This window comes from Leptidea sinapis, chromosome 15 (genome assembly GCF_905404315.1).
Source record: "Leptidea sinapis chromosome 15, ilLepSina1.1, whole genome shotgun sequence".
Classification (NCBI taxonomy): domain Eukaryota; kingdom Metazoa; phylum Arthropoda; class Insecta; order Lepidoptera; family Pieridae; genus Leptidea; species Leptidea sinapis.
In genome coordinates this window covers 11156122-11266393 of record NC_066279.1, presented here as the reverse complement: position 1 = coordinate 11266393, position 110272 = coordinate 11156122, and the positions used below count along the sequence as shown (strand labels likewise).

The window sequence follows — 110272 nt, the reverse complement described above, 5'->3', positions numbered from 1 at the left end:
TAACTATATTTACAATACTATGATTACATAAAATTAAAACTATCATTACGTGGAAGCGTATCAAGAATACTGGCAACATTACCGCGTTGGATAGCTAGTGCTAGGCTGATCCGTTTACCAAAATAGCTGCCAGCGCTTGGGTTTCCTCGCGTGTTTGGAGGCGAGAAGATAGTACGAAGATAAAGGATGGCCGATAGTACAAAAATGGACTTCACTAAAAGCCACCGCCTGCAACTTTATCACTCTGCCTCACATGGAGTACTGTTCTCACCTCTGGGCGGGTGCTCCCCAGTACCAGCTTCTTCCATTTGACCGCATACAACGAAGAGCGGCTCGAATCATCGACGATCAAGTCATCTCCGATCGGCTTGATTCTCTAGCATTGCGTAGAGATATGGGTTCTCTCTGCATCTTCTACCGCATTTATCACGGGGAGTGCTCAGAGGAGCTGTTCGGGTTGATTCCAGCGGCCGAATTCCACCATCGGACATTACGTGCAAAGTACCATCTGCATCACGTAGACGTCTGGCATTCCATAACCGCGCGTTTTCTTCGAAATTTCTTGCCTCGCACAGCCGCTTTGTGGAATCAACTACCGGCAGCGGTCTTCCAGCACAGAAACGACTTAGGGACCTTCAAGAAAAAAGCATACTCCCACCTTAAATGCCGGAAACGCATTTCTTGACACACCTGTTGTTGCGGATGTCCATGGGCGGTTGCCTCACCTCTCCCCATCCCGTGAGCCTCTTGCCCGTTTGCCCCCTCTCATATAAAAAAAAATTGAACTCCAAACATCAAGGTAGTGCAGGTGATGTTTTGCACTGTGACGCGATGCCCGGTGGGGAATGTCATATTTATATCTACCGTCGAATTTAAACTTATATAATTTGACTTGAGTTTGCATTTTAAGCCAGGTGAGTACCACAGCAGCGCCTTTTCTGTCGTGAAAAGTAACGTACAAGGATTATTGTGTATCAGTCTGAAGGACGCCGTAGCTAGAGAAATTACTGGTATAATAATCCCTAAATTGATGCTTTTTAAAAATGCACCATGGACTTTCCAGCAAAACTGCACGCGGACACAAACTACCCAACCCAAGAAGTCAACGTGACTTTAAAAGATCTGAAGACTAGCACTTGTCGACCAGCCCAGATACTAACCTTTTGGACTTTTTTTTCTCGAGGAAAGAGTGGAGGAGCCCAATTCTATGTGGTTTGTTTGTGATGGAGTGGAATAAAGAAAATACTTTATTTTTCATGCAACTGATAACAGAAAGACCGGTTCTTTGGGATCTCACAGTTTTTTTTAAATGAAAATAAGGGACGAGACGAGCCAGTCGTTCAGCTGATGGTAATTGATACGCCCTGCCCATTACAGTGCAGTGCCGCTTAGGATTCTTGAAAGACCCAAAAATTCTGAGCGGCACTACAACAGCGCTCGTCACCTTGAGACATAAGTTGTTAAGTCTCATTTGCTCAGTAATTTCACTAGCTACGGCGCGCTTCAGACCGAAACACAGTAATGCTTACACATTACTGCTTCACGGTAGAAATAGGCGCCGTTGTGGTACCCCTAATCTAGCCGGCTTCCAGTGCAAAGGAGCCTCCCACTGGTGAAACAGTGGTAGATCATAAAAATAAATACAAATAACTGGATTCACTTCGTCGGACCATTTTTGAAATGAACCAAAAACAAACAAAACAGGTGCAGCGGACCGACTGTTTTGCTTACATGTTTTGTTAAAGTGATAGAACTTTGTAAAACGCCTAGCGTATTTATTAAACAGCTTGCCTGAGGGTATCCGACTAGAAACCAGTAAAAGAAAATTTAAAACTAAACTTAAGAAAAATTTATTGTAAACACCGCCATAAAATTAAAGTTAAATTTTTTATTATATTTTTATCAATATTAATTGTTAATAACACTTGTATAAAATCAATGTTCTTATAAGCATTAATGTATTACAAGAGACTTGATCCTGCAGACAAACTGTACAAACAGTTTTGCGGGACGATGTTAATTTAACCATTCTTTCTGTAAATGATTAATAGTAAGTATATACAAATAATAAATAAAAAAAGTGTTTTGTTAAAAAATAGCGCGGCTTAACGCGGACATAACGTCCTTGTTAACATTTGCCGTTATTGTATCTAATATTGTCCCGGGTTTGAATCCCGCTTGGTGCAGACATTTATGTGATGAATATGAATGTTTGTTTCCGAGTCATGGATGGATATATATTTATGTATGTTTAAGTAAGTATATTGTATTAAATATATAGTTGTCTTGCACCCATACTACAGGCTTTGCCTAGTTGGGGGCAAGATAATTTGTGTAAGAGTGTGTCAATGTTATTATTAATAATATAATCTTTGCAGGCTTGTGAGAGAGTCAAAGTCATGACAAAACAAGATTAAATTTTTCTATTACTTACTTATTTCGTGCAAAAATGACTTGCTCACTGGTTTTATGCTGTGGCACTACTTTTGAGCTAGAGCAGTGAAAACATTTTCTGCTTTTTTAAACTTGTTTTTGTTAGATTGCTCAAACTATAAATTATTTTCTTTACTTTCTAATATATAAAATTCTCGTGTCATGATGTTAAATTTTGAACTCCTCCGAAACGGCTTGACCGATTCTCATGAAATTTTGAGTGCACGTGTTGGGTAGTCTGAGAATCGGACAACATCTATTTTTCATCCCCCTAAATGTTAAGGGTGGTCCACACGAATTTTTTTGACAATTTTTTTTATTTTTTTTTTGATTATGAGTCAGCATTAAAAAATACATACAACTTCAAATTTTCACCCATCTACGATCAACAGTTACTTTTGTATCGCGATTTTAATATCGGCAATACAAAGTTTGCTGGGTCAGCTAGTTAAGTAATAAAAAGAACATCAAATAAATGTACTTTCAACTAAATACTAAAGATTTTCGAAATTGTAATATTTTCCTGGTGAGGCTTAGTAGGATGCAACCCCAAAATAATAAAGAAAGTATTGTATTGCTATCGTTTGGATATGACTGCAAATTTTCTAGTAAGTTGGAGTTGGTGAAAAATTACTCTAAAAGAAGTAGATGACATATTTCAGAAGTAATAAATTCGTAAGGAATTAGAAATACATAGTATAGCCCTTAGACGAGAATTTTGGAACTAAAACAAATTTAAATCCCAATCGTATATATTTCCTCATCATCCAAAAACTTTTCCAAAATTATTACAACAAGTTCGTTAATACTGCTACATATTTTATTCTTTCAACATATTCAAAATAAATTATTTCAACAACTTTTTGAATACTGCTACAAGTTTTCTTCTTTCAAATTTACAAAATAGAGGCTGACAGCTTTCTTGCCCTGAGCCATGGCGTGGTTCCGGAGTTCGCCAGGCATGATCAGCCCCACTGCAGCCTGGATGTCCCTTGCTGATAACGTCTTCTTTTTCTCAATGTTCACCAGATTCCCAGCTTCCCTCGCAATATTTTCCAGCAAATCTGACACTAGATTGTTTAGAACGAGGATGGATTGCTTCGAAATGCCGCAAGGCTCGTTTATTGTCTTCATCAGTCTGAACAAATAAGTGCCGTAGTTATCATACTTCTTCTTCTTTAACTTCTTCGATATCGGCTTCTCGATGACTGGCTTTCGCTCACGAGTGAGTTTCGGTTTCATTGTGTTAGTTGTGTTGGTTTTGCAAAAGTAGCTGTATAATGAGGTTTAACATGAGGTGATTAAGTCGGTACGTAAACGCATCAAGCAACGAATAACAAAGTACTAATAATAAGATTTAGTTTTGTTCATCTACCCTCATTATTTTCCCTTGAGAATTTCTAAAATTGATTCAGTAATTGATATCTGTTTGATATATCTTTCATAGAATGTAGTTGTAATAAGAAATTATATACTTAAATATACTTTTTAAAATCTTATTTTATTTTCTTCTTTTTTGTGCGTAACAGTATAAATGTAAGTTGTATCTATATAAATCTTATATAATTAAAACATCTAGATAGAGCCTCTTGCTGTTAGACAACCGATGAAAACAGGCCAGGTTTATTACCTGGACTTACTACTGACAAGCTAAGTTTTACACTCGATATTTGTATGTCAATTTGTGTAAATGTGCGTGTATTGCTCAATACAGAAGTGAGAACTGTCAACCACAACCTATATATATATATATACTAGCTGCCCCGACAGACGTTGTTCTGTAGATAGTAAAAAAACAACTGTTTTATATTTCAAAACATCAAAAATTATTTCGTAAATATGCTCCCTGTTGTTAGAATGAAATTGTTTCACAGCGGAACTGTCAAACCGTGCGTCACTAAATTCTCTCATAGAAAATATGTCCATACAAAACAAATATACATTATCGAATGAGTGGTAGTTTTTGTAAATTATTTAAAATCCTAGTTTAAATAAAAATATTTGAATTTGAATCTTACATATCCAGTAAAGGTTCAAATTAAAACTATGGTTACGTACTTTAGATTCCGATATTATTAATTGTTTTTGTTATTGAATGACAGTAGTGGAAGACTCAAGGTCTGAACCCTCGCAGCTGTTCGTGGCAGCTGCCGGTGGCCGTTACGGCACGTGCTCAGACCCAGCGGTGCGACAATGAACTTCAAAAAACAGACAAGTGTGGGTTTGGCAGGCGTCTAGGGTTCCGTACAAATTTATAGATATGTTATATTTGTGTCCAACAAGATCCCAGAAATTCGGACATGGAGCGACCGCCCTCAGGCTATTTAATAATAAGTTTTATTGTATATCATTATATTACATTGTAAACATATTTTTTATGAAAAAAAATGAAGCCCGCTGAGTTTCTTGCGCCCGTTCTTCTCAGTTCTGAGGCATATTTTTTTCGAAAGGGTGGTAATTTTAAGCTTTTAATAAGTGATATCATATCCTATTTTGAATAAAAATAATAAATATTTTCCAACAATTGACGTTCGATCTTCTTACGTAGGCTATGTATTATTCGATATTTCGTTGATGTTCAAATCAACATGGTGACTTAATAAAAAATTAACGAACCAATTTAGAACCGTTGTAAATTTATCCTACGCGTTTTAGTTTATACTACACGTAATTTATTTTACGCGTTTTAAATTATACTACGCTTTTTTATTTATACTACACGTTTTAATTTATACTACTCGTTTTAAATTATACTACGCTTTTTTACTTATACTACACGTTTTAATTTATACTACGCGTTTTAATTTATACTACGCTTTTTTATTTATACTACACGTTTTAATTTATAGTACGCTTTTTTATTTATACTAAACATTTTAATTTATACTATACGTCTTAATTTTTCGCAAAGTATTTTAGTACAATAACTTGATTACTTGATTTTTTTATTTTTTATATGTGTCTATAAGGCGGTAGCAAAGGGGAGGGGTGACCTTAAAATTTTTTCGGAGAGAAGAAGGAACAAACATTCAGACGGATAAAAACTTTAAAGGCACTGTGGTATAAGTACCATCAAAAAAACATTCATATTATGTATATCATGGTTAAAATGATTTTTTATAATCATTCAAATTACAATTTTATTTATGCATATTTTGTATGTATGTATAGATTTAATACTTTAATGTGTTTTTAACTATTTGAATTATCTGTCCGATGAATAGATGTTTCACGCCTATTATACGGATCCCTAAAAACTGATATAGCCGGCGTTCACTAAAATCAAAATATTTACTTATATATTTTTTATGACGCTATAAATTGGCAAGGAGCCAAAGATTTTTCGCTTTTGATGTAAAAAAGTAGTAAAATATGTTTCGACCAAAAATAAAACAAAAAAACAGGGACAGCTGTAGTTGAATTTTAGTTTTTTTTTATGCATCATCCTTTTAACGAAATTTGCAATATGTGGGTACACTTATCGCTAATTACATTAATAGCAGTAGTTAAATTTTTATTTAAGGTATTCTGCCACCTAATAGCAACTCGGTGAAAAAGGTATAAATCAGATCTCAGCGAGAATAGAACCCACAACATATTATTGAAAGGCAGCAAACTACCATACGTCTATATCCTAAATATTTCTATCTTAGTATCTACAATATAGCTTACACTTAAAAACTTATGTATTTTTCAAATGTTAACGGATCTTCATTGTACAGAATACCGTTCAGTCACCCTTTTGAACATTTAATTGCGCAAATATTAGATACACGACATTGCATTATCGACTTTACTTGTACAGGAATAGAGAATGTATTAGAGAACGATTGCATTTAGCAATTCAGTAGATAACATTTTAAATACGTCGACCTTATTGCAAAGTGTAAGGATTCAATATTGAATGAGCAACCACTTTGAAATTGGTATTCGAACAGCGCGTGCTTAGTAGGGGTGCGCGCGCGCCATTTCCCGCATTTTTAAAAATGGAATCCCCTTTTATCAGTTGACGGTTATTCGTAGAATCGCAAGGACGTTTAATGTGCTTTTAATCTTATTAGATATTGGATTGTAAAAGTGGGTTTTTAAGTTTTGTTTTATAATACTAGTAGTGTATTGTGTTTGAAATATGAAAAAGCTTTGAAGAAACTTACCAGACCCGAACGGTCACGCTTTACAAGCCACCCTAACATGGTCTGAGGAATATAGCAAACAGGTTATAAACACAGGGAAACCTGCACGCCAAAATGGAGTCACCTAAGATAGTTTACAAATATTATTCAAACCCAGCATTCTGTTCACAAAGCGAAGTGGTTTTCGCTCAAAAATCATGTATGACACGTGTAATATCCCCAAACCGACGAATGCCACCATTAGGAGCCAACTCACCACGAAAAGTCGAGATCGGGAACAGAATAATGCGGACAGATATATCTGATAATCCATTACGGATATCACCTGCAAGTAGGTTTCGTGAAGAGCCACCCGAGTTGCCACCAAAGCCTCCGAAATATCAAAGAAACTTCCAAAGACAAGCCTCGCTAATGTGCAAACCAAGCCGCGCTATTGTAAGATGTCGAACCCGCAGCGAAGATCTAGAAATGGCGCAATTTAAACAAAAACAACAGTCTAAATACGACAGAAATGTAGAAAGTGATGATGGACTTGAAGAAAGTTCCTTGAAACATAGATACGAGGTAATACACGATCTTGAAGACGTAATTGACTATTCGCCAACTAAAAAGAGGATAATTGAAGCAGATGAGAGTGAAGTAGAAGAGTACAACGTTGATGGACCAGATGATCATGAGATGAAAGAGATTCCTACTGAAATAGTAAAGACAGTGAATGGCAAGACACACAGATACGCAATAGTACCAGCCGATGATGTTTGCAGCAATGTAACCTTCTCGCCAAGTATGCCAAAGAAGAATTTAATAGCCACACAAAAGCTCCACGAACTATTGTCAACACCAAGGAAACTAAAAAGTTATGCAAGTCAGCCATCAGTTCGAATCACACCGAATAAGTCACATAGTCCAAGATACCCAGAAACTCCCGTGAAAATGGCGTCTAGTACTCCAACTCAGGGTATCACTCCGTCGAAGTCTTGCGCTAACTTGACAATGAGAAGTGCTACATCTCCGATCTCGCCAAAAGCGCAACAGCGACTTAATTATGGCTTGCCGGACTTGGAACGAAATGATGTGTTTGTGACTAGTTTTCGTGACAGGAGCAAGGAACGCAGTTTCGATGTTCCGAAGAGGGAGTTGAGGAACGAAAGGAGGATTGAAAACCTGAAGGATAAAACAACAGCTGTTATTATGCCTCGGTGAGTCTTAAATATTTTAAGATAACTGCACTAAAAATACTATTTATTTAGTCTACAATACCAGCCGGTCTGCCTGTTAGTTAAACTATGTTAAAATTATGACTAACAATACATGATTAACTTCTGCGTAGGTTTTATTAATCAAATCAAATTTCAAATCAATTAGGTCAAAAAACCGACCCTTATGAACGTCAATAGTTATATTTTCTGATTGTTAGTTAGAATTATGTTAATATTATGAATTACAATGCATAACTAGGTTTTCCGTAGTTGTTTCTATAAAATCAGATTTCAAATGAATTAAGTCAAAAAATGACACATATGAATGTCAAAAGTTATACATTCTACTATATACAACTTGTAAAGTTTGAGCTTAAAAGTGGAAAGAAAAAAAAAACAACTTTGACACCTTCATCATTTTTTATATCATTTTAATTACAATCTATGTGAAACGATGAAACAAAATTCTTAAATGTCATTACTAACACGAGAAATTCATGAGTATTATATAAGTATAGTTAGTATAGTATAGTACCTACTATTCTTATAATATTATAAAGAAAAAAAATTAAGTTAAGTAATTAAATAACCAAAAGGGTTATTGGGTATAGTATTATATGTATCTATTTACACCATATACTTAGAATATGGTAGCGTATATACTATCTGACAGTCCGATAACGCATGACTAATTTTGATTTGTCAATGTGTTAGCTAGTTTAATATTCAAAATATTATGGAGACACAGTATCAAAAGATTTACTTTCGTTTTCTATCTTGCTGTATCTCCGTTAGAGATGTTTTCTCTCTCGCGCGATTTGTTTGACTATACGCTAGTACCTATATTGTAATCCAAATTCAACCTTCACATGACACGCCACAAATTAGAATACCTCGTCTCCACCATCTGGATGTGTGGCGTTCCTCCGCAATGAGGTTTCCAAGGAACTTTCTTTCGCGTATAAGCAAGCTCTGGAATGATCGATACGACATAATATACTTAACTGACCCAACAAACGTTGTATTGCCATATAAATAAATAAAAATGTTGTGATATAAAAAGTAGATTATGATTGATTCTCGGACCTATCACATATACTAAAGAGTATAAAAATATATAGGGAAAAGAGAGGGCTCATCAAACTTAGCCCCCCAAAAAAATTTTTTTTTCTATTTTTGAATTTTCAATATCGCATATCGTTCGTAGTTTGTTCTTAATTGTTCGCTATAAATAATTGTTTGTTCTTTTGTTGTTTATTTAAAAACAATTAATTAAAAAGTTTAAAACAATTAATTAAAAAGCTTTAGTTAGCCCCCGCCCCCTGTTAATGGGGGGAAACGCCTACTATTTGGTTCTGGCACTCGCCGGCCGCTGCCGCGGCACGCTACGCTCGGCTCGTGCGTTGTTTTAACTGTTCTAACATAACCTAACCAATTTTAATGAATTGCAATTTTTTTTAAATAAATAAATTGAGAACAAACAAATGTTTATAGAGAACAATCAAGAACAAATAGCGAACTAACGATGTAATAAAAAAAAATAAAACAAAAATCTGGGGGGCTAACTTTCTTATAAGCTCGAAATTAAAAAAAATTCATTTTTAATGTTGTGACGCAATTAAATAACTAACTCTACTTTTTAATGTAGTAGTTATTTAATTTTGCCACAACATAGAACATAAAGGTTATATTTAGTAGTGTAAATATGCAAAATGGAACACGAGAGCTACATACATGCGCAAACGCTAGAAGTAGCCGCCATTTTATGACCAGTGGACAGTGACACAATTAAAGAAAAGTTGAAAGGTTTCAAAGCGAGTGACAGCTAACAGATGGCACTACAGTTTTCTGAAAACGTCACTTTAAAGCGTCTGTCCCACCCCTGAAATATACATTTAAAATTTCATAAAAATTTATCAACCCGTTCCGTAGTATGGCAACTAACAACCCACGAGAATTTTATATACTAGCTGACCCGACAGACGCTGTTCTGTCAGTAGAATAAAAATATGATGTATTTGGGAATGATGTACTTAGTAATTACTTAGTCTTTAGATCTTGAAGCCATACCGTGTTAGAGACATTGTATGATAGCTAGGGACGTAAATAATTAATTAACACTAAGAAAACATTATCAGATCTTTATTGCAATATAAGTTACACCTGAGAATAATCTAAGAATATGCAAAATGTTGACTATATCGCTGACAACACTGTCAATACAATGATAATTCTGAAGTTTTCCGAATGTCAAGCAGCCTTGCAAATAAACGCGGGAAACGTTATACGTCCGAATAAGCGATGTCTATTTGTAAACATTCTGCATATTCTTGGTTTATTATCAGGTATAACTTTATTCCAAGTTTATTTGTAAGGCTATTTGTCTTTATTTTACTTTTACACTACAGAATATACACTTTACTTTATTTACATGACAGGGTAAAGTAAAATTTGTATTTTCTGTTGTTCTGTGTCGCTATTATAGTTCTCACAGCAAAGTAAATACTCTTTGTAGTTAGTCTAGATGCTTTCATTGATTTTTTCGTCACTATCATAATAATAATCAGCATCACAACACAACACCTTAACATCAATCAATAAAATAGAAAAAAAAATTAATCATACTTTATGTATTAATGATTATATCCTAGTGATGCTTGTTTTGCACACCGTAACAGAGCGACCAAGCGTACCTTAGTACTGCCGCAAGTAAAGGTATGTTCACACTAGTATAATCTTGAATTTTAAAATCAGGTGTATAGTATTTAGTATTCGTATGCCACAGTCATGCCAAATGCTACTCCTGCACGTCTTGTCTGTGTGTCGCTGTATCATCATCATCATCAGCCGGAAGACGTCCACTGCTGGACAAAGGCCTCCCCCTAACATTTCCACGACGATCGGTCCTGCGCTGCCCTCGTCCGACGTATTCCGGCGATCTTGATAATAATAAATAATCTCTGTATGTAGACACTCAATTTTCCTACAGTCCTCGTTGTGAAATAATTATTGTGTATCCTTGACGATCGGGGAAAAAACCGCCTAAAGATGGATTGCAGTGTATATAATGAAATAGACGTATGATGCTGAGCAGGATACCCTTATCAGATACGACATATTATATAAAATATAAGATACACGGATTCATATAAATCCGGATGTATTAACTTCTGGCGTGTAATATGATGGCATATCTTTTAGCGTCCACATTAGCGAAAACGATTCACGTTTCAAATCAAAATATCTTTATTCATGCAGATCAAGGAAATTACACTTATCAAAGTCAGAAGTTCTCTTTCCATTTAATATATACTGCCATTTCGGAAAAGGTTGAGCTTTAATGAGAAGAAGTGGCAAGAAACACATTGCCACTTTTTTAAATAAACATTTACAACTTCATCGATTTACAAGCAATTTTAATTAAAATATAATATGTAAAGTGATGCAACAAAAATACTCAATCGTCAAATGCTCAATGCCGTTGATGCTACGCTTCGGATATCTGATACGTAGACACACTACAGTGGTTCAAATGTGTACCCAGCCTTATGTGTACGTGGATTGCATAACATCTTTCAGTGTATAGCTTTCCGGATTTGAGAAAATTATACGTATAGAATGTAAGCTATGAAAAAAAAATATGGTTTCAGAAAACTTTATTTATCTCAAAAAATAATTACATAAAAGGCATTTATTTTCTCAAAATTGATTCCATTTTTGATGTCATTTCTGATAACTACTAGATACTACTACCGCTTCGGAAACAAATGGCGCTCTGAGAGAGAAGAAGCGGCGCAAGAAACTCTCCCAGCATTTTTTTGCGCTCTTTTCAATAAAAATATACAATATTGTACAGTCATTTCTATCGCTATAAAATATTCACAATCTAGTCCCAGGCTGTCCGATCATTTAGATATTCAGCAGTGGATTACGTAGCGTAGGATTTACGACAGAGCCATTTTTTTATAAAACATTTAAATTTATTTATAGATAATGCCTGAACAGTGGCTGGGACTTTATTATAGAAGTGTATACCCTTAATGCTATTATGTACCCTATGAAGCCTACTAGAATTAGCCACAAGCAATCCCTTATTTCTAGTATTATAATAATGAAAATCACTATTAAGAGCAAAAAGGTGACGATTTTTGTGAACGTATATTAAATATTCATAAATGTACTGACAATGAACAGTCATAATATTGATTTTTTTAAATATTTCTTTGAGAGACTGTCATAAGATACATAAGATACATAATAGCTTTAAGGGTAAATGTATACACTTCTACAATAAAGTCCCAGCCACTGTTCAGGCATTATCTATAAATAAATTTAAATGTTTTATAAAGAAATGGCTCTGTCGTAAATCCTATTACTCCACTGCTGAATATCTAAATGATCGGACAGCCTGGGACTAGATTGTGATTATTTTATAGCGGCTGTAGAATATTGTATATTTTTATTGAAAAGAGCGCAGAAAAAAGAATGCTGGGAGAGTTTCTTGCGCCGCTTCTTCTCTCTCAGAGCGCCATTTGTTTCCGAAGCGGTAGTAGTATCTAGTAGTATAAGAAATGACATCAAAAAGAATTCTAAAGGAATCAATTTTGAGAAAATAAATGCCTTTTATGCCTTTATGCCTTTTTATAACCAAGCTGATATATAGCACGAACAGCTCTCTTTTGCAGAGAAAACACTATATCAATGTCAGCAGCATGACCACATAGTAAAATGCCATACGTCATGATGCTGTGAAAATAGCTGAAGTATACTAATCTAGCGGTCGCAACTCTCTAATCTTTCTAACTCCATATGCCGCAGAGCTGAGTCTATCTGCTAGATGGGCAATATGTGGACCCCGCTGAAGCTTTTTATCTAACGTGATACCCAAGAAGACCGTGGTGTCCACAAGTTCCAATCTCTGGTTATTTATAAGTACGTTGGTTTGTACCTCAGCTGTGTTTGGTGTAATAAACCGAAAATACTTTTTTTTTTTAACTGTTTAGGTGCAGATTATTCGTCTCAAACCAACGCACTATCGTTAAGAGTGCATTGTTTACCTCGTCATCAATATCTGCACTTAGCTTCACTTTAAAAATAAGTGAAGCATCATCAGCAAACAATACAATCTCATGGCTATCATCTACCACAAACGGTAGATCGTTTATATATATAAGAAACAAGAAAAGACCGAGAACAGAACCCTGTGGAACACCTTTTCCCACAGGTTTACCCGAAGACCGTTTGCCATTTACATCGATCTTATCTGAACTCTTTCGCTTAAATATGATTTTAACAGATTTAGGGCTCTATTTTTCACTCCATAATGCTTTAGTTTTAGGAGTAAAGTTTCATGGTGGACGCAGTCAAATGCTTTGGACAAATCACAAAAAATGCCCACTGCATCCTGTGACTCTTCCTAGGCGTCAAAGATGTGCTCAATGAGTCTAGTGCCCGCATTAATTGTTGATAAGCCCCTAGTGAAACTAAATTGATTTTTGTTCATTAATTTACAAAAATGCATTTGTAGCTGTCGAAGCAAAAGTTTTTCAAAAATTTTACTAAAAACAGGCAGCACTGAAATAGGTCTGAAATTAGCAGGGTCAAAAGAACTGCCCGATTTAAATAAAGGTAAAACTTTGCTGTATTTCATGAGGTCAGGGAACACACCTTCATCTATGCATTCATTAAATATTATTGCTAATTCAGGTGCTATAATGTCAAGTATGTATTTTACAAGATTAGTCGAATGGCCCCATAGGTCTTTTGTATTTTTTAGGTTTATTAATTTGAAGATTTTTATTATATAAATTTCAAATCAGTGGAAGATACTGGTACGTGTAATTTAAGCATATCATGTGCTGCTTTTGGTGGAGAGTTAAGGTCTTTGGTCGTGATAATCGGGTATTCGGAGAAGTATTTATCAAATTCATTTGCAATTTCTATTTCCGATTTTATAACGCGATTATTAACAATTAAACAGATAGAGGTGTTACGGCAATTTGATCTACCAGTTTCATTATTAATTAATTACACTCCAAGTCGCTTTTACTTTATTATTACTGTTTTTTATTTTATCTGCAATGAAACGTGTTTTCACTTCATGACAAACTACTTTAAAAAGCTTGGAGTATTTTTTACATATATTTTAAATTCTTCACTATTATTGTAATGTTTCTCATAATAAAGGTCATATAAGCGTTTACGACTTTTGTGGATACCCATTGTTGCCCAATCATTAAAACAATGTTTGTTGTTTACTGTCACCGTTACTGGAGTAAAAATCCTGTCAAATTCCTCACAGAAGGAATTGAAGACTAAGTTATAGTGAAAATTAGCAGTTTGACCACAGTTTAAAAATGGTATCGTATTTACCAAATAATTATTTCTAAACCTCTCAAGACGGCTACCCGTAACTGGTATAATCGCCACCTTTTTTGGTCTGACATTGTCCAATCTTGTATTTACTTTTATAAGTTGCCCACTATGGTCGGACTGAAGATTATTAATTATGAGTTTACTAGTAATAGTAACATTTGTTAAAATATTATCTAAACAGGTTGCTGTACTACAATTTCACTTAATAAGTTTTTAGTAATTATAATATTTTAATATAAAATTTAAATATATTATTATTATTTTTATAGGGTAGCTGCCCAATCTCCGTCCGTGTACTCCGAGGAAACCTACAAGTCATTTACGAGTCTGAAATCGATGAGTGCAGCCACTGCTTCATTGACCATTGCTGCATTGATGCTGACACTATGTGGCGGTCTCACAACAGGGCTGAGCTTCTATATGATGTATAGCGTAAGTGAAGATTATTTTTTATCGATATATTAGTCGATATGAAATAATATTGAAAAGAGCGCTACGGGTCCGCATGTTGACAAACGTGCGAGAGAGAAGAACATCTCTAAGCGGCGATCTATGACGTCATATATTTCCTGTGGCAGTATACTGCAGTCCATAACGGAACGAATAAGTTTTAAATGTCCGTGAACTTTTAAGTAGTTTCTATATTTCTATAAAGTTATGTTTCTATATTTTTATTGTATTATTTCCAGGTCGGTCGGAGATATTACTTAGACTTCGGCGTTCTGTCCGGGTTTACTTGCTTCTTACTGGGCATGTTGGGTCTTCGGACGAGAAGGAACCAGCTACTACCAAACAGGAATTATATATCAGGTGAGTAATTTATGTGCAACAGTTCAGAAAATTTTCAGTCACATCTGAAATATTAAAAACTATATTGAGAGATACCGTTACATAGATGGATATTAAATATTTATACATACGAGACGAGCAGGACGCTCAGCTGATGGTAATTGATCCGCCCTGCCCATTACAATGAAATGCCGCCCAGGATTCTTAAAAACCAAAAATTTATGAGCGGCACCACAGTTTTTGAATTTGCCCAATAATTTCACTAACTGCGGCGTCCTTCAGACCATAACACAATAATGCTTACACATTAGGTAGGTACTGCTTCACGGCAGAAATAGGCGCCGTTGTGATGCCCATAATCTAGCCCACATCCTGTACAAAGAGGCCTCCAACTAATTTAATTTATTAAGTGCCGCATATTTATAAAGTGTAAAAATAAAACTTTATTGCTTTTTACATATTTCCCTTGACAACTAAGGAGGCTCCGCTCTTCATTAGCCTAGTAATAGCTCTGCCTTAAGGAGGAGGATATTAAATATGGATAATTTGTGTGTGTGTGTGTGTGGATGGTTGTACTTCGTATTTTTACAATATTTTTGTAAAAGATCCGTTTTTAAATTTTCTAGTTATAAAACTACCTACAAGTTGTGATTAAATTTTATTGTGTTAGTTTTTGTTAGTCCTTTTTACTCGTCAATTCAGTGAGAGTATATATTACAAAATGTAAAATAAATTCTAATACTATTTAATATTGTTTACTTTCTAGGCTACATAGTCTTGTCGACATTTTCGCTGCTGAGCGGCTTTGGTCTACTATTGTTGCTGTCGGTACAACCAAAGCCAGGGACTCCGCTCAATGATATCACATCGGGTGCAGTCTGCAGCATCAGCGTTCTCTCACTATGCCTCGCTACCGTTGGAATCCTGGCGTCCTACTGCTGTGCGAGAGATCCGCCAGACAACAGGGTTGGCACTGCCAGATGGTATGGACCATAGAGTACTTATATAATTGTAGAGAATCCGAAACGGAGGCGACCAAACCACACTATGGATTTTTTTATGAAAGAGGAGGACAAACGGGCATACTGAAAGGATGGTCACCTGATGGTTAAATTGTAAATTAGGCCTTTCCACATACAAAGAACAACGAAATATATCCTTCACTTCTGACACTACTCTCTGACAGCGCCAAATTGCTTACTGAAGCTATTAGGCTCAGTAAGTGCGTCCAGTCGTTTACTTCATCTAAGTTTGTAAGTCATTAGTTGAATAGAGAAATTATAATGACGGGATTGTGTAAAATCAAAATGGTTTCATCATTTAGGTACGTAAGCTTAGATATTATTTTAAAAATTATTGTATTGAAAAAAGTACCTTATATAATTTATATAATTATCACTTGTATAATTTTTAAAACTGTCGCCGGATTGAATTTGATTTTATAATAGTAGTTTATGTGACTGCATAATAAAGGGCATTAAACGCAAATTTGGGTTTCATAATAACATCACTCAAGTATTTTAATGGTTAATTATGTACAGTTACATATATTATTTTATTTACCCACTTAACATAAGCCGCTATGATGCATTCAGGAGCCGCGCCGCTTAATATCATGACCACCAACAAAGAGAATTTAAACACTACGTTCCACCAAAAATTTTAAGCGGTAATTAGGTTAATGATAAGTTTTCTGGCAGCTGTCATAGTTTTTTTTAATTCAGAGAGAAACTAGAGTCGGCCCCAACTATCATCACGTTCGTTAACTTATATACATTTGTCAATATCCTCTACAAATTGACATTTCATTTCTTATTACGTGATCTCGACTGTTTTTAGAATAGAGGTCAGATGAAATTTCTTTGTTTTTCAGAGATGTTTGAAATTTCAATGAAATAATATTACCGAAATTGATTTAATTATTATATTATCATATTAAAAGTCTATTTATATGGTGGTCATAATGTGCGGTTCTTGAACGCATCATGGAGGGTTTATGATATTTGAGCATAGATATCGAAAGTCATGGAACACTCAAATTTGATTCGCTAATTTTTGTTTCTGTGCTTGGCTTCGTTTAAGTACCTAATTTTTATTTATAAAATTGAAAATTATAATTGTTACGATATTAAGTATAATATTACAAAGTATACAGTAGGTATAGATAATATATTTTTTCATTGCATGTTTGCTACTTTGTACAAAATTATACCAAAAATAATTTATTGTAATCATCGCCAAATGTCGTCGCACATGGGCTCAACAATAACTGCGGTTCATAAGTATTTAGATAATCAAAGTAACATAGTGCCCCATAGACCAATAGTCACGGTGATATTGTAAGGCTTGGTCAACTTTCAACGAACAATTTTTTTTTTCAATCGCCCTGTAATAGCCTGAACATAATATGGTCGGATTTGGTACGGCTGGACAATCAGACGTTACGGTGGGCGGCTGGCACCAATTATTCCGTTATCGTACTCGGTACGGTGCGGACAGTCATGAATGTGAAAATTGTGTGATAGACAATGCGACATACCATGGAAAATGTTTTCGCTACCAGACCGTGTCCGATGGTTCGGTCGCACCAAATCCGATCATGTGCTTAAGCTATAACGCATACTCTAAATATCTTTTTTTCCACGGCTTGTCACCGAATTCGAATAACAAATGTTATATTACCACAGAGCATATTAAATTCTCTGGCAGTCGTGTGTGGGCGTTCACGTTGAAAAGGTACTGTGCCGCGACATTTGACGAATAAAATTATATTTAATTAAGTTTTATCAATAATTAATAATACTGTATATAAATATAATTATAAGTTAATAATTAAGTATTATCAAGTGTATTGTTAAAAATACCCAAAGGTTTTCAAGTGCCTAAATTGTTTTGTACTTAATAAAGTTTTACTCGTGAAATAAAGTTTTAGATTGAAACAAGTGCTTTTAATTTATTATCTATTCCTCAGTCCACAAAAGGAAAAATGCTATATAAACCGATCATTCCTTTTACATAGTTCTTTCTGTACTTCAATTAGTTCAATAAAAATAAAAATCCTCTCCACCCTTACGTTGAAATTTTCAAGCCTACATTCTCTTGAAGCTGTGAACACCATCTAAATTAACGTTAAAAATTCGACGCTCTCAACGTAATCAAAATATATAGGGTAAGTATTTTCCGGTGACTGCGCAAGTAATATCATCACATACAACTATAGAGAAAGGAAAAAACTTTTCTGTTGTGAATTCTTTATCACGTATTAAATTCAAATTCAAATATTTTTATTCAAAATAGGATTCAAAATCACTTATTGAACGACAAAAACTACCACCCATTCAAAAGAGACGGCTTCAGACCTGAGAAGAATGGGCGCAAGAAACTCAGCGGGGTTTTTTTTAAATATAAAAATATGAATAACAATATGATATCGTACAATGAACATTTATAATTAAAGAGCGCTTTATTCCTAGTCCGTGGTGTCATTAAGTAATCGTTATCGTACATCGCCCAACAAAATACATACTATCTCGACCCAACCGAGTAGTAGGCATAGCAAGTTTATGTTTGTTCCTCGTGTTAACATTATGAATGTCACAGTTTCAAGAAAATTCCTCAATGTGCTTATGGACATACAGAACATTATCAAAAATGTATTGAGAAGCAACAGTCAAAATATTTATTTCTTCAAATTTTTTCTTAATGATTTTTTAGGACCTAGGTTATTATAAATCACGCGAAAAGCGCTCTTCTGCAGCACAAAGATTGTATTAATATCAGTCGCACTGCCCCATAACAATATACCATAGGACATAATACTATGAAAATTACTAAATTATACTTAGGCGTTATAAATATGCTACTGCCATAGAATATAAATACAATAATACAAGTACGAAAGTTTCAATCTGCAAAATAAATTAAAGAAATAGAGACTATTGCGGTCATACAAGAAGGTGTAATTCAGATCGCATAGCGCTACTAACCTAAATTTTTATTCACCTAGAAGTTTCCTCTCTTTATATCGCGTGACTCTTCTGACGATATTAGGGTTGACTTCTTTATCTTAAACTGTAACTTACCTAGTATACCTAAAGTCTTATAAAAATAGCTCAGTTTTTTCTATATTTGTTACCAACCTCGAAGCGGCGTCCTCTCGGGTTCCATCCGAGCGCTCTTTCTAACTGAGCTAGCCGTTCGAGCACGCACGAATCGTAAATTTTGGTACTTATAAGTATCCCAATCAACTCTCAGGTTGCGGCTCCATCTATAGTACGTTTTGGTTTCATTTTTAACTCAATAAATTTGTTTAACTACATATTTTCTATGGCTTTAGACTCGACTTGTCAAAAGCGTTTGATGTTATCTTGTGGCAAAAATTATCTGGGGACACGGAACTGCCAGCAGAGTTCATTAGTCTACTTAAGTATTGGGATCTAAAACAAAAAAGCTTTGGTAAGTGGTCTGGTGCTATCTCAGAACCTTATGGGCTGGAGTGCGGTGTAATACAGGGAGGGCAAACCTCAAGTCTATTTAATCTGAATGTTGATCGCCTGATCTATGAACTGAGCACCACCATGGGTGGCTGTTCCATTGATGATAAGATGATTAACAATATTAGCTATACTGATGACATGGTGGTGCTCAATCCATGTATCTGTGACCTGAGAAAACTGTTTGGTTAGTTAAAAGTTATTCGAAGAAGCTGCTTCCGAATAACTTTCACAGATCACAGAGGCCATGAGGCTTGTATAATGAGGTATAATGGCAATAAACAAGGTGAAACTAAATGGGTATACTATGCTTTGAACCAGACATTCCTTAGGTCATCTGTAATGACTATGTGAAGTCAGAAATGAATTAGCATTATAATTTAATACAATATTTAAAGTGCTAAGTTTTCGCAAAAACTATGATTCCCTCAACCCTAATCAGGTGTTTTTTTTAACTCTCTTTGACCTTAAACAGATGAATGAAAAAATGAAATTTTTATGGAATAGCAGGACAAACGAGCGTACGGGTCACCTGGTGTTAAGTGATCACAGCCGCCCACATTCTCTTGCAACACCAGAGGAATCACAAGAGCGTTGCCGGCCTTTAAGGAAGGTGTACGCGCTTTTTTGAAGGTACCCATGTCGTATTGTCCCGGAAACACCGCACAAGGAAGCTCATTCCATAGCTTTGTAGTACGAGAGAGAAAGCTCCTTGAAAACCGCACTGTGGAGGACCGCCACACATCCAGATGGTGGGGATGAAATCCTAACTTGTGGCGTGTCGTGCGAAGGTGGAAATCGGCGGCAGGAATCAGGTTAAACAGCTCTTCGGAACACTCCCCGTGATAAATGCGGTAGAAGACGCACAATGAAGCGACGTCTCTACGCAACGCCAAGAGATCCAGCCGTTCACAGAGCACTGAGTCCCCGACAATTCGAGCTGCTCTACGTTGCACGCGGTCAAATGGATCGAGTAGATACTGGGGTGCGCCAGACCAGAGATGACAGTAATACTCCATGTGTGGCCGGACCTGCGCTTTGTAGAGCGCTAGAATGTGGGCCGGCTTGAAGTATTGCCGTGCTCTATTGATGACGCCCAGCTTCTTCGAAGCCAATTTGGCTTTGCCCTCCAGATGGCCACGGAATTGGCAATCGCTCGAGATTTCGAGACCCAGTATTCCGATACTAGGCGCGGCTTTAAGAGAAATGTTCTCGAAGAGCGGTTATACGACAAATGGGGTTTTTTTAGTGGTAAACGCGCAAACTTGAGTCTTCTGGGGGTTAAATTGGACAAGGTTCAATTTACCCCATTCCGCGACCTTCTCGAGAGAGGACTCGATAGAAGACACAAGTTTCTCCCGGCACTGGTCGACGATTTCCCGAGAGAGACCTGCATGGCCCGTGTATACGGCATCACCATTGCTGTCGTCCGCATAGCAATGTATGTTGGAGGTGTCCAACATATCATTGATATGCAGAAGAAACAGCGTAGGAGATAGCACACAGCCTTGGGGCACTCCAGCATTCACAGGCTTCGGGTTCGAGCAATATCCGTCGACAACGACCTGTATGCTACGCCCAGTGAGGAAGCTGGAGGTCCACTTGCACAAGTTCTCGGGAAGCCCAAATGATGGAAGTTTTGAGAGAAGTGCCTTGTGCCATACACGATCAAAGGCCTTCGCTATATCCAGGCTAACTGCCAGGCCTTCCCCCTTGCTTTCAATAGCCGCCACCCATCTATGTGTTAGGTATACCAGAAGGTCACCTGCCGACCGTCCATGGCGAAAGCCGTACTGTCGGTCGTTGATCAACTGGTGACCCTCAAGGTATACTAAAAGCTGGCGGCTAATTATGCTCTCCAAGATTTTCGAGAGCAGGGAGGTGATAGCAATAGGCCTGTAGTTCGCCGGATCCGAACTGTCTCCTTTTTTTTGGATCGAATGGACAAGGGCTGACTTCCATGAGTCAGGGACTACGCCTTTGGAATAAGAGTGCCGGAATAAACGCGTTAGCACCGGCGTCAACTCATTGGCACACGTTCTAAGCACGATTGGAGAAATGCCATCCGGCCCGCTTGACTTCCTGACGTCCAACGAAAACAGAGCTCGCCTAACAGTTTTCTGTCTGAACTGTACTTCAGGCATAGAGCTCTGACACCGCGGGATGGTGGGCGGTGTATTTCCGTTGTCGTCAAGAGTCGAGTTGGAGGCGAAAAGAGCGCACAGGAGCTCGGCTTTCTCTGTTGCCGTATGGGCCAGGGTGTCATTCCTCATGTGCAACGGCGGCATGGACGGCTGGTTGAAGTTACCAAGAGCAGCTTTCGACAACGACCAGAACTTGCGTGTTCCGGTCGGGTAACTGGAAAGCTGCTCGCCGATTTTGACGACGTGCTTAGACTTCGCACGGGCGATTTGCTGCTTAAAAAAATCTGGAGGCACGGTTATATTTCCTCTTAAGAACTTTGCAGTTCGGATCCTTTGTGCCCAGCGCCGCAACCCAAGTATGTTATGTTAGTATTTACCCCAACTATGTTATGTTAGTATTTACTCTGATTTCCGCGAGTGTTACAAATTTAAATAAAACACGTTTAAAAGATAAAAACTAGTGTAATTGTAACTGTGTTTTTACATTTTGTGTTTTTCTAAATATGTTAGGTTGAAAAGATCGGCCTGTCTGCGTTAATACTCTTTGAATTGTGCTTTGAAACACGATATTTACTGCTCTGTGTGTGTGTAAATGTCTATCCTAATGGCAAATGGCATATACACATACTTCAATGTAGAATTATTTAAAGTTTTCTTCAAGTTACATTGAAAATAATTCCAAATTTGTAATTGTAGATTATGGGTACCACAACGGCACCTTTTTCTGCCGTGAAGCAAAAATGTGTAAGCATTATTATGGTTTGGTCTGAATGGCACTGTAGCTGTTCTTATTACTGGGCAAATGAGTCTTGACATTTTAATTCAAAAATGTTTTATCCAATAAAGATAATTCTAATAGACTCCTATTAAGAAATTGTTCTTCACGGATTTTTTTTGTTAAATATGGATATCTTTGACCATCCTCATATTAATAATATGTACTCCATTCCCGGACCGGGTTTTGTACCCGGCCTGGGTATGAAATGGGCAGTTATTGAGTTTTTCGTAGGAAATTTCTCACTAGCCCATAGTTCAGAAATGTAGATGCCCGCCCCCTATTACGTGGGAATTAAACATAGTGAAACGTGGGTGGAAAAAATACACCTCTAACCCTTCAGGAATACAGATGTGAAACTGTGTAATGTTATGTAATTTCTTATTTTGTTCATTTGTTTCAATAACAGAAAGTAAAAAATGAATGAAACATAGACACAAGCCACATTTCATGTAGTGTGCATACTCCTTAATCATATATTATTGTTTATGTTTAAGTCCATAGGTAGGTGACCTCATTCTGTTTATAAACAAAGGCCCCGCCTAAAACTGGCAGTCTCTTTAAATTTAGGGTTGTCTAAGAAAAGAAATTAAAAAATTATATTTTAATTTCGTAGGGAAGTCTTTTTTTTTTTTTATTAAAACTTAAACATCACCATACTATTGCATATGACCCAAATAACGTACCATTAAAGGGATGTTATACACTTTCTGATTCACGTTGTATACAGTATGGAAACAGCTTATATGTAATAAATGAAAATACAAGTCATACTGGTCCACAGAAGTATAGTAAAATTAATTATTAAATTAAAATCCCTAAATTATAAAAAATAAATCTTCAAAGAAACTAATTATCAAAATTGAATTAGTAAAAAGAAAACAGTCTGTTTAGACTACGTACTTTGACCCCGAGGAGCAACAACGTAGCTCACGGTGGCGAATTAGCTGTTACTTCTCTTCTCGTAAACAAGGTCTTAACAATAACATAATTACTAGCGAAGAAATGAAAATTTATTGAAACATTTCACTTGAACTTTAAGAAAGTTAAATTAATAAAAACTTTAACTTTTTCAACAAAAAATTGAAACAATCGCGGGCTGCGTAAAGCACTCGCTTGGACACTCCAGTCATCGTACACACATTCCGCAAGCTCGCGCTAAAATGAATAACAAATTACAAATACTTAAATAAAATGGCGAAAATAAATAAAGGCGTAAAAACCCCACAATTCTAGTTTATCGATACTTTATTTACAATTACTAACCAACAATATAAACAAGGCATTAAAAACTAGTAATTTTGTGTTATTCGAATGTTTTAATATTTTTTACAATTAATTATAAATTAATGAATGGTTAAGCTTTGTAAAAAAATAGTTTATTTTTGAAAGTTCAATACTTACGAATTTCTGAGTGATTTCCTGAGCAGCGAACAAGTGGGAGGCTCCTTTGGCACAGGATGCCGGCTAGATTATGGATACTACAATGGCGCCTATTTCTGGCGTGAAGCAGTAATGTGTTAGCATTACCGTGTTTCGGTCTGAAAGGCGCTGTAGCTAGTGAAATAACTGGGCAAATGAGACCTAACATCTTATGTCTCAAGGTGACGAGCGCAGTTGTCGTGCCGCTCAGAATTTTTGGGGTTTTTCAAGAATCCTGAGCGGCACTGCATTGTAATGGGCAGGGCGTATCCATTACCATCAGCTGTGCGTCCTGCTCGTCTCGTTCCTTATTTTCATAAAATTAAAAATTAAAAAAGTAAGTTGGTACGATTTTGGATAGGTTGCTTTCAAATTACAAACAAGTAATAAATTGTTATTGTTTAGTTCTTCCTTATTCACGATCATTATCTCTAAACTACTTCATAATTTATAAAAAAAAATCCGAAGCTGCTTAGTTTTAAATACCTAGGTAGGTGTAGTATTTTTACAATTATCATTACAGAACAATTTCAAAATAGACTTACACAGCTTATTATTTATCGATTAAAGAAATGTCTAAGTATCGATAGAAGATGTCCTTCCCTACGCCGGACGACGCATTTGAATAGCGCCACAGTCAAAGAGACACCGCCGGCACATGTATCGCTTTGACGGCCGCGGGCGGCGCAATTCAAAGCAGCTAGGCAAAGCGGCAACGCCTTATGATATTGAAATATACAAGTTCATTGAATCATTGTCCCAGTCACCTAAATCTTACAGGACGTTTAAATTTGTTCAAAATGAAAAGCCTACTTTTTGACAAAACCACTGCACGGATTTCGTTAATTTTTGGTATATCGTCAGCTAATATGCTTACAAGTATGTACTTACCTACATTTATTTCATATAAGCTGTTTCAATACTGTATAATTCTAAATGTATTGTAATGGTTTTTAAAGTGCGCAATAAAACACCAAATAATAACCATCTAATATTTTTTTATAATCGCAATTTATCTATATTGCCGGTATTCAGCAATATTATGTGTAAGATTTATTTAATTTAAGGCGCGAACAGCCAGCGAACGAATCCATGCACGCGATGACTGGCACAGGAATCATCACGTCAATGGAATGTCGATCGTTCGTAACATTTTTCATCTCCGTTGGAGATTATAGAGATACACTAGCATAGATAGCAGCTTGATGCATGCAGGTTATTATTGAATCCAATCTACAACGTGGCTGTCCTATCTTTAGCGAATAGAATGGTGTAAATAAAATTCCCAGATACTTAATAAATCAATATATGTAATTCAAAAAAAAAGGATGTGAATTGTACAATGCTAGTAGGTCAAGTGACATGAGTAGACAGATTTGTATGAAGAATCTTCAAGCGCCTGATGCGGGTGACGGCAATGTTCCCGCGATGGTGTTTTGGCGTAATATTTGCGCAGGCGTTAAGTCTGAACATCCTCCCGGCCGTTGAAAGATCACTTTCAACCTTGAAGTTCCTCGGCTGTCGGCAGCTTGCACAGCCTTACTAGAGATCGGCGCACACAGCCTTTATTAGTGGTGATGTCAGCCACTCTCGCTGTTCCATCAGCTCCCGTGATGAGGCGTAGTACTCTCCCGAGCTTCCAAGAGAGTGGGGGAGCATTGTCATCTGCCAAGAGTACCATATCTCCTATGTCCAGCTTTGATGTACTGCTTTTCCATTTTGTTCTCTGCTGCATCTCAGACAGATATTCACGCTGCCACCTTTGCCAGAAGTGTTGCAGCATTTTTTCTTGGCGTTCATAGTGTTGAAGTTTACTTTCCTTGGAGTCACCCAGATGTTGCGACGGTGGAGCAGTTAACGATCTCTCGATCAGGAAGTGTCCTAGGGAAAGGGAAAGGAGTTCATTAGGAGAAGATGATAGGGGGCACAAGGGACGGCTGCGCAAAATCGCCTCCACTTGTGTAAACAAAGTATTAAGTTCCCCAAAAGTGAGGTGGCTATTGCCAACGACGCGTTTTAAGTGGAATTTTGCCGATTTAACGCCGGCTTCCCATATACCACCAAAATGAGAAGAGTGAGCCGGAATAAACTTAAACTGGATAGAATTTTGACAATCAAATAGAGGGTTTTGATTTTGCTTGATAAATGATCCTAACTCCCTTGCGGCTGCTACGAAGTTAGTTCCAAAATTTCCAACCTTTAGTGTGTCCATGTGGCGAGACTTTAATGACAGTCTGGTCTTTAGGGACTCAGATATAAATGACGATTGGCTTCCGCAATCTAAAAGAGCATGAACTTTGACCCTTTGATGATCAACTGGATTCGATACTTCAATGATAGCAGTAGATAATAATAACACCTGATTTGTATTGTGATTAGAATAGTTAACGATAATTTCATTTTCATCTTGTTCATCAATGAGAGCGAGGTGACTTGATGAGGATGATGGGCGATGGAGCAGACTATTGTGACGCTCGGTGCAGCCGCGTTCACGTCATGAACCCATGCGACACTCGCTTTCGGGGTGACCTTGTCTCAAACAATTAACACACAATTTATACTTCGTCACATCCATCATTCGCTCGTCAACTCCCTTCGCTTTAAACGTTGGACAATCATATATCCTATGACGCTCATTGCAAATAATACACATAAATGTAGTATTTGGTTTCTTGCTATAATTATTGTTGGTGTTCGCTAACGATTTTACGACATTGTTTTGATTTTGACCTTGCCTTTGAATATAATTATTATGAGCTATAGAACGCACATGGGCACTGGTCACCTTTGACACGCTAGTAACGTCAGACCGATTATTACGATTCAATGACTCGAGCTGCGTAGACCGTAGTAGTGTTGATGTAGCACGGTCTATCATAAATTTATAAAATTGTTCGAGGGTAGGTACGTCGCCTTCCAAATTGTTGCGATATTCCTACCATTTTAACAACGTATTGATATCTAACTTAGATGATAACATAAATATTATTAGTACATCCCATTTGTCAGTGGGTTGTCCTAGGCTTGTTAAGGCGCGCAAATTTTTGGTCACGTGGTCAACCAAAAATCGTAGAGATCGCTCTGATTCCCGTGGAAGCTGTTTATTATTAAATAATGATGTTAAATGATGATTAATCAAAATTCTTTTGTTGTCGTATCTATTGCAAATCATCTTCCACGCTTCAGCATAATTGTTGGTTGACACCTCCAAATTTGAAATAATCCTGGCCGCGTCGCCTTGCAAATAAGATACGTAAGGTAATGTAATGGTAAGGTAATGGAATTTATGGATGTGTGATATGCGATCATTCTTATGTATCAGATTTTCAAAAGTATCCCGAAACTCCAACCAACGGAAATATGCGCCATCAAATTTGGCTATTTGAATTTGAGGGAGTTTCAACCCTAATTCGTGGGGCTGATTAGGATCTCTATGCAACATGACGCGTTGTGGCCCGAATTGCGCCTTTTTTCGCATTCTGATGTTTTGGAGAATTTTTCGACTAAAGTTTTGGCCTTTGCTATATTCATAATTATGTCTTGCTCAAATTTATCGCGTTCCTCAATTTCAACCGAAATATTTTCATAATTTAAAACCTCTATTTGACTCTGCAAATCATCAACCTTCATAGACAAAGCTTCAAATTTAGGGAATTTTAAATCTAACTCCGTTAATTGAACGTTGTTTAGTTCCATTGAAACAGGCAATGCTATTTAAATATTTTTTTAATTTTGTAATTTGTCCCTTGGCGGACGTAATTCTAGTGATTAAATCACGTAAACTCTGTTCATTCATTTCTTCTGTCATTAAATATAACACTTACGAACAAACAACAACAATACAATATAATTTAAACTTTTCTTTTTTGGTAGTTAGTTAACTAAATATTGATTCTCTTTATTTAAATAGCAATGCAATTCCTGCGTAATTCAGTTGAAATGGCTCACGTTCCTCGTTCTGGTGGTACTTGCCCCTCAGGGAACCCGGCTGCGCACGCTCAACAGTTCACTCCCGGCCGGTGCAGGAGCTGCGGCCGGCCAATGTAATCCAACGGGATAAGTATGTACTTGCAAACGGCGCACGGCGATAATAAATATTAGCCTGGAATATTCGGCAAATACGCTAAATATAAACAATACGAAACGATAAAACCTAAAATAGGAAACCAACGTTACTTCGTAAAATAATTTAACTTTATATCAATTGAGTGACCTTTTATTGCTTCATATACTTTTGACCTATTTTACGGAATAGTAAACATACAATTGAATGATTTATGTATTAATTAAGATAATATTGCGATTAATAGCTAAAAGGTAATTCCTTTGTTCACTTTTTTATACATGCGGGTAGGTTAAAAAGAAAATGATGCAATTTTGCACTAATAACAAATTTACGTGCATAAAACGCTGTAAAACTTGTCTAAAAACACTTAATTTACACAAATGACGAACGATTTTGAATATTATTTTGTTAGTTATTAGGTTTTTTAGGAATTAGTTAAGGAAGGACACTTAGCGGACGAACTCGTAATTGAGGAGTTATCGTCGAGGGATGTGAAACTTTAGCTGATTCACTGCTCGAATCTTCTTTGTTTTTCTGCTTTCCAATACAGCCCGTGATTTTAAGAATATCCACTGCAAGGCTCCATCCACAGGAATGATTTGATAAGATGTTGAAGATCGTTAGGTCGCCGCGCTAACCGGTGTCTCGTCGTATTTACGTATTAATTGTTATTATTTCGCGTATTCTTCTTTGTTCCCCTCATGGGCCACCATGTCCTATCTTTAGCGAATAGAATGGTGTAAATTAAATGCCCAGATACTTAATAAATTAATATAATTCAAAAAAGGATGTGAATTGTACAATGATAGTAGGTCAAGTGACACGAGTAGACAGATTTGTATGAAGAATCTTCAAGCGATGATGCGGGTGACGGCAATGTTCCCGCGATGGTGTTTTGGCGTAATATTTGCGCAGGCGTTAAGTCTGAACAGTGCCCAACTAACAAAAGTCAAAACAATTGTCTAAATTCGAATACTAGCGAACAAACAAAGACATATTGCCTTTTATTTCAAATTAACGTGCCAAGATAGAGTCAATCCATGCTGACAAAATAGTGGGTATAGCACAGAAAGTTCATTTTACTATACGGAAAGGGTACAGTTACAGGCCAGCTGTAACAATAGTTATTCTGTAAGAGTATGACGTAGACAGAGAAAGCAATTTAATATGCCAAATGACAGTTAGCATTTGACATCTAGACAAAATTGACACTGATAATGTTGAAGTTTCATCAGTTTAATTTTGCTTTGCAGCCAAATCACAAACAGTAGGTACATAATGTTTACAATGTAGTTTCTTTTATTTAATTATCACAGAAAATAAATTAATTTTCTACATTAAATCTAAGAAATCCAAGTGAACAAACCTATCAATTTGAGGTTCTAAATAATTATGTTTTTTGTCAAGAGTTCGCTAATTACAACACATTATTGGGACCTGCATGATAACATTGTTTGATAACGATATTTAGAAGAAACATTGTTTTAAATTAAACCCACCGAAAGCATTTATGTATAAATTTAAATTAAAGTGGTAGTGCAATATAGGTGTAACTTTAAGAAAGGTAAGTAACTTTCGCAATGTTTACTCTAAATTTTATTTATTGACTATTGTGTGAACAAAGGTCTGTTTACATAAATCAAAACATGACTAACTGTAATTTGATATAAACACTATCCAAATACGTTCAGGTATGATTTTGCTATTGTTTGACATTGTTGCAATAGACTAAACAATCAGGCATATTGTAATAATTAAAATTAGTGTTTAGCATAACAGGAAGGTAATACATAGATAAACTTAAACGTTTTTCTTTATTTAAATCTGAAATTTGTAGCAATTAGAGTCTCATTAATATATTTCTCAGGGACTCGGACAAATTGCATGACAAATGTATGGTGTGGTATAAACAGACTAATTTCCGCAACTTGGTAACCCTATTTTATTTATTATTATATTATTATATTATATATTACCCTTGTGCCCCTATTTTGCGTGTTTGAGAGTATATTTGTTATTCTTCTTCACAACTACCCCAGAAACCTCAGCAGCCTCCTCTCCTTCTTATAGACTTCTGGGAGTGTGGCATGCCACATCAGGGTGCAAGATTCCAAGGTTTTTACCCAAAATTTTAAGTAATAGTACCTACATTTTTCTTGACATTATTTAACATTATAGTTCACGATATATGATTGCTTTTTGCATATACGCTTCAAACATATCTGTTGGCTAGGAATACATCTAGAACTAGTTAATATATCACTAGAAAAATTTGAAGTTTCTGTATGAAAAAATTCACAACAAGTGTTTAACTTAAGAGAGGTCTTCCTAACGCAGGTTCTGCGAACTTAATAGGGAAGTCCTTCAAATTGTATTCATTATTATTAGCCTTTTAATTGAACATTTTAACATTAGTACATATCACTTTTCTCTGGTTCTGTGTCCGGTTGCCAGTTGGCAAAATACTCATCCAATCTTCTTCATTCCTGCCTTCCTGCGGCTACTCTACCCCAGGTTGTTCCAGCCACCTGTGTTATATCATCATCTACTCTGTGGTCTGCCTGTTTTTTTTCCATTCCTTGAGCACCACTGGGTGCCTAAGTTCAAATTGTAGTTATTAAAGTGGTAAATAAATAAACTTTGATTTGATCTTGATCTTAAAACTAAATAGTAGTCAGTTATGACAAAACAAATTCTTAAATATTTCAAAAGCCCTCTTGTAATTGTATTTTAATAATTTAAAATTAATGAATTTCCTATTAAAAAAACTATAGAAGCTACTATAACATAATAATGTGAATGTTCTTATTCTTTTTAAGACTAACAATATTTCACTGTTTTTGAGTTAGTTAATAGATTAAGTTGTGACATATTCTTAACTAATTATTAGAAGTAAATCTCACATATGTGGGGTAGTAGTACCTGGGAGTTGAACATGACATACCAAGATTTACAAATGATATGTTACTCAAATGGTTGGGTCAGTGAAAGAGCGCTCTGAAGAAACCCGAGAGGTCCCGGGACCGAGTCCCGCACTATTCATAAATTTTGTTTACAAATTTAATTTAACCTATATGGTTTTAGATGCTAAGTTATGTATACTGCAATTGTTATATGATAAATAAATTTAAATGAACATTAACTGTTTCAGATAAAAGATGGCAGATTATCACATAAGAGAAGCCGCTGAATCTCTGCTTGGTAGTGTAACAAATCAACCACAACCACCTTATAGGCATTTAAGTGAGTACATACACACAAATTTTAAAGAAATACTACTTTTCGCGCATTAGGCAAAAATTATCAGAGTAAATTTTTACCATGCGCACTGTCACAGTCCGTGTCAGCCAAGATAGGTTTATAACTACTACATACATAGGTGAGATGTGCTTGAGTTGTGAGGAGGCGAGAGACGAGAGCGGGTCGCGGCGGAAGGACACCGATTCCAAAAATAACAATAATCGTAACTAGAATTAGATTAATTAATTACATTGTTTAAAAATACGCAATTATTTTTATACTTTTTAGTGCACATTATATCTATTGTTTTGGAATAGTGTTTTTGAACTCAATTGTTTTTTGTTAAATTTTTTTTTATGACATTACTATAAATTTTTTTCTTTTTATTTAAAAAGCCTGGAGGTGGTCCCAAGGTGTGCTATAATTTTTTATACTATTCTTGCGAATTTCACAACACATGAGTTTTGTGCTTTTTTCTGAGATCCTGTTGTAAATACATAATTATATATATCACCCAATAAAAGACGTACTAACTCGACCTCTGACCAAGTAATAGGCATAACAAGTTGATCTTTTATTTATTAATACGGCTTTACTCACCTTTTATCGGTGTGGGTACGGACTAGATAAAACGTGAGTAAAGCCGTATTAGTACATACATTTGTTGTACAGGCCTTGTTCCTGTCGGGGTAGGCAGAGACAATAGAATGCCGCTTGCTTCTATCGTTACAAACCTCACGTACTTCCTCTACATTCATTACTCTCTTCATACATGCCCGCCAGTTGCGAGTGCTTCGTGCCTTTCCTTTTCTCAAAACGTCCCCAATTTGGTCTACGAATGTTCTACGAGGTCTCCCGCGACCGACTTGCCCACACACACTTGCCTTATATATTTGATGCGTCATTCTTTTTTCACTAAACTACACTTTTTAATAAATAATATAATAATGTCTCACGAAAGTTTTAATAATTTAAGTTGATGTTTTGTTAATATTTTGAATATCACAGTTTCTAGAAAAGTTGCCAATGCGAATATTGAGTGAAAACAGTTAATAACATGTTAATGTATTTTTCTCATAATAATTCTCTAGATTATTATTTTAATTGTATTAAGATTTGTGATTAACAAATCATGGGGGCAATGGATGATGTACCGTCTTTGTGCTGCAGAAGAAGGCTATTCGCGATATGTATAACAACTATTAATACTGATATAAATGCAGCTGTGTTAAGTTCAATAACTGTTGACCAGATATGTATTTATTCAAATGTTATTGACACCAATATACAAGCTATTAGTAAATTTATTGAATTAAGCGTTACAAATTCATACAAATGAATTAATTTCATTTAATTTCTTGAGTTAAGTTAATTCCGTTAAGATTCGTCTTCAATCAGTTCGATACGTGTTTCGCCTCTATAAAAGGCATAAAAGGCATTTATTTTCTCAAAATTGATTCCTTTAGAATTATTTTTGATGTCATTTCTAATATACTAGATACTACTGCCGCTTCGGAAACAAATAGTGCTCTGAGAGAGAAGAAGCGGCGCAAGAAACTCTCCCAGCATTAATTTTTTGCACTCTTTTTAATAAAAATTAACAATATTGTGCTTTCATTGCTATTGCTATAAAATAATCATAATCTAGTCCCAGGCTGTCCGATCACTTAGATATTCAGCTGTGGAGTGATAGGATTTACGACAGAGGCATTTTTTTATAAAGCATTTAAATTTATTTATAGATAATGCCTGAACAGTGGGTGATACTTTATTATAAAAGTGTATACTTTTACCCTTAAAGCTATTATGTATCTTATGAAGCCTACTAGAATTAGTTACAAGCAATCCCCTATACGAGGCATCCTCGGAAAATGTTGACTTGCCAAATTCTGTCACGAGACCATGAAGAGCTCCACTAATGCTCGAGTATCTATTAACCGCTATAATATGCTCTTAAATACAATACTATCCGGTTACATTATCTCTGGAGCTGACGTCGATGACGTCACATCGTCGTTTTGTTACGGTGTGCAAAACAATCATCACGATATCTCTGGAACCGTTAGAGCTAAAGACTTGAAATTTGGTAGGAATATTCTTTTCACAGAGTAGAGGTCAGCTCAGAACGGATTTTCCAAAATTCCATCCGCAAAAGTTTTTTTTTATTATGAACAGAACAACGTCTGTCGGATCAGCTAGTTATTAATAAATAAACTACTAATTTTTTCGGTATTATTGAGTGATGTTAACGTGTTGGCTTGTGATGCTGATTGGTATTATTATATTGATGAAAAATCAATGAAAGAATATGGTTTAAGTACAAAGAGTACTTATTTGTGGCAGAACTATTATAGCGACACAGAAAAACATAAACTATAGAACAATTAACAACAAAAGTCAAACGGTAACAATGAAAATTTCAAAAACAAAGCAGTGATAGCACAAAAATATCATGACATCTACCTAACGGTAATACCTACCTAACTGCAAACCGTACTGACGCAACAGGACGAGCACGAGGGGGAATGGGGGGGGGGCATCACGTTCCTGCGAGGTACAGAGATAATGTGGTCGTTTAGTACAATAACCAATTATAGTTGACATATCATCGTATCTCTGTCCTGGGGGAGTGCGCAGCAGTGACTATAGTATCCGTTCATCCCGCAAGTATCTACTGCTACCCGTTTATGCTTGCCTGGTTAAGTACATATGCAATTATAGTTAGAACTTCGAAAAAATGTTCCAATTAGTAAAAAAAAAAGATAATTTATTGAAGTAGGCGTTACTTTACGGAAATCCAAAATTATCCATATGTTTTGAGTTTTCTTTAGTTTTAATTCGCCAATATTTGTCTTTAAACAATTCGACACGTATTTCGCCTCCTCAGGACATGTTGACTCGCCAAAGTCTCGTGAGACTCAAAATTCAAAACATTTGAATAAAAAAAGATGTCTTACACATTTTTTTTTTATAAAAATAAGGGATGAGAAGAGCAGGACGTTCAGCTGATGTAATTGATACGCCTTGCCCATTACGATGCAGTGCCGCTCAAGATGATTGAAAAACACAAATTTTCTGAGCGGTATAACAGCTTGAGACATAAGATGTCAATATGATTTGCCCAGTAATTTCACAAGCTACGGCACCCTTCATACCGAAACACAATAATGCTTACACATTACTGCTTCACGACAGAAATAGGCGCTGTTGTGTGGTACCCATAATCTAGCCGGCATCAATAAATACTTATCAGCAATACTTACAATGTAAACAAACAAATTTGTTCAAAATGGCCTTTGTTCGCTCGTTCCAGTGTACAAACCTCATTTTCAATGTAATTCTATGGGAATGTATTACTGAATAACTTTTGATCCCGACCACCTAGGAACCCATGCTTAATGATTGCAAGCTTTTCTCATCAAGACCTTTCCAACAATATGTTATATTATATTATATGGAGGCGTGGACCTATTGTGGTGGCCGAGGAATTAAATTTCCAACGCAGTCTTTTGTTCTTTGTATATTACTAGCTGACCCGACAGACCTTGGTCTGTTCATAATAAAAAAAAAATCTTGCGGGTGGAATCTCGTAAAAGCTGACCTCTACTCGCGAAAGGAATATTTCTACCAAATTGCAAGTCTCTACGCCTTATGGTTCCATATATATATTAGGAATATTTAAAGCATTTCTCAATATACTCGATTACAAGAATAAGCCCCGTTAAGTTTATGGGTAAAAAAATTCTTGATGTAGGTTAAGCCTCCATTTTAACTTTCATCTCCATCTTACGTGAGTTTTGTTAGCATATTTTTTTTAAATTTAAATTTTATTTAGTTTATGTTTTTGGAAAATTTTTTCTTCGAAATATTTGTTTTCAAATATAGAGAGAAAACTTTGAAATATTTGTTTTTAAACTTTGTCCGTTGAAGTTTCACTTCTAGTATCAGTCCCAGCACATATATTTCATTTCGTTCTTGAACTATTTCATCAATTGTTATTTTGTTTCACACCAGTTTTTTTTATGTTTTCAGCCCAGTCACAATCAGTGAATTTAGTGACAGATGATTTAATAGCTGGACACAGGCCTCAAGGAAGCATGTCGTCTATACGAAGATTTTTCTGTCTGTTTGTCACATTTGATCTGCTGTTCACGAGTCTCATGTGGCTTATCTGTGTTATGGTATGTATAACTTGTGAAGTATAAAAAAATCTGTCTATTTTCATAAAAACAAATTAATGATATTTATATGATCGTTATTAATAATATTTTTATTGGTTTTATTTAATACCCTCTTCCTTAGATTAAGGATTGGTCCGCTCCAACTAATATCGCACTACCTAAAAACATTTGCTTTTTTATTACGGCAACTATATATGAGGACCTGTATAGCCGAGTGGTTAGCGATCCTACCTGCAAAGCTAGAGGTCCCGGGTTCGAATCCCGGTAGGTGAAAGCATTTATATGATGAATATGGATGTTTGTTTCCGAGTCATGGATGTTTATATTTATATCTTATATCGTTAAACGAGCAATTCTTGTATATATATAATCTGAATCTCGGAAACGGCTCCAACGATTTTCATAAAATTAAGTATGCAGGGGATTTCGGGGGTGATAAATCGTTCTAGCTAGGTTTCAATTAAAAAAAAATGGTTTTATCCATGTTTGAATGAGAAACAGCTACAATAACATTAGAATACAAAGGTAAATTTCGCCACTATATACAAGACTATTATAGCTCAGATGGGACATTGGGTGATCCGGAAAGCAGAAGACCCCGGTTCGAATCCAGATGTCCTATTAGTTTTTTTTTGTTCAAGTTTTGTACATTCTTAAAAATCCGATCAAGGCTCGGTCGTCCGGATATTGTATGTTTATATGTTTAAGTAAGTATATTGTATTAAATATATAGTTGTCTTGCGGGTTGCAATAATGCAATAACACAGGCTATCTATATACGAGTATGCCTAATTTGGGGCAAGATAATTTGTGTGAAAAGTGTGTCAATATTATTATTATAAAAAAAACTATTAGATGCTTGTGTGCGTGGCATCTTGACACTCAATTGCATCTTTCAAATTTTGTATACGTTCCGTGTTATTTTACATTGAAATTAATAAAATAAAAAATACTTACTGATGATATGTGATCCCAGTGTCTTTCTTATTTCTTGTAGTATTATTTTTACAAAGTTTTACTACGCAACCCGGCATTTTAGTTTCAATTATTACCAAAGTTACATGTGGCAAGTCAACGTCCCACATTGTCCGAGACTATCTCGACTACGCCCAGTTGGAGGTAGTATTAGTTGCCGCACTTTGTGACTACGCCTGCGGTATCTAGTTGGAGCGCAGCGGAGACCAATCCTTGTTATAAGCCTTCTTCATTGCAATTTTGTTACTTTTATGTTATTTTCTACAAACATAAAATAGCACGAGGAATTAATTTAAAGATTTTATTTTTGTTACGCCAAAGAAGGTATCTACTATGACTTCTTGCGTGCGTTGAAAAGTTGGTATACACGCACACATTTTTAAATAAACTTTGTCGGCGTAACAAATAAACTTGGTATAAAGTTATATCCGAGAATAAACCGAGAAAAAACGAAAATGTTAACAAATAGACATTAAGCTTATGATAGGTTTATTTAACCGTATAATGTTTCCCGCGTTCTTGGTATAATAATATACTCCGCCTGGTATTATCCAAGATGGCCCAAGACTGCGTCTCGATATAATATATATATCATACTGACAGCTTACCATATCAACGCTATTGTCCTGTTGCTTGCATGTATAGCGTTATTTCACAGATGAGCAGGACAGCTGATGGTAATTGAAACCCCCTGCCCATGACAATGCAGTGCCGCTCAGGATTCTAGAAAAAACTCCAAAAATTCTGAGCGACACTACAATAGCACAAGTCACTTTGACACACAAGATGTTAAGCCTCATTTGCCCAGTACTTTCACTAGCTACGGCGCCCTTCAGACCGAAACAATATTGCTGCATTACTGCTTCAAGGCAGTAAAAGCCGCCGTTGTGGTACCCATAATCTAACCGGCATCCTCTGCAAACGGCAGTGAAGCAGTAATGTGTTAGCATTACTGTGTTTCGGTCTGAAGGGCGCCGTAGCTAGTGAAATTACTGGGCAAATGAGACTTAACATCTTATGTCTCAAGGTGACGAGCGCAGTTGTAGTGCCATTCAGAATTTTTGAGGTTTTTCAAGAATCCTGAGTGGCACTGCATTGTAACGTCTCGCTCGTCTTTTCACTTATTTTCATAAAAAAAAATATTCTTGGTTTATTCACAGGTATAACTTTATTCCAAGTATATCTGTAAGGCTTCACTTAACACTAGTTGACCCGTACGCCCGTTTGTTCTCCTTTTCCATAAAAAAAAAATTAATATCTGTAATGCTTATATGTATGTGTGTATGAACCCTATTATTTTATTTTCAGATGCGCGGAGAAACCCTCATACAAATATTCAACAGGGAAATTATACATTTTGACATTAAAGTGTCACTGTTCGACATAGTACTAGTCGCGTTTCTGAGATTTGTTCTGCTAATATTATTCTACGCGATACTGTATATAAATAATTGGAGTGTTATTGCTGTAAGTATGTTCACTTTTTAACTTATTGTAAAGCAGTCAGGCTAAATAAAAAACAGAATTCGATCATAAATCACTATATTATGCACAGCTTTTACAATCGTAACTTATTACTTTTATATATATACTCTCGTCATTATTTAACAACACTTTAACTCTGCAGAATAATTAATTTAATGCCTAACAAGACATAACATGCCCCTCTCTGCTCCCCACACCCTCTGCTCCCCACACCCTCTCCTCTCCTCACCCCTCCACTATTCGTCTCACACTTCACACCGCTACACTAAAGCCACCTCTCAGACACCCGCTCCTTACATAACTTTCCTCATTACATTATTTAGTTACATTTGGACAAACCACTAACCTACTTACAAAATATAAATAAATATTTGAATGGTTTCCGAAAACCATCTTTTGAGATACTTTTCAAATAATACCCATACAAACTGCTCTTTCCGCTGCTGGTAGCGCTCTTCTGTGATACAACGCATATCACTTGTCATTGTGGACAATCTCTTTAATAGTATTTCCCTGTGAACTTAAATCTCCTATTTCATCCCCATATAGGTCAAAGTTTCAAAAATGCTCAAACAAATGTTTATAAATTATTTCTTATCAAATGCCTAAATACAAAGTTTCATGGTTTTATTTTCGATAGTGACGAATTTCCATACAAACTGCCATTCCCTATTTCAACTCCCCATTTATTGTTTTGCAATAAAAGGTAGCCTATAACCGTTATCAAGCTCTGTATTAAATTTTATCAAAATCGATTCGGTGGTTTAGGCGTGATAGCGTAACAAACATACTTACGTCAACCTGTTCCCATCCAAACTTGAATGAAAATATAACGCCTTATTTACTTGACCAGCAAACATCACGGTATGTAGCGGCACTTACTCATATTTAAACTAAACTAACTTTCTATCTAAAGAACATGTCGAAAAATCACTCATTTTTAAGTATATTTTGAAATTGACAATTTTTTTTAAAATGCCAATCTACTCAATTCTCTCTGATCACACTCTTAATTGCATAGAAAAAATGAAATAGGAACAAGCTGTATACAAAATGACACCATAATGTGTATGTAATCACCAATGGGAGGGTCCTTGGCACAGGATGCCGGCTAGATTATGGGTACCGCCACGGCGCCTATTTCTGTCGTGAATCAGTAATGTGTAAGCATTATTGTGTTTCGGTCTGAAGGGTGATCTTGTGAAATTACTGGGAAAATGAGATTTAACATCTTCTGTCTCAAGGTAACGAGCGGAATTGTAGTGCCGCTCAGAATTTTTGAGTTTTTCAAGAATCCTAAGCGACACTGCATTGTAATGGGCAGGGCGTATCCATTACCATCAGCTGAAGGTCCTGCTCGTCTCTTGTCATAAATAAAAATGTGGCATTAAATACCTTCATTAAATGTTTTTATTTCAGCTGTCGACGGGGGGAACCTGTGCCTTTTTAATAGCAAAAGTATTCGTGTTTGATGTAAGTGTTTAAATCAAATTATCTTTAGTAAAAAGTAATGGCTCGTTTACACAGATGGAGCTACTGCTTAGCCAGTAGACAGCTACTTGTACTCCTACCCGTACTGGCGTTCGAATAGTTGTACGAGCTAGACTCGCATAAGGTATCTAAACGATACATAGTAACTACAGCCTAGGTTCGAGTCAACATTTTTTATTTAAAAAAATTAAAAGGCTCGGGTGTAAACACTCCCTACCGATTTAAAACCTACTACTACCAAACGAGTCCATAGGCGAGCTTGCGAGTGAAAACAAAAAATGTTGAAGTAACTCGCAGGCTAGCTATTGTCCAACTAGCACGTACCAGTTACTCGCATGTAACGTCCAAATGGGGAGAGTTACTATGCAATGTGAACGCACTTTGTAAATTAGTCATAAGACACTAGCGTCACAATATAGTGAAAGAACAGTACTTTCACTTCATATTAGAGCGCCCGAATCAACGCACGCACACAAACACACGATTTACACGGCCGCTAAGCAATCTTTGGAAGACAAAACTGTTGAGTGCTACGCCGAACAACACTGATCGATGTCCGAGTTAAATTAGCTGCGTCGTGTTCACACGTAGATATAAATTTCAAGGAGAGATACGCTACAGTTCTATTATATTATACTAGCTGACCCAGCAAACTTTGTATTGCCGATATTAAAATCGCGATACAAAAGTAACTGTTGATCGTAGATGGGTGAAAATTTGAAGTTGTATGTATTTTTTAATGCTGACTCATAATCAAACAAATTTAAAAAAAATGCCAAAAAAATAAAAAATAAAAAATTGGCGTGGACCACCCTTAACATTTAGGGGGATGAAAAATAGATGTTGTCCGATTCTCAGACCTATCCAATATGCACTCAAAATTTCATGAGAATCGGTCAAGCCGTTTCGAAGGAGTTTAACTACAAACACCGCGACATGAGAATTTTATATATTAGATTGTGCTAGAGTTCTATTAGGCGCCGATCCAATCTTATGTGGATCAAATATTCCTTCTAAATATTATTTATATTGTGGATGTCTCCAACATGCATTATATTATGTCGATGACAGTATTGGAGATGCCGTAAGCACGGGCCACGCGGGTTTCCCGGGGAAATATAAATTACTGTCATTACGATACCACAGCTTGGGAATGGAGCGACCGCCCTCGGCTATTTATATATATAAATTAACGAAATTTTGCAGCGACGCCCGCTGAGTTTGTTGCGCCCGTTCTTCTCACAACTACAGTTTTCGATTGGGTGGTTGTTCTGACGTTTAAGGGGATTTTATATAATCTTGAAAATAATATTTGAATTTGAATACAACTAAGCTCTGTACTGAGCTTCCATAGGCTGTGTTTTCTAAAAGGAGGAGAAATTTGTAGTATATCAACTAAATTGTAATTCTCCCGCAGTGGCCAAACGCTCCGCAGCCTGTATACCAAGTATTTCTGATACTGGCATCGTTTACTATCTCGTGGGGAGAGGCCTGGTTTCTGGACTTCCGAGTGCTGCCGCAGGAGTTCCAGGCCAGACAGTTCTTGGACGCAATCGGTATGATGCCATTCAAACCTAAATTTTTGGAGAACTTATTAAAGTCAAATAAACTTTATTCAATTAGGCTTAAACTACGCGCTTTTGAATCGTCATTAAAAATATTTAGGTAATTTGAATTAGTGAACATATGGTAGTTCAGATCAGATCAAATATATCATAAAAAAATGAAGAATAAACTATATAAATTATCGTATATTGAATGCAACGACCTTTAGAGCTTGAACTCATTCGTGTAAGGACGCTTCGTAAACATGATGGTCGTGATTATGGTCATAATTTGTAATCGCATCCAAAAATATAATGATTTATTATCTATAACACCTGGCACCACAAGCAGCACCCGTTCACGAGTTGACGCATGGACCAGCCATCGTTCCCTTCATACATATTTGAGGGAAGGAGACGATTACTTGAACTTATTACAGAATGAATTGTTCCCCAGTACACCATGGAGCGACAGAGCGAACGCCCCTACTGGCCCAGCGCCCTAGATCTACGTACGGAGAATCCACAGTGAACTGGTTTTCACCGGTTGACACGCCGGAGAACAGCCCCAAGCCCCGAAGACCGGGAGATCAAGTTATACTCACGCAAGATCAGGTAAGTGTTATACGTAGTAAATAGTAATGCCAGGCCTGTCTCATTCCCACGTGTATAGGTATAGAAAAAGTACCTACGCGTGGCGGCCCCGACAGTGTGACTATCCAATAAGGACTCACGAGCGAGCAGTTACGCACGTGCAAGGTTTGTTCGTTAATTACTTCACCGGTGCGACCGATGTTATAAAAATGGAGAAACAAAAGAAAAGCAAATATAATTTAAAGTGATTATTACTATTATGAAATTAACATTCATGATAGCTACCTATTTATCACCTATACCACTTGGTATAATAACCTACTTAGGTTCAATGGTTATGTTGTTTTTTTCGTACTTAGACCAAAAGCTAACCACAAAACTGTTGTTTGTTAGCTCGCATCATGTTCTGTTTAGCCTACCTATTTAAATAGTTTCTACTTTTTTAGTGAAAAATGAACTATGTTGACTAATGTAGGTTTAACAACGAAAGAATATTAATTTAAAATTACTATTACATACCTATTTATATTATAGAAAAAACTAAGCTATTTTTATGAGTTCGCCCTTTACTGGTATCGTTAATTGCTCCTAAGAATTGAATAGTTCCGTTACTTTGTCATGGATTCCATAATCAGAACCTAATCAAACTCTCACCAAACTATCTTTGAAGTATATCCTTTCCAATAAAAAAATAATCATCGAAATCGGTTGGCGCGATATTGATTTATTCGTAAATTTATCATCCACTTTGCTATACGTATGTACATAGCAAATTTAAGACTTTTATAGTTTTCTCATGGTCAGTCGAAAGTTTTGAGGTAACAAACATAAAAAAAAACATACCGACGAATTGAGAACCTCCTCCTTTTGGGTTTATTAACGTGACAAAATAATAAAACTGTCGTTTAATTGTATAATTTTTATTTCTTAGTAAGTACATAATTTTGTATTCGAAGTGACTTTCTTGTTGTGCGAGACAATAACCTTAGGTACATAGAGGATATCTTAAACTGATAATCAAAATAATTGTTAAACTTGTCAACCAATAAGTAATTAAATTCATGTTTGCAGTTTGCACTTCACCACAGTCAATAAATCCCCGTTTATCAAAGGATTTATGATATCTGTGTACTTACATTAATTATTACGATAAGGAACCGTTGCAATTTACTGATAAAAGTTTTAGCAAATAAATTATAAATATCCACGGTGATTGATCAAAAGTGGCCCAGCCATGTTCATGATGCAAAATGAGAATAATACTGAAATTATTTTCTTATTTTTGACAATCTTTTCAGTCTAGAAATTTTATTTTCGTATTCGGAATTGTGTTTAAAAAATAAGAGTAAATCAACAATCCCTACGTATCATTTCCATAAACTTACGGCCGTTCCCAATATTCAGTATACCTCTTAGTTGTGATTCAAATCGTAACTATCGTTGACTTTTCTGTCCAAATAAACTTATCGACGGTAACTCAAAGGTGAGTTATCCTTATCCGTACATGCTGCCTGTCAATGGGACGACGTATAGCTTACCAGCGATAGAAGTTCGTATGGAAATTGCAATTCACGCGTCCCAATATAAGGCGATAAGAATGACTTATCGGGTATATTGGGACAGCTTCAGATTATTGACAGCTAATTACTGACAGTAGAAGGTAGTAATTTATCTCTATCTGTAGATAGTATATTGGAAACTGCCGTGAGTATACTAGTGTAATAGACAAACACTCTCTTCATTACGGCGAGACTAAATTTAAAATGTTAATGTGTGTTAGTTTTACAGATGTGTTAGTGAGTTAGTGAAATATGTAGTATTTTGCGTTTGGTCAATCCCTATGACAAATATTGAGAAACGGCGTCATATACACGTATACCATATTTTATTATATAACACACATTTTTTAAAATTATATAACCTTTAAAAAATATAGTGGTTACCGCGTATTTAAAATGTAATTCCAAATATTTTAGCGAATATGTTCGTTTCGTTTACTATCTCGTGGGGAGTATCGGAATACTGCGTCTCGAAATCTCGAGCGATTGCCAATTCCGTGGCCATCTGGAGGGCAAAGCCAAATTGGCTTCGAAGAAGCTGGGCGTCATCAATAGAGCACGGCAATACTTCAAGCCGGCCCACATTCTAGCGCTCTACAAAGCGCAGGTCCGGCCACACATGGAGTATTGCTGTCATCTCTGGTCTGGCGCACCCCAGTATCTGCTCGATCCATTTGACCGCGTGCAACGTAGAGCAGCTCGAATTGTCGGGGACTCAGTCCTCTGTGAACGGCTGGATCTCTTGGCGTTGTGTAGAGACGTCACTTCATTGTGTGTCTTCTACCGCATTTATCACGGGGAGTGTTCCGAAGAGCTGTTTAACCTGATTCCTGCCGCCGAATTCCACCTTCGCACGACACGCCACAAGTTAGGATTTCATCCCCACCATCTGGATGTGTGGCGGTCCTCCACAGTGCGGTTTTCAAGGAGCTTTCTCCCTCGTACTACAAAGCTATGGAATGAGCTTCCTTGTGCGGTGTTTTCGGGACAATACGACATGGGTACCTTCAAATAAAGCGCGTACACCTTCCTTAAAGGCCGGCAACGCTCTTGTGATTCCTCTGGTTTTGCAAGAGAATGTGGGCGGCGGTGATCACTTAACACCAGGTGACCCGTACGCTCGTTTGTCCTCCTATTCCATAAAAAAAAGGCACTAAAATGTTTCGAAATGGTTTCATGGCCTTCATCTATTCCGTCTCTTTCTCACACCTACGTTTTTATGTAAGGATGGTTATCTCCATTTCACACAGGATTCGTCTATTAGGCTAGTATACTAAGATTATGATTATTTCCGTAAAAAGTCAAAATATTGACGTTACGTCTTCCTTATATTGTGTACGAGTTACATCATCAAATTAATAAAAAGCCAAATAATTCGTAAATTCATTATGTTTTGCAATGTTTTTAATAAATATTTTATAGTTCTGTAATAATAATACTTATTTTTGAGTTCCGTTTGACGCGTCGATAGTTGGTCTATGATATCTGTTGGTTGGAAAAAGAAGTGTGGACTGATAGCAGAATACAATTTATAGATTTATGTGATTGATACCTTTACCTGATAGCTTATATATTTGTGTATAGACATGGGATAAGTTAATGCGAATAAATTATCTGCCAGTAAAAGTAATATAAGTGGCGAGGATGTTAAAAATAATTTGTAGGTTATCTCCGTCTCTCAAAGAAAAATTAAAAGACATAAATGTTATGACTGTTCATTGTCAGTACATTTATGAAAATTTAATATGCGTCCACAAAAATCGTCACTCATTTTTTTTGTAGGCTTCATAAGACACATAATAGCTTTAAGGGTAAATGTATACACTTTTATAATAAAGTCCCAGCCACTGTTCAGGCAGAAAATGGCTTTGTCGTAAATCCTACTACTCCACAGCTGAATATCTAAGGGATCGGAAAGCCTGGGACTAGATTATGATTATTTTATAGCAGTAGCAATAACAGTACAATTTTTTATATTGCATTAAAAAGAGCGCAAAAAAAATGTTGGGAGAGTTTCTTGCACCGCTTCTAGTAGTAGTAGTATTTAGTATATTAGAAATGACATCAAAAAGAATTCTAAAGGAATCAATTTTGAGAAAAAAAATCCATTTGTCATTTATTTAATATGTGCGTACTACTTCCGCAAACGATTACGAAATAAATAATATCATGTTTACTCAGTTGGTATGGTATGGTATATAGGGGCTCCTGTTTCCGCATTTAGACCACTAGCATGGGTCTATTTTGCGTGCAGTAATGGCCAGTTACTCCAACCAGCCCAGCTCCTTCCAGAAGTTTAGAACATTCGTGGGGTGTTCGCAGACTTCCTGGAGCGACCTCGTATTGGTTAAGGTTTTTGCCCGTTGGTTGGCCACCCCCGCACATTCCAGGATTACGTGAGCGACCGTTTCGTCATCGGCCAGTCAGCCTCTGCACTTAGGACTGTCCGTTACGCCGATCGTGAAAAGGTGTTTGTTGAGGCTGATAAGTCTACGTGTCAGTTTGGGCGACAGTGCAGATATCGCCTCCTTCGACTGTCTACAGCTTGAGACATTCATCCATCGGGTGTTGTGTAGGTCGTTGGTGAGAGAGCGTATGTTTACCCAGTTATTAAAGAGCGACAAATTTTATAGCATATGGCAATTTGCTACTTTACTTGTACATTGTGAAACAGCCCCTTATTTTACTAATTTCAATTCAAAGCGGATTACACCCAACTATGAAGAGTGGTGTGTCAAGGGATGAAACACGATATCAGAATTCGGGTGCTGTTACTTCACCCTCTACGCCTACAATAGTCTTGTTTCATCCCTTGTCACACAATATGTACTACAAGGTCACATTATCTCTGGCCTTTGCTGGAACGTAATGATCCCTTCCGGTCCCCTTTCACCCCCTCGCGCTCGTCCTGTTGCGTCAGTACGGTTTGCAGTTTTATTACCGTTAGATGTTATGATATTTTCGAGTTATCATATAGCTATTTGTAAATAGTACTGTAGTTTTTGTTATTCTGTGTCGCTATAATAGTTGTGTTAGAAAAATAAATACTTTTTGTACCTAAGATCCTTTTTTTTTTTTCATCATAATAATTAGAATCAGCATCATAACGCAACACCTTTACATCAATCTACAACACTGAAGAAATAAATCGTAGTTTATTTATTTAATTATACGTAAAAAAGTATCCATCCATACTCTGTTTTGTTTTGCCACTGACCTACTACAATAATATACCACTGGACTCGCGGCAGTCGAAGTGCTTTTGTGCCTATTTGATATTCGCCATTTTGGCGCTGTTGGCCATGTAGCGAGAGTCTGCGGTACTAAAACTAGTGATGACAACCGCAGCAAACATCGATAGATGGTAGGAAACTATTTACAAAAAAAGATACTTTATTACGTTGATTCTTGAAGTATAAGTAGCACGGAAAACGAACGAAATAATTCAAAATACAAAAATACTTATTTATGTTAAGTAGTAGTACTATTGAGAGATGTCAGACAAATTTAAGTTACCAGTATGGCTTTTCGTCAAAATATTCTATAGCAAAAAAAGTAACACATGATGAACACGTCGTAATTGGAAACAAATTCTTTTGAAGAAGGTTTATATACAACTTTTCAGTCCGCCTATTTGGGTGAAATTTACAAATACAAATGTATATATATGTAACTTTTATAATAAGGTCCCAGCCACTGCTCAGGTATTATCTATAAATAAATTTAAATGGCTCTGTCGTAAGTCCTTTCAGACCGAATCACAATAATGCCTATTCATTACTGCTTCACAGCACAAATAGGCGCCGTTGTGGTACTCATAATCTAGCCGGCATCCTGAGCAATGGAGCCTCCGACTGGTAAAACTCCTCCACTTTTGGCGGTTTGTAGCATTGCGGGAGCACTCCACCACAGGTGTCTGGGTCACTGCTTTGATAAGATCCGTCCATTGCGTGGGTGAGCGTCTCTCGCTCTTTAGCCCTCCACATGGCCCTGCACTATCAACCGGCCCAGTCGATCCTTCATTCTGGAGATGTGACCAAAGACCTCCAAAATTGTAGTTGCACAGTCGACGAGGGGTAGGGTGGTGCGTTTCCTTTAAATACTCCAAAAAATAAAACTTACTTTCTTTATTAACAATCGACCACATATTATATAATTTCAAACTAATAAAATCGTAACTAAGTTAAAACCTTACATTGTATATTTTTTCATTACAATACTTCCTGAGTGTTCTACAAACTACTCCGAAGCCGAAACGTAGTTTATATAATCATTGTCTGTTTGATGGTATGTGTGTCCGAACAAAACGCAAAATCAACTGAATAATTGACAAGAAGTCGGGTTTAAGACCTGCATCGTTCATAAAGTTTTGTTTTCGAATTTTATTTGTGTATTAATCCCAGAAGTGAGGGTTATCACTTCAAAAAAAAATAAACTACGTTAAAAAACCCGACACCAAAATCTGAAAAGTATGAAATAACCAAAAATTTAATTTAATACACCTCTTATGCAAACCTTTACCTTTAATATTAATAACATACTATAATTTATATTTATAATTTATATTTGATAGGTTTTAAGTCAGTGCCAAGCCCTAAACAAAATAAAACTTATTATTAAAAACAGTTTACTTACTGTATTTATTTAGGTTGTCTGGCCACGTGTCTGTCCGCTTGGGTTGTTTTTTTCTAGACGTAGCTATCCCGATCAAAGTCACGCGTGGCGAGTGTAGGTACCTTTATTACATTTGGCTTGGCAAAGACTTCAAAGCTATCAATATGTAGCACATACAAATAATAGTATGTTATTAATATTGAAGGTAAAGGTTTGCATAAGAGGTGTATTAAATTAAATTTTTAGTTCTTTAGTTTTTATAAACGTAGTTTTTTTTACGTTTTAGTGTCAGTTAATAATAATATATAAAACTCCAAAAAAAGCCGTACACAGAAACAATTATGTCATCCAGATAGACGAAAATTTTCATATAATTGTTCATAAAATGAAAACTACTGTGCCAAACTATGTAAAATTTTTATGGGACCATCTATTTCGCATCAAACAAAAGAAGAATTACGTAAATTGGATCATAAATCTCAGAGTAATCGGTGTACATACATAAAAAAAATACCGATCGAATTGATAAAAAATACCGATCGAATTGATAATCTCCTCCTTTTTGAAGTCGGCTAAAAACATAACAAATTGTATAGATATAAAGCACAAATGTTGCCATTGAGATTGCATTTCCTCTTACATTGAACGTATGCTTTATTAACACAGGCTCAGGATTAATCAACCGCAAGGCCACCGACTGTGGTCATTGTGAGAATTATTCGTTCCCAATTATGGCTATCGGTTTGTCATTTAATTAAAAGGACTTGATAAGGACAAATTAAGGCCGGAACGCATTATAGCGGCGCTGCGCAGCAATGCACAACGCGGGACAAATCGTCGAGATAATTTTGTGTGGTGATGTCACACTAGTGACTAGAGCAAAGAGTATAATAATATATAGCGAAAAGAGAGCCCTCTCTACGCATTACGAGCTGTCTATTTGAAAACTAGCGCCATCTGGAGATTGGCCTCGAAAAGAACTATATATAAGCTCGAAATTATAAAATTCATTTTTAATGTTGTGACGCAATTAAATAACTAACTCTACTTTTTAATGTAGGTATTTTTTACCATGTTGAAATTGCGCGTAGAGTTAGTTATTTAATTTTGCCACAACATAGAACATAAAGGTTAGATTTAGTTGTGTAAATATGCAAAATGGAGCACGAGAGCTACAAACATGCGCAAACGCTAGAAGTAGCCGCCATTTTATGACCAGTGGACAGTCACACAAATATAGAAAATTTGAAAGGTTTCAAAGCGAGTGACAGCTAACAAAGCTTTAATTTTTGGGCCAAATAACAGATGGCACTACAGTCTTCTGAAAACGTCACTTTAAGGCGTCTGTCCCACCCCAGGACTAGAGCGATGCTGCACTGCGCGTTGATGCGTGTCGCGGCACAGTTGCCTCCAAAATAATATTTCGACGCCGGCTACATTATGGGTACCACAACGGCGTCTATTTCTGCCGTGCAGCAGTAATGTGTAAGCATTATTGTGTTTCAATGTGAAGGACGCCGTAGCTAGTGAAATTACTGGGGAAATGAGACTTAACATCTTATGTCTCAAGGTGACGAGCGCTATTGTATTGCCGTCGAAGTCGGTTGTTTTTTTGTTCTACAATACTCTTTAAAAAGTAACCGATCAATAATTCTAAAACCTATCTGCCTCACAAGCAACAAAACTCATATTTATTGATTCTAAAGAAAAACAGGCGTGCTTTGTGTATCATAAGTCGTTCTCTGTTATACATTGGACTTTGACAGACAGAATTTCTTAACGACTCCAATAATGAGATGAAGCGACTTATCGACAATGCCTCGCCTCTTCGTCAATATCTAAGTTATTTCAACCATATCGTTAGCATACCACAGACATGAGTGCTTTCTTGTTCATCGTAAAAAAACTCAACACGTTTCAATTTAAAAATTTATTCAAAAACAAAAATGTTCTTAAGAAATAATGCAAATAACTGTTTGCGAACTTGACTTACGCTATACAGAGCTAGCTGATGTACAAATAATGTACTTGTACGGGTTGTAAACTTAACAATTTACAATTACAAATATTATTCTTGATAATGTAATGTATGTTTATAGGCACATAAGTGAATTTGGTAGACACTGTCATAACCATAATGTTAACACCGGGAACAGATATAAAATTATAATGCCTACTACTTGGCTGTCGAGTTAATAAGTCTTTTGTGGGGCGATGTATATGCTTTTACAACAAGATCCCAGAAAATGTTCAAAACATAAGTATTACGATATTCAAAAGAATTGCTAAAAAACGTTTGTGTGGTAAAGGTTACTATAACATAAATAACTTTCTTAATGATAATAATAAGTGTAATTTTACAATATTACTTTGAAAACATATATTTTAATTAAAAAAAAGCCCGCTGATTTGTTGCGCCCGTTCTTCTCAGGTCTGATGCATTGTTTAGTGTGCGTGAGCTGCTGAAAATAGGGGACATAATATTTTAAAATTACCGCTTTTTTTAATGTTCACAGCTGTCATAGTCTATCTGAACGAATAAAGTATCTAAGATTTTATGTTATTAATATCTTCAAAGTTATTTCTCTTATTGATTTATAAAATGCTCGTATTAATGTAAAAGTGAGTGTGAGAGGCTTCTTCGCACTTGATGACAACTTGATGGACACATAATTGTATTTCGGTTTGAGTTTTTTTTAATGTTAGTTAAATCATCTGCGCCGTGCCGCCCGCGTCGTTAATCTTTTTGTATGTAGGTATCATACCAACCCTAGCGCTACGCACAGACGTAGGTATAAAATGGACGTAGTTATGCAGAAAGTACTCAAACCACACTTTGGTCAAAATAGAGTTTAAAACTATTTTTAAAATGTCGACACGACATAATTCGTTAAGATTTAGGCGGTGAGCCAATTATAGGCCAGTAGGCAAGATTACCGCTGTTAAATTGCGAAGACATGTTTTTGGAACATTTGATATGTAAAGAGCGCACCTTTTTCTGTAGTCTTATAACTTTCGACGAAAAATTTTTCAAAATAATTTGTATGTAACGGAGCCTAATATGCCTCTGTAACACGGTTTACCAAAGGTTTAGCGTAGGTAAGGTAAACCCTTGGTAAAACTTACTGGGTGGTTCTTTAATGGAACTTTGGTTATAGTATCCTCCTCCTCGCGTCGTTTTCCTCATTACTAAGGGTCGTGACTCCCCCGCTGCATCAGTTTCTCCCGTACGATTCCCCTCCATCTGCGTCGATCCTTAGCTTTATGAAGGGCATCATGGAAGTTGATGTTTAGAGCAGATCGTATTTGGTCCGACCATCACGTGGGACTGCGTCCTCTGGGACGCCTGCCATCTACCTTGCCTGTCACCATCAGCTGTTCCAGATTATGACCCTCTTTACGAGCAATATAAAGAATTCCAGCATCCTACGATCGCATATTGTGAAAAGTCTTCAAATTCAAAGTAAAGTGCTCTTAGAATAGACACGTTGGTGCGAAAGGCGGTCCATGGAATCTGCAGCATTTTTTTTATATTGTAATAGAACAGGTTATAGTATAATAGAACCAAATAACCTTAACACTAGTGCTATATAGTTTAGTAATTTAATTTAGGTTTTTATTGAGGTATGCAATGCCTATTTGCCTATATTTGCACGCCCCTGGTAAGCGGCCACTTTCCATCAATTGAATTATGCAATATTATATTCGCTGGTAACAGCCTGATTAAACTGTAACTCACGGATTTGTTAATTATCGATTAGATATAGCATTTCCATCGAATGAACATTATCTAATTATTGATGAGATTTTTATCATATAAACTGCAATATCTCTTGCATTTTCTTTATCAGCCTCTAAGCTGCCTAATGTATTATGTAATTTAAATAATGATTATTAATTACGATTAAGCTTAATGTCAGGATATAAGAATGATATAATAGTAATATAGTTGGAATATCGTTTGAAAACTCTTCTAGTATATTTTATCACCTCACAAATTGGCTTGATAGAGCTTTTGATTACAATGTACGTACAATAAAATTTATTATTTAATAGCCAGAGGGCGGTCGCTCCATTCCCATTCTGTGATATCATTAAGAAAGTCATTTATGTTAGAGTAACCTTTACCATCCAAAAATGTTTTAACAATTCTATTGAATTTCGTAATACATTTTGTTTTGAACATTTTCTGGGATCTTGTTGTAAAAGGATGTACAAGATAATAGCGCTTACTAACGGAAGGCCTGCCTTACTCCCCGTGTTGGTATCGAAATTATATTATAAGTACGCGCGGCGGCCTCTACAGAGAGGCTATCCTGTAAGGACTCACGAGCGAGCAGTGAAAGTCGCGATCTTTGTCCACCTACTTCACCGGTCTGACCTGTCATTTAAAAATGGAGAAACATTAAAAAAAAACAGAAACTGGTAGAATTGTAGCTTGTAATTGTATTTTACAATTTGTAACGTTTATTAAACAGGGCCCAGATTGAGAATGGAGCGACCGCCTTCAGGCTACTAAATAATAAATTTCACTCTTTGATATTACACTGTAACGATATTTTTATGGCAAAAAAAGACGCCCGCTGAGTTTCTTGCGCCCGTTCTTCTCAAGTCTGAGGCATACTTTTTCAAATGGGTAGCACCCATTTTTTTTACTCAAGTGAATTCATATCCTGTTTTGAATTTGATTACAAGTTGCGTTCTTGTAGTGCGATGACTCCAAGTTTAGTAAGTTTCTCAGCACTTCTTCCTAATTATTGCTCGTTAGCCGTCGCACGAGCACAGGCAATTTTCAATAACGACCGTACGATGGAATTTATCTTTCGATCGTTTGATAAAATACACCGAACTCTTTTGAGTGTCCTAATTGGTACCATTGGATTCCTTTGCAGATGTAGACTAATATCGCGCTCATTTCTGGATCTATAAAGTGTATTATGTTGTACGTTTACTTTTTCAGTTTTATTTGCAATTTTGAAAGCAAATTATTGCCGTTTTATTTTGCATCAGCCTGACAGTAAAAACTGTGCATTTTGTCATCATCGCACGATGTCTTGGGACGCCATCCCCTGTTCAGCCATCGTCCGATTACTTTCACCGCACGACGAGGACGCGTGACCAATTAGGACGACACCTTATACGTCACAATACAAGTAATAAAACAGTAGCCGTAAGGGACTACGCGCACTTATTCAGCTCTTTTCAGCTTTTGTCCATAGAAAACAACAATTTTGTATGCAGACGTGTACGCGTCGATTCAGCTTTCCGCGTCCATTCTGCTTTCGCGGCAAACCAGTATAAAATGAGGATAAATGTGTTTTTATTATGCGAATGCTAAAGAGAGCGTTCGGCGTTGTTCCGCCTCGTACAGCGCTGTTCGTCGTCGAATGCGGCGGAACAGCTCTTTACAGGGATGGTTCGCGACTCCTTGTCGACAAGTTGCGACCTGTATTGTTCCTGCATTGATTTGACGTAATCATTATGCACACAAAGTTTAAAGAGTGCAGACGTGATTTAAAGTTATTATTCTCATTCTTACGACGCCGTACGCGGCTGACAGAAGCAGAGCTATATAAGTGTGATCAAAATCGTTCAGCGAAACGCGAATGGAGCTGAATAAGTGCGCGTAGTCCCTAAGTCAGCGGTCTCCTTGTGATTTATACCTACGTCTGGACGGAGCGCTAGGGTTGGCACATACAAAAAGATTGACGACGCGGACGTGGACGGCGCGGTGCAGCTAATTTGGCTAAACGTATACTGAGACGCAGACAACGCGTTGAAAGCAAACAAAATATGCGCATAGACCTGCTTCATAAACGTGCAATACAAAAAAAACTCAATTATATACAGTTTTTTTTGACGAAATACTGAAAATAGTATTTTCACATCGAAAATCACAAGAAATTTAAGATTTAAAAAAATAAAGTATTCAAAATTGACAAATGGGAGTTCTTTTCGTACATTTGTAATGAACTATTGAGTTAAAAAAATTAATAAAAAGCCGATGTCCCTTTTTGAGTCACAAAAAACACTGTGCAACGTAGATCCACACAGCACAGGGCAGCGCAGATTTTGTAATATGTAAATGTACGTACTGAGAACTACGTACGCTGCGGCGCAGCCACGTGCGTTTGTCCTGCTCTGCGGCTCGTTGTAGCGCCGGCACAGATTTCTGAGCAATGCGTGCATGTTTTTACGGCTTATTCTTAATTATGTTGCAATTACAGATCAAATACAGATTAATTGAATTAGTGCGTTGTGCACTATTTGTATGATTCTAACCATCTAGACCATAGGTTCTCAACGTGGGCGATAACGCCCCCTTGTGGGCGTTTGAGACTTACGGGGAGCAGTAGAAGACCCTGAGAAATTAAGGGGCAGTGAAATGGCGCAGATGGGGCGTGGGTAGATTAAAAAATATAGTCTTAAAAGGCAAGAAATACACGAAAATACTCTAGAAAAAAACATATTCTCAAAGTGAGCGGTGAACAAAATAAGGTTGAGAAAATATGATGTAGACTATTCAAAACAGATATTTAAACAGTTATAATGCGTAATTAATTTTTGCCGAGAAATTAATTGTTTTTCATATTATGTATGTTGAATAAAAAAGCTACAGGCGACTACTTACAACCGCCTCAGCTTACAAAGAAACTGCCCCTAGTATATTTAAATAATATTTAAGTGTCCCGTACTGTATAATCATATCTCGCTCACCTCATCCTAATTCTATGTACTCATTTTACGCTTCTCCTCCTGCCTTGCCCTGCAAAAACTGTACTATAGTGTGGTGCGTCACCTGCGTCTCAACATAAGCTTAGCCTTTAACGCGGACAGCGACAAGTCTCGGCGGCGTACCGCGTGACACTCAATAGATTTTTCTCCCCAAGATTGCTTAGCGGCCGTGTAAATCGTGTGTTAGGTTATGTGGTGCTTGTCGATTTTAGTATGAAGCTTAAGTACTGTTCTTTTACTGTATTATGCCTTAGTGCTAATTCTTTACAAATTAATAAATTAATTGTGGTTCAATGTCCTGCCCGAATTTAGTTATTGCCAAAATGTCAACGAACTGAAATTGAATTAAGTGTTCGGTACCTGAGTACCCGGTGCTGATAACGCTCCAAATTATATTTACACTTCTGTTATCTTAATTCGAAATAACCGTTGCGTTTCGAGAACCAAGCAGACGCGCGCACCTAAATATTATTCGTAATTCTGTATCTTGTATGTAGTCGCCATCGGTGCTAATAACGTAATTTTTTTAAGGCCGGCAACGCTACTGTGATTCCCTGATGTTGCAAGAGATTGTGGGCGGCGGTGATCACTTAACACCAGATGACCCGTACGCTCGTTTGTCCTCCTATTCCATAAAAAAACGATTTTATCTTTTTTTTTTTCGATATTATCGATGACGTTGAGTTCGGATCCTATCGATGCTTTGCTCTGAATTCTTATTATCCTATCATCTCCCTAGAACGATAACTGAATCGGAGCCATTTCCGGATCCAATCTCCAGCCGAAGATCAACGACATTTGAACTTGTCGTTCGCTCGCTCTAGGTTCCCAATATTGTTCTACCAAAACTAAAATATATTTACTACTATTAAAAGGGTTATCAATGCTCTGTTATATTATCATGTGTTATGTTGTCAACTCAACCAAACGTCAAAATTTTGCAGAACACGTATCTCCCAATAATTGACGTTCGATACGAGAATACACAAAATATAATTTCCCTAAATCGGAACTGTGCCGTCTAATTGTGGTATAATAAAACGAAATTTAACTTTATGACATAAGGTCGCTTCGTCGTCGTTTTGTTACGAGGATAGGGCTGGCTACAGGTCACTATGGTTGTCGAGTAACTTAACAATCTTAACTGTTGCAATGGGCTTCGTTTTTTACCCGACTGTTATGTAAAGGACGGCTGGTACTTGCGATTATTACAGCAGTAATAATCGCAATTACCTACCGCAATTGATTTTTTTTATGTATTTTAAAACTTTATTATTAATAATATTGATATTTAATGCAAAAAACTTCAAAAAAAATTTTTTTCAATTAATTATAAACAGTTAAAAATTGATGAAATTTAAATAAAAATCACGTGACTATAAACGCGCCATGATTGGTCACCATAGTTGTGACGTCATAATGTTATAGCTATTTAATAACAGTACAGCGTTTACGGCTAATACACGTGTCTAGACAATAATATTAAAAATTTATTGCTAAAATACGAGTTGTTAGTTGGTTTCGATTAGCTATGTGTGATAAAGGATTTATTAAGGCAAAGTCTGATAATATTCCTGATGTTGATATATTTATGATCACCGATTTTTTAAAAAATGACGTTCGGTTTAATTCTGCTGAAGTTCGAGGTGCCAAGGCATCAAGGTAAATTGTTAAAAAATAATATAATAAATGAAAATATTTAATTATTTATTCTCCATTACATTAAATATAATTATTTATTTCATAAATTGCAGAGCATCGCGTGAGAGTTACGGCGACAAAGCTATAGGTTATGTTCAACTAAGTCGTAAAAATAATATTTGTATTGTGAAAGGACGGGTATGTCCAGAACACCGAGTTCGGAGTAAAGCTTATTCAGTTACTTTAACTATTAATGAAAAGTCAAAAAAAATTCGATTTTGTTTGGGGATTATCACGGTGCGCTGCTTGAAACCATTTATTTCGACGTTTGTCATCTTGGGGAACATTTAAAAACATTTTATCAGGAGTTGCCTTTGTAGTATTCTTACATAATGGTACAAAACAAGAACGATAACTTTTGAGGTTCGACATTTTTAATATAAATTTAAATATTTAATAATGACAACAAAATTAAATAGATCAAAACACTGTATTTATTATTTTTCTATCAACTGCAATGAGTGAAAACTAACATTATGACGTCACACGCGCTCGGGTTTGTTCGGGAGTTGTCGGCGTGTCTTCGGTACTGGATTCAAAATTTTTTTTTTATTTTGAAATAACTTTTGAATTATTGCGAAAAAAAAAATAGTTTTGTTATAAAACTAATATATAATCTTTCCATTTATCACAAAAAAAATTTTTTTTCAAAAACCCAATTTCGAATTTCACTTCTTTAATGACGGTAGATGCAAACATTTATATAATATGATGAATATGAATGTTTGTTTCCGAGTCATGGATATATATTATGCAATGCATTTCCATTAGAAAAAAAAATATGCTTACGTATTAAAGATACCGCAATTACAGATTTGGCGGTTTTTTCCTAACCTAACATAACCTAAAATTTTTGCGTCAAATCATATTAACGCATTGATACGTATATACATATATATATTAATGCACATATAGTTTTTTATGAATATATACGTAATGAATCGTTTTTTTTTTCGTTGTAAAATTAAAATATAGCCGAATACGCATTCCGCCTATTCGGCATCGGGTCACCAGGTGTAACAGAATATTCGCTACAAGCCTATATTATTTATATATATATATATATATATATATATATATATATGTATTTAAGAACGTATCCCCCTCTATTGGTGCATAAGTGAAAATTCTGCAGTAAAGTTATTATAAATTAAATATCCTGTATATTAAAGTTAAAGATGAGATCGTCTAATTGTGGTACTATAACTCTTGTTGTGTGGCACTCGCATGCCGGGAACACCACGTTATTATTACGTAATCTATATAGCTGTCAAGTGAAACATTTATTTCTGACTAGCTGATACCCGTGACTTCGTCCGCATACACACATGATAAAGCACGTAGTACTTATAAAAATCTTTAGTTCTTAACTTAAAACTTCAGTAACTTTATATTAAATGAAGATTTATAAATCTACATTAATATAATCTGATAGATAGTTAACAACTGTATTTAATCTACCAACTTTAGTTAGCTAAAATTAAGATCATTTTATCCCTCCTGAGAAAGTTAGAAGGATATAAAATCATTCATTTGAAACTATGCTTTCAATTTGATTTCTGAACAACGGGGGACACATTAAAGAAAAAACAAAATAGTTCTTTATATTCAATTCCGAGCATTTTCATATTTATTCACCTTTTAAACCTTCTCTGGACTTCCACATATAATTCAAGACCCAAATTAGCCAAATTGGTCCAGCCGTTCTCGAGTTTTAGCGAGACTAACGAACAGCAATTCATTTTTATATATAAAGATTATAATTCCGTGTGTTTTTAAGACTGTATTTTACTAACTGTCATGTTAAATGCCCATAACATTGGGCCAATCTCGAGAATCCTAATCATGGAACCGGCCTAGCCCCGTCATATGAAATATTCTATCACATGAGCATATTTTAGTGCAGCTTTATGTAAAATATCCGGATGACCGAGCCTTGCCCTCCTCGGATTAATAAGAATGTACAAAACTTGACCAAAAAAAACTAATAGATTCGAACCGAGGTCTTCTACTTTCCGGATCACCCAATGTCCCATCTGAGCTATTAATGACTTGTATATAGTGGCGAAATTTACCTTTGTATTCTTATGTGATTGTAGCTGTTTCTTATTAAAACTTAGATAAAACCACATTTTTTTAAATTGAAACCGAGCTAGATCGATTTACCGCCACCGAAATCCCCTGTATGCTAAATTTTATGAAAATCGTTGGAGCCGTTTCCGAGATTCAGATTATATACACATACTAGCTGACCCAGCAAACGTTGTATTGCCATATAAAGTTATTAAAACGAAATTCAATAATTAAATTCTTGGAGTATAAAAATTTGATGACGACCATTCTCACAGCTACCAAATATATCGTAGATACATAAAATTTATCGTACTACAATTATTGTATTCGATTGCCATCTTGCAACCCTGTTGCGGAGCTCTGTGGATGGAATGGATATTATAAAAATCGCGATACAAAAATAGGTGTTGATCGTAGAGGGTTGAAAATTTAGGGTTGTATGTATTTTTTAATGTTGTATCATAAACAAATAAATAATTTATCAAAAAATATAAATAAATATTAAGGGGGATGAAAAATAGATGTTGTTCAATTCTCAGACCTACCCAATATGCACAGAAAATTTCATGAGAATCGGTCAAGCTGTTTCGGACACGACACGCGACACGAGAATTTTATATATTAGATTATACAAGAATTGCTCGTTTAAAGATATAAGATATGGAAAATCTAAAACCCGTGTGTTATCTGAGTTTAGATACAATAACAAGTTCAAGGCAATGGGTAAGATGACAGTAGTAAAGAATTGAAGATTCAAGAAAAATATTCGATGAAAGGATTTAAATTCTCAGTTTTGATATTAAATACTAAGAATAAATAGATAATCAATAAAATCTAATATTTAAAATTATCATGTCGCGGTGTTTGTAGTTAAACTCCTTCGAAACGGCTTGACCGATTCTCATTAAATTTTGAATGCATATTGGGTAGGTCTGAGAATCGGACATCCATTTTTCATCTCCCTAAATGTTAAGGGTGGTCCACGCCAAATTTTTTTTTTAATTTTTATAACTTTTTGATTATGAGTCAGCATTAAAAAATACATACAACTTCAAAATTTCACCCATCTACGATCAACAGTTACTTTTGTACCGCGATTTTAATATCTGCAATACAACGTTTGCTGGGTCAGCAAGTAAAAGTATAAATACGACAATCGGCCGTTTTAGCGAAAACTTGAATGACGTCACAGCTTGTTAGCCATGACATTGACATAGACATTTTACGAGATTTTGCGTTTACCTAATATAATCTGCATTGATAAAAATACAGTAAATCGCAGTATAACTTATTTTAATAATAATAATGACACACTTAAACACAAATTATCTTGCCCCAAACACGGACGAGTAAAAAAATAAGGATTGAATGATCAAAGGAGCAAAAATTTAGAAAAAAACTAAAAGTATGCATCATTTTTGCACTGACGTAAAAACTAGATTTTATTGTAGCCTGACATCGGGGTTACCTCCACTTATCGGATTATCCATTATTTACGACAGACCCTGTATATAAATAATATAGGCTTGTAACGAATATTCTGTTACTATGCGGTGATCAATTAACACCAGGTGACCCGATGCCGAATAGGCGGAATGCCTATTCCGCGTATGTTGCGGCTCCGGTGTTATATGTACAAGAAGTCGTATGCAAAGCATGATTTAACGTTTCATACAATTTCCAAACATCCTACCTATTACTTAAAACCGGTTATTGAGTAGTAAACTAAAAGTTTTATTGTTTGTTGTGTAGCAGACATTTTATCGAAGAATATTTTTTAAGAGTTAAGAGGGGACCCGGGTCGAGCGTAATTTGAAAAATAGGTATTTGAAGAAACTCATGCTGTCGCGCTGCGCCCGAAACACAACTATCTATGTGTGCGTGAACAGCCCGTGTTTTGTGTGAGTAATGCGTATGATGGGTTGCGCGCACGCCGCCGGCCGCAAATCCCGTTTCGTTTATCAACTTACCCAGTTAAGAGTCAACGCGCAAATAATAAATAAAATCAGTAAATATTGCAAGAAGTTAACGCTTATCTCTTAAGGCGCTATAGTCCTAATAATTAACATTTTTAAAAATCTACTTAAAATACTTCTACAAATACCTACTAACGTTCCAGTTTTTTGACATGTTTATCTTCGTTTCTTTAACTAAATTATGGCAGTTTCGAAAACACAATTGCAAAAAAACTCTCGATAAATTGGCCTAAATTGACATTGAATAAGTACCGAAAATTCACTCTAGTTATACTTAACAGTTTTTATAACAAGCAATTCTAAAATTAATGTTATAGTGTATGATATAATACGTCGGATGGTTGTTTTACTTTTATTTTTTCAAAGTACCTACATGTTGTTACTAAAAATACATTATATATTGTCCTCGAAATTTTCAGTTTAAAGCTAAACATTCGCTTATTATTACTCCAAATAACATAATTTTTGTTTCCAAAAATGCAGAAAATTACATCGGGTAGTAATAGGCGGAATTAAAATGAATGTGTTTGATTTAACCGCCTTAGGAGTTTGTCCTCTACTGTGTTTCATAGGAGTGGTGATAGGGCATCATAATTTTTTTTAGTCATTCGAGGAGCTTTCTTCCGCGTACTACAAAGCTATGCAATGAGCTTCCTTGTGCAGTGTTTCTGGGACGACACGACATGGGTACCTTCAAAAAAAGCGCGTACCTTCCTTAAAGGCCGGCAATGCCCCTGTGATTCCTCTGGTGTTGGAAGAGAATGTGGGCGGCGGTGATCACTTAACCTTTTTCCAAAAAAAAATCATAATTTATAATTAATTAAGATACTATTAATATATTATAATTATTATTTAGTAGTAATAATAATAAAGTAGTAATTAGTAATAATAATGAACTCGTATTTCACATTGTTATCAAAATAAATATGCTTATCGTGAAGGAAATTAAATGTTGATAAAAGCATTACAAATTAATTTATCGAAATGTAAGCAGTTTATCATTGAGACTAAATATTGACTTTTGCAGACGAAAATAATAGACTGATAGATTGATTACTTTTAAAATAGTTCAGAATCTTATCTATACAAGTATACACTAGTGGACCCGACAGACGTTGTCCTGTACACACGTCTTAAATTTGAAAAATCGGTCCAGCCGTTAGGAGGATTTCACTAACATACACATGAGCAGCAGAATTATATTCATCCGAGCTATTATAGTCTTGTATATAGTGACGAAATTTACCTTTGTATTCTAATGTTATTGTAGCTGTTTCTCATTAAAACATGGATAAAACTACATTTTTTAAAATTTAAACCTACCTAGATCGATTTCTCGCCCCCAAAACTACCTGTATACTAAATTTCATTAAAATCGTTGGAGCCATTTCCGAGATTCAGATTATATATATATGTATATACAAGAATTGCTCGTTTAAATATATAAGATTATACCGCTTTTATGTGTGCCTCAGCGCACCAGCTTCTTCCTGCTCTCATACAGCGTGTATCACTTTCACACACGATGTTGGATGAGATAGCATGCGTTTTAGTCGCGCCCTGCAACGAGTTTGATCCGTCGCCTAGTGTGCCCTTAAAGTTTTGACTAGCTCTATTAAGGACGACCCGATTTGGAACCTATTATGACACCAGGCGATTCATTTTGGTGTGTGTTGTCAAAGCTCGGTGATACGACAGCTGGAGTTCTCGTAGTGGTTGACGTTTTCTATGGAAAAACAAACAAGATCTCCTGATGTTAAGTGATCACCGCCGTCAGTTTAGAAAAGTATAAGCTAGCTAAATATAAGGTTTTTTTGAAGGTCGTATCGTCCAGGAAACACCGCACACGGAAGCTCATTCCACAGCTTGGTCGAAAGTAGAAGAAAGTTCATTGAAAACCGCGCTGTGGAGAATCGCCACACAGATGGTGCGAATGATATATAACTTGTGGCGTGTCGTGCGAAGGTGGAGTTCGGCAGTAGGAATCAGGACCAACAGCTCTTGGGAACAGTCCCCGTGATAAATGCGGTAGAAGACTAACGGGTAACAGCTAGCTGTACTACTATATAATATTTAAAATTTAGCTTTAATAATATAACGAAAGTATGATTATACAATTTATTATAATTTAAAGGGGTTTAACCCCCTGGGGTTACGACTGTGCTAAATGTCTGACAATGGACGATGTGATTTTTACGATCAATATTATCTATATATTTAATATTATGTATAAATATTTTAGAGTTTTCCACCTATACATTGACTCAACATGATATCTCTGGAACCATAGCGTAGAGACTTGAAATTTGATAGGAATATTCCTATCGTCGAGTACAGGTTAGTAAAAATCAGAGCCATATACACGAATTTGAGGTGCAATTTTATATACCTACGTTTGCTATTTGTTATCTTTCAAAGCCTTGACCCTAACTTCAAAGTTGGGAATCTTTTTACCTGCATTAGGAACAATTTCACCAATCGTGTCATTATACGAGAATAACTATTCCAGGTATAAAATTAGTCGCTGCATTTACCTTCACAATAACCTATAGTACGTTTCACCACTTTGTAAGACAAAAAGTTACTCCTGCTATAACAATTCTTTGATAAGTGTTATTATAGCAAATGAATTTAAATGCAGACAAATTAAATCTTAATTACTAATTAAGTCTTAGTACAGTTAACAGGACATTTCTTAATTTACGGCCGTTAATAACCTATCTATCCTTAGTTGAACTTACTTGATGTAGACAAATCTATCCTTTTACGCTTACTTACATTTCAAAAACCTATCAACAGACTATAACTACTAATATAACTATATTGGACATAACCATGCATAGATAAGATCTTATTATTAAACGGTGACAGCAATGTATCCGTAACTAGGGATACGTTATTGAAAACGGCCGCTAGTCGTCACTTTGAACTTGTGTAAATGTATCAAGTGCTATTTTTTCAAAAAATATATCTGTAAAGTCGCGCGTGCGTGTTTTGTATTTTATTTGCTCTTTTCTCAAACGCTGCCTTTTTAATAATATATGTACAATTATGATTCAATAGTCGCTCAGTTTTATAGTAGGTACTATGTGCGCTCAGCTGACAAAAAAAATTGACACCTATTTGATTTTCTCCGTAGCCAGTAATTCCTTAAATATTAAAAATTGCTGGTATTAGGGTAACTCTATAGCTTTGTTATTCTCAGAATATAAATAATTGGTGAAATGAAGATATGGAATGCAACTTCCACAACGGTACATAAGACACAATTTCGAAAGTGGCGTCTCGAACATACGTTTTACTCGGTGGAGGAGTTTTACAAGACGCCAGTTATATGATTAAGTAATACTTACATAGGCACTTATTTTACAATACGTATAAAAACATATTTTTTATGTATTTACCTTAAAAAAATTACATAATAATGTATTATTGTGAGTTAGGTACTTCCCTACCTATCTAAAATGATAATTAGAATTACTTATTTTTTTGACTTGTAACAATGGTGTTATTAATAAATGATTTGATTTGACTTAGATATGGATATGTGAGAAGTGAGAGTAAATAACAGCTTTATCCTAGAAATATTACTTATTCTATTTGGTGAAATCCGACCTTAGAGACATAAACAGAAAACTTTTTATTAAATAACGGAACGTTGCGGCTTCTTTCACTAAAATGTTTGGGAAGTGGTTTTTTTGCTTGTAAAAAGTTTTTTTGTCTCCAAATTATGTAAACACATGGCATTATTGCTAATCCCGGTGTTAATATGTCTTCCATCAATGTGTCGATGTTGTGGACTCGATACGTGGGCAGATAACAATCTTATTTGATTGTTAATTAGTAACAGGCATGCATCTCTTCTCACTAGTACACAGTTGACAGCGCCTAGTTCAGTATAGTGCGGGAGCTCGTCGCAGTGTGCTGTGTGTTTACTGTTTACTCTGTGGTAATGTTTTAGTCTCAGTTAACAGTTTCAAATTAGGAACAATTGTTTTATCCGTCATCACAAACAGTTGTTGTTTTGAAACTGTGTTCTTTTTTTGCCGTTGTTCTTAAATTGTGTTTTGAACCGTCGTGAGTTTTTAATTTGTTGTTGTTCTACGTTTTGCTTATATTATGTACGGAAGTTTAGACGCTGATAAATTATACGATATTTTTACAACGAAATGTATAATCTAATTTAATTGTAGTAAATATTATTCGAATCGTGAACTTTGATCCGTTATGGGCAATTAATAACGCCGAAAGTGAAATGTTTTTAAACAGTTTACGTTTTGTTTTGAGTAATTAAAATATATAATATTATTTATAAAATAATTATTGGCCGTAACATTATGCAGTAATTGCAGTTGATTATCTATATCTTATATCTTTAAACGAGCAATTCTTGTATATAATATATATTATATGATCTGAATCTCGAAAACGGCTCCAACGATTTTCATAAAATTTAGTATACAGGGGATTTTGGGGGCGATAAATCGATCTAGCTAGGGTTCAATTTAAAAAATGTAGGTTTAACCGTGTTTTAATGAGAAACAGCTACAATTAAATTACAATACAAAGGTAAATTTCGCCACTATATACAAGTCTGTAATAGCTCAGATGGGACATTGGGTGATCCGGAAAGCAGAAGACCCCGGTTCGAATCCAGTTGTCCCTATAGTTTTTTTTTGTTCAATTTTTGTACATTCATAAGCAAGGTTCGGTCGTCCGGATATTGTAATTATTTAACGAAGCTATCGATGTAGAAATCAAAGTCGAATACCTAATCTTTATTTGAGCAGGATTAAGACATTTATCATAACCACCGATTTGTTATAATAATACCGAGATTACGTCCACCATAAATTCGGTAATCTTATTTATAATCTTATAATCTAATATTAATATTACATCGGTAATTTTATCAAATAGTTTAAGAGCGCGTAGGTATTCGATTCGTTACTAAAACTATGTTTTTTTCCAGAGGCATAACGGAATGATGTGAGATGATTATAACGATTTTAGTATGTTCTATTCTTGATTTAGTGCACTACAGAGTAAAGAAATAATTTAATTTTTAATGACAGTTTTTTAAATAAAAAAAAGTTATCTTTCAGGACGAATACAACCATAGTAATGTGCTTGTAACGTTTTATTAATGCGTTTGTCCAGCGGAACCAATTATAGTCTCAAAGTGCACTACAGAGCCTATTAATTATTAGCGTCGATGCTGCAATATCTAGAATCGTTGAAACACCAAGTTCACAATACGGTACTAGATCAGTACTTTATTTACACTGCCGCTCAGCAATCTTGGGAAGACAAAACTGTTGAGTGCCACTCGGTACGCGGACGAGACTGGTCGCTGTCCGAGTTAAATTAGCTGCGCCGCGCCGGCAGCGTCTTCAATTTTTTCGTGTTTAGCAACCCTGGCTTGATAGAGCGTCAAGATGTAGGTATAAATTACAAGGAGACCGCTCGAGTTACACTACTGCTCTCTTACTTGTTTACTACTACTCTACTTCTAGAAATCTGCAGAGAGCGCTTCCATCGTTCACGCGTGATATATATAAAAAGTCCATGCGGGAAGCGGATACTAATCACTTCTCGCAATTAGCCGATACTGAGAATGACGATGCGTTGTGTATGGCTTACCGGGCCACTACCGGCAGGGTGCGTCCACCTGCGAACGTTATTAACGGGTTGAAGCTTGCGCAAGGCTACACTATTAACATTCGCAGCGCTATGGCTGGGGGATACTGGCAGTGATGTATCTGGATGACGACCGGGCGGTCGACTTCTTGAGGCATACGATACATGGCGCTGAAGTTCTTGTGTAGGGGGACATACGTGGCAACCCTTACGTACGCGGCGAGTATCTGGTATCACAGGGCATTCTTGAATGTTCTGTCGTTCCATGTGTACGGCCGCACTGCCAGTCTTACTTCCCGCAGATCTGGAAGTTTATCGCGCGGGCAAGATCGAAGAGATCAAGGGGCGATAGGGTAAAACAGGAGCTCGCGTCGTTAAAAAAGGACGTCCACTCCGAAGATATGGTGAACATGTGGCAGGAGCGTTGGGAACGCGAGGAGAGACGTGGCGAACTCAGACTCTTTTTCCCATTTGTCGGGGAAAGACTCCTAGCGACGTAGGTGCATCCCGACCACTACACGTCGCAGCTGTTGACGCAGCATGGGCAAGGCCGCAAGGACGACAAGCTTAGGGACCTGGGGCTTAAAGGGGACGGCACCTGTCCATGTGGCGCGACGGACGAGTACCGTGACCACGTGCTGCTCACAGCACGTGGTCACGCACAGCAGCAATCCCAATTGCAGATTGTACGACGAAGCTAGTGAAATGTTAGACCATCTGACGAGGGCAAATTCGGGACCAGTTTATTTCGGATACTTGGTCTCCTCTGAGGAGAATTTCTCTAGGCTAGTTAGATATGCCGCAAGTTAGTACCAGTGATTGAGGTGTGAACCAGGACGGTAACGAAGACGCAGAAAGGAATATTAAGAGAAGATGAGAAGAGAAAAAAGGAGAGCCCAGCGACGAAGCAGCTGTCTCTGTGGTCGGCCGCCCCCAGAAAGGGGGAGTGAGCCATGAGTAGTACTAGTTACTATAAACAATAAAAATCAAAACGTAACAATGAAAACTTCACAAACAAAATATCACCATATGTACCTAACGGTAATGAAACTGTAAAAACCGTACTGACGCAACAGTGCTACAACAACGCTATAAAAGTGTTAATAAAATCGTCGAGTCGATTATATTATACAGCGTCATATTCTTAAGTGGAATCCATAGCACAAAACAAGTAGTAGAACAGTAGCGTAACTCAGCGGTCTCCTTGTAATTTATACCTACGTCTGGGCGGACGCTAGGGTTGGCGCATATGAAAATATTGACGATGCATGCGATTAAGAATTTAATTATCTATATTCAAAAGTTGTAACCTCAGATAATTTATACGTCTAGATAGACTGTGACAGCTCGACATAGACAGTGACACGTCGAAAAAATAGCGGCGAACTGTTAGCCTCTATTTTCAGCAACTGCGCAGCACACTAAAACAAAGTGACATACGTATCGCGAGTGTAAAAGGTACTTTGTCGTGCACACTAAATAAGAAGTAGAAAACCTGGCAGTTGTCATGCGTTGCCTTACAGCAAGAGCCTCTATCTAGACGGATAATTTATCTAAGGTTACAACGTTCGTATACAGATAGTCAACTTATTAATCGCATGACTTTTAGCAAAATCGTTGCGACAATAATCGATTTGATAAAAGTTGAAAATGTACGTTCGTTTAGGTTCAACTTTCATCGCTTGAACTTGCTCTTTGATTATCAGTAATCTAGAAAATATCCCACCTAAGCTCAGCGCCGATTTTTCGCTTGAGCCATTGTCACTTCGTAACTGTAATGTAACCAACACATATACGCTATAATAAATAATAATCTATCTATATGTATAAAAATAAATTGTTGTTTTTTTTTATGGAATAGGAGGACAAACGAGCGTACGGGTCACCTGGTGTTAAGTGATCACCGCCGCCCACATTCTCTTGCAACACCAGAGGAATCACAAGAGCGTTGCCGGCCTTTAAGGAAGGTGTACGCGCTTTTTTTGAAGGTACCCATGTCGTATCGTCCCGGAAACACCGCACAAGGAAGCTCATTCCACAGCTTTGTAGTACGAGGTTGCTGTTCGTTAGTCTCGCTAAAACTCGAGAACGGCTGTACCGATTTGGCTAATTTTGGTCTTGAATTATTTGTGGAAGTCCAGAGAAGGTTTAAAAGGTGTAAATTAATATGAAGATGCTCGAAATTGAATAAAAACAATAATTAAGTTTTTCCTTTGATGTGTCCCCCGTCGTTCAGAAATAAATTTTAAAGAATAGTTTCAAATGAATAACTAATTAGAATTTTTATATCTTTCTAAGTTTCTCATTTGACTACCAACGGTAAGTAGATTGATAAATCTTAAGTTATTAAATTCATAAAAAACATTATTTCATTTATTATGTACAGAACAACGTCTGTCGGTCAGCTAGTATACCTATATATATAAATGAATTGCTGTTCGTTGGTCTCGCTAAAACTCGAGCACGGCTGGACCGATTTGGCTAATTTTGGTCTTGAATTATTTGTGCAGAGAAGATTTAAAAGGTGAATTAAATAAAACAAAAATTTCATATTTCCGCTGATGTGTCCCCATCCCCCGTCGTTCAGAAATCAAATTGAAAGAATAGTTTAAAATGAATAACTAATTAGATTTTTTATATCTTGCCAACTTTCTCAGTAGGTAAAAAAGAAACTTAATTTTTGCCAACTATATTTGGTAGATTACTTACAGTTGTTATCTATCTAAAAGATTATTTTTATGTAAATTGAGAAAATATTGCGATATCTTCATTTAATATAAGTTAACGTGTGTGTGTGTACGCGGACGAAGTCGAGGGTATCAGCTAGTAAATAATAAATATCTATTTATTTTCTCCTCACAAAGATCTTAAAACTAAAACAGTACAGTAGTGTTACATTTTTTAACAGCTAGTATTTTGTGAGGAGCTGGTGTCTGAAGTAGGTTGACCCTGTATTACAGATCACCAGGACCTCACCTCCAGATATAAGGATCACAATGTTTAAAATAGTATACTAGTAGCTAGAAGAGCATTAATAAGTTAATTGTCTTTAAATTTGTAAATTACTAGTGATATAATGTGTGTGTGTTTTTGAGTGTGTATGTGTGTGTGTGTGTGTGAGTGTGTGCTATAAATAATATACAAATTCAATACGCACATTAAACTTAACATATGTAATAGGAACTTAACTTATCTAACTTGGGGAGGCCTATGCTGAAAAGCAAATTAATCTAGAAACCGGTGTTTATTAATTATTATTAAATATAGTAAATTATTACATAAATACTTTTATATAATCAAATTAAAATAGTAGATTTAAGATTAGAAATGTAACTGCACTTATTTATAGATTGTTAATAAAGGCTTTTATTATTATTATGTAATAGATAAAACTTTTTAAATTAAAAACATTACTACCACATATTACAAATATTAGAAAATTATTATAAAATGATGGAGGTATTTGGGAATAATGTAGTCTAAACTGTAAAGCCATCTGAAATGTGTAATCAAAGTTATTGAGTTAAAAAATGAAACAAAAACATATTTCTAAATGATTTCATAATACGCAAATAAAATTTGAAAAACGAAATTTTATGAACGATGCGGGATTTGAACCCACGACCTCCGGCGTTCCGTGCCGGTGCTCTAACCAACTGAGCTTACCGTTCCGTTCCATGAGCACGGAACGCGGGAGGTCGTGGGTTCGAATCCCGCATCGTTAATAAAATTTTGTTTTTCAAATTTTATTTGTGTATTAATCCTAGAAGTGAGGATTATCACTTTAATAAAAATATCCGGACGACCGAGCCTTGCTCGGATTTTTAAGAATGTACAAAACTTGAACAAAAAAAAAACTAATAGGACATCTGGATTCGAACCGGGGTCTTCTGCTTTCCGGATCACCCAATGTCCCATCTGAGCTATAATAGTCTTGTACATAGTGGCGAAATTTACCTTTGTATTCTAATGTTATTGTAGCTGTTTCTCACTCAAACATGGATAAAACCATTTTTTTTAAATTGAAACCTAGCTAGATCGATTTATCACCCCCGAAATCCCCTGCATACTTAATTTTATGAAAATCGTTGGAGCCGTTTCCGAGATTCAGATTAAATATATATATATATATATACAAGAATTGCTCGTTTAAAGATATAAGATATAACATATTGATTTCATAATAGGTATGTAATGATATGGATTAATGTCATATTTGTGTAAACAGCTTTTACATTACCGCATTATAATTGCTAATTTTTTAAAATAATAAAATGGATATAGTATGTTATCCTTAAGAGATAGACATATGCTATCGCGGAATTGTCTGTAGACCTATATAAGATACACAATTCCATCATACATTATTTTCCTACATTTCTAAGGGATTAGACAGTGTTTTCGTTGTAAGCTCCCAGGCGGCTTATTTTATATATTAAATTAATGTCGGTAATATTTACAAAAATGTATAAAAAAAAATATATATATAAGTACTTAAACCTTATTCAAGAACCACGCTATCCATTGGTCATATCATCATGAGAATCGGTACAGTAGTTTATGAGTTTATCGCGAACAGACAGACAGACATAAGCGGCGGAGGACTTTGTTTTATATAATATGTAGTGATACTGTTATGTATGTACTATCAACAAAACTGGAGGTCTACTCGCAAAATCGACAACACCATACCATAATACTCCGAAAATATCGCAACTAACCTACTCTAACAAATGTTCGAATTCCTTATCGTTAATCAATACCATAGATTTATAATTTGATTTTTTACGATGTTAGTGTGTATGTGCAAACCTTGAAAAACTAAATATTATCTGTGCTATGTCGCTGTTAAGTGTCAAAAGTCAAAACATAGTTTAGACGCAAAGGACCATCAGACTCTGCCCTACCAATTTACACCATTTATACAAAATGTTTTATCAAGAATTATGTAATGAATATAATATGACCATTTTAAATAGAATAAATAATACAAAACTTGCGAATAAATAAAATGTTAAAAAAGGTAACTCAACCCTTCTCGTCGACTTCCTATTTGTCAGGCGGCCATTTGCATTACTTTCTACGCATAAACGATCAATAAAACGACTTAAATTAATTGGTAGTGAATAAAAATATGTTGAATATGTAATTAATGTTTAAATATGTACCGTATGTTTATTTATTTAATATACACTAAAGGACTCAAGAAATTGACTCCACAATCAAAATAAAAGCACAACTGAAACTTGAAACGATAATAGCAACGACAGCCTAGAAGGTGACGTTGACATTATCGTAAAAGTGACGTTTGATTATTTGTCAAATTCGAATATTCGTCTCTGACATTTTCAACTAAGATTAGGAATAGGACCGATACTATCGAAAAATATTTCGTTCGTTCAATCATCGTTTCTACAATGAATACAATGTAACTAAGAGTAGGATTCGACACGACTTTACCAGTGGGAGGCTCCTTTGCACAGGATGCCGGCTAGATTATGGGTACCACAACGTCGCCTATTTCTACTGTGAAGCAGTAATGTGTAAGCATTACTGTGTTTCGGTCTGAAGTGTGTCGTAGCTTGTGAAAATACTGGGCAATGGGACTTAACATCTTATGTCTCAAGGTGACGAGCGCAGTTGTAGTGCCGCTCAGAATTTTTGGGGTCTTTCAAGAATCCTGAGCGGCACTGCATTGTAATGGGCAGAGCGTATCAATTACCATCAGCTGGACGTCCTGACCGTCTCGTCCCTTATTTTCATAAAGACTAATGCCACGATATATCGAATATCGATGTTAGAAGTAGGCCCCCTGTATCGTGACCCTCCTTAATGTAATTTTCCTACAGTCATAAGTCATAATAAACAAGTAGGTCGTAATTCGCTTGAACTAACATTTCCTAATTAACTGTTATCATTTTATTAGAACCTGACAGTTCACCAATTGTCATACAATCTTTTTCGTACAAATAACTGTTTTTTTCATACCAGTTTGTATGAAATCTTGCACTGCCTGCATATACGCGCGCACGTAATAAATCACTGTATTGGGATCAACAATCCTCAAATGGTACATCGCTTACGCACTTGCGTACGTAGTTATGACGTCATCGTATTCTTAAGTAAGAATCTACACGGCAATTGACCTACTTCACCTCGATCGTAAATAACAAAAGGTAACATCTGCGTGACATTAAAATTTCCAAGGCAATTACTTTTTTATTGTTCTATAGGGCCCTAACTTCTAAAAGTTTAAGATAATTTATACAAATTTGGATGGAAGTTGCTTTCTAGAAGCTGTCATAACCATAATGTTAAATCAGGAACAAACATTGCAGGGGGCGTTGTCATAATATGCTTTTACATCAAGATCCCAGAAAATTTTCAAGACAAATGTGTTACGAAATTCAAAAGAATTCTTATTAAACGTTTGTTTGGTAAACGTTACTATAACATAAATGACTTTCATAATGATACCACAGATTGGGAATGAAGCGACCTCATTAAATAATAATTTTTATTATACTATTTTAAATTGTAACCGTATTTTGTAAGAAAAAAGAAGCCCGCTGAGTTTCTTGCGCCTTCTTTCTTCTCAGGTCTGACGCATACTTTTTCGAATGGGTGGGTAGTTTGAGTTCAATAAGTGATATTATATCCTATTTTGAATAAAGATATTTGAATTTGAAGTGCTGAATCCATAGACTTACAATATACTAGTGTATAGACTAACAAAGCGCGAAAGAGAAGACCATCTCTAACGGATTGAAGTAGGCGATACTTTGCGGAAATCTATAACTATCCAAATGTTCTCAGTTTTCTTTAGTGTTAATTCCACGAATATTTGCCTTTACACAATTCGACACGTGTTAAACGACTGCCAGAGTTTGGCGAGTCGACACGTGTCGAATTGTTTAAAAACAAATATTGGCGGAATTAACACTAAAAAAAACTCAAAACATATGGGTAAGTCGTAAACAGTCAGCTACGCTTGGCATTAGCTTCTTAGTATCTAATATATAAAATTCTCATGTCGCGGTGTTTGTAGTTAAACTCCTTCGAAACGGCTTGTACGATTCTCATGAAATTTTGAGTGCATATTGGGTAGATCTGAGAATCGGACATCTATTTGTCATCCCCCTAAATGTTAAGGGACCACCCACGCCAATTTATTTTTTTAATTTTTATGACATTTTTTTTTTAAATTTGTTTGATTATGAGTTAACATTAAAAAATAAATACAACTTCAAATTTTCATCCATCTACGATCAACAGTTACTTTTGTATCGCGATTTTAATATCGGCAATACAACGTTTGCTGGGTCAGCTAGTATTCTATAATATTAAACTAGCTAACGCACACATTGTCAAATCAAAATTAGTCACACATTATCGGGCTGTCAGATCGTATGTTCTAAGTCTATATTATAATAATATATACACAGATTTGTCGACAACAAAATAAACTCTGCTTAGTTGTTATAAAAAATGGGCCTTTCGTTATCTGGTACAGCTGCCAGTGTCACACTTAGTGACCCCTGTTTAGTAATGACCCGATAACAATATTATATTAATATGTGAAATAACCAAAAGAAATTATATCCTTTTTAAAAGGCTTAGCCATATAAGAAAATTATAATAAAGCCCGAAAGAAGCTAAGCTTTAAAAACGTTACGCAACGGCAAGGTAAAGTGTATGTATACCCTATGCTTTTTTAAATCAAATACTCATAGAATATACACTTTTTTAAAGACTCATTAAAGTCACGGACTAGTAAAATAATAAGAACTCCGCGCCGTGATATTAGCGAAGTGAAGCACCGTTATGCTAGTGTGTGTCGGTTACGGGGTATCCCAGATACACAATTTTTTCTCCCTTAAATAATCATAATATCCGCAAATACTTTTATAGTATTGTTTTTACACTTTTTCACAACGCACGACGGCATTTTTAAAATATTTTATTGCGACGCAAACTGATCTGTCACAGACGATGGCAAATCTAATGGCGGCCGATCGGCTTGTATTAGTGTAAGTGTATGTGTGGGCTATGTATTTACACGTTTACCGGCTTGTGTTGGTGCCTCACTGTTATGTAAGGTGACACGAAGTCCTTCTTATTTTACTCGTCCGTGGTTAAAGTATGTACTTATTTTAGTGATAGTGTTTAAATCGTGTAAAAATGACATATAAAACTAGAGAAATCCAAAATAAAACTGAAAAGACAGCTGAATTCGTGCACCTACGTGATATGCCTAAATATAAGAAACAATACACAATCCTACGAACCGGTACGTCGCTGACAGGATAGGGGAGCCCCTCTCCTTCATACCGCACTCCATCGTTGCTCCATCTAACCGTGGAGATGACCGTAAGAATTATAATTGTAAAACTGTGGTTATAACCTATGTAAAAATACCACCAATAAGGTTGACGGTGATATAAAAATGGGGCCCGAAAACGTATTATATATCTCCTTGACTTGGCCATGTTTAAACGGATTTTAATTAGTTACTTTGTTGTTAATATGTACTTATATTTTCAATCGTGCTTTAACGTTTTCATTATTTTATTATACTTTTATGATTTTCGTTTTCATCAGCTTCGTAATATGTCGTAATGTCGAACTTCCGTCCGTCAAATGCAAAGCATTGTCGAATTCCTTCTTATCTAGTCTTTTTTCACAACCACTGATTCGTAAAGCCGTTTATGTTGATATGAATCGAAAACCCACTCAACAATTGCTCTTTTTAACCGACTTCAAAAAGGAGGAGGTTCTCAATTCGATTAGTAATTTTTTATATCATAGTATCGATATCTATGTTGTAGCATTTTCATTAACTAATTGATTATCAGTATTTCGTTTATATAATTATTTTAACATAACCTATTACATTCGAACCAATAGCTCCTTTATAAACATAACGTAATAGAACAACAACAAATTAACAAAATAAAAACAACAGAAGCGAAGTAGAAAAAAACATGGCCGCCATAGGAACGAATGAAATTCCCGAAGACATTGAGAAGCATATAGGTGAACTGGAGAACGTGAAAACGGAAGAAGAATTGGAGAAGAAGTTGGACAAATGGAACAAGTTTGGCATAAACGTAGCGAGTTGGATGAAGTATGTGTTCAATAAGGATTCGAATCAGGAGTTCAAGGCGGAATGGTTGAGCGTAAGTGGAACTTGCTATATATAGACCATGTCATAATTTCGGCAATCGTAATTTTTTATTTTATTTTTCTTAGGAAAGTGTTGAAATGCACTTTCCTCGGGAATCACACCTTTAGTAATAATTAAACATGAAAGTTAATAAAAATTGGTAATAGTAAAATCCTTTTATTATATTATAGAGAAAAATGAACGAGTGGCTTACTTAAATCGTGTAGGAAGTAATAATAGATGCGTGTGGAACTTTTGAATACTCTAACAGGCGTATTCCAAATGGCAACTCAATACTTAATCCGTGATCAAGTGTGTTTTGTCTCTTTCTTAATTACTCTGCATAAAAGAGACACAGTATACGTTATATACAATAAGTTTTTAAATGTCATTTGCTCACATGTTTTGTGAAGCAAAGCCTTTGAGAATTTGAGCTAGAGAGGCGAAAAAGAATACCATTCGCTATTTTTTTTAACGTTCATGTTATTTCTGCATTTGAATACATTATTGACTATATGCAGTACCTAGATGATCATTTTATTGTTACACATTCGTGCCCGAAACAATAATTACGATATATTTTACGATTTAAGTAGCTACCTCAAGTATCAACCTCAAACACGATTTCGCGTTATATAATTAAATTGCAGTTATTATTCCATTTTATCGTGTGTAACTGTTTTATAATCGTACCAACAGTAGAACAGTTAGATACATTTCATGTTGCTTGCTAGTCAGTGTGTGTCCAAATTTAAATCTATTTACGTGTATCTACATGTTATAAATTCGTACAAATTTAAATTAAGTTACCTTGGTTATGATAAATTCTTTCAAATTCAGTTCTGCTTAATTGTTAGTTGTAGTTTCGTTAAAAATTCAATTTGATTTGTCATTATCGTGCGGCTTATTAGTGTCGATTGTGTTGTGCGTTGCCCTTGACGAATGCCTTTTATTGTGGGAAGTGTATATTGAGTGAGTTACTCAGTTTACTATTAAGGTCATCGATTTATTGGTTGGAACTGAGTTACTTACAATATCATTTATCAATCATTGCATTTATTATGCTTGCCGGTGCCATAGACTATTACCCTTCCGTATTGCATTTTCAATACCCTGAGAATTTCGTAAGGCATTGGCAGTTCCCGCTTAGGATTATCGAAACCAGAAAGTTCTTCTTGAGACTTAAGATGGTAAATCTCAGTAAAATTAATAGCCACGATGAACTTCAAACCGAAATACAGGTAGGAAATTCTAAACGGTATACTGTGTAAACAAGCATTCCACTTTCCACAACATCTTTGAAATAGGTTAAGCAGTACATAAGGCTATTTACGTAAAGGAGTTGTTTTTTTCCTTTCCAATGTTTATTTAAAATAATTGAATCAGACTGTGCTCTTCCAAACTGTATTTTACGAATTTTGTTTTTCGACACTTTTATAAAAATAATAACCTCAGATTCGTGTAGTAACAAGTAAAGGAATTGTTTCTAATGTTTATAAGTACCTATAAAATAATAATTGAATAAGCATCTGTGCTTTTCCAAACTGTTTTATAAGAAGATCTTTTCTGTTATAAAAAATAACCTCATAATCTGTGTAGAACAGTAAAAAATTAATACTATGTCACGAATCACAAGAATCAAGAATAAACATACATTTATTTTTGCTGAACTTGTGTCGCCGGCTGTACCGGTAAAAGGGAAATGAATTAAAATCAAGGAAATGCATACGATGTGAACCTTTGTTGTTATTACAAGTTCACGCGAGTATGACGTACTCGATAACACAAAGAATCGAGTCTCTCGCCAGTTTTGAATATTATCTTGATTACGATACGCGCGTTACGTGAGTTATCGGGTCAGAAGCTTGTCCGAGTTCAAGATATATTGTGCATAATTGTTTCCAGTGATGTCAGAATGTGCTAACTACATTAATATTGATCTGGATAAGATAACGATTGGATTTTAATGACTCATGGTCAAAATTACTTAAATTTATATTTAGTTACAGTTAGTTTATATCCGTGACGCTTTGAAATATTTAAAGTCCGCTTCGCGCTCTGAAACTCATAACAATTTCGGAAAAATATGTAGTTTATATTCTATTGTGTTGTATCCATTCAAAATTTTAATATTCTTCTTTCTTATTTATAAATTTAATATCAATTTTTCGTCCGATGCAGATTTTTGGGCTTTATTGATCCTTTCCATTTTTTTTATTTAACAACTTTTTGAAGTGAAATTTTGTTAAGCCTTGTGCGATTATCGGCAGGGGAAAAACTAATGGGTTCGCGTCACGTTTGACTTCGACATGCTCGTGACGTATTTGTATAAATTGACCAATGACCGCTAGTACACTCTCTCTTAAATCTGGAAAAAGAATTTGACAAACAAACATTAATACCTACTTCTTATTTTAGCAACAATAAGCATTGGTATCCGTTTTTTCAAATCCGTTTGTTCCGATTTATTGAATTTGGCTATTTGGCTAATAGGGATAATTATTATACCTTATTACGTAAAACTTTAAAGTTACTTCATTAAAATACGTTGATAAAATAATTTCTAATAAAAATAATGCTATAATATTTCTTAAAAACTAAATTTGCGATGTGAGCTTTGAACACTACTTAGGACGTTTTCACTTCTGATAACGCAGTCCCACCGACAGTTTTTTGATAATTTGTCTGGTAACACATTCTGTCACATCTAGGTCCAATTTTATAGATGTTTTTATTTGTGATTTATGTGCTTCAACTTAGAGTTGTTCGTTGAGTGTTAATATTAGGACGACATAAAAAACTGTTAATAAATTAAACTAATCGTGATGTATTTTTAAGAAAAATTTTATCTGTGTCTTTATTGACTGTGTTTTGACAAAGGATCTGTTAGTGTTTGTGTAGTGCAAAATGGGCCAGACAGAATCGAGCTACGCCGGCGAGATTTGTTGGCTGCAGGTTGTGTATGGAAATCTTTATTAATGTTAAGTACAAAGCGCAAAAAAAGAATGCTGGGAGAGTTTCTTGCACCGCGTCTCTCTCAGCGCGCCTTTTTGTTTCCGAAGCATTAGTAGTATCTAGTACATTAGAAATGACATCAATAAGAATTCTAAAGGAATCAATTTTGTGAAAATAAATGCCTTTTATCGAACTGTGACGTTGTTTCTCAATAATATTCGACTCCCGATCACATCGACTGTGCTCACGGTAAGACTTAGACTGAGATCTATAGAGCGTACTTAGACATTGCTCAGACTTTACTTAAACTCAGCTGAGTTCAAGTTAAGCGCAATCTTTAATTTGGTATTAATAATCATTTGATAGCTGAGATTATGCTAAGACAGCCCAATAGAGGTCTTTAGAGCGTACTTAGACTGCTCAGACTTTACTCACGTAAATCTTACGTAATAAAAGCTAAGTGTGATAGAACGCGAACTTGACTTTGGTATTGGGCTGTCTTAGCTTAAGCTCAGTATAATTTTAGTTGTCAACTGACAATTAAACCAAAATAAATGATTTATGCTAAGCTTATAAACACGTAGGTTAAGTCTGAGCAAATTCTATGGCTGAGATTTATAGAGCGTAATTACACTTTGCTCAGACTTTACTTACGTGAAACTCAGCTGAGTTCATGCTCAGCGCAATCTTTGATTTGGTATTTACAGTCATTTGAAAGCTATTACGTGGACTTAAGTTTATAATATTACAAGAACAACAACAATATTAAAATTAACAATATTCATGAAGCAACTTCGACACTTATCGAGATTATTTACAAGAATATCAATAATTGTGACTATGAACTAAGACAATTTATAATTTTGTCTGGTGGCTGGCAACGCTCCTGTGACTCCTCTGGTGTTGCAAGAGTATTAACAGCGGTGATTAGTTACCATCAGGGAAAATTGACGCAATTTTCCTACTTTTTCAAAGGAGAAATAAAATATGTTAATAACTGTAATGTTATACTAAAGGCCATCAAAAAAAACTTATAACCAAGTGAACTCAGTCCTCCTATCGTAAAAAGTTATCCATGTAATACCATTTCTGTCAATTTATTCAATTCCTACTCAAGATTCCTTCTGTCTTAAGTTATAACGTAATTTGCTAACCTAACATCTGAGTGGCAATATCAATAAAAAATATTTTATGTTTATAGGTTACAAAGTTGTTGATGCAGTTACTGTTTCTAGAAAAGTGGACCGAAATTCAAAAATATTTTAGCTTTTCCGTATCTTATACACTTAACACTATTTCTTTATTAGATTTGAAACTTCTATGTCTGCTAGAAGTGCCTTACGGCCGTTCTCAATATACTATCTACCGATAGAGATAAATTACTACCTTCTACTGTCAGTAATTAGCTGTCAATAATCTGAAGCTGTCCCAATATACCCGATAAGTCATTCTTATCGCCTTATATTAGGACGCGTGAATTGCAATTTCCATACAAACTTCTATCGCTGGTAAGCTATACGTACCATTACATTACAGACAACGTGTACGGATAAGGTGAGTTACCTTCGATAAGTTTATTGGGACAGAAAAGTCAACGATAGTTACGATTTTTATCTCAAGTAAGAGATAGACCGAATATTGGGAACGGCCGTTAGTCTTTTGATGATCTGTCAATCAGTCAGTGAGTGAGAAAATAAACAACTTTGGCTACTTATAATTCTTAAACTACTAAATTGAATGAGATTTGAAATATACCGTGTTTACTCGTATACGATGTCTGCTTACAATTCAGGATTTTAATTTTATCCACAACTAAGTTATAGGGAGTCGAAAATGGCCAGAACTGCTACGAAATAGGAATGGTACGGCCGTGCCGCTTGTTTTTGCTCGACTTGGCGATTTCAGATTTCATTTACTTTCATGTGAAAAGTCTTGAGTGGTGCCAAGTTGGAGTAATCAGTCGTTTATATTTTTCAGATCGATGAGTACAAACGTATGGCGGATGAAAGCTTGGAGAACGCATGGAAAGTGCTCCATTCGAGCACGTGGAAACTGGAGAAGAGAGGGAGTCACAAGGGGGACCTGGTTGAGTCGACGCAAACTGAACAGTTCGGCAAGGTGTATAGGTTTACGGTAAGTCCGCTCGGCGTTGCTTTAAAGCCATGCCATATTATCATGTGTACATTTAATTTCGAATATTTATATTTGAAATAGAATTTAAAATCACTTATTGAACGTCAAAAACTACCACCCATTCGAAATAGTGTGCTCAGACCTGAGAATAAAATTTTTAAGAAAAATATGGTTACAATGTCATATCGTACAATAAACATTTATTATTAAATAGTCTGAGGGTGTTCGCTACATTCCCAGTCTGTGGTATCATTAAGAAAATCATTTATGTTATAATAACGTTTCTTTAAAATTTTGTAACACATTTGTTTTGTACATTTACTGAGATCATTTTGTAAAAGCATATACATCGCCCAATAAAAGACGTATAACTTGACTTAAGTGAGTAGTAAGCCTAGGAAGTTTCTAGAAAAATCTTTAATGTGCTTATGAACATAATGAAAAATATATTGAGATGTAACAGTAAAATTTTTCTCTTAATGATTGTTTAGGACCTAGGTTATAAATACCGCGAATAGCCCTCTTCTGCAGCACAAAGATGGTATTAATATCCGCTGCACTACCCTATCGTAGCAATAGTAGTAAAATTCGGATAATTAATTTATTATGATTCCGGGCTCATCATTTGAATGTGTTGCTTTCCTCTACAGTGCTGTTTTCAAGGAACTCTTTGCCAAGTACAACCAAACTGTCCTTGCACGATGTTTCTAAGATAATACGGCATGGGTACCTTCTAAAAGAGATTCCTCTTGTGTTGTAGGAGAATGTAAAATATTGGGATCATTTACTTAAGATCAGGTGGCAACTAGCTTTTAATTACGAAGTGAATGTCGGGCTATGAGAATAGATTCCTATCTATATAGAAAATACAATGACATCGTAAATACAATGACTCTCAGTGACATGTGACCGCCCGGAAATAAACTATAAAGAAAGCAGGTAAAACCGAGTAAATAAACCGATTTGCACTCGGAAAGATAATAATAGTTTGGCTCTATTGTTAATGCTTTCTATTGTATGTTTTTTTGTATACAATAAGGGACGAGACGAGCAGGACGTTCATCTGATGGTAATTCATACGCCCTGCCCATTACAATGTAGTATCGCCCAGGATTCTTGAAAACCCCAAAAATTCTGATCGGCACCACATTTGCGCTCGTCTTCTTGAGACATAAGATGTTAATTCTCGTTTGCCTAGTAATTTCAATAGATACGGCGCCGTTGTGGTAACCATAATCTAGCCGGAATCCTGTGCAAAGGAGCCTCCCACTGGTGTGTGTAAACTAACCGTAACTTTGGCAGCTTCCTCATTGTTAAAGTGTTCGAGTTAAGTAAACATAATGTTCTAATTTTGTTTAGAGAATATCAGTACGATTAATTATTTGTACAAAGACAACCTTAGGGGGTTGACTTTGAATTTCAGGCCATTTTCTTGAACAAAGACAATATTTTATTGCAATAATTTTATATAGATGATTGTTAAAATTTTATAATTTCCATTAAACTGGGTTATGAGCTACAGATTGAAACAAAAAACACGAAAATGTGATGATTTTTAACCGAGATACAGTACGTTTAGTGTGGGAGGCAGAGTCTATCATGAAAAATATAAAACTTTGTTTAAAAAAAACTCTCATTTAAACGATTTTTCTCGATAATTTTAATACATACAATCGATTTTTGTAATGAAAAAAGCAATATTATGTATTACATTAAGTTTGTTTTATAAAAAGTCTGCTTAAAATTACGGACAATATTTATTATTGAAGTTGTATTAGGTTAGGAATCATACCGGTGGTGGGGAGTGATTAGGGCGGGGCGAGAAACTAACGATTTATTAGTAAAAGTGTGAATTTGATGAAGTTTGTCAATGATTTGCTATTTTTATGGGAAAGTTTTTTGCTTAATGTTTGCTCATAAATATGTTCCGTTATAGTATCTGATAAAACGAACTCAAAAAACTGGAGCCACAACCTGAGAGTTGAACATGACATGCCAAGATTTACGAACCATACGTCACTCGAACGGTTGGCTCAGTTTGTAGTTCGGGTTCGAGTCCCGCATCGTTCATACATTTTGGTTACAAATCTACAAATTTTAATTGATCCCAGAAGTGAGGTATATCAGTTTAAAAATAACAAATTGTTTAGTAACTGATTTACCTTTTTTTTTTGTAAGTATAATTTTACGGTGTATTTGACGTGTCGTTGCAGGGTATTGTTGATTGTCCGGCAAAGTTCATGTATGCAGAGTTCAAGGACAACCTCACCAGGTTACCGGAATGGAATCCGACTATTTTGAAAAGTGAAATGATTAAGGTTAGCATTTGTATATTATTTTAATATCCATTATTATACTTTAATAATGTTTAATAATCCGCTTGTACATTTTGGACTAGCATTCGGCTAACAATGTGAAGAGGAACGTAACAAAGGAAGGAACTTACACAAACTATCTTGCCCCAAACTAGTAAAAAAAACATAGCCTATACTATGGCTACAAGACAACGATATATTTAATACAATATATTTACTTGAACATTTATTACGAAATATAAACATCCATGAATCGGAAAATACACAAATATTCACCATATAGATATATACAAAGACTTCAAATGTAATAAATTGTTTTCGTACGACTCTCGTCTCTTTTACTATAGAATGAAATCACTTAAAGACCGTAGAAAGATTGCAGATGTTATTTTCTTGGCAAAGCTAATGAAGGGACACATTGACGCGACTGAATTACTTGAACGCTTAAAATTCGTTGTGCCTCGTAGCCGCTTACATAATCGAAACACTTTCTGTTTACCACAAAGCAGAACCAAGCCTGGTGATCATAGTCTGCTGCATAGAATATTATTACAGAGATGCTATAGATATCTTCTGTGACAATATACCCAAAATAAAAAATAAATTAAGTACATAGATAAGTTAGCAAGTAAGTAATCTGTTAATCTTTTTTTTTTATTCTTGTTAATGGCTGTTAGAATAAGTCCTGTTTTTATCAAGCGTGTTTTGTTGCTCTGTAGTTATTGTTTCACTTAATCACGTATGCCACGTCCACAACCAGTAGACTCAATTGATAAATAGTATTTTTGTATATTTACTACTTTGCAATCCATACAATTGTAGTCAGTTTTGTGGACTATATAAAATATATCATACATATTTATGTCGCTGAAAATCCATTTACATTTTTGGAATAAATAAATTTGTCCCTAATTAAGACGAAAAAACATTTATTATTATAAATTTTTTTCTAATTCACAATAATTTGTTTGGCGCGTGCTAAAAAAAGCTTGGGCGCCATTTCCCATAATTTTCATATTTTATTTGTATCGCAATGCAATACATGTTTGGTTTTTGCGCAAGTGTGTGTGTGACTCGTGAGCAACGCTCATTTGTGTCACATAATATACTCTAGGAAATAAGAACAATTTTTTTTAACAAATTCAAATGTCATCCACAAAAAAATTCACAAACAAGCTAACATCTAAATAATTAACTTTTAAATATTTTTTTTAAGCTTCTAAGAATAAATTTCAAATAACACAATGACCAATATTCGAATAGAAATCAGGCAGAGTAACGTCCTAATTCGTCAACGGTTGCAGCGGAAATGTGTCGACGCCAGGGAGACATCGCCTTTTATAGACATCTTCACCCAGTCCACCTGTCACTGTCAACAATACTATATTATTTAAATTAACTATTGCAGGAGATAGGTCCTGGAGTAGACCTCTCATACCAGGTGACAGCTGGCGGGGGAAGGGGCATCATAGCTCCTCGCGACTTCATCATACTCCGGCGGACCTCGGGCGTTACTCAGGACGGTGTTGCCACAGACGGTGAAGCGCATTGCTACATCAGCAGTGGAGTCAGTGTGGCGGTTCCAGGGTATCCACCGAACAGAGAAATGGTCAGGTAGGTGCCCGATTTCAGGAGTCCTTACAGTAATTGTCCAAATTGAATTAAAATATTTTCAGCCTTTCAATTTTTGTTTATAAACATACAAACTTAATATTCTTTATACTATTAGGTATGTACATAGGCACAAAAGTGAATTTGCTAGAAACTGTCATAACCATAATGTCATAACTACTCGGCTAAGTCAAGTAAGTACATCTTTTGTGGGACGATGTAAAAGCATATATTTTACAACAAGATCCCAGAAAATGTTCAAAACAAATGTATGTATTACGACATTCAAAAGAATTGTTAAAACGTTTGTGTGCTTAAAGTTAAATATAACATAAATGTATTTTACTGAATTGTTAAATGCTAGACACTAAACTGCTAGAAAATATATAGAAAAAAAAGAAGTGAGTTTCTTGCGCTCGTTTTTCTCAGGTCGGAGGCAAATTTTTTGGAAATGGGTGGGTAGTTTTTGACTTTCAATAAGTGATATTATATTATATCTTATTTTGAATGAAGCTGATATTATGTTTTTTCTCAATATTAGTATTGTACAAGGCCATGTTTTTTTACTAGTTTGGGGCAATATAGTTTGTGTAAGTGTGTTAATATTATTATTATATTATGTTCCTCTTCACATTGTTAGCCGAATGCTAGTCCAAAATGTACTTAAGAAGGCAAAATATTTATTTTTAAGACAAAAATAGCTTTGTTTAATAAATAGGTACAATTGTTTTACAAGTGAATGTTTGATTCAGTATTTTTTTCTCGTAATTTTTATGTCAGTTCTTATTCAATGTAAATAAATAAATTATGTATTCTTTAATAAATGATGCTGACTTAGCGCTAATTCCATGCGTCGCATTGGGGCGAAAAAATAATAGGCATGTCCCAGGGTGTTGTAAGAGGTGGCTAAGGGCTTTTTGTTGTAGAAGAGTCACGAACGGGCTTGTGTCGACGCCAGATTTCCTATCGCCGACTGGATTTAACCTATCAAAGAATTACGCTTATATTACTACATTTACCTACTCTGTCAATCATACTTCATCCTTCATCTATCTGTCAAATACAACATTTATTCATTCACTCTATTCTACTTCAACTACTTGCACACGACATCTGAACAACACAAGAAACTATAATTATATTATCTAATACTGTTGGGACAGACGAAATATACATCTTTAAGAACATATCAATCTTTCTTTTGTTCATTGCGAACAGCTTGATACACAAATAACAACACCAACAAAGTACGCTATATTTCGCATAGTTTAGGCACGTTTCTCTCGTGGCGAGAATCGCTTGGTGTTGATTTTCTATACTTCTACATCCTCACATTATAAATGGGAATCGACTTCATTTGTTATGCTTTCATGCCTTAATTAAGGCGCTGAAGTTCGCGTATCCAGAAAAGTACCTACATAGGGGTACTTTTTCCCGAAATTTCTAGATTGGGCTCCACGTTTTACGGGTAGTGGCGAAAGACTGCTATTGAAGAAAAATGGTGTTGAATTTTGTCGGGACATCTAAGATGGCCGCTGCACAATATTCTTACCAGTATTATAATTATCGTTGAAACAAAATGGATAATCGTTTCCGAGGTTCTCAGGGTGCAGGTAATGTATTTGGGATCATTTTTGAATCATAACACACGCCGACTGCGAGTGGTCAGCCTTGAGCAAGACGTCCTGGTGACGCATATCCGCACATCCGTTCACAAATTGAGTATTGCTGTTATTTTTGGTCTGGCGCACCCCAGTATCATATCGATCCACATGACCGCGAGCTGCTCGAATTGTCAGTGCTCTGTGAACGGCTAGATCACTTGGCGTTGCGCAGAGACGTCGCTTCATTGTGGGTCGACTATAGCTTTTATCACCGGGAATGTTCCCGAGACCTGTTTGAGCTGAGTCCCAACAAATTCCCATTTCGTTGGCCATAAACATATACCATCATAGCCATTTGAATGTAGGGCGTTCGTTCATAGTGCGGTTTATCAGGTAACTTTCGGCCACGTACGACCAAACTGTGAAATCAGCATCCTTGCGAGATTTTGCCAGGACGATGCGACGTGGTTAAGGTTGTTAATGTTCACAAAGCTTACACATTACTGCTTCACTTCAGAAACAGACGCCGTTGTGGTACCCAATATCTAGCCTCCCACCTTAGTTGTCCCGTACGACACCCTTGGGCCTTGGACATCGCTATTCTTTTTAGGCCCCGGCGAAGCACAGGGCGTTCCTAAATGACTTGCAACCCTCCTGTTATTCTTCTGGTGTTGCAGAAAATATGGAAATTATTATATATTATAAATTATTATCGTACGCTTGTTTGTCATTTTAGCCTAATGATAGTAAAGGTTGTTATTTGTTTCATTTTTCCAGAGGTCATAACAAGGTCGGATGTTGGTGCCTCACGCCCAAAATGGTTGACACTCCCAGCGGCAAAGTGGAACATACTGTGTTCCAATGGCTCATGTGCTGTGATCTTAAAGGTAAGATTATAGAATTATCCGGCAACGCTCCTGTGATTCCTCTGGTGTTGCAAGAGAATGTGGGCGTCGGTGATCACTTAACACCCGTACGCTCGTTTGTCCTTCCTTTCCATAAAAAAAATCCATACCTCTACAAGTCTACAAACCGTTGCTAATATACGTCACGGAAAGACTACTTGATAGATTTTAATTAAGTCTCGTTATTAGTAATCGTTTATTAGTAGGCAGTTGTGGGCACTCAAGGTCAAGTTTGCCTAGTGATTTATTAATAACATTGTGAATTGTGAACACTTCGTTCTTAAATGTAGGGAACGCACACAGTTAAATCCGATCAGATTTTTTTCAGTAATGTGTCCAAGTTGTTAACTTAAAAATAACGGTGTATATGTATTTTTTTTTATTATTTCAGGTAAAATACCGCAGTTCGTTCTCGATACGGCGTTCGCAACTGTGATGTTAGACTATATAGTACACGTAAGGAAGTTCGTCTCTGACTCTAAAGCAAAGGGGGCCTTCTAGAGTATATTTCCTGTACACCATATAACCCCTGTATGATGAAACAGTGACGTCAGCAGGCTTTTGATTGGTCATTTTTGATATGTATAATCTTATCTTATTTTATCCTAGGCTAGGGTTTTTGTACAGTATGTTTAAGAAAAGCTTTACTATTGGATTTTTTACCGCGTTTCGGTTTGAATCTATTTGACGTTTCTCCTGTTTGATGACAGTTGACATGACGTTTGAAAATGACAGATTGAATGACAGCTTAACTGACTTTTCCTTCGAATAAATGTCGGTCGCAATTTGAGCAGTTTTAATTGTGCTTATTAACAACAACTCATTTGTAAACTGTTAACCATTAAAGCAGCTATACACATATATACACTATACATACTGTACAAAAGTCTGGCCCAAGATCCTTAACTGCGAGAAATATCTCCTTTGTAGATATCTATTTTTCAATTGGCACACAGATAATAATTACTTCCTTATTGTGTTATAAATTTACCACAATGACTCCAAAAAATTACTGAAAACTTTATAGAAATATGTATAAGGACCAACTATCGCAGATATAAATAATATGAAGGCTAGGAAGATAGAAACAAATTGTAAAATATATAAGGTGCATCTGGGTAACTTCGGATACAGGATAATTTAAATAACTTCTAAACATAGAGCGAGACGCCATCTTGTTTTTGATCCTCGCTTCAGTCAGCAGTCTGCGTCTAGCGATACAACACACTGGTTCTGTGTCGAGTGACACAAAAACAATTAAAAAAATTCCGAGCTTTCCTTGATGCATAACTTATACAGCGTTTAACATACGGGTAGAACTACTTGAGCGTAATCACAAAAAAAAAGATAAAAAAAACACACCTAAATAAATTCATAATATCATTTCGGAACAACCTGTAGAATCTAGTAGCCGTGTGCTAGCGTAGGCACTGACACCTACTTCGTGGCGTTTTATGCGATTACGTAACGGTGATTAAATCTTTTTTCTCAAAATATATAATTTGTTTGTTTGGAAATAATAAAAGTTAAATTATTTACTTTAAATTTTAGATTTTTTTTAACGATTAAACTTAGATAGCTCTACCTGTGAGTTCGTTAATTTTCATGTAATGTCGTCATTATAGCACGCTGTATCGAGCCAGGGTTGTATAATGATATTCAACTTTCTAAATAATATATTGTTAAAATAAGTTACTGTAAACCCAAAGATTAACGACTTAACTCATCAAATGAACGATAATTCAATTTTAAGATTTGGTTGATTTGAATAAAAAATATAATTAAAACATACCCTCAGTATTTATTTTCACTTAAGTTTATTAAAAAAATCCGTTAGCCATATTTAACACAAATAATAAAATAAACATGGCGGATTAGATAATTTATACATCTAGATAGAGCCTGTTGTTGCTAAAACAGGTTTATTGCTTTAGTGTGCGTAACAAGCTACGTCTTTCACTCGCGGTTTGACACTTTGTGTTAATGTGCATGCATTGGTCAAAATAGAGGCTAACTGTCAACCTCAATTTTTTTTTGACGTTTTCACAGCTGTCACAGTCTATCTAGACGTATATGTGATCTAAGCATAAGGAATCGGTCGCCATTTTGGAACATGATAATTATACTTGCTATGTATGTGTTTTTGTTAGTTAAGTTAGCCATATTTTTTATCTCTCTGTATTTCCTTGTCAATTTACAATTAATATATTTATATCTAAAAAATTATGTTGTTGATTTTTTTTTTATGTCAGACCAGATGTTACCAACATTTCAAAGAGTTGATAATATTGATATTATATACATATTTTATAAATCAACGGAATCATATTCAAATCAGTTTGTATTATTATGTTGAATTTGTTAATATTTTTAACTGTTAAGTGTTTACTTCAAAGTTCTATCTCAATTTGAAATGGAACTTCCTATTAGTCGTTTTTTGTATTTAATTTTGAATAACTTTATTACTCTTTTTTCTTTTTATTAATCTTGACAAAAACAATAAGGAATTTTAAACCACTGTATAGATAAAAATATCTCGATGAAGCATTTGTCCACAGTACCTATCTTTTGTAAGGAATTTTATTCCGTAAGTCTTGTGGAATGAAATTCCTTGCGCATTGTTTCCAAATCTGATTGTGGACAGCGATGATTCCATACGCTCCTATGTCATGTAATAAGTCGATACTCGATTATGGTTCTAATTACTATACTAAAGCCAACGAGAGGAGAAAAAAAATGTAAACAAACGACCGTTACTGAGATACATTCGATTCGGACTCTTCCGACGTCTAATACAGACGACAGCGATTAGAATGCAAAATCTGTATATAATTTATTGGAATAAATATGTTTTGAAGCCCTGAAACTTTGCTTACATTCTTTTTCTCGTCTCGTTGGCTTTACTATATATAGCAATAAATTAGATACTACATCTTTGAATAAATAACCCTATAACCATAAAGTAATATAAATTAATAAAGCGTTGATACACCACCACACTTTCTTCAGCTAAGCGCATGCGGCAACAGGTCCGTATGTCCGCCTCTCCATTTCCGCGCTCTGCACTTAGGGTCCATTACATTCAACCATGCGTTTTGTAATTAATTACTTAACTTTCAGTTAAATTTTCTAAGTACTCAATATCTATTTTTACGCCATTTCTTCTTGATATGCGATCGTTATTGCCTCACCAGTGATGCTGTATTGTCTATTATATTCTACATCGAGGATTGAACTCTATGGCATGCCTATTTGAACATCGGAGCCTTTTGATTGTATACTGCCAATGTCTACAAACTGTAAACGACTATTTTAAGTTAGAAGTCATTAATTTTAAAGAATTGTCGCAAACATCATAAACTCAAGGTCAAGTAAAAGGGTACTAAAATCCACGCAATCAAAAGCCTTCGAAAGGTAACAGAAAATAGCTATTGCATCATGGGAATCCTCACAGCGTTCACACATGCTGGTATGTACCAACAGATAAGGTTATTGTCGCCAATGTATCTCGCATCTCTTTCTAATGAAATAATAAAGCGCGTACACCTTCCTTAAAGGCCGGCAACGCTCTTGTGATTCCTCTGGTCTTGCAAGAGAATGTGGGCGGCGGTGATCACTTAACACCAGGTGACCCGTATGCTCGTTTGTCCTCCTATTCCATAAAAAAAATGAGTGGTCGTATTGGAGTATTGCTAAGTCATTGTCTCTCTATAACATCTGCCCTGATCATTTTAATTTCAAAGGGCTTGTTATATCGTCAACCAAACCGTTGTACAGTATGTCAATTGCAAAATTTACAAATAAGTTATGATCACAATCGCCTTGTTGATTGATTGCACTCACTGGTGGTGAATACGAAAAAGTGGTAAGACAAAATGTCATTGTTTTTGCCCTTTTTATTCTTAACAGATTTTGTATGTTGTTGTCTCGCACATGGTATCATTTCTTGCTTAGCATATCCAGATTGCTACTTGATCTTTGATTGACTGACATAATATGCTATTATTGACATTCGTGAAAACGTCAATCACCGTCGCCATATTGACTGGTAATTTGTTTCTTACTTGAATAAGTTTTTAAATTTATGAAATAATAAAGTAATTATATTTTAGAACTGATAATTGGAAACTGTTTGGATTAAATTAACTATCAACAAACATACTGTACAATCATATGGCTCTTGGTCTATAATTATTTGATACATCTCACAATGAGCTTCGTGTATAAATGTTATAAAACATAGTTTTAAGGAAATATATAATTTTTATACTTGTTTCTGTGTTTTACTTTGATAACCCAAGCAAAGTTAGAAAACAACGGTACGCTATTTCATACTAAATCCCTTCAGGTTTTTGGGACACCATAATCCGCTAGTATAGGCACAGGCCAGGAACAGACATAAACTGATGATGCCTACTACTCGGCTAAGTCGAGTTAGTAAGTCTTTTGTGCCGCGATGTATATGCTTTTACAACAAGATCCCAGAAAATGTTCAAAACAAAAGTGTTACGTTATTCAAAAGAATTGTTAAAAACGTTTGTGTGGTAATAATATAAATGACTTTCTTAATGATACCACAGTTTGGGAATGGAGCGACCGCCCTCAGGCTATTAAATAATAAGTTAAATTGTACAATGTTACTTTTTTACTTTTTAAATGTTACTTTAATTGTAAAACATATTTTTGATGAAAAAAAAAAGCCCGCTGAGTTTGTTGCGCCCATTCTTCTCAGGCCTGAGGCATTCATTTTGGAATGAGTGGTAGTTTTTTTGACTTTCAATAAGTGATTTCACATCCCATTTTGAATAAAAATATTTAAATTTGAATATAGTATGAATGAAATATTACGCATGCATGCAATTTTGAGTGCGTTCAGTTTGTTATCAAATCAGAGAAAAACTCGTTTCCCCAAAGCTGGACCAGCTCGATTTCTTAACCCCGCTTGGTAATTTTCATCCATGTAATTACAGAGAGATACGTGAAATACAGATACAATAAAAAACCACCACTTTTTAATTACCAAAAAAGATCGGGCTATATTTTTTTTATGACAATAAGGGACGAGACGTGCAGAACGTTGAGCCGATGGTAATTGATACTCCCTGCCCATTACAATGCAGTGCCCCTCAGGATCCTTGAAAAACTCAAAAATGCTGACCATTAGATCTTAAGTCTTTTTTGCCTAGTCATTTCACTAGCTACGGCGCCCCTCCTGACCGAAACACAATAATCCGTACACATTACTGCTTCAGGGCAAAAAGCACCGTTGTGGTACCCATAATCTAGACGGCATCCTATGCAAAAAAGCCACAGGAAAGCCTACTGGTAAATGCCCTTAGTCAGTATGAAAGGACCTTGAGCAAGCTTGTTTCATTGACGAGTCCCGACGACCGCAAAACGAACACTACCGTTATTTAAACTGTTAATAAAATGGTAGCTTAAAATAGCTCTGGAGTATTAAATATAACCAACAGCAAGCATTGGCAACCTTCAAATAAGAAAGAGTATGTCTAACAGGATAAAGTAGTGTTCATAGCTCCAAATGTACGATAATGTGCACCATAAAAGTTGTCTCAACCTAAGCTATGCTTTCACGTCCCGCGCGCCCACAGACGCCACTCGCTCAGATGTTTTGACGCCAAACCCGGCGCGGCCACTTGAGATGCTATAGCCACTTGTGTTTACATCAGCCGATCATTATGCGGATTATGTTACGCGTTACTAGATAATCAAGCTTGGTTATTGTAGACAACAAACGTGATTTGTGTTAGATTTATGCTGTGATATCGCCGCTCTTTCAGAGTTGTACTAGAAATTGTGACTTTTGAGAGAATTTTTGCTAACGCGTCAAAATAAAAATATTGCAATTGTATTATTTGTATTATTTTTAGTATAGTAACACTTTATAATATAATCTTATGATTTCTTTACAAAAAAATTTAAACCAAATAAATAAGCACATAATTAGTCTTTTATACTGATACTAGTGAACCCGACAGACGTTGTCCTGTACACACGTTTTAAATTTGAAAAATCGATCCAGCCGTTAGAAGGAATTCACTAACATACACATGAGCAGGAGAATTATATTACGAGTACCTATATAAATACAAATACCAAATCGGTCCAGCCGTTTAGGAGGGAGTTCAATTGTGAATCTAAACCATTCTCGAACCCACCTGAAGATACACACCAATCTAAAATTCACTAGAACACACAAAAAAATCATCAAAATCTGTTTAGGAGGAGTGCAACAGACTCACAAAAGAAATATACCCATATATTAAGATATAAATCAATTCGTGCAAAATTACCTATTCCATAACCATTACAAAATATTCAAAAATGCTCAACATTCATTTGAATTTGAAAAACTTGAGTTTTCACTTTTGCCGGCACTTCCAGAGTGCAACCCGTTATTTTTTTTCACACGCCGCAATTTCGTTCATCTTGAATATGATACATAATAAGTGAAAAATGTAACGCCCTGTGCCTTTTGGTGCGGCGTCGTACTCAGTACGGACGGTAATTATAATAATTTTGTGCAAAGGACAATGCAACGTCCGATGGTTCGGCCGTGCCAAATCCGATCAAATACTTCGGCTATATAATATATAACCTGGCCTGTTATCATACGTTGCCCAACAGCAAGAGCCTCTATCCAGACGTATATATATATATCATGTTGACTACCGATTAGATTATTTATGCCTCAGACCTGAGAAGAAAGATATAAAAAATTTTCGGGCGTCAGAAACTCAGCGCGCTCTTTTTTTAAATAAATTTGGAATTAAATCAATAACCTGATGGTGGTCGCTGCATTCTCAAGGTCTGATTTCTCCATTCTAATAAATCTATAATAATAATAAGGTAGTAATCAAAGTTATACTTAGTTACTAAAAAGTTAAATTACTTTCTTAATGATACCACAGATTGGGAATAGAGCGACTGCCCTCAGGCTATTAAATAATAAGTTTCATAGTACGATATTATTTTGTAAACATATTTTTTAACAAAAAAAAGCCCGCTGCGTTTGTTGCGCCCGTTCTTCTCAGGTCTGAGACACTCTTTTTGGAATAGGTGGTAGTTTTTGGTTTCCAATAAGTGATGTCATATCCTATTTGGAATAATAATATTTGAATTTGAATTCAAATCTAAAATATGCTTGAAATATGGAGGCAAAACTCCCCAGGTTTGTGCTGGGTTAAAACCTGGGGCGTTCTCCATAGACTCCACAGGCAACTTCATTTTCCATTTTGGACCCATCGGTGAACCATAAGAGGCTCCCGTCCTTCCACGAGACTATGTTGTTCATCCAGTAGTCCTTAGAAGGAAGTTCCACAAAATAGTGTTTGACTGTGGTTAATCGTGGAATCATTTGATCAGGTATCATGCCTGGTGTGTAGTCTTCCAAAACTTAGTATTTTTTTTTATATGTGTGGGGGCAAACGGGCAAGAAGCTCACGGGATGGGAAGAGGCGAGGCAACCGCCCATGTACATCCGCAACAACAGGTGTGTCAAGAAATGCGTTGCCGGCCTTTAAGGTGGGAGTATGCTTTTTTCTTGAAGGTCCTTAAGTCGTATCTGTTCGGGAAGACCGCTGCCGGTAGTTGATTCCACAAAGTGGCTGTGCGAGACAAGAAATTTCGAAGAAAACGCGCGGTTGTGGAATGCCAGACGTCTACGTGATGCGGATGGTACTTTGCACGTAATGTCCGATGGTGGAATTCGGCCGCTGGAATCAACCCGAACAGCTCCTCTGAGCACTCCCCGTGATAAATGCGGTAGAAGATGCAGAGAGAACCCACATCTCTACGCAATGCTTGAGAATCAAGCCGATCGGAGATGACTTGATCGTCGATGATTCGAGCCGCTCTTCGTTGTATGTGGTCAAATGGAAGAAGCTGGTACTGGGGAGCACCCGCCCAGAGGTGAGAACAGTACTCCATGTGAGGCCGAATTTGCGCCTTAATATGTTGCAGGCGGTGGCTTTTAGTGAAGTACTGTCTCGCCTTACTGAGTACACCAAGCTTTTTAGAGGCCAGTTTGGCCTTCTCTTCCAAGTGACCACGGAACTGAACGTCGCTCGATATATCGACGCCAAGTATGCCAATACAGGCTGTGGCAGTTAGAGGAGTGATCTCGAATCGAGGGGATACGACAAATAGAGACTTTTTAGTGGTGAACGCACAAACTTGTGTCTTCTTGGGGTTGAATTGGACTAAATTTTGTCGGCCCCATTCCGAGTCTTTGCAAAGCATAGTCTCGATTTCAGACACAAGTTTGTTCCGGTTCTCGTCGACGCTATCCCGGGACATGTTGGCACCGCCGGTGTAGGAAGCATACCCCGTGCTGTCGTCTGCATAGCAATGAATATTGCTGATTTGCAGCATATCATTGATATGCAGAAGAAACAGCGTAGGGAATAGCACACAGCCTTGCGGGACACCAGAGTTTATGTTTTTTAAGTCGGAGCATGCACCGTTGATAACAACCTTGATGCTCCGATCAGCCAAAAAGCTAGTGACCCATTTGCACAACTTCTCGGGAAGCCCATAGGATGGCAGTTTGGCTATAAGCGCTTTATGCCACACCCGATCAAAGGCCTTCGCTATGTCCAAACTCACCGCCAACGCCTCTCCCTTCGACTCAACCGCCGAAGATCGCCAGCTGAGCGACCCTGATGGAAACCGTACTGGCTGTCGCTGATCAACTGGTGCCCCTCTAGGTATCCCAAGAGCTGGCGGTTGATGATCGACTCCATTACTTTGGAGAAAATGGAGGTAATGGCAATGTGGCGGTAGTTGGACGGATCTGAGCGTACCTTTCTTAGGGATCGGGTGCACTAAAGCCGCCTTCCATAATTTCGGGACTACGCCTGATGAGTAGGAGAGCCGGAAAAGACGGGTAAGGACCGGCGCCAGTTCCGGATCACAAGTCCGCAGCACTATCGGGGGAATGCCATCGGGCCCGCTCGATTTGTGAATGTCCAAGGTGAGAAGCGCCTTAAGGACGGCACCATGCTTTTTACCTCCGGCATATATGAATCGCACCGCGGAATATGCGGTGCTGGTGCACCTTGGTCATCCAGAGTCGAGTTGGACGCGAAGAGGGAGCCCAGGAGATCAGCTTTCTCTTTCGCGTCATGGGCCAGCGAGTCATCCTCCCTGTGCAGTGGCGGAATGGCAGGCTGGCAGAAGTTTCCTTGGTCAGCCTTGGCGAGCGACCAGAACGCACGAGTTCCCGAGGGAAGGCGTGCAAGTCTCTCGCCAATTCTGCCAATGTGCTTCGACTTCGCGTCCTCCTGCGCTCCTTCGACTCCTGCTTTCGGCGAGAGGCCATCTATCATTTATTCATCGAGAGGAGAGTCTTCTAGAGTCTTAAGCGTTCGTAATATCCAGTTACATGACCCCCTCTGGGTGATTGCCCTCAACATGCTCGCCTTCGCCTCTTGCTAAAAACAGTGGAAGAGGCGTTAGGTTAAGCATCGCTTCAATGGCCGCACATGGAGTGGACGTAACCAACATACAGGCAAGTCTCTGCAGGCTGTTTAGCCTGTCTGCATTTGTTTTCTGGCTGGCTTGGTTCCACCTCACAATTGGAGGCGTACGTGATTGTTGGCCTCTCTATTGCTGGAAATAGCCATAGGAGGAGCTTTGGACGTGCTTCCAGTATCTCCCTACCAGACGTCAACATACACCCAAGGCTGTTTTAGCCTCTTTTACTGTTTTGTCGATGTGTTAATTCCATGTGACTTTCTAGTCGAATGTGACTCCCAGAGACTTGACCTCAACTGAGAATGGGGCCGTTCTAAGTTTATTGATTGTTCTGTTCTTGGTGAACGGCAAAATTACAGTCTTCCCTGCGGTGACTAACAGTTTGTTAGATGCCCTAAAAATGCTCTTATTGGCTTCTTACGACAATCTTGGGCCTGATACTTCCCCATTTTTTTATGCCAGGGAGAAGCACAGGACATTTTAAAATCGGTAAAAATCCAGTTGAAAGATTCTGATATAAATATATAGGGCAGATTAAAATAGTTCATTTAAAAATAATACGTTGTTAAAACTACCCTCCAAATTATTTTCTTAGGAGTTTTACATTGAACCGCCGCGCCGTCTAATAATCTTATGTCATCTTTATGATATGTAGTAGTGCTCAATAAAAAATAATCGACAGTTTAAAACTACCCTCCAAATTATTTTCATTGGATTTTTACATCTACCCGGTGTCTAATAATTTTATGTCGTCTTTACAATATGTAGTACTTATAAAGTTTTAATTTTTTTTAATAATAAATATTTGATTTCAATTTAAAAATCAACAAATTAAAACTACCCTCCATATTATTTTCTTTGAATTTTAATTAAACGATTAGCGGCATTCGACGCAGTTGTTTGAGCCTCATAACGAATCTTTGAGTTTCTATTTATCGAACTCCGAATTTCGAAGTAACTGCGAAAAAGCACTTTTATCGGTTTTCTTTCGTCAACGATAACTCACGAAGGAATCAACCGATTTTGACCGGGTTTGTGGCTATCGACGTGGTTTTTTTATGTTAAGAGCTGGAATTCATCTTGAACAGATCGTCGGTCCATCTTGTGGGGGCCTACCAACAATATATATACATATAATGTATAACAGTATATGTCATATAGGTTGGCTGGTAGTTTAGATAAAATTCCGGGAACAAGGAACTGTCCCATGTAAACAATATCTCCAGCTCACGGCCGCGACTAAGGCTGAGTTCTATAGAGCTCACTTAGACTTTGCTCAGACTTTACTTACGTAAAATTAGCTGTCATATAAGACGCGAACTTGACTTTTGCGCTCAGTATAATTTCATCTGTAAAAAAAACGATATCAAAGATCATGCTAAGCTAACACTCAGCTGAGTTTTACGTAAGTAAAGTCTGAGAAAAGTCTATGTACGCTCTATGGATCTCAGACTAGAAGTCACTCAACGGGACTCGATCCTCGGCTAGACTCAGTAAAATAATGTTTTCCTCTGTACCTTTGAACTAAGTGCAACAGAGATGCCATGATCTATATAACAAAGATACCATAATATGCAATTACAAGAAAGAGACAGGGATAGAACAGAGAAAGTGTATTTTTTGTGTCATGGTCACAGTCGTAGGTTGGGAATACTAAACGTCTATGATTCAGCAAATTAATTGGACAGGGTTTTAACATTGCGTAAACAGTAATATTGAAACTACATACGAGAATCACACAAGTCCGTTTAAACAAACATCTTAATTTCTAATGTTTGCTAACAAAAGCTAAAATTTCAAATTTAGATTATATTTGATTTATAAACAACCTATCTCGCAAGTACTTAGTAAGTATCTAAAATTACTTTGAACCAAAATTATTATTATTAATTTCATTTGATGTAATTTATGAGATATTTGATTAATAATTTAAGAATATCTTATATTATTATTTATTTTATTGGGTATTTTAGTACCAAAACAAACTTCAATGAATTTGTTAAGAAATATATGAAGTTAGCATAATCATGTGTGATTCTCGTATATGCGTAATAACCGAAAAAAAACGGATGTAGTTTATTTCGTATTGTTGTTATCTACCTATTTTAATAAAATTATATTGGTAAATACCGGCTCTTCTTTTATTAGTATACAATAAAGATTGACTACAGTTAAAATAAAACTAAAAAATACTTTTAATGCTTTAATTTAAAATTATGGAAAATTATAATCTACTTTTTAGGGTTCCGTAGCCAAATGGCAATTAACGGAACCCTTATAGATTCGTCATAGGTATATGTCCGTATATGTCACAGCCACTTTTTTCCAAAACTATAAGAACTATACTGTTAAAACGTGGTAAGTAGATGTATTCTGTAAACTGCATAAACATTTTCACACAAAGTGCCGTGAAGCAGTAATGTATAAGCATTACTGTGTTTCAATATGAAGGGCGCTGTAGCTAGTGAAATTAGTGGGCAAATGAGACTTAACATCTTATGTCTCAAGGTGACGAGCGCAATAGTAGTGCCGCTCAGACTTTATGGGTTTTTCAATAATCCTGAGCGGTACTGAATTGTAATGGGCAGGGCGTATCAATTACCATCAACTCAACGCCCTTCTCGTCTCGTCTCTTATTTTCATAAAAAAAGGCACAGCACATTCCCTCCCCTGCAGTCACTTCGTTCACCGGGGACCTTCAGTAACTAGGCACTAAGCAATAGTATCGGCTACACAACAGGTGGGTTAACGCAACCGTCATTCTCCGCGAGTCATATTACTAAAAATACGTGATACGTGTTGGAGGTAGTTTAATAATTAAACTGTCTAACAGCTAAACATCAAATACGTGTAAATAGCTTAACAGTTGCTAGTCCACTATTCCCCCCCGCTCAGGTGCTCTATTTATACTAAGCTGAAGAGGGGGTGAGGTCATATAAATATGCCACAAAGTGAAAATCGTTGCCAATTAGAAATCGAGCATCACCGGGTGTTCACGGTAGTATTCTTTGAAATATATAACATAACTTTATTCAAAAAATATTAAATGTTCTTGAAAAGTATTGAAGTTTAGCGTATAAGGAAAATTTAACTTAGGGGGGTGAGGTATAAAATTTTCTGGAAGTATTTCAACGAATACTATATAAGGCGGCCTAGACAGCCTAACAGCAATAGTATTAAAAGCAGCTTCTCTACGTGGTGACTTGTCGACCTTGTGACTGAGTGTGTGAAATTCAAACCATGGATATGTTACAAGAAATTGTGATGCATACGAAACCTTCAAAGAAAACCGCAAAGAAACAGCCGATAAGCCCAACCGCAGAGCTTTTGGATCAACAAAATCAAAAAATCACAACCAAACAAATGGTTAATAAAGCTCTCACTGACCTCCAAAGTAGAAAGGGCACATCTTTGTACGCAATAAAAAAATACATTGAGGTGAATTATAATGTAGACATCCATAAAAGAAGCTATATTATAAGAAAATACTTGAAAAAAGCCGTAGAATCTGGGTTAGTAACACAAATTCAAGGATCGTTTAGGCTTGTACCTACAAAAAGCAAAGCAGAAAAGAAAAAGGCAGCTAAGAAAACAGCTGAAAAGTTGAAAGCGAAACGCCTCGATGAAGAAAGTCGTAAGTCTCCAAAGAAACACAAAGATGAAGATACTAAGAAGATTACCAACAATAAAAAAGAAAAAGTAAAAAAACGTAATGAAAGTAAAAAAGAATTGGTAAACAAAAGTGATTCCACAAAAGAAAAAGTGAAGAAAAGTGATAAAAATACTGAAAAAAAATCAGAGAAAGGTGTTAAAAATAAAAAAGAGAAGAAATTGAAGAAAACTTCAGCTAAAGAGAATAAGGATGACAATGAAGAAAAGGTTTCAAAAAAGGTGCGAATAAAAAGCACAATATCATCAACACCAGGTAAGAAACGTTCTGGAATTGTTAATAGAAGAAGCATTGGATCTATCATCAAACGGCCAAAGATGAAACCTGGTTTGAAACCAAAAGAATAATGGTCATGACATAACAATATATGTATTAAACCCTTTTGTAATGATGAATGTAAATATTAATGATTTGAAGACATGTAATATACTAATGGAACTGTGATAAATGTGTTTTATTTATGTATTTTGGTACAAGAATATTTATTTATTTACATTACCTGTTTATTTATTATTGAACAACAGAATATCCGCAATACAGTTTTAAAACTAGTGCGGAGGGTAGATTCAAATATTTTTTTTACTTAATACGTCTTTTGTAAAAGGCTTAGTAACTCCATCCGCCATCGGTACGTTTATTATATAAGTGCAATTGTTTTTCTAGAGTACCCTTTTCTCGTAATGTTTTATGTGATTTCTGACAATATTATGTTAAACAAATAAAAAATACTTTTGAAGATAAATAAATAAAAAATTCCCATCACCTGGATGTGTGGCCATCCTCCACAGTGCGGTTTTCAAGGAATTTTCTTCCACGTATTACAAAGCTGTGTACTGAGCTTCCTTGTGCGGGATCCTAGGACACTTGTGATCCTAGGACGACATAGTTACCTTCAAAAAAACACAAGCACCTTTCTAAAAGGCCGGCAACGCTCCTGTGATTCCTCTGGTGTTGCAAGAGAACGTGGACGGCGGTGATCACTTAATACCAGATGACCCGTACGCTTGTTTGTTCTCCTCTTCCATCAAAAATTATTCTGATACGATTAACTATGTGAAATGAATTTTCACCCATACCTACTGCCAATATCACTGTATCTCTCCTGTTCGCTCGTTCGGGGAACGCTGTGATAGATAGCACTACGATTAGCAGGAATTATTAAAAGATTAACCCCCTTATTCATAATAGTCTGCTAACTTAAAGCATTGTTAATTCTTACTCTATCTTCGTCATTCTCGTCTCGGCCCCCGCGCCGAGCAGACAACTACACGCGCCTGTGCTCACGCTCCGCTACGCCGCCACGCTACGCCCAGTGCTACGCTACGCAGCTCCGCTACGTGTGGTACGAGGTATACGCTACGTCAAGTTCGACTGGTTACGTCGAATTCGTTCCGGCCCGCAGCTTGCTTACAGCAATTTTTGTTGTAGTAAGTGAGTTGCGTGCCACCGCGGTTGAGCTGAAGGATACCTAACGGTGACAACTAACTCGGCTAACGTTGACCCGGTGCGTTTCTCAGGCCTCCAGACCTGAGAGAAACCGGACGACCCGATCCCATTGCACTTGGGCTTTCCCAAGGGTGACGGTTCGCGGCTATAACCATTAGGGATAGCCGCGCCACCACCTCCAACCTCCGTTGCTCCCTGCCCTTGGCGGGGAGGCATCTTCATCAGTATGGCTCCATCAACGGACCCTCGCAGCGCCCTCGTAGACCAGATTGCGACTTTGATTAAAGCCGCAAATATCAAATTCGACCAGTCGCTGGTCGATGGCATCATCTCCACCGTGGTCAACACTCCAAGTCAGCCCCTTGCTGACTCTCCCGCGTCCCCCGATGAGCCCTCCGCTCACAAACCCGCGTCCGAGGACATGGAGTTCTCCGACTCCGCCTCCTGCGGCCGCAAGCGGCCAGTCCATTCCTCCTCGGAGGAATCAGATAACGGAACTCTCACTGGTTCCGTACGCGACACCTCTCTCCGTCCCTATCGTCCCTCAGACGATTCTTTCCAACTGGTTCAGTCCAGAAAGAAGCGTCAGGCCAAGCGCGTCGCGTCTGACAAGGTTTCAACCTCCTCTTCCCACCCAGTTCCATTAATGTCCCTCGACATTAGTTTACCACCGGACTCGGTCCCCTCCTCGTGCCAACCGGCGACACGCTCGCCCGTCCACCCTAGCAACAAGCCTCCACCGCCTATCTTTCTCCGTGATAAGGCAAAGTGGACATATGTAGCCCAACTTTGCACCGATCACAAGGTGCGATACACCCGTGCCTCAAACACAGGTGAGGCAATACGCATAGTCGTACCGACCACGGACGACTTCCGCAACCTCACCCTCCTCCTCTCGCGTAAAAACGTGCCTTACCACACCTATGCGCTCCCGGAAGAGCGCAAGGTCAAGGCTGTCCTCCGAGGCCTCCCGTACGAGCTCTCTAATGAGCTCATACAGGAGGACCTTGTCAAGAAAGGCTTTCCGGTCGAGGCTGTACATAAAATGTACAGCCGTACCGGAAAGAAATATCCGTTAGCGTTAGTCATTCAAACTAACGTCCCTGAAGCCAGGGAACTTTTCAAAGGAGAGTTCACCATATGTGGGCTCTCCAACATACGTGTGGAAGCCCCACACAAGCGGGGGTTCCCCGGTCAAAGCCACCGCTGCCAGATGTATGGCCACGCAGCGGCAAACTGCTCTGCTCCTCCCAGGTGCGTAAAGTGCCTCGAACCCCACAGCACCAAAGAGTGCAAACGCACTCGCGACGAGGTAACACCTCCCGCATGCGTGCTCTGCGGGCAGGAGGGCCATACCGCGAATTATCGCGGATGCCCTTGTGCCCCTCGTTCCGCCCCGAAGGCTGCTAATAAGCAAACTTCCAGGCCGCCAAAACCAAAACAAAGGCCACCTCTGGCCTCTAACCTCACCCAATCCCACTTTCCTCATATGAGGAATAAAACTGTCGGGCCCCAACTCTCCACCTCATGGAGACAATCAGCCCCTCCCTCTCAGGCATTCAATGTCTACTCCCGCCCCGCCCCGGCCACCTTCAGTGGCCCCAGGCGGGCAGTACCTCCCCAGGCTCAATCACAGGTGCAAAGCACCCTGAAAGACCTGGAAGAGATTTACGCCTCACTAGGCGAAGTCGACATCCAAGAAATATCCGTCCTGGCACGGAAACTCAGGACCGCTAAGTCCTCCAAGGAGCGCCTCTTTGCGCTGGCGGAGCACCACCATTTGGTGGCCTCCTTGTAATTCCTAAAGCGCTTAACGCTTACCACATAGTGCGGTACGAGTGAAGCCTAGGGGCGTATCACTCGAACCAACCAAAATCACTATTTTTAAATTTCTTCTCTCTCAATCTTTCGTCTGACCTGGATTGACAGGTACCAGATACATGTAGCCTCACCTCCCGTTTGTGATCATCCTTCTGATGTCGCCAAGTCTCTATTAGACAGCACCTTCTGTGCATTCCCAGCGAACACTCCCTAGGGAGTGCCGCTTGCGCCTCTCTTCCCCGAGAGATGGTCGCCTACGATGAAGGCTTAGAGGGCACACTGCCCAAAGCCAACCTCAGGTGGTGTTTAGTGGGTAGGCACTTAGGTTCTTACGTGAGTCCCACATAACCAACGCAGCCTTAGGCTGCGTTGGTATGCATGAGCATTCACCACCTCCCTCCCTTCGTAATCCCGGAGGGTAGCCCTTTCCCTTTGTCTGGGCGCAAAAAAAAAAAAAAAAAAAAAAAAAAAAAAAAAAAAAAAAAAAAAAAAAAAAAAAAAAAAAAAACTCTATCTTCTTCTATTGACCTAAGTCAGAATGAGAAAAAACACTCCTAAGCGGCTGTTTAAACTTAGCGGATCATTATGAATAAGGGGGTTAATAAATATATTATACACACATTTAGTAAATAATTAATCTTAAAAAGTTGAAAGGGAAGAAGAATTAATGTATTCCTATCATTAAATATATATACGCAAATAATATTTTATAAGCGGTGATCACTTAGGTAATCAGGTGACTCGTACCTACGCTAGTTTGTCCTCCTTCTTCCATATATTATAGTGTGTGCACATATGTACACGCGTTAGAAGTTATACTTCTTTGGTGTATGGAAAAATAAATCAAATTTCAACAAATAGTTAAGATCAAAGATAGTATAAACACTCAGCATTTAAGGTTAATTTAAACAAGTATAGAAAATTAATTATTATTTTTTATTTATACATAAAATTTGTTTATATGTACGGTATGCAGTTACACCGTTACATGTCGTGATTTTAAACTTATATTATTTTCGTGCTATCACTGCTTTTTAAGTTTTCATTGTTACGTAGTGACTTTCGTTTTTAATAATTCTGTAGTTTCTGTTGTTCTGTGTCGTTATAATAGTTCTGTCATAAAAATAAATACTTTTTGTATTTACCATAGATTATTTCATAGATTATTCTTCATTATAATGAATAGAAGCAGAATCATAACACAATACCTTAACATATTTTTTTATTATTTATTAATAATAATATCCTAGTGATGGTTGTTTTGCACACCGTACCAAAGTGACGATCTGACGTCGAAATTCACGAAGGGTTCCTTAACATTATCTATAAAAAACAAGTTTGTTGTACCTACGGGAATCCCTTAAATATTTTATTTTATTTTGTTCACTGGAAACAAACATCAGGACACTGGATTTATATATAGAACTATAAAATTTGGCAAGTACCTATTACCATCTTATACTACCTACAAGAAGGTACCTATATCCGCAAAACAGTTTTTAAAACTAGTGCGGAGGGTAGATTCAAATATTTTGTTGTATTAGTACTTCTTTTGTAACGGGCTTAGTACCTCAATTCTTAAGTTGAATAGTTAATGTTTAAACTGTATCATTTGGAAGGATTAAATTAATAAATTATTATCTATACTATAATATTATAAAGCTGCAGTGTTTGTTTGTTTGTTTGTTTATTTGAACGCGCTAATCTCTGGTACTACTGGTCCGATTTGAATGATTCTTTCAGTGTTGGGTAGTCCATTTATCGAGGAAGGCTATAGGCTATATATAGGCTGGTTTTTTTTTCAAAATTAGGGATCCGTAATAAAATTGCTATTTTGTAACACAAGGTGTAAAATCGAAAACCTATTTTTGCGTGCGCTGCAAAAACTATTGACAATAAAACAAAATGATGTACAGGCTATAATATAGGCAATATTTTATTTCTTATAAAACTATCGCGTGAATTATACTTTATATGGCAAAACAACGTTTGCCGGGTCAGCTAGTATATTTAATATAGGGAACAGTCTTAAAAGAATACAATGGTACTTAAATTATAAAAAACAGCGACTGCAAGTAACGGCGGTCTAAATTTTCAATTGATTTAACCGTGTCATGAAAATCACATGAAAGGCCTTCATTGGCAGAAGCTATTTAGTTATTTCTATGATGTTTGCGATGTATTCGACTATGACGAAGAAAAAAAAAATTCCGGTTTTCAAGGAGCTATGTTCTACAAAGCTGCGGAAAGAGCTTCCTTGAGCTGTGTTTCCGGGACGATACGACATGGGTACCTTAGAAAAAAGCGCGTACACTTTGTTAGTAGTAGTGATTCCTCTGGTGTTAGAGGAGACTGTGGGTGGCAGTGATCACTTGACCCCAGGTGACCCGTACGCTCGTTTGTCTTCCTTTTCCATAAAAACAACGATTTTGGTTGACAAGTCGTAAACAGCCATGCTTGGAATTGGCTCCTCAGTATTTCGAATATTAAACTAGCTAAAGCACACATTGAAAAATCAATTTGGTCACGCGGTACGGGCTGTCAGATCGTCTATACCTACGCTAGCTGCTAGCATATTCTAAGTATATAATTATCATATGATACAGACGCTTTCTGTTGTACTTAAGTCTTATCACTCAGTTTCAAATTACCTTAATTATGTTAATAATTATTGTACTACACGCCACATTATCTCTAGACCTTTCTATAGCATAGGCATAACGTTCGCCCTTTTACCCCCTCGCGCCCCTCCTGTTGCGTCAGTACGGTTTGCAGTTTCACTACCGTTAGGTACATGTCATAATATTTTCGTGCTATTCTACTTCTTTGAAGTTTTCATTGTTACGTTTTGACTTTTGTTGTTAATAGTTCTGTAGTTTCTGTTATTCTATGTCGCTATAATAGTTCTGTCAGAAAAATAAATACTTTTTGTACTTAACCCAGATTCTTTCATTTATTTTTTACACAACACAACACCAATCGAAAATAAAGTACTACAATTAATCGTTGTTTATTTGTTAGTAATAATATTTAGATATTATTTGGTGACGCTTGTTTTGCAAACCGTAACAAAGCGACGATGTAATGTCATCGACGTCAGGTCTGGAGATAATGTAACCGGGTAGGAAGTCTTATTACTCAGATTCAGATTATCTTTTTTATGAAAATAAGGGACGAGATGAGAAGGACGTACAGCTAATGGTTGATACGCCCTGCCCATTACAATTCAGTGGCGCTCAGGATTCTAGAAAAACCAAAAAAAATTTGAGCGACACTACAAATGCGCTCGTCAGCTTGAGACATAAGATGTTAAGTCTTATTTGCCCTGTAATTTCACTAGCTACACCGCCCTTCAGACCGAAACACAGTAATAATTACATAAAACTGCTTCACAGCAGAAATAGGTGCCATTGTGGTACTCATAATCTAGCCGGCTTCCTATGCAAATGAGCCTCCCACTGGCAGGATGCAATCAAGGTCGAATTTCAGGATTGTTTGTCCAGAATCGCCATCGCCCCCTTTGATTTCCTTATGGTCCTAAAACAAACATAATTTATCCTTTCAGACCCATGTCAGTATGAAGGTACCGTGAAAAAAAAAACATGTGAGTCTCGGGACGCCCGACAGAAGTGATAACTTAGTTAAATAACTTAATATTTAAATTGTTAAACTTGAAAAAATCGTATGTATATTAATATGATTATGTTAGGAAAGGTTATTTATTAATAAAATGTTAATTGATTATTAAATATATTTTATTCTTAGTTATATTTCTTGAATATGTACATTAGAAGTTTGTGTATGTAAATTATTAATATCATTATTTAATCCTTTAAAAGTAATAATTGGTTAGAGTGAGAGAGGAGGAGCCGGCCTACAGCTGCCGTATGCGTGAGAGACAGACTGACGCCGTAACGCGTCACGTTACGAAGCGGAAAAAATATTCATTTACAAAAACACAGCTAATATCCTTATCAATTATCATGAAGCAACAATAACAATTCACTCTCGTTTCAGAGTTCGGTGAATCAACATCTCCTGAGGATGCCTCGTGTAGAGGATACACGTGTCAAGTAGTGCAGAGTTTTATGTTTCGCTCGGGAGCGTTCAGTGGAGGCCAGTTCTTCTATGGAGGACTCGTATAACCTCTTACCATAGCCTTGAGGCTTAAGTGCATTCTTATTGCAAAATAATTACATTTCAATTACTTAAAAAATACATCCCCGAAATATTTCGCACGACCATCATGACCTTCTTCTGAGCGCATACAATATAGACTTCGGACATAACTAACTAATAAAACTAAATAAGTTGTTAATTTAAATAGCTTGAATGAATGCTATCTATATATCTGTTAATGTTAATAGTTAATACGCCACTCGAACATTTTTGACGACCTTTTAATAGACAATAAATTGTGTATCTTGTTGATTATTTACGGTATTATATGTACGTCAATGCAATTAGATTATATAATATCTATAGATAAATAAGGTATAACTCATAGCAAATTATAGGTTTTCATTAATATAAATAATTTGTTACTAAAATAATCACTTTGTATCAAAAGCAACAACACTTCTAGTGTTAATTTTGGGGGTATTTGTAAATTATTTACTATATAATAATATCTTAGCACCTAAATGTTTATGCTTTTGTTTTCTTAATCTTAATTCTACATAATTAATATTTGTATGTAGTTTTAAGTTGTTTCCTTTTTCTTTTATAATTAATTAAGTATTACAATTCAAATTTAAATAATATTATGTACTCCGACAACATTTTTTACACGGTAAAGTAAGTAAGTATATCTTTATTTGGAACAAACACTACAAATACAGGAAAACATTTACAAAATATAACCACAAACAATATGAAACACTTGTCTAAATAATTACGAATATAATATACCTACATGCCTATACATCTACTTAAAACTAACATACAGGAAAAAACTAAAGTAAGGCTTATTTTATATCAACATAATAAAACTCGAATTAGTTTATGTATGTACAAGAATTTTGATATTTATAATAGGTAATTTGTGAATGAGAAATAAAATAAATAATACATATTGTATATGTACTCGCAGGTAGATACGCAACACTATTTCTGTTTATGTTATATATATGAACAACACTTTAAAAATTAACACTTTTCTAAAGGGCCTACAACCGTGTTATTTTTTCCGTGTTTTTTCTTTTTAATAATGACTGCTCCGCGTCCACCAGGTTCCTGTCCAAAAAAACGAGTTTTTATTAATCGCCAAGCCAAAATGTGTTAAATATTTTTGAAATGCACATATTATATCAACCTTCCTTCTTTTCCACACTTTGTCGCGGATTAATGCATCGCTTTATAACTCTTTCAAATTTTTTTATTTTGTAAAATACTGACTCTGTAAATATTGACTTAAAAGATTGGCAATAAGATTCTTACCACTTCTTCTCACTTTCACACATGTCAGTACATGAAACATTCATGAAAATTTAATTTACGTTCACAAACATCGTCACCTTTTTGCTCTTAATGGTGATTTTCATTATTATAACCAATGACGTTCTATACATATTATAACACTAGAAATAAGGAATTGCTTGTAACTCATTCCAGTTGGCTTCATAAGAGACATAATAGCTTTAAGGGTAAATGTACACTTTTATAATAAAGTCCCAGCCACTGTTCAGGAATTCATCATCATCACCATCATCATCATTTCAACCGGAAGACATCCACTGCTGGACAAAGGCCTCCCCCAAATATCGCCATGACGATCGGTCCTGCGCTGCCCTCATCCAACCTACTCCGGCGATCTTGACCAGATCGTCGGTCCATCTTGTGGGGGGCCTATCAACACTAAGCCTTCCGGTACGTGGTCGCCATTCGAGGACCTTACTGCCCCAACGGCCATCTGTCCGCCGAGCTATGTGACCTGCCCACTGCCACTTCAGTTTCGCAATCGTTTGGACTATGTCGGTTACTTTGGTTCTCCTACGGATCTCCTCATTTCTGATTCGATCTCGCAGGGAAACTCCGAGCATAGCCCTCTCTATGGCCCGCTGAGCAACAGTGAGCTTCCTCATAAGGCCCAAAGTTAGTGACCACGTCTGTGTTCCGTATGTCACACTGGCAACACACACTGGTTAAAAACTTTCGTCATCAGACACTGTGGTATTTTGGACGAGAAGATTTTACGGAGCTTACCGAACGCTGCCCATCCGAGTTGGATTCGACGATTGACCTCTTTCCCGAAATTGGACCTGCCCAACTGGATTATTTGTCCAAGGTAGACGTACTCGTCAACAATTTCGAGAGTACAGTTCCCAACTGTTACGGGAGTAGGTGCGACATGGACATTAGACATGATCTTCGTCTTGTCTATGTTCATCTTGAGACCTACTCCTTGGGAAGCTGTAGTGAGGTCATCGAGCATATGGCTTAAGTCTTCCATGCTCTCTGCCATGATTACGATATCGTCTGCGAATCGAAGGTGACTGATGTATTCGCCGTTGATATTGATCTCCAGCCCGTTCCAGTCCAGAAGCTTAAAGACATCTTCCAACGCAGCGGTGTACAGCTTCGGCGATATAACATCGCCTTGTCTGACTCCCCGCTGTAGTCGGATAGGCTTCGAGAACTGATCCTGGAGACGGACTGACAGTTCAGGAATTATCTATAAATAAATTTAAATGTTGTATTAAGAAATGGCTCCGTCGTAAATCTACTACTCCACAGCTGAATATCTAAGTGATCCGACAACCTGGGACTAGATTATGATTATTTTATAGCAATAGCAATTACAGTACAATATTGTATACTTGATTAAAAAGAGCGCAAAAAAAAGAATGCTGGGAGAGTTTCTTGCGCCGCTTCTTCTCTGTCTGAGCGCCATTTGTTTCTGAAGCGGTAGTAGTGTCTAGTATATTAGGAATGACACACAAAATAATTCTGAAGGAATCAATTTTGAGAAAATAAATGCCTTTTATGCCTTTTGACCCGTAGAGAGCCCGGTAAAACCGTCCATGATGCTCTTTTCCCTCTCCATGCATTCAAGCTATCTTGAGTAGTATCACCTCCACATATCTGTGCTATTATTATTATTGTTGTCATAATGCATGGTTCCTGTCTGGTTCGATCGTCTTTTCAGGCCACCTAAAATTGTATAATATTATTAAGTAGGCTTAGTTCTTATATGATTAAAAAGATGGACTGGGAGTTTTTTGTCATTTCTTCTCCCCTTAAACCAGGGTCAATACCAATAGAAAAGTTGTATGTAATAAAAAGATCTAAAACTTTTGTTTTTTCACTCTTTTTACATAAGAGAAAAATTTATGTAACCAAGTTTTTACTTTTTTATTTTTACAAAAAAATTGTTCCATGAAATTTGGTGAAAAGTTACCTTTTCATTTCTCTAATACACTGTATTTTTAATGCCTTGAAATATTTTGTTTTCACCTTATTTTAACTTAATCGAAAAAGGACCCTAATTTTCAATCGAAACTCACGTCAAA

The 110272-nt window shown here is 36.3% G+C and overlaps 2 protein-coding genes across 6 annotated transcripts; both read left to right on the top strand.

Annotated features, from left to right (window-relative positions):
• The first annotated feature begins 6456 nt into the window (after positions 1-6456).
• Positions 6457-17871, top strand: LOC126968313 (uncharacterized). Its single transcript, XM_050813256.1, has 4 exons — positions 6457-7765; positions 14410-14572; positions 14830-14950; positions 15696-17871. Exons 1-4 carry the CDS (start codon positions 6681-6683, stop codon positions 15923-15925), a joined length of 1599 nt encoding a protein of 532 aa, XP_050669213.1. The 5' UTR covers positions 6457-6680; the 3' UTR covers positions 15926-17871.
• An 11204-nt stretch (positions 17872-29075) lies between these two features.
• On the top strand, positions 29076-90599 carry LOC126968323 (steroidogenic acute regulatory protein-like). Of its 5 annotated transcripts, XM_050813275.1 has the most exons (12): positions 29076-29393; positions 30981-31072; positions 35102-35250; positions 37534-37692; positions 39130-39183; positions 40619-40757; positions 41203-41360; positions 79736-79891; positions 82105-82209; positions 83615-83820; positions 86199-86308; positions 86718-90599. In XM_050813275.1, the coding sequence occupies exons 2-12, from the start codon at positions 30988-30990 to the stop codon at positions 86825-86827; spliced, it is 1431 nt and encodes a 476-aa protein (XP_050669232.1). In that variant the 5' UTR covers positions 29076-29393; positions 30981-30987; the 3' UTR covers positions 86828-90599. The 5 variants fall into 5 exon arrangements, with proteins under 5 accessions (XP_050669232.1, XP_050669234.1, XP_050669233.1 ...); XM_050813277.1 differs by lacking the exons at positions 29076-29393; positions 30981-31072; positions 35102-35250; ... (2 more) ...; positions 40619-40757; positions 41203-41360 and adding exons at positions 63852-63946; positions 74603-74816; XM_050813276.1 differs by lacking the exons at positions 29076-29393; positions 30981-31072; positions 35102-35250; ... (2 more) ...; positions 40619-40757; positions 41203-41360 and adding exons at positions 63916-63946; positions 74545-74816.
• Positions 90600-110272: the final 19673 nt, after the last annotated feature.

Excerpts from the sequence above, each read along its gene's own strand:
- LOC126968313 (XM_050813256.1), top strand. The coding sequence starts at position 6,681 with ATGGAGTCACCTAAGATAGTTTACAAATATTATTCAAACCCAGCATTC. Across the intron at positions 7,766-14,409 it reads ACAGCTGTTATTATGCCTCG|GGTAGCTGCCCAATCTCCGT; the intron begins GTGAGTCTTAAA and ends TTATTTTTATAG. Across the intron at positions 14,951-15,695 it reads AAACAGGAATTATATATCAG|GCTACATAGTCTTGTCGACA; the intron begins GTGAGTAATTTA and ends TTTACTTTCTAG.
- LOC126968323 (XM_050813275.1), top strand. The coding sequence starts at position 30,988 with ATGGCAGATTATCACATAAGAGAAGCCGCTGAATCTCTGCTTGGTAGT. Across the intron at positions 41,361-79,735 it reads TTATACTCACGCAAGATCAG|ATCGATGAGTACAAACGTAT; the intron begins GTAAGTGTTATA and ends TATATTTTTCAG. Across the intron at positions 83,821-86,198 it reads CCGAACAGAGAAATGGTCAG|AGGTCATAACAAGGTCGGAT; the intron begins GTAGGTGCCCGA and ends TCATTTTTCCAG.